The 127618-nt window shown below is 36.1% G+C and overlaps 3 protein-coding genes across 3 annotated transcripts in view; all 3 read right to left on the reverse strand.

Annotated features, from left to right (window-relative positions):
* Positions 1–2492, reverse strand: part of LOC121319784 (transmembrane protein 229A-like) — a 2616-nt gene extending 124 nt beyond the window's left edge. The window contains exon 1 of the mRNA XM_041257607.1: positions 1–2492. This exon is cut by the window's left edge and continues 124 nt beyond it. Coding sequence (XP_041113541.1) covers positions 1121–2158 — 1038 coding nt within the window. The 5' untranslated portion in view covers positions 2159–2492 and the 3' untranslated portion in view covers positions 1–1120.
* A 37008-nt stretch (positions 2493–39500) lies between these two features.
* Positions 39501–47121, reverse strand: gpr37a (G protein-coupled receptor 37a). The gene is made up of 2 exons (XM_041257608.1): positions 45533–47121; positions 39501–42703 (listed from the first exon to the last, which is right to left on the reverse strand). Exons 1-2 carry the CDS (start codon positions 46622–46624, stop codon positions 41861–41863), a joined length of 1935 nt encoding a protein of 644 aa, XP_041113542.1. The 5' UTR covers positions 46625–47121; the 3' UTR covers positions 39501–41860.
* A 6013-nt stretch (positions 47122–53134) lies between these two features.
* On the reverse strand, positions 53135–121359 carry pot1 (protection of telomeres 1 homolog). Its single transcript, XM_041257609.1, has 20 exons — positions 121282–121359; positions 117946–118013; positions 93534–93666; positions 93012–93084; positions 92215–92312; positions 90413–90523; positions 89404–89518; positions 81628–81758; positions 79404–79685; positions 77438–77593; positions 64146–64318; positions 63434–63501; positions 63110–63166; positions 61895–62051; positions 57918–58117; positions 57679–57814; positions 57047–57135; positions 56373–56467; positions 55786–55891; positions 53135–53298 (listed from the first exon to the last, which is right to left on the reverse strand). The coding sequence occupies exons 3-20, from the start codon at positions 93654–93656 to the stop codon at positions 53192–53194; spliced, it is 2277 nt and encodes a 758-aa protein (XP_041113543.1). The 5' UTR covers positions 93657–93666; positions 117946–118013; positions 121282–121359; the 3' UTR covers positions 53135–53191.
* Positions 121360–127618: the final 6259 nt, after the last annotated feature.

The following is a 127618-nucleotide window of genomic DNA, read 5'->3' on the forward strand; positions in this document are numbered from 1 at the left end:
TATTAATGCATAAATGTGTAGTGGCACAAAAAAAATTCCTTAGTTGATTTACATTTAACATTTTATTGATGTTCTGACAACATTGTACAAGTCCTAATGCATGCCAAAAGTATATTTTACATGCCAGGATAGATTTATTTTATTTGAAAACTAAGTAACTTAACAACTGTATATCTGTAAACTTTGTAATCACACAAATTACATTTCACTTCTGTTGCCAGAACCAGAATATGTGCAAAAATCACAGTACTACAGTGCCATAGACAGAGTGGAACTGCAGGAAAAGTAAAGTATTAGCCTGTGGCATACTTTATGTTTGGCTAGTGTACTAACAGATGCAAAACATCTGCTTAAATTACTGCAGGTAAGGGAAAGTTCATTTTCAGGGTTGCAAACCTCTTAAACAGTACTTGACATGGATGGACATTCTTACATGTATAACTAATAATAATATTAACTTCTGTTTGTCTTTTACTGTGAATTGTTTTTTTTTTTTTTTTTTTTTTTTTTTTAAATCCCTATTGAAAATAATTCGTCAGTTAAATGCTCTGCACTATCATTTGCATTAGAAGTTTGGCATGTCAAGTTCTTATAACAATGGAAAGGAATGGAGCAGAGTGACATATGTTATATCATCTAAAATAAGTTTCCCCAAATGTGCTGACGGTTGGTAACCCTGTTGCAATATTAAGTTCAGACATAAGCATTATAGTTATGTACACTAACTTATTTTTAATTGTCCATTGTCAGCTTGCTTATCATATAATTTAATAAACGTTTGCTTTTCTCCCCTTGCTGATGCCCTTTGCCAGTACACCCCCTTGATTCTGTATGAAAAAGCATCCCGTTTATTATTTGTATATAAATGGCAGTTTACCAGGTGTAGCGTGTTTAGATTAATTCTTGATGTATTAGAATTTGTAAACAACTGTATTTTTATTTTATATTAAACTATTTATAAACGGTATAAAAGCCTGGTTTATACTGATATTTCAAATTCACTAACGATTTAAAGCTGAAAATCAAAGCACTGTTATTAAAACCGTTTTTGTATATAAAACGACAGTGAGAATGCTGCGGCTTTATTCGTGAAGTTAAATGTACTTTGATTGGTATTCATTCAGTGCCGTCCATCAGCGGAGATGTTTGAGATTTTGCTTTCGGCACATTCTACACGCAGCAGCACGTTAGACAGCATGTCCTGGTACAAACTGAGGCAGATCCACCCAGGTAAATACACCAGTGTTACGAGTCCCTTAAAATTCAAAGGATAGTGCGAATAGTCCCATGAACAAGCATTGTACTGTCGAAGCCCCAATCCCCAGGAAAACTCCCAAGTATAAATAAACAGTATGTAGATTGGAAGCCGTTTCCAGGCTCCCCAGCCTCTTTTGTAATGAAGATACAAATACAGTTTTTCCACCACGAAACTGCAGCTTCCGTACATTAGAAAGGACCATAGCGAGGTGTGCCCAATCAAGGTTTGGTCTGAATTTTCAACAAGATTGAAAAATGAAGTGAAAAGGACTTCATCTAAAAAACCATGCATGCCAAAGAACAAGAATCGAATAATGTCAGGAAGTCCTTGAGAATACCTTTCTATCAGTGCAGTTGGCGTGCCTTTTATTGTGCAATGGTACTGCAGGCGTAAGAATCTCTTGAGAAATACTTGAGAGTAGTACATTGCTACGAGGTACATAACAGCAACATTGACTACAGACAGACATTTGGCGTTATTTGTGCTGACAATCGTCTTCCCCATTAAAAGCTGTATCCCTATATAGACCGAAGGATACAAGATAAAATTAAAAACAACAGGGCGCCCATGGAAGCTCTTCTTCTGCAAATACATTTTCTCCATCGCAAAATGGGTAATTGAGTGGGCAATGCACAGGTAAGGAGAGGAGAACCCCAGCAGCTTGAAATCAGTGGTGTATACAAACCTCTGCACTGACGAAATGATGATGTCCAACGTAATCCCGTGCATTCCATAAAAATATAGGCGCATCCAGACTGGAAGCGCTTGAAATGGTTTACTTGCATTTTCAGGAATGGACAGATCCTTTAGCCGGGGTCTCTTTGACAGATTTTGACTGGCGCGTTCTACTGAACAGATCCGCTGACTCTCACACCGTCTGCTCGTCATGATTGCTCGCATTTCAAGAATACTCCCAATGAGATGTTTAGATTTGTGATATCCTCTGTTTACTCGGCATAGTATATTTCCTGATGTACAGCAATACCAGGACTAAGTAGCTGGTTCCTGTTTGTTGAACCTGACAGCGTCTCTAATCTGCATTTTGTAAACTGGAGAGATACGTAACGTCTGGCTATAACTAGGACGTCCCCGGTATGACGTCCTTTAACTCTTCTGTGCTCCGAATTAGAAAAATAAAATAAAAATGCAGCAATAATGTTGAACTTACAGTTTGACTGCCGTTTTGTCATATACGTGTTTTGAGTAAAGGTTAAACAGATGTTTAGAATCAATACAATTCAAGTATATGCTGTAAATATGATTTATTGTAATAGGAGTTGGGTTCAAAATATGTGTGTGTGTGTGTGTGTGTGTGTGTGTGTGTGTGTGTGTGGGAGGGTGTGCATTGGTTCTTTTTGGGAAACATTCGTTTGGTATTTGTTTAAAAAAACACTAAAATGTGATTCAACTTTTGGGTATATTATAAGGTTGTGTGTGTGTGTGTGTGTGTGTGTGTGTGTGTGTGTGTGTGTGTGTGTGTGTGTGTGTATATATATATATATATATATATATATATATATATATATATATATATATATATATATATATATATATATAATTAGCAAGTGTCTCAACTAACCCCATGCACTGGGTAAGTTGAGACAGTATAGAATAAACATGAAATGGGCAACATGATTCCATTATAAAATATAACATAATAACAAGTGTGCAATAAAAATACATTTAACAAGAAAAATAAAAAAATGAATGAAGCCAGCTGATTCCAGCCATTAAAATATACAAATTACTGTTTAAAAATCATATAAATGATTTTTCATGCATGGTAAAAATTCATTCATTTAATGAAAGACAAGTAAAATACAAACAAAAACAACAATACCACAGAAGACTACTGTCGATGATATTAATGATGAACTAATTAAAGAAGAACCAATTAATTTCTGTATAAAACTTTCCTGGAGTCAGTCACATTAGCTTTACCCCGAGTGAAATAAAAGTGCTGTTGTTATAGGTTACAGTAAGCATAGTAATTATACAGTACAATAAGTAAGAAAAAATGTCAGGAGAACAAATGCACAAAATAGATTTAAAAAAATAATAATTAAATGGACATGACATACTATGGAATCATGTGTGAGTGCCCTTCATAGTAAAAACATACAAATCATTTTATAAAAAATGTATTTCATTTTAATATGTATTATTATCAGTAGTATTTCCTTTTAATATGTATTATTAGCCCTCCCCCACAGTGTTAGTTTTTTTTTTTTTTTTATATGCCAAAAAGAAATGACATACTGTGACAGAAAGAATGACTCGGTTATAAATCTCTCTCCCGACCGATGAGGTTGCTGCGTAAAGGAAAGAGTGCCCCAGACTGGATGGTCAGACAATTCATTGCAAGGGTTAAGTGGAAGTTGTCCATCTAGATAGGGGGCGGTGCTACAGTACACCAAGTCATCGCTGCAGGTGGTACAGTACACCAAGTTATAGCTCCAGGTGGTACAGTACACCAAGTCATCGCTGCAGGTGGTACAGTACACCAAGTTATCGCTGCAGGTGGTACAGTACACCAAGTCATCGCTGCAGGTGGTACAGTACACCAAGTTATCGCTCCAGGTGGTACAGTACACCAAGTCATCGCTGCAGGTGGTACAGTACACCAAGTTATCGCTCCAGGTGGTACAGTACACCAAGTCATCGCTGCAGGTGGTACAGCACACCAAGTCATCGCTGCAGGTGGTACAGTACAGCAAGTTATCGCTCCAGGTGGAAAGTGATGAGGCAACCGTGGATTGGAGGAGAAACGGTTGCACTCACAAACCAATGGGGCATGATTGATGGTACAAAGGGGACGTGGCTAGGTGATCTGTTCCTTTGTAATGGTTAAGAGAGAACCGCTGAAGGATGAGTGTAAAATAACCGTGAGTGTTTTGTTTGTTTGTATCGTCTATTGTGTATTGTACTGTTTGTTATTTATTAGATGGCTAACACGATCCGGAGCTGTCGCTACAGGCCAGCACAAAACCGGACAAGACTTCACCACTGTGCACGAGTAAATTGTATTTCACCACGAGCACTACAGCACTCATTCTGGACTTGTGACCATGTCTGTATTTTATGTGTGTGTTTAATACCGTGTTTATTATTTCGGGACTGAGCCCAGTGTTTATTGAACTGAGCAATGCACATCATTTTGTATTGCCAGACCCCCATTATTATTTACTGTAGTCGTCAGACTTTGGATTTTAAATAAACCATCATTTCACCAGTACTTTATTGTTTGTCATTGTCTTGAGCACTGCATCACCTCTACACCTGCGCATTGCAAACCACTTTGCCACACATACCTTGAAAGCTTCCACACACAGGGGATGGGTTAATCACATGACTATGATACTTCAACTGTTGTCAAGGAAATATGGCATCAAGTGACAGGAAGTTATGGGTGGTGTCTCAACTAGCCCCGGTCTCCCCTACAATGTTAACTGTGTTCCAAAAATTTGGAACTGTTTTTCTTCAGGCATAATTCCTGAAGTAGCATTGTAATTTATTTATTTTTTCTTCACATTGAACTTCACAACAAAGTTTGCAGATGGCATTCAAAAGCACCGGTTTAGTGTTATTTTCATGTACGCGTTAAAAAGTTTTACGTATCACATTGTGCATGCTAGCCCATGCCTAAACAACTTCTGCTGAAAAAGCAGGGAAACGCCCATTCATAATCTGGTACAGTATGCTGCTTTCTTTTACATCATTTTTAATGCCATTTATCAATTTTTCCACCGTTAAGGAAACTATACAAATATTTATCATATGTAATACATTGGGTCTTGTAAAAAAATGCAACTTTGCACGACTTCTCACTTCTTGTCTTGTCTTTTGTGAATTATTTTTTTTCTTTTAAGATAAATTGGTTGTCTGTTTCCAGTTTAAGTTTGCAAGTAAAAATTGGTCAGAAAGTGCTCAGGATATATTCAACTTTCCAGAGCATTCAAAGTACCCAGCATTGTTTGCATATACAAACTTTATAAAGGAGTCAATGCAAATGTGGCCAGTGAGTGTATATACAGGCACTGGACAAACAAATAAAATCACCTGTGCATGTGCATGTGCTGTGTATCTCATCCTTTTGTGCAAACAGGGCACAGTGTATTACTCACATGACTGATGAAATTGTTATGCAAATCCCTGATATATATATATATATATATATATATATATATATATATATATATATATATATATATATATATATATATATATATATATATATATATATATATATATATATATATATATATATATATATATTATATATACATATATATATATATATATATATATATATATATATATATATATATATATATATATATATATATATATATATATATATTATGTAATATACATATGCATGTTAATTTTGGTCCACAGGTGGAAAGACAGCAAGATCATACAGACTTTTATAAGTCAACTAGTAGGTATTTGCACAGATATGTCACTAACTAGAACCAATCTGCTAGATAAATGCTCTACTTTATTACAAGTGAGACCATTTTGCTGGCTGTCTCTCTATACACCTGGGGGGGGTGGCGGTGATGTAAGGATGCGTGCAAAGTGATTTGCGGATGCAAACATTATAATGTGATGTAAGCATTGTGTTTTGCACTTAGACAATTGCCGACCCTCCAAAAACTTTACACCTCTTCTTACAAGGTGCAAACCATTGTAGAAGAGAGTAATTAAGAGATTCTGTGCTGCTGTGGTACACTTCCTGATGCAGTGACACTTGGCTCTTGTTGAGGAGAGGCAAAAACATGTTCAGAAAAGAAGTTTGACACATGTGGCAAGTAAATAGAAATGTACTTGTTTGTCTCCTGCTTATGCTGTATATCACACTTACATTTTAAATATACCTAAATTGCTCACATGATGCATTTTGTGTAGTTTTGTAACACAACATATTAACAAGATTTGGCTTGTGTCTTTATCTTAGAAACCAGTTGCCTTAATATAAAATTCATATTTACATTAAAGATGTTTAACCTACTGTAAATGTAAGTCATTGTACTTACATCTGTCCTATATTGTACTTGCATACTTTTGTATCTATAGCTTCAGAACAACTCACTGAATTGGGATGAAACTTAGTATACACATTCTTTACCACACATTTTCATTTTGATTATACCTCAGGAGTAAAGTGTTCACTCTCTGTTTTATACTAGTAATGTTTTTTTTTTTTTTTTTTTTTTTTTTACATCCTTCATTATATCTTGCCAGTGACACCTTTGTGTTGTTCCAGTTGTACCGGCTAACAAAAGGGAAATGGTTAGTGTGTCAGTTATTTGGGGTTTACAGTGTACTGCAAATAAGTGTAAGCCAGATGCTTAAATGTGTAGTGGAGTGTGTCAGGAGAGCCAATAGAAGCCACAAAAATGTCTGTAGATATTTTTAGGGAATATTTTTTTTTTTTTTTTTTTTTTTTGTGTAAAACAAAAGACTTATTTTAATGTTATATTTATTTTCAACAGTAGGTGACACTATTGGAGTATTTAAAAAAAAAACAGATCCCGCTACATATACAACATAGTTGGTAGTAGTATCAACCTGGCTATTTTCCTATAATGAGGCAGGGTTGAATATTTCCTCATTGCTTGTTTACTAATACTGGTGTTTTAGTTTATTTACCTTTTGGGAAAAGTTGGGTAAGACTGGATTTTAGTGAAATGTAACCTTGTGTCACAGGTGTTCGTTGTAATTCGGGTTGTGACTGTCTTAGGTCATTAGCTGTTTTCTAAACTTAGCTCTTAATGTTTTATGCAGGTAGCATTGTCACTCTGGGATAGTTATTCAACAGTGACAGGCTAGAATTCACAAAAGGGGTTTCAGGTGTTGATTATAATCCTCTTAAGCTTCTGGGAATTTGTTCCTTTTACAATCTGAAGGCCTTACAGATGCATAGGAAAAAAGCAGCACACCCTGTAACGGGTGTTCTGTTACAGTGTTGGGTATCCGTTGAGAGAACAGAGACACAGAGGGTTTGACATTGAAACACAGCTCAGGCATCCAGGTTGTATTAAGACACAAAGCAGTTGCAGTACCAGTAATGATATCCCTAGTGTGGAAGGAAATACACACACATGTACATAATAGTAAATTAATCATGAAATTAATTGGAGACTGAAGTTGATGAGAAGCAATTACCCTCCGCACTACAAATTAAAACGGTGTGCTGCTTTTTATATGAAAAACGAGAAAAAGTGGGTTGCGTAGAGGATTTATATTGGGCCCTGACGCCCCCGATAAAATGAGGGAGTGTTTGTACAGTATTTGTTAGCCTATTGGTTTTTCTATGGGTCTCTCGCTATATCGAGGCCCTCAATATATAGCAGATTTATATTGGACCCCGACACCCGCGATATATCGAGTGGGTGGTGTATAACCTTTGAACAATTCACTATTGTTAACAGGAGCATTTTTAACATATTACATTTACTATCTGTTAGAGTCAGAGGTTACAAGCACATAACCCTGTTGGAGTGCAGACTTTGCAACTGCTTTAAGTCAAGACATCATCTTGTAGTTTTGTTGCAACCCAGTGTCCAACTCTAGTAAAGCGATTGTTTTGTGTGTCCTGATTTGAATCAGTCTCGGAGGGTTCACTGCTGCACTTATTTACAAGCTCCCTTTCTTGTGCTGTTGTCACATCATGCCGCTTGTTGGTTCTTGACCCATTGTACTGGTCTCAGCTTCAACCAGTGTAGTTTCTGTTTCCTTGTTTGCATACTGGACTGTCCTGTCCAGTCTCAAATGCCTCCTGTACCTTTCTGCAGATGGTGTGACAATGTCAAAAGACCTTGGCTCATCACATATTTTCACTACTGTGGAAGGCTGCCATCCTTCAGCTGTTTCCATGTATACTCTCTCTCCTTCTCTGAGTCAGAAAGCGATAACACATTTCTGTCATAGAACCTTTTTTGTTGCATCTGTAGTCTTTTGAAATGGTTGTACGCATTCTAAGGTATTGCAGTTTGTAGTGTTGACCTGAGTACACGGCCCATTTAATAATTATGCAGTAAAGTAGTTCAGCCCAGCGAGTGGCGTGTTTCTCAAACTGAATAGCGCCAGATGAGCATCAGTCTTAATCTGCATAGAATTCTTGAACAATCTTTTAACAGTTTGTATTGTTCTTTCATCCATGCCATTTGATTGCGGGTAACCTGGATTAGAATGAGTTACTTTGAATTCCCAGCTTCTGGTAAATTGCACCATCTCCTGGCTCGCAAGTGACACATGGTCAGGTATTAATTATTTAGGTATGCCATGCCTTGCGAACACAGCTTTCAGTTTGGCTGTGACTGTACAGGTCATTTAGTGTGACATTCTTAACACCTCTGGATATTTGAAGAAATAGTCTACTGTCAATAGTCTGCAGCTAGTTTCATCTACGGCATGTCTGGCACAGAATGCGGGTGAAGTGACACTTTATGATTCCTTGGCAACTGTTAATGACAGGAAATGCAGGATTCAACCATTTGCACTTCTTTGTTCATACCCGACCAACACATTACTGCTCAGCCTGTGCCAGTGCCCTCAGTATGCCCTCTGTATGGTGTCTTTTAAGCATTTCTGCTGTGAGTTCTCCTGGAATGATGATATGTTTATTCACCATCTCCAGGCCATCCTCCATGTGCAGAGTGTCTCCGAGTGTCCAGTAGGACTGGATTCGGAAGGGTGTCTGCTTCTTTCTATCAGGCCATCCCTTGTTGTGCATGTCTTTAACATCTGCATGTCACAGTCCATGCTAGTGGCTTTTTTTAGCTGGTGCATTATATCTCCACCTATTGCCTCATGTAAACCTACTGCATATATGATCTTCTCACTGCCCAGATCAAACTGTTCCTCAGCTGAGCTATCAGGTACTGCCATAGACAGCATGTCAGCTATTAAAATGTCCTTTCCTGGGGTGTACACTATCTGTAGATCATATTTCTGAATTTGAAGTAGCATTCTTTGTAGCCTTGCTGGTCTGACTGGACTCTCACAGGAACCACGTACACGTACTGATTGAACTTCTTTAGTGCATACACTAAAGCTAGGAGTTCCTTTTCAATTTGTGCATAATTTTCCTCTGCATTACATAAGGATGTGGACGCTGCTATGGGTCTGTTTCCTTGGAGTAGACAAGCTCCCTTTTGACTCATTTGTCTGTATTTCGATCTGTTATTTTGGGTCATAAAACCATAAACACCGGTGCCATCGAGATCGCCATCTTCAGCTTCTCTAAGGCTGCCTGTTGTTCAGGTTGCCACTGCCATATAATGTCCTTTCTGAATAGTAATCTGAGAGGTGCTGTAAGCACTGCTTCACTTGGAATGTGTTGAGGTAGGTATCGCGTCATCTGTGTGATCACTTCCACCTTAGAGTTATCAGGCTTAACCCTGTCTGCAGCTATGGTGTGTCCCATGTACTTCGCCTCACTCACTAAGTACTGGATCTTGTCTTTGTTGAATTTCACGTTGAGCTGCATGGCTTTGTCCATCACCTGTTTCAGTATGGTGTCATGCTCCTCTTTTGTCCCTGCAGCTGTTATCATGTTGTCTGCAATTACAAAAACCCCACTAATGTCTCCAAAATGCTCAGAATTCTTCTGTTGGAACACTTCACTGGCTGACTTAACTCCAAATGGTAGTCTGTGAAATGTGTACCTTCCCCAAGGGGTATTAAATGTACACAATTCAGCAGATTCAGCATCTAGTTTAGTCTGCCAGTACACATCCTTCTCGTCCTTTTCCAGCCAGTTTGGCCTGTACATCTTCTGGGATGGGAATGGAGAGGTGTTGCCACTTCAGATCTCTTGGGTCCAAGCAAACCCTGAGTGTACCTCTGATCACCACACTGTTAGTAATTGCTCCAGTCAGCTTTAGCTGATTTAAAGTCTCTTTAGTTTTTCTGTCACTGCATATGATATTTTTCTACACCGTGCATTACAGGAGAAAGGCTGGGGTCTGTGTTGGTGTGGTGTAGGCCAGGAAACTTACCTAGTCCCTCATACAGTGTTGTACTGAGTGAGGAGCGCTTCTGCTGAGAGTGTGCCTACTTTTCTTATCAGGTCAGGTATTATGCATGCTTGTCTGCTCAGTAGAGCTATTGTAGAAGAACTTGTGCTAAAAAAACCCTCTAGACTAGCCTTGTGTGGTGCCTGCACTTTCACTGTTACTTCTCCCTCTGGTTTTAGCTGTGCAGTGCCATAGGTAAGTAAGACAGTATCAGTGTATTTTTGGCAGAACATTTGCTTCCGCACCCGAGTCCAGTTTGAAGTTCACTGACTTCCCTAATCTGCAGGTTAACACACCAGCCTTCATTGCTCAGACCAAACTCTGTACCTTGCCTTTTTGTTTCTTATAGGATTCATTTGTGACTTGCACATTTTTCCTGCCGCATTTGCAACACTCTGTCATATACAGTATATGTGGGGCATTCTTTAGGCCTATGCATCTTGCTGCATCTATCACACATGTCTTTAAATTACACATATGCTGCCTCTGTGTCCTGCTGATGGTCTGCCCTACTGTGCTTTGTGCTAACATGTTGTTTTTTTTTCCCCCAGGGAGTGTACAAATTTGTCTGCTGAACTGCTGGAAACTGCCCTTGCCTGTGCTCTGGTTACTTCTTTAGCACAGCATATGTCAATTGCTTTAACCAAAGACAGGTCCAAAATTTCTAGCAACTTTTCTCTCAGCCCATCATTGGTCATGCGAAAAGATTATTTTGTCCCTGAGCACGAGGTCTTCGAATTCTTTAAATTCTCAGTTGTGAGCCCTTTGTTTCAACTCCGTCACAAACTTATCAATGCCAGCATGCTCATTAAACTTGTGTGGCCAGAATTAATGATGCTCACAGTATTTTTCCTAATTCTCAAATCTTAAAACTTCAGCAACAGTTTTTCTTGCGGGTCTGCATAGACAATGTTCAGGGTATTATATATTTCAAGAGCTTCCTCTCTAGTCGTGTCCTGTCAATTCTCTTAACCTCTGACTTTTCATCTAGACCCATTACTGTAAAATACATTTTTAATCTCTGTTCCCATTTGCGCCAGTTCTCTGTGAGCTTACCAGACAACAATAGCAGTGGAGGTGGTGTAAATTGTTCCATTGTGTTCTCAGGGTAAAGAGTCCTGAACCAATGCCTTACATTTTTTTATAATTTGACTCCCTGTTACAGTGTCTTGCCAGTTCCGGCTGTCCATAAGGTCCGTTCCGTGTGTTCTGGTACTGCAACAGTCATCTTTCTCCAGCAGTGTATTTTTCAAGACTTCTTCTGACACCATATCGTGTTTGCTTTAGTTGGCTAGTATTTTGACTGCAACCTTTATGAACTTGGACAAGAACACAGTAGTAACAATATACAGAACCTTATTTTTATGCACACAAGTTGTACATTCAACTGAGCATGTTTTAGTCTAACTCTGAAGACTGAGTCAGATCCTATTGCCGGATCGTACTACTGTTTGTATTTACAAAGGGAGTTGTGGACTGTACCATATGTTGCTATTTCTTTCATAGTACAGCACCACATACTACACCTGCCATCCAAAATTAAACACATCAAACACACTGTTAGTTAGAAACGCTACATATTTTTACTTACAAACCAAAACACTATATTTCATTTATAAATCCAACACAAATATTTTACTTATTGGGGAAGGCCTCAGCCCTGCCCACACCCTCATTCAGAACCTGGCTGTGAGGACTGGACAGGCTGTTTAAATTTATGTTTCTTTCAGTTTTGTTTAGAATGCTTACATCGAGAGTCTCACTTCAGAAGATACTAGTAGTCTTTTGTCTCTGTACCAAAGCAAAATATATTCTGTCTCTTTAGTTTACATGCTTTTACAGATTAAGCACTGAAAAAAAAACTTGCATCCGTGTTGGTTTCTGTAGTCTTGTGCCACAAAAGACCCAATTTGAATTATTATAACAGTGTGAGTATTTTAAGTTATGTTTAAATTATAGGGCGCATCCTGTGTATAAGATGCATCCAATGTTTATACTGTACGTGACTGTGCAGTCTGCGTGTACATCTCTTATATAACGCACGCTTCTTCATTTTCTCCTAATAAAGAGAATCATTAGGTGATGTCTGTTGTATTTTTGCTGCTGTGCAATTTAAACACCTCTGTAATTCTCCTTCTGTTTTTACCTAATATCTTAACTATTCACAATGCAGATCAGCTCCAGTATGGGGATAAACTGGGTCATTAGAGATGCACAGAAATGGTCCCTTCCTGATAATTTCTCATAGATTTACACATGTATGAGGTAGGAAAGAACATGATCAGATGTGTGCAAATGTTTGTATGGTTAGTTTAATTGGTGAATAATTAAGATAACAGTATTATAGAGAGTAGAAAGCTCACAGGATTAGGGTGCTTAAAAAATACATTTGGCTTATAGATAGGTGCTGTGGGAGCATCTCCAAAGATTACGATATACTGAATTCCTGTTTGCTTTGGAAATAACTGTTGCGCAGTGAATCAAATGTACTGCTTCTGAAATTGGTATATTGAAGCCTTTTGTATTTTTAGTTTTAGGATGCAAGGTGGAATCTTCTGTGGACACCCCAACAGATTGGTTTTGAGGCCTTTACAGAGCCATGTGCCAGCTAACCTGGTAATGCCCACTGTTGCAACACATACTCTGTTGCATTATTGTTTTTATACAGATTTGCCTGAAATATGTTTTGTTTTTTGTTTGTAACTATGGGTAGTACCTAGTTACACACATACTGTACTGCAAAGAAAAGGAAAATAGGTCAGTACTCGGTAGTATTGCGAATCGGGGGCGTTGGTTAGGTGTTATATGTCTGCTCAGAAAGGACAGGACTGGAAAAACAGATTAAAATAACTGGATGAAGGAAATAAAAACAAAGAATCTCAACATTATAGTCTTTAAGTAGTTACAAAATGATTGTATTACTCAAATGTGTAAATACATGTTGTAAAATGTGATTAGTTTTCTTGGTTTTGACAAAAGAAGAAAAATCTGTATAAAAAGATGTCATTACCCACAAAAGGAAGTTTTCAAGGAAAAGGGGGGATATAAAACTTCTCCCTCTCTTGTGTGGTCTGTCCTAGACAGGCTTAACCTATATACACTGTTAGTTCAAACGGAAACAGCAAGCTATAACCTACAATTACCTACCATGACTGTTTAAACACACACTTCTTTGAGACACGTATCTTTCTGACAAAAAAATACCTTTAATCTTCTATTAGCTAAATAGATAATAATATCTTTATATAGCACCTTTCATAGCAGACCACCATCACAAAGTGCTTTACAGACATAGGCTGCATACTGTGCATTAAATTCAGGGTCACTTACTATAGGACATTGATTTAACAATCTCAACCACAGGATGGAGCACAAGAAGGTTAAGTGACTTGCTCAGGGTCACACAGTGAGTCAGTCAGTGGCAAAGGTGGGATTTGAACCAGTGACCTTTTGGTTATAAGCCCTAGACTTTAACCACTGGACCACACTGCCTCTAATGATAGTGAAGTTGTTATACAAATAAAAATAAAAAATGAGTAGTAAAACAAACTGGGCAAAATCAATGGCAAATATACTTACCACGGGTTCCTTTTTCAATCACTGTGCAGAAAAGATAAGAATTCTTATTTGCCATTCTTTGTATGTACACATTTCTTATTGGCACATTAACGATTTTTTTGAAAATGTTTAAAAATACATTACAATAAAAATACAATACATGACCGATTTACCACTGTGCATAGGACATTAGTGAAATTGTCCCAGCTGACTGGTCTGGATCAACTTCTACAAGATCCAGCTGTCACAAATGGTCTCTTTAGGGAATGTGACATGTTAGTGATCACAAAGGCTGGGACAGAATCCAATGCAGAATAATGACAGAGGGGGAAAAAATGCTGTGGTATAGAAGTGATGATTAACTAGAATGTTGCTGATGTGACAGGGAGACTGGACAATTGAAACCTTGAGGTCAGCATTATTCTCCATGGGGCCATTTTGAAAAGAGCTTTGAAACAGATTTTAAAGTTATAAGTCTAAAAAATTGTCAGGATGTGTCACAAAGACGGCTGTAGTTGGTGACGTCAGACCAGAAACAGGAACCAACAAAGAACAAACAGAGAGACGCATGCACTCAGCATTTAATAATTAAACAGAGCAGAAAATAAAAGGTTGCAAGACAAACAAAACGCAGGACACGACACTTTAGCAAAAATAAATATTTATATAGTCACCATGTACGTGTGATATTTAAGTAGGCTATGCTTAAAATGGCATTAAAATATACAAAAGAAACTGTAAATTCCAATACACAGAGTGGAGTTGAGGTGCAGTTATAAATACAAGCAATCAAATGGCATCTAATGTTCAAGCGACGTTTCGCCAAACACCTTTTAAAATGTAAATAGTGAGCTTTTAATTGACTGAGCAAGTGCATGGCTGCCTTTTGATTAATATTACGAAATAAATCAGAGTGAGATCAAGTTGAACAAACAAATATTTATTTGATTTGCAGAGTAAAACATAAATGTTCCATTATCAATGACTGTCTCTGCTTTGACTGTCTCGCGGGACGCTTTGATTTGGGACAAGACCCCCGCCCTCCTCCTACAGAGCGCATTTATTTTGTCCTTAATGTTTCATTGACGTTAATGTTCTCGCCTATATATATATATATATATACAGTGCCTTACAAAAGTATTCAGTCCCCTGACCAATTCTCTCATATTACTGAATTACAAATGGTACATTGAAATTTCGTTCTGTTCGATATTTTATTTTAAAACTCTTAAACTCAAAATCAATTATTGTACGGTGACATTGGTTTTATGTTGGGAAATATTTTTAAGAAAAATAAAAAACTGAAATATCTTGCTTGCATAAGTATTCAACCCCCCCACATTAATATTTGGTAGAGCCACCTTTCGCTGCAATAACAGCTTTAAGTCTTTTGGGGTAAGTATGTACCAGCTTTGCACAGGTTGTTCAGGTTGGTTGGACGACGCTTGTGGATTGCAATTTTCAAATAGTGCCACAGATTTTCAATGGGATTGAGATCAGGACTTTGACTGGGCCACTGTAGGACATTCACCTTTTTGTTCTTGAGCCACTCCAATGTTGCTTTGGCCTTGTGCTTGGGATCATTGTCCTGCTGAAAGGTGAATTTCCTCCCAAGCTTCAGTGTTTTAACGGACTGAAGCAGATTCTCTTGCAGTATTTTCCTGTATTTTGCTCCATCCATTTTTTCTTCAATTGTAACAAGATGCCCAGTCCCTGCTGATGAGAAGCATCCCCACAGCATGATGCTGCCACCACCATACTTCACTGTAGGGATGGTGTGTCTTGAGGCATGGGCAGTGTTAGGTTTGCGCCACACATAGCGCTTTGAGTTTTGGCCAAATAGCTCTATCTTGGTCTCATCTGACCACAAAACCTTTTCCCACATCGCAGCTGGATCACTTTCTGGCATACTCCGGACATGCTTTCAGATGGTACTTTTTGAGTAACGGCTTCTTTCTTGCCACCCTCCCATACAGGCCAGTGTTATGCAGAGCTCTTGATATGGTTGACTGTTGCACCATTACTCCACTCCCAGCCACTGAACTCTGTAGCTCCTTCAAAGTGATTGTTGGCCTCTCTGTGGCTTCTCTCACAAGTCTCCTTCTTGATTGCGCACTGAGTTTTGAGGGACTGCCTTTTCTTGGCAGTGCCTGGGTGGTGTGATCCAACTGTGCTCACTGGGATATCCAAACACTTGGATATTATTTTGTACCCTTTCCCTAATCTATGCATTTGTATTACTTTATCTCTAACTTCTGTAGAATGCTCTTTGGTCTTCATTTTCCTTCAGATTCACAGCCTTACCAATGATCCTTCAACAGTGGGGTTTTTATCCAGAAAATGTGACAGCAACTTTAATGGTTCACAAGTGGAGGCCAATGGTAAGGTAATTGTGTCCTCGTTAGGGCGATTTCTTTCATCGATGCGAACTGGGAGCTTCCACAGCACATGGGTTGAGTACTTATGCAAGCAAGATATTTCAGTTTTTTATTTTTCTTAAAAACATTTCCCAACATAAAACCAATGTCACCTTACAATAATTGATTCTGAGTTTCAGAGTTTAAAAATAAAATATCAAACTGAACGAAATTTCAATGTACCATTTGTAATTCAGTAATATGAGAGAATTGGTCAGGGGTCTGAATACTTTTGCAAGGCACTGTGTGTATATATATATATATACACACACACACATACACACTATAGTACTGTGTGTAAACCTCATGCATAATTCTGCGTGTTGAATTCTGCATGCTGAATTCCACGCATTGTGACAACTTGCAAATTAATCATTTAGCTTGCTTTATTTGTACATATAATTAGCTTAGTGAATAGAGCTACCGCTGGTTCATTTTCGTGCGCGGTGTGGCTTCCCCCTGCCACGCGGTAATTCTGCTCATTTACGGCCGTTAAGTGAATGAGAACCTGATTCTGTTAAAATGGGGAAACCAAATAGAGTTTTCCATAGAGTTCCCTTACAATGTTTAATTTTAGTTTTAATATACAAACCTATTGTTTCCTTTGGCTAATTACTGCATGCATTTGTTATCCTTGTTTCAAAGATGATTACAGCATGGGGACCGACAGGGCCAGTACAAAATAAATCCCAACTGGATTCTCTTGGTCCCTGGTATGGTTACTGTATGGTATCCAAGACAGTCATTTCCCTTAACGCCAACGTGTAGTGTTCAAGCACGGTGTGTTTTGTACAATAAATCTACTATAATCACACTTTCTGAAATGAGGTATGTTTTATATTTCCCTTTACTCTTAAATGACTTGTGTTTCTCTTAAACAAGGCTGCTCTACTAAATATGAATTTTCAACACCACTTAATAAGGGAAGTTGAAAATCTAGCCCATAGGACCATCAATGAATATATTGTAAGATCTAAACTGTGTCAGATCTACAGTAAATACTTCTGCTCTGGAACTGTTAACGTCACTGGTGTTACCCTATGGGGTGATTTACTGACTCACCTAATAACAGTACTACAAACAAATATACAGTGAAATCCACTCCTATTCTTAATTCTGCTGTCACCCTTGTGACTAACTTGCTTTTGTGTGCACGGTGTGTTTATTTTTTAATTTATTTTTTATATTTTTGTTTGAAGACACTTTGAAACGTTTTACTGTGAAGTACTTTGTTATTGTGACCATTTATTTTTTCTGCATGTTTTCTACTTTCATAATATATCATATATATATATATATATATATATATATATATATATATATATATATATAAAAAGCTATTTTGCCTATATGGGCATAGCTTCCACATTTTGTTGTGGTTGAATCAAGTGTTAAACGGTTTCACTTACCTCCACCTGTATCTTCTTATTGTACCACCATGAACCTATTAGGGAGAAAATTAACAGAAATTAGTACAGCTGCGTCAGCTGCAGTGTAACGGGGAGATATTTAAGAATTAAAGGAGAGACGGAGATCAGAGATCATGGACCAGAAAAAGACAAAGAAAGATAATTAATGAAGGGCAGCAGGATGAGAATAGGGAGCAGCACAGTGAGAAAGCCAGCAAACTTAAGCAGCTGGCAGACGATGAACCGAGTGCAGGTCTGAGTATAGAAAACATACAGAGAGTTATCGCTGATTTTTAGTACTAGTATTTTTAAATCTTTTTAATTTCGGATTTGGTTTTGTGTGTGCATTTCTTTTGTTTTCTTTTACTGGGACGCATTACTGTGAGGGATGCGCTGCAGATTTTTTTTTTTTTTTTTTTGTGGATTTTGTATATAGCTGCCTGCTCGCATTCCCTGTCTCAGATCTTTATAGTTTTTGTTTTAATTATTTGCTTATTATTTTTGCTGTGTGCTTTCATCATTTAATTTTTATTGTGACTTGTGCTTTTAGAATTTCATATTTGCTGGACACTTTTTTGTGCTGTTCATTTCATCATCTATCCACCCCCATGAGGACATCACCCCCCAAGGAACAGAGAGAGGACACTGTTAGATACGAGAGACCCTTCTCTCTCAGAGTGATGTGGCTTGGATGCGATAAGGATTTTAGATTTTAGAACCCCTGCCTGACCATTCATTTTTGTGATGTTCTGTAATTTTTTTTCAATTTAAGCCTGTAGTATTTTAACATTATTTTTAAATTAGATGCTTACCTTTGTACTGCAAATATAGTAGAAACAATAAAAGCTTCCTTCATAATACTGAATCAATTGACACTTACCTGGTTATTACCTGGTTAAATTCGGCCCTGTGTAATTCATTTATTACAGTAAAACCGATAACTGAGCAATAGGTCTAATAATGTCAAAATATAATGTTTCATTAACATTACCTTTCCACTAAAACATTTATTCTTCTACAGTATAACTTGTCATATAGTGCTGCTATATTATATATCAACTTACATGGATGCATGGAAAGTAATATGTATTCATGAAGGTTTTAAGAATACCCTGTCAGTTTCTTACCAACAGTCTCCTCTTTTGGCACCAATATATCACTGCCTTACTTAACATTTACATCAGTTCTTTCTCAGGTTGGATGCTGTGCTGGATAATTTGATTTCCACAGTAACTGAAAAAAAGAAATGTTTACTTTTGGATCATTCTGAACCAAATTGCACAATGTATTTTTATTAGCATACCATTTCAAGACATTGTTATGTCATAAATGTTTTGGACAGCTATGCACAGTTGTGGAATTCTAAACCTCAAAGTGACAGCTCAACATCATGCAGCTGGCAGCTCACATGGTGACTGTTGTTGAGTGGAGCTGTTCTGATGCCGCACTGTTTTTCTTTGTGAATGCTAGCTTTAGGCTTTCAGACTGTTGGTGATGACTAATTTCTTAAAACAATGTCCCCATTCATCTCTAGTCTCCTATGTCACAGAGTATGTTGACCACTGGTCTTGCAGTCTGAATTTTAGTTACATGTTTATTTCACGAAAACCAAACACACCATATTTAGTGCATTCCAGAAATAGTATCCTGTGAACAAGTCATGATCACTGTGACCTTTTTACAAATTGTTGGTCAGCATAACCAGTCAGCCTGTTCATACAAATTGGTACTGTACTGACTCCAAGCTATTAAATATTACAATTCAGATGGAATACATTTATAGTACACTTTAAGACATCCACATAATTCATTTCTACATGCATTGAATCCGATGTGGCTATCTTCAGTTGCCATGGAGCTATGTCTTGAAAATCACAATCTGTTTGATAAAAATTTTCCACTAGTCACCTCAGCGTCATGTCAGAAGCAGTATGTAATCTGCCATAGATATTTCCTTCAGGTGTTTCTAATTTACTTTTTTCATATTTTATTGCAATTATGTATAGGGTGTTGATGTTTCTACATAGCTAACAGTAACATAGGTTTTCCTATACCAATGTCTAAATCAGTGCCAACATAGGGTTTTCACTCTAGTGTACTATATATATATATATATAGATATATATATATATTATATATATATATATATATATATATATATATATATATATATATATATATATATATATATATATATATATATATATATATATATATATATATATATATATATATATATATATATATATATATATATATATATATATATATATATATATATATATATATATATATATATACAATGAAAATTAGAGTAGCATATTTGTGAAAAACAACCAGTAAGAGTGAGAGAGAGAGAGTGAGAGGAGCCAGGGATATTGGTGTAATTATTTTCAAATCAGTTTGGCCTTTACAAAATAATGAATTTCTCTAGGAGGGTTATCCAACGCATATCTACAGAATAGTATAAAATAAGAAAGGACAAATACTACTTTAATGAATATTGTATAATGCTATTTAGAACCTAGATGTCACAAGGTAAGCAAATTAAGAGCCTCCACTATACCCCCCATCGCTGGTTTTCACCCACTGCAAGGGATAATAAGATTGGTTGGTTAAAAATGAAAACAATCTAAAAATATATTGCTATGAAAACAGACATAGGGAAGGTAAAGTAATCTTAAAGCAGTGCAGGTTGTTCTATAACCATTTCAGCTAAACAATTCCCAGGTTGCGCTGTGAGGCACAAGGCAGAACTGGGAGGTGTCATGTTTTCTATTATTTACTTTTATAGTTAGAACAATTGCAAATACCTAATGCTGACAAGGGAGCGTAGCCAACAAAGTGTTGTAATAAGTATACACAACAATGTCAGTCAGAAAATGTGTCCTGCAGTAAATAAACTGAAGAATACCACAGCCCTGCTAGCTGAACAAAATTCTGGTTTCTCATAAATGAGAGGAAGTTCAGTTTGCAGCTTTCCTCTGTCCAGCATTGGATACCTGTGTCGGCCAACGCTACCGTGTCAGCCAGTGCTTCCACTGGAAAACATTTACTGTGCCTTTCAAGTAATTCACTTTGCAGCAACTTGGCACTCACAAGATGTTTCATGAAAGCAAAACGTGCCCTGACATTGACGATTATTATGTCACACACTTCTCAAGCTATTTTCTTGTTTCCAGCCATGCCAGTGCTTTGCCTGGACAACACAGACAGTGGAGACAGTTTACAAATCAGATTGCTGACCGAGCCTTGCATTTTGCTGATGCTGCTGACAAAGATGGCGGTAACTTTTTCAGCATACACTGTCAATATCTCGCTTCTGGATCTGGCTATACAACATGTCAATATGGGGCACGATTTCATGAAAAAGAAAAAGAAAATAAACACTCTCTTCTAGCATTCTTGTGAATCCTCTGGCTTCACGAATAGCAATGGACTCAAAACCCCCAGAAGTCTTTATCATTTTAAAACACTCGCCAAAGTCTTCTCGGTAAGGTCTCCTCTGTGCTTGAATGTATGCAAAGTCAACGTGGACCACTGATCTAGACTGAACAAGGTTTATTATGGATTTGCATTATGTTTTTTTTTTTCTTTTCTTTTATCATTCAACTAAATAGGTAAGACTTCCCACTGTGGACTAAATTAGTCACACAATGCACTTTGAAAATATAAATGTAGCAGTTAACTTTAGGCACTGAAGTGTACTCTTCAATAAGTAAAAACATTTTTGTAGCCCAAGTGTTTTTCACACTAGAAGACAAAACAAATATTAAATAAATAAATAAAAACTAGCAGCTTTGTGATACAAAATAAACTGGTTCAACTAGTAAACAATTACCTTATTAGAGATTTATAATACAAATCTATCTCGTAAACATATGCTGGCTATATTTTCTGCTTTACTATCTAATCATGGATTTTTAAGAGCAGAAAACATTTTTTAACAAATGGCACATCCCATGTGGCATATTGGTTACCATGGTAACATTACCTAATGCTGTACAAATGAATATGGTATACCAACTATGACAGGGTCTTGCTCGTGTCACGTGTGCGGGTAGCTGCTGTTCAAACATTCCGAGAGACACCTGGAGGTGAGGTTGAAACGCCGACATAGGCGCGCAAGATTTATTAATAAACAAACAGAAAACAAAAGTAAATAAAGCTGGTCATGTGACGTTGCCAGCGATGGTAACGCACAGAGGACTATTGTGACTAAAGTGCAAAATAATACACAATACAACAAACTATAAATCAATGAAAATGGCCGGCCTTGCAGCAGCCCCACGCTATCTCCTGCAGATGTTTTTAAAATGGACAGACACTTGGTCAAGACCCGCCCACCTGCTGATTGAGCACCAGCACAGCCAATCAATTGTCAATCTGACCTCCTTTTCTTCCCCTCCTCATCTTCCCCCTCCTCTGATCTCTCTATCTTTATTCCTCTGGAATCTATCACGCTCTCTCCGTCCTCCTCAGCCAAGAACCTCAGATTAACCCTAGACCACTGCCTCTCCTACTTCCAGCACATCTCCACTCTAGCACACATCTGCCGTTTTTTCTTGAGCAACATATGAAGACTCCGACCCCTCCTCACCAACAACTCCTTGTCCAGGCCCTGGTACTCTCCTGCCTACACTACTGCCTACTGATTACTTGATTAGACTGCACCCAACTACCTCCAGACCCTCATCTCTCCCTACATCTCCACTCGACCCCTGTGCTCTGCTTGCACTAGAACACTGACTGCACCTCTTCTATGCTATCCTGCCTTCAGAGCCCGCTCCTTCTCCACCCTTGCTCCGTGGTGGTGGAACAACTTTCCTATGGATGTCAGCACTGCCCAGTCCCTGACCACCTTCCGGCGCCTCCTCAAGACACACCTCTTTAGACAACACCTGTAAAAGTCAACTCTTCCCTTCTCGTCTATATAGCACTCTGCATTTAATGCATTTTAACTTGCACTTATCTACTTCCTATTTTACTGTATTTAAACTTGCATTGTATTTTGTATCTTGCTTTAATTGTACTGTAATTCTTGATATATATTTTTTGTTTACAACTGTGGGTAAGGGCATCTGCTAAGGAATACTAATAATAATATCTGCTAAGAAATAATAATAATAATAATAATAATAATAATAATAATAATAATAATAATAATAATAATATAATAATAATAATAATAATACGGTGCAATGGAACAAATATTCAGTAAATACATTTTTAGCGTGTTAAGTCTAACCTTTTAAAACTGGGCAAACTCTCTTCCCATCTGATTGAGCAGATTTGAATCTATAGCACAGTGATAGAAATAGAATCCGAAGATGTATAGCATTTTTTTATATACCGGGTGATTTATTCTCTAAAATAAGTTGGCCACTTTAATATTTTTGTAATAGTGTTCCACTAGCGCAACACACAGTTCAAATGTCAGCATGGTGACATCCAGCAGATGGATTAACAGTTTATATGACTATGTGAAGTGTTGGTGGCGCCCTCCATGGTCATATGTGGTTTAGGGGATTTCACTTCCTTACTCTATATGTTGCCCTTATTGTTTCCTGCATGTGGTGCATTCATTTATAATGACACTTGCTGCTATGTCATTCTAAAGTGATCTATTGTATGGCCACCACGTATATTAAAGGTATTATTATAAACACTAATTGAATCGTGCATGCCAATCCCAACTAATACTGCATGCAACCCTTTGTGATTGGGTGTTATATATATATATATATATAGATATATATAATATATATATATATATATATATATATATACAGCTCTCTGGAAAAAATTAAGAGACCACTGCAAAATTATCAGTTTCTCTGGTTTTACTATTTATAGGTATGTGTTTGGGTAAAATGAACATTTTTGTTTTATTCTATAAACTACTGACAACATTTCTCCCAAATGCCAAATAAAAATATTGTCATTTAGAGCATTTATTTGCAGAAAATGACAACTGGTCAAAATAACAAAAAAGATGCCGTGTTGTCAGACCTCGAATAATATAAAGATAATAAGTTCATATTCAATTTTAGAAAACACAATACTAATGTTTTAACTTAGGAAGAGTTCAGAAATCAATATTATAACTGCAGATTTGTGATAGAGGATTCAGCTAAAGTGAAAGTATGCATTCATTCACAGAACAATCCATTTAGGTAAACTGAAGCATCCTCTTTTTTTCTATTCAGTGCAAGTAAAGGGCTACCAAACATTACAATAATTAGATGCTGTGAACCATGACAGGGAATTGATTCCAAGCTTGTGTAGCAATGTTTTGGAACGTCTCATTAATTGGTAAATGCACAACGATGTAGGGTGGTCATACAGTAGGTTTAGAAGTAATCTGTGCCATCATTAAGTATTTTCAAATCATGGCAAGTTTCTTTTATCTTTACTCACTGGTCATCAATACTCTATAAAATGCAATAACACCGCGGCTCGACCTTCAACTTGCAGATATGGCCTTGGAGGTAGTGCTGTGCTGCTGGGATTTCATTTTTAATGCTACACTGAGCATGTTTTCAGTCAGAGGATTGTGATGTCACAAAGCTTTATGTAAGGAGAAATATTAAATGGCAGCTAGAATCTGCTCAGATTGTGTTGCCTTTTGCCAGTCTGATGATCAGGATCAAACTATATGAATGTGTCTTGTGAATGTCTTCCCAGGATGTCACCAGAAGAGGTTATAGGTAAATCCAAGCACATAGAAAACAGAGTAATTCATGGGCAAATATGAGCACAAGATCCCTTGGCACTCTAGTATGCCTTTGGTGTATATGTAAGTCTTAATATTTCATTTCTGAAATGTATATTAAAATGTATAGTTACAGAATACAGAAATAACAATTCTTTGATTGCTTAAGTCGATGCCATAGAAGTATAACATGGAGCATGTCTTTTGGCACAAGGACATTTTCATTTTAAATTAACCTTCGGTAAAGATTAACACACTCATTGAGGGGTATAATCTTCTGATGTCCAAGGATATGTCTTAATTCTCAATTTTGTTAACTTGTTACAGTATGAGGTCTTAGTCTTTCCTTCAGACATTGCAATCTGCTAACAGCAAAGAAATATCTATCCTTTTACTAGCAGATTCTGTAGGGATATAAAATTCTGTAGGCATACATTTGCAACATAAGATTAAAAAAAAAAAAAAACAGCTCTCTGTTTTCTACAAAGTGTATTTCTGTTTTATTCATGAGTGTTCATTAGATAAAACATGTCCTCATGTTCCAGGTTTAAAAGGCCAGTAAAATCAAACTTTATGGTGGCTTAACACTTTATGGCAGCATCATGGGGGTTTTGCACCCATGTTGTAAACAGCTTAGGAGTATACTGTATTTTCACCTAAACCACCTGACTCATCATGTGATGAAGCTAGTTTGTTTTAATCCTAATTGGACTGTACCACCACAATTTAAGGAGTGATCCTAATAAAGTTAACCTGCACTATTTGAAGGGGTGTAAGGTAGACTTTTGTTGCCTCATAGCTTGATTGCATGTTACTGACTGTTGAAGTCACCCCTGTGGGACGAGTGATAGTGGTTTGGTCTATTCAGCAATTTAAATGGCATATAAGCAAAAGTGCAGTCTCTTAAAATGACAACACCAACATCTTCCGGGAGAAACCATTATCTTGTCTTTTGGGATTATTCATCACACATCACTTGTTACTAATCAGTGGCACCGAGAAATATCTTAACTGGTTTCCACTGGCCTGAGGGAAACCTCCTGGTGAATTACATTTTACAAGGAAAACCAATTTTATTACTTTCTAGGCATTTGTGCATTTATAAGTACGTGTTGAATTTTTGATTCTCCCATATGACCCATATCTTGTCCAGTTGCTCTACCAAAGTGTGCCACTGTTTTGAGTAATAAAGAGGCATTCAAATAATCCAGCGTTATGACATACAGTAGAATATGATCATGCAAATCTAAATGGATAATAAATGCCAAATGACTGAAGGCAGAGCTTTCTATTCATATTCCTGCTGGTAATAGTTAGCATTTTTATCATGGAAATTATTGCTTGGCTTTCACTCACATTCCATAAAAGACAACACAGGGCGGTGATGGTCCTTTCTCCAATACAAAGGGTTACAATGGGGTGTGTTTTACTTGTTTGTTTAGAGGAAGGTTCAGTTAATTGTGTCTTTTAAGATTGCAGTGACATCACAAGCATTTATTTTATTAAACACATTGTAGTGTTTTAATTGACTGAAATTGACAGATCCCTAGAGGGCTGAATGTGTAACCAAGTTTGCTCCAGCTGTTTAGCTCAGAGTTAAATATCTGGTCTATATTTAAAGCACCAGTGTTATGACTTGCTGCTTACTCTTGCAAACCTGATGATAGGTGACATCAACTGTCTGATGGAAAGTCAATAACCTGTTCAATGCCACCCCATTAGATTATTTTGTTTCATATTGCAGTACAGTACTTCAATGAACTGGCTTTCAGTCAAAAATATTTCATCAGTAGAACACTTTATCTCCTGTCCTAACTTGGTCAAAGCCTGTGGATAGTTAATGTAGGTGGGTTGCTTTGTGAGCAGCTGGATATGTGTGGAATTTATATTTTGCAAATCAGCAGTTGAGTACAAGGCTGGTAAAAATGGGTAAGAAATTCAGTGATCTAAATATTTTAAAATCATTTAAAAGAAATGAGACTAAAAAAGAAACAATGTGATCACGGTCGTGTCTACTGAAAAATGTGTAATCCATTGAAATAAAACCATTGTTTTTTCAGAAACAAATACACTTTGCAGTGACTACTATTTGCAGTTGATGTTAGTTTTCCATAAACACAGTACACAAAGGGTCTTATTATTTATCTACAGTGGCAATTTTTTTTTTTTTTTTAATCAGCAATTTTTTTTATTATAAAAACAAGTCTTGAACCAAATTGTATTGGTTCACAGCCTTCAAGACACTAGGCATCCTGAAACCCCAATCAGCGTGTGCATAGAAAAGTGAATAGTTATAATTGCCCCCTTTAATGTATAGTCCTGTTAATGAAGATTGTTAATACATTAGCCATTTTTGTAAAGTTGTATTTATCATCAAATAACATATATATATATATATATATATATATATATATATATATATATATATATATATATATATATATATATATATATATGATTGTGTGCTTTGAAACAGGAGGCTGAATACAGTCAGTGTCTTAGAGCATCAAGCCACTGCAAAATAGCATCATTTGGCAGTAACATCATGCATTTGGTGCTTTTCTATTTTGTTCCTCTGGCGCAGCTGTTTATACCGGGTGAAAACAAAGCAGAGTTTGTTAACAGTTGGTAATTTGTATTGTATTTTAATGTTGCCCAGCATTAATGATTCATTTCATTTGATATTGATAAAGAAAGACTTTGTTCTGTTTAAGCTGTAGTTTATAAGTAACCTACAGGGATAAAAAAAATGCAATTTTCCATTCTAAATTTGAATACAATAGGCTCTATTGTGCTATGTTTCTTACCTTAAAAACAGGCTCTAGTCATACTTATTTGTATATTGACTAGCAAACGCTACAATGTACAGCTTGATCATGCTATTTTGGTGTATGGGTTTTTAACTCAGCCCCTCTTCATTACAAAAATGTGATTCACTGGAATTCATTAGTTGCCCCCAATAGCTACTTAGTTGCACAAAGTGCCAATCAAAGTAACCACTCCCAAGAAAACTGGAGCATTTACAAAGAAAGGAATGAAAAATGGACACTGGTCATCATTTAAACATTGAGAGCTTGTAACCCTTTAGCTCCTGTAGTTTGAGTGGGTCCCTGTGATAATGTTACCTGTTGGCTCTTTAAAACACACTAAAAAAATATAGAAAAAAGGGGGCACTTGTTGGCATTCTGATACTCTATAAGATGGACGCTTAGAAATGTAAACAACATTCTTTGATGAAAGTCGGAAAATAAACATTAACAGTCGACGTGTGCAGATCTGTTGAATTGTTTCTTAAACTTGTAATGTTTAAGATAGCTATATGAGATATGCTTCCAACTGTTAGCTGAATATGAATATCAAAGATGATGGTACTTAAGTGAACAATAACTGATTAAAGTTATGTTTATCTATAGGCTAGTTGTTTTCTGCTTCCTCCCCATAGATGATAATTGTTCTATTAAGATGAATCAAAGAGAAAACACAGCTGTGTTCCCAACAGCTCTGCCTGCCATTGCCTGCTCCAGATCAGCAGTGAACCGCACAGGCTGCACAATAGGTACTTCAGTCTTTCTTCTCCTCAGAGAATTAAACTGTGAATCCTTGGTTTCCACCCACATAAATAAGAAACGTTCTTTGTCTGTCACATATTCACACTGATAAATAAGTAAATGGTTTCATCTACAAATTAATTATTTATTACATGGGGTAACCTGAACTTTACTAAGGATGGTAATTGTACAATAAATACAATTATATAAACAAAAATAATCCACCTTAGTTTAAGCTAAAATACATTTTAAGATGAATTGATATTTAAAATATATTGGAAAGTTAACTTTAATAAATCACAAATGAAAGGATAAAGAATATAAAACTAATTTGTGAAATAAACCCAACCACTTATAATTGATCTTAAAGTTATTAGCAATAATAAAAGTATCACTTCTGTTGAGGATATGCTGGTTCTTATCCAGTAAAACGTTGTAACTGAAAAATATAATTTTCTTCCTGGTTTCTAATCCTGTGAAATAACTGCAAACTACACTATGCCATTGGAATGAAACTGAGCTACAGAAAGTAACTTTGTACAAGGAAGTTAAAATACTTCTATTTCATTGTCTTTAAAACATGTTCCAATTTGAAATATATAATACAACAAAAGGACCAACAGACCTTTGACAAGAAGAAGAAGAAGAAGAAGAAGAAGAAGAAGAAGAAGAAGAAGAAGAAGAAGAAGAAGAAGAAGAAGAAGAAGACAGTTTCTGGTGTTAATAGATTTAAAATCAGTAGCACTCTTTAAATCAAAGGCTTTGATGTGTTTGTGGCCTGCCCGCTAATGTTTGGAAGTTTCTGTATTATTGAATTCCTCTTCATTGTCCAGGGTACACATTTACCAGATGGAGATTCATGAAACTATGTTGTATTCCTTAGATTTAGCGCCAACCACCTAAACTTTGTTTCTGAAGAGCTTCCATCTCCATTTCAGCACACTGACATCATGTATAAAACTGTAAATTAATCCTGTAAAACAAATCAAAATACTGTGAGTTAATTGTGTGACCAGCCGAGCAGAAACCACAAATGGCATGGCATTAATTCCAGCAATGGAAAATGTGGGGAAAAAAGTCTGCTTAATAACTTAATAGAATGCAACCATTGAAATATTCACATGCTTCGGGCTTACACATTATACTCTATACGCTAAATGGAATTTATTGGCAAAGCTAGAAAACTAAATATAAATAGTCAATAGTGAGCTGTGTCTTCTAAAGAAATGAGGGACTTTCTTTAACTGGTGTTAAATTGAATAAGTGGCCCAATAAATAACCCTAATAACACTGAAATGAGAAAAAGATGTGATTTTAGGGTATGCACAAACAGGATAGGGTCTCTTTAATTATGGATGGCAGCAGAAGGTTTCATTTAATTGTCTTAGATGGATGCATTAGATGATCAAACCAGCTATGAAAACAAATCCTAGTGTTAATACAAGCCATAATAATGTAATTATAAATAGTTTATTAATAAAATATTACATTGTATTTTAATAGCTTGTTAAATTGTGTACTAAATGTTTGAAAATTGATATGGGCTAATGCATCAGTTCCTAATTACATTTCAGAAGTATTGAGATTTAATCATAAAATAATTAGGGATCCAATAGTTTCTTAATTAGACTATCACTGTATACAAAGAATTATAGGTAGCTGTTAGAAACTTGGAAACAGCTGCATATTTTAGCATGCTAAGTGTTACTCAAGTTAAGATTGATTCAATAAAACATACAACACTGGTTTATAAGCTCTGCTAGTTCTTTTTTTTTTTTTTTTTGATGCTATGCAGTCTATTCAGACATAGGTTGACACCCTTCAAGAACAACCAATCATTACACAGCATAGGCAAAAGTGACAGGCTTGTGTGAACATTAAGTACCAATAAGTGTTAACATCAGTACACATTCACAATGGCTGATCTCTTATAAAAGCTAGAACAAATACAAATTGGACACTTAAGCACTGATTTGTTTTTAAGGGCAGTCATAACAGTGGAAAGGGGATTATTATAAAAGATATTGTTTGTAGGTTGTTGGTCAGATTTTTTAGTTTTATTATTGCAACCTTAATAACTTATATTTATATATACATAACAATATGTTGAAGACTAATGTGTGCATACACACACACACACACACACACACACATATATATATATATATATATATATATATATATATATATATATATATATATATATATATATATATAATGTTCTATAGTTATAATTTCAAAGTTCTCAGAGCAGGGGGGATCAGTAACAAGCTTAAAATCAGTCTTTAGCAATGCAACATTAGCAATGCTTTTTGATGGTCAAAAGGGCAACACAAAATGTGCAGATATCCAAAGGCTTAGAGGAGCCCATTTATTTCAAATTGGTAGATAGTAATTGCTCATTGTTCCATTAATGGAAGGCAGCCCTAGTCACAGAACAGATTCTCATAGCACAAGTAACATTCATGCGTTCAAGCATTCACTGCTAGCGGTGACCTAGAAATGAATAACAATTAAACAAAGGCCACGAGTGCACAAAGAAACCCCTATCCTTGGCAAATTATATTCAATCCATCTAAAGTAACAAATCGTGTAAAATAGCAGCTCATACTAGCACTGGAATTCAATTCTAAGTACAGCATTGCTATGCTTATAGCAGCTTGAAAAGAAGTACACTTAACCTAAACAAGCAGAACATAATCACAATTATCACAGTTTCTGAACCATTTCAATAACCAGCTTTCTTTTTTTTTTCTTTTTCCTTTTTTTGCATCAGGTTGACATGGAATCAGGCACTTATACATTTCTTTGTAGGATGACGTCTCATAGAAAGGAAATATGTGCTACCAAAGTTCAATCTTTAGAACTGACAGACAGACACAGGTAATAAGTGTATTGTTTTATTAAATCAATCAGCAATATGTGAAAGCTTGTGTTTCAGAAGTCAACATCTGAACTTGTGATGCACACGTCTTAGACTTTATTAGATAATAAAAAAGGTTATGCTGAAAATCTCCAGTACACATGTTAAACTTTTAGAGCATTAATATACTATAACTACCCCTTTTGCCTTTCTTTAAACCTCAGGCCAATACATAGTGGTTACAGGAGGTTTAATGTGTTATTGATGAGTACTTTTTCAGTTTGACTGTAATTTTATATACACTGTGCTATGAAAAAAAAACTCTTTATCTTTTGATAAAGCAAAAACAGTCCGCAATTAATATTCAGGATATTTACACCATATATATATATATATATATATATATATATATATATATATATATATATATATATATATATATATATATATATATATTATATTTTTAGTGAAGTGTTCCTGGTGTTCTGTAATAATTATTTTGTGATAACTATTTACACAGTACGTTAAACAGAGATCTTATTACAACAGATTATAAGCACATTATATATAATTTTCACTAATGTTTATATTGGTAATACTTGTGTAGACATGGAATAAGTATATAACTGTACAATTTAGTTCATAGAAAGATCAATGGGCCAAATGTACAGTATCTAGCAAAGTGCAATCTGCTAATTTATTTCTGAAAGGAAGATCAACCTGTTTGTAACAAGAACTAAATAAATAAATAAATAAATAAACAACCAATATTTTAATTTGTAAGTTTTACAATTACATGTGGTCTCCAAAAAGCACAGTTTGTGTTGTAATCTTTGTAGATTGCTTCTTTTCTCTTGTGTAATCCGTTGACTGCTTATGAACCAGCTTCAGTGTTTGCATGGTCATAAACAACTGGATGATGCCTGAGATTTTTATTTGTCTTACTGTCCTATTTACTTATTTGTCTGTTTATTCAGAGCTTAAGCACCTACGTGAAACTCATTGTGTTTCATAATAGCAATGTGTTAGTTTGTGCTATGCATGCTACTAACTGGAATTTAGGAAAAACAATGAACTTCAAGAATTTAGCCATTAGTATCCACTGAGAATGCAGTGAAAAAAAATGGGTAAATACAAAAGAAAGAGTGGCTTTGTTATTCTCCAGACCCGTGATAAATATGCACCCTTACTGCCAACAAAACATGTAACAACAGCAATACTTTAATGCTAATGAGAAGCTAAATGCCTGGGATTGTCAACTTATTTATTTCAACACAATTTTCATAAGATTACATTTTTTTTGTTTATCTCATTTAAAAATAACAGCCACACATGTTGTTGTTTTCATGAGAAACTTTTTATACAAGGTTTTGTTATGTTGGTGTGTCAATTAATTAAGCCAGTCACAATACTTTTCTGTACAGTACTGTGCAACCAACTATAATAACGAAAATCAGTTTCTACATCTTAACCAACTGTTTTACATTTATAATATTTAATGTCTTCGATATTCAAATAAGGTTATATTGCAAATATTTTCTTTGGACATGATCAGACAGTAACTAGCCATTAATTTATCAAGCTGGAGAGTGCTTTGATGTACATTAAGTAATTTACATGAAAATGAAGTCCACTGCACTTGTGCAGATCAAGTACAAGATATTTCATAATCAGCTCATCAGTGCTTAGTGAGTATAATTATCTCAACAAACATGCAGAAAATAAGCAAAGGACGAATGGCCTTTATATACAGCATTTCAGTCTGTCTATCTATCTATCTATCTATCTCGACTTGTTTTGCCTGGTGGAGTGAGTGCGGTGTGGAGTGGTGGTGTGTGCGTGAGCGCTGCTGGCAGGTTTGTCTGTCTTTTCCTCTTTTTTTTTGTTTCTATATTGTTTTGCATTTCTTGTTTAAAGTGTACTGGTGAACAGTTTTGTGTGCTGAGCTGATGCTCTGTCAGCGACAGCAGGCAGGATGGCCGGCACAGGAGGGAGGCTGGCGCCAAACTTTTCTTTTAAAAAGTTAACCCGCCGACACGGAGTTAAAGTTTCCGCTGAGGGGTTTATCCCTTTGGAGGAATGTATGCTCGCTATTGGGGAGGTAGTCGGTTGTGAAAACGTAAAATCGGCTTCTCGCATGAGTGGCTCGATTGTGGCTTTTTTAGGTACGGTGGAGTTAGTATCAATGGTTGTAGAAAAGGGGATTGTTGTTAATAATACTTTTCTTCCAGTAATTCCTTTAGCTGTCCCAGCTAGGAGAATCACCCTTTCTAATGTTCCCCTGTTCCTGAAAAATGAAGTGATAGAGAGGGAGCTGGCTAGATATGGGCAGCTCATGTCCGGGCTGAAAAGAATACCTTTAGGCTGCAAGTCACCACATTTGAAACATGTTATGTCGTTCAGAAGGCAGTGGTTTATGATTCTTAAAAACATCAATGAAGATCTTAACATCACGCTTAAGTTTAAGGTGGATGGCAGTGATTATGTTATTTATGCAACCTCTGACACAATGAAGTGTTTCAGGTGTGGGACTGAAGGACACCGGTTGAAAAACTGTCCAGAGAAGGAGAGTGGGGAGCGGGATAGGAGTAAGGGAGACGAGACTGCTGATAAGCAGAAAGCAGGACCGGCCGGTGCTGGGCTCGATGGCGGATCAGTACCTGCGGGCAGCACGAAGGGAAAGCAGGCTAGTGACGAGGGGGCAGTTGAGCCCCAGGAGGCAGGCAGTGACGGTGTATTGGGGGCGGAAAGCCAAACCAAAGAACAAGATAACGCAAAAGAAAGTGAGAGCGTAGAAAGTCACGGAACGGAGGGAGAGGATGAGCAAATGGACACAGAGTGCTAGTGTGTGGGGTGATGTTCAGATACAGGTAGAAGGGGTAAAGTTCGCAGAGGATAGTGAGGCTTTTAGACTGCCGGGGAAAAAAAGGGTGAGCAAAATGGAGGACAGTGCTGTCACAAAAAAACGCAGCTTTTCGTCTGATGGCAGTAGTGTTGGTATGGAGCCTGGGAGCTCTGCAGAGCCGAGCAGCACGCAGACTGTCAGCACAGTGACAGACAATCCCGCTGGAGACAGTGAGGATGAAGGCAGTCTCACTGACTCCTCGCAAGCATCGCAATCGCTGGGCGCGTATAAACCCCAGGGAGGGTACAGTGTGCAAAGCATCAAAGATTTCCTGGAGCAGACGAAAGGGCGAAGGGGAATTGATGTTGAGGATTTTTTTCCCGATATTGATTTGTTTCTGAGCTCAGTACGAGGTTTAAAGCAAATCTTGTCTGCTCAGGAAACGTTTAGTACTCAGGAGCTAGTGCGCCTCAAATACATATTGAGCAAACTCCGTGGCAATGTTAAACACAGTCAGTCCTGATGGCCAGTACACTCCTAATACGCTTTCTCTTTACTGTCTGCTTGTTTTTCTTTTCTGAATATCAATGGGTTTCCTTTTCAAACTCTGCAATGGCTAGCTTTAATACCAGGTGCCTTAATATTAATGGCTGTAGAAGTGCTTTTAAAAGAGCCACATTGTTTGAATTTATCTCGCAGATAAGTCTGCATGTTACATTTTTGCAGGAGACGCACATAGATGGGGGAAATCAGGTTGATTGGGAAAGGGATTGGAAAGGGGATGGTTATTTCAGTAATGGAACTAATGTGAGTGCTGGGGTTAGTGTTTTGTTTTCTGAGGGGTTTAAACCAAGCTCTGTAATTGCCTGTGAAATCATACAAGGACGGCTACTTAGAGTTCAAGCGGTGATTGAAGGCAGAGTCTTTGTATTTGTTAATGTTTATGCACCTACAGATGGTAGGGAGAGAGTAGGCTTCCTCCAGAGGCTTGAAGGTATGTTGGGCGAATGTAAAACTGATGAGGTGTTAGTTTTAGGTGGGGATTTTAATTGCACAGCTGATAGTAGATTAGACCGGAATCACATTGAGCCACATCCCCAGTCTGCCAGGGAACTGGTTAGAATTGAAAACTCTATGGAACTAGTTGATGTGTGGAGAAATATTAATGCAAAGGATAGGCAATACACATGGGTTAAAACACATGGCACTGATGTTTCTATGGCTAGATTGGACCGGTTTTACATTGTTAAACATAATTTAAACATTTTTAAATCTTGTTTTATCAGCTCCACAAGCCTGTCAGATCATAGTTTAGTTTCTGTAAGTGTGTTGCTCCCCTCTCTGAGAATACAAAGTGCATACTGGCATTTTAATACTGCTTTGATTAATGATGAGCATTTTAGGAAAGTTTTTAATTTTTTTTGGGAGAGATGGAGATGTAAAAAAAGAGACTTCTCCTTGTTGTGGCAATGGTGGGATGTAGGAAAGGTGCAGACTAGATCTTTTTGTTAGCAGTATACTAGAAACGTCACAAAGAGCTTAAATAAAACCATGAGAGAGCTGGAGGAGGACATCCTACAGCTCCAGAGAGCTCTGGAGTCCAGCCCAAATGAAAGGCTGATTGAGGGCCTGAAATGTAAAAAAAGGGGGTTGGCGGATCTGCTGGACGTAAAGGTGCAGGGGGCTCTGGTGAGATTGCGTTTCCAGAGCTTAGTGGAGATGGATGCACCCACTCACTATTTCTTTGGGCTGGAGAAGAAGAGCGCACAGAGCAAAGTGATTCATTGCCTGAGGACAGTGGCTGGGCAGGAGCTCAGGGAGCATGCAGAGATCCGGAAGCTGGCTGTGGGTTTTTATAAGGACCTGTATACAGCAGAGGCGGTGGAGGAATCACAACGTTTGTTGCACGACCTCCCTCAGCTGTCTGAGGAGGAAGCCAAGGGGCTGGAAAGTCCTCTGACACTCTCTGAACTCTCTGATGCCCTGCAGGGGCTGAACAATATAAAGACGCCTGGACTTGATGGCCTCCCAGTGGAGTTTTATAAAAAGTTCTGGTCTCTGCTGGGAGAGGACTTGTTGGATGTTTTCAGGGAGAGTGTGCAGGATAAAGTTCTACCTCAAAGCTGCAGAAAAGCGGTCATCACTCTCCTCCCTAAAAAGGGAGATTTGTGTAGTATTAAAAACTGAAGACCTGTGTCGTTGCTCTGTGCCGATTATAAAATCCTTTCTAGAGCCCTCGCAAACCGCCTCAGGACTGTGATAGGGCGAGTGGTGCAAGGAGACCAAACATACTGCATTCCAGACAGATCCATTTTCGATAATATCTTTCTAATTCGAGATATACTGGCAGCCTCCAAGCTTTTTGGTTTCAATGCAGGTATAGTGTCGTTGGATCAGGAAAAGGCTTTTGACCGGGTAGATCACCTCTATCTGTGGAGGGCACTAAAAGCTTTTGGGTTTGGGACCGGTTTCTTAGAGAGGGTTCAGCTGCTCTATGGTGACGTTTCCGGTTTATTGAAAATCAATGGTGGCTTAAGCGCCCCTTTCCCTGTTCAGAGAGGTATTAGACAGGGGTATTCCATGTCTGGTATGCTCTATGCTTTAGCAATAGAGCCTCTTATAAATGAGCTGAGGATGGTATTGACTGGACTGTCCATTCCTCAGTGTCCCCGTAAACCAGTGAAGGTAACAGCTTATGCAGATGACATTGCTGTATTTATTAACAACCAAACTGATGTTGACAGTGTAGGCACCTGTCAAAGACTGTTTGAGAAACTGTCATCTGCTAAAGTAAACTGGGATAAGAGTAGTGCAGTGCTTCTGGGGGACTGGAGGGGTTGTCGTCCTCCAATTTTACCTGCTGGTTTGCAGTGGAGCAGGGGCGGGCTCCTATATCTGGATGTCCATCTCGGGGATGACAGCACAGTGCAGAGGAATTGGGAGGGGATGGTGGAGAAGGTGAAAGGCAGGTTACAGCGATGGAAATGGCTGCTTCCCCAGATCTCCTATAGAGGTAGGGTACTCATTATTAATAACTTGGTGGCCTTTAGCTTGTGGCACAGGTTCATCTGTTTGGAACCCCCACAGTCATTAGTAAAACAGGTTCAGGCTGTGATGCTGGAGTTTTTCTGGGATGGGGTGCATTGGATCAGACAGAGTGTGCTGTACCTGCCTCTGGCTGAGGGGGGGCAGGGACTCATAGACCTTTCTAGCAGGACGGAGGCTTTTAGGTTACAGGCCCTGCAGAGGCTGCTGTATTGCACTGAGGACATCCCGTGGAGGCAGTTTGCCTGTGCCTTCCTGCAGCAGGTGGGAGGCTGGGTCTGGATAGGGGTCTTTTTCTGCTAGGAATGGGTAAACTGGAGATGGACCGACTGCCAGACTACTATAAGAGCCTGCTGAGGGCATGGCAGTGGGTGCGTATTGAGCAGAGGGGCAATGAAAACATTAGCCTTGATTGGCTCCTAGAAGAGCCGTTAATATATAACACATTCTTGAAATGTGATATTGTTCAGTCTGCTACTTTTATACATATGTTAGTGAAGGCAGGTGTTGTAAAGCTTAAAGCCCTTTTAGATTTCAACACCTACAGCTGGGTGACTCCTCAGTGGTTAACGTCGGCTCTGGGGATGCGGTCTGTCAGCACTGCTGAGCGTTTCCTCACCCAGGTGCTTGCTGCTCTCCCTGGTGAGGGGCTGGAGCTCTTGAGACAACTTTTCAGGGATCAGAGAGTTCCGCACACTGATTCCCCCTTTCCATCACTGTTATTGTCCCCAGCGATCGGTCAGGCTTCTGATGAGCAGGGTTTACTGACTGTAGAGGGTCTGAGAGATCTCTCTCTGTGCACAGTAGAGGGGAAACAGCTGTATAGGGTGTGTGTAAAGGGCCGATACCAGCAATAGCTCAGGGCACTACCAGACACACACTGGAGAGAGAGGCTGGGGGTGGCGGAACAGATAGTGCCAGCTTGGAGAACCCTGCATAAGCCACCACTGCCAAAAAGATCGGGGGATCTGCAGTGGAGGATCTTACATACCATCATTGCCATTAACTCCTTTGTGAGCATCATAAACCCTGAGGTGAAGGATTCCTGTCCATTTTGCTCACAGAGGGAGACTGTTTATCATTGTTTTGTGTTCTGCACCAGATTGAAACCTTTGTTTGCAGCTCTGACGGAATTGCTTGCTGGGTTGGGTTTTGTGTTCTCTGAGGTGGTTTTTATTTTTGGTTTTACATATTGTAAAAAGAGAAAGTACTCAATCCAGCTGGTGAATTTTTTTATTGGACAGGCCAAATTAGCAATTTTAAAGAGCAGGAAAAACAAAATGAATGACATTTTAAATACTGATCATTTTGTTATTTTTAGAATGCTTGTATTAACACGTGTTAGACTGGATTTTAATTTTTATAAGGCAATGCATAATTTAACAATGTTTGAGGAAGTCTGGTGTGTAGACAGTGTATTGTGTGCTGTTAACGATGGTGATCTGGAGGAGTATCTGTGATGTGAATTGTTATGTGTCCACAGTATTTTATGTATTGTTTTGTTTACCTTTGGTGGATCTGAATTGATTTCATAATATCTGTTTTTATAAATATTGATTGTGTGTATTCTATTTAATTGTTAAATAAAGTTTTTTCAAAAAGTAAAAGTATCTATCTATCTATCTATCTGCAGTGTCTATAATAAATATTCACCCCTCTGAGTCAATACTTGGTAGAACCATCTTTGGCAGCAATTACAGCTGAGTCTTTTGGGTAAGTCTCTACCAGATTTGCACATCTCGATCATTCAATATTCACCCATTCTTCTTGGCAAAATTGTTCAAGCTCTGTCAAGTTGGATGGGATCATTGGTGGACAACAATCTTCAAGTCTTGCCAAAGATTATCAATCGAATTCAAGTCCAACGTAATTGTCCTGCTGAAAGGTGAATCTACGTCCCAGTCTTAGGTCTTTTGCAGACTGAACCAAGTTTTCCTCAAGGATTTGCCTGTATTTAGTTCCATCCATTTTGCCCTCTACCCTGACAAGCTTCCCTGTCCCTGGTGATGAAAAGCACCACCGTGCTTCACAGCAGGAATGATGTTACCTGGGTGATGTGCTGTGTTGGGTTTGCGTCAGACAAAACTCTTTGCATTTAGACCAAATAGTTAATTTTTTGTTTCATCGGAATCTTTTGCCACATCTTTTCAGTCTCCCACTTGCCTTTTTGCAAATTCCAAGCGGGACATTTTACATGGACTTTTTTCAGAAATGGCTTCCTTCTTGCCACTCTTCCATACAGGCCAGATTTGTGGAGTACCTCAGCTATTGTTGACACATGGACAGTTTCTCCCCTCAGCCATGGAACACTGTAGGTCTTTCACAATTGTCATTGGCCTCTTGGTGGCTTCTCTGACCAATGCCCTTCTTACCCGGCTGTTCAGTTATATTGGGAGGATGGCCTGCTCTAAGCAGATGCTGGGTGGCGCTGTATACCTTCCACTTCTTAATGATCGACTTGACTGTGTGCCAAGGGATATTCAATACATTTTAAATCTTTTTATACCCCTCCCCTGATCTGTGCCTTTCCACAGCTTTATCCTTGGTCTTCATGGTAGTATCTTTGCTTTGAATGCACTACCCAACTGTGGGACCTTACAGAGACAGATGTATTTAACCTGAAATCATGTGATCCACTTTTATTAGACACAGATGGACTCCATTTAACTTATTGTGTGAATTCTGAAGGCAATTGGTTGCATCTGAGCTTATTTAGCAGTGTCATGGCAAAGGGAGTGAATACTTACTATAGGCACTGTATATAAATTATATATACACACACACACACACAATTGTACATATGCCATTTCTTATTATAATCAAACACCAGACATAGTTTTTATATTGTTACAGATGATTTTAGTCATAGCCAACTAAATACTTCATTATTTAAGATCAACAGCTACACCAGCTGTGTGCAGGTTTTTGTAGATATTAGAATTATGGTATTTATCAAAAAAATTAAACCAAATAAATACGCCCACAATGTGTGACTGGTGCACACTGTTTACTGCCTAATAAAAACAAAATTAACCATGGATAGCCCTAGTAAAAGCTAGTAAACCACCAAACTACATTAGAATAATTTCACAATGCTGTTTCTGCCTGTGTGAGATGATAAAATCCAATAAACAGAAGCATAGCATTTACTGATCTTCTGCTGTGTCCCAAAGACATGCAGAAATGATAGGATGTAAAATGTTTTTTTTTTTTTTTTAAAGTAATTGTGGAGACACCAGGCTCCATTCACAAACACAACCTGTATATACTGCCTTTAGATTAAATTTTGTGAACTATTCATGATCATTTCAATTTGGTCTATTACTGACAACACAGGTAAAATGAAAGATGATATTCGATACCACCTTTAGTGGTACTCTCAAAGTAAAATAAACTCTCATAGCCTTTACCCCACCTAATCCTAACAGCATGTCGAAATGACATCTGCTATCTCCTGGACCATCTCTGTTCCAAACAGGAGACTAAAAGCAGCAGGTCTCCAAGCAGCAGGTGGTCAGACTTCCATCTAACACTCAGTACAGGTCAACCTTTCCTGTTTCACCAGCCCTTCCCTGCTCACGGACAGTAATTTTACAGGCATAATTAAATGTCTACCACATGCTGCTCAAATGCCACCTGCCTCCTTGGCCAGCTAGATTTTAATAGTTACTACAACCTTTCTTTTTTCTGTAGTAGTATCACTTGACAATAGCAGGTTAGCTGCTTACTCGGCAATGCTCAACTACAGTATAGATTTGCTTCAAAATTGTTTACCCAGGATGCACTAGCTGGTCTTTATGAAACCGTTTTTCTTTGTTTTGTTTTTGGCTGACTGGACAACTCTTCAGCTTTTCACCCATCTCCAACAGCCGCCCCTTGATTTCTGTCCATTTGTCTTGCCACCCTAGCAAATGAGCACCCATTCCAATGTGTATTCATTATAGAACAATCTATACTATTGTAAATTTCCTTTTGCAACCTCTGGAATTAAGCTTTCGAATTGGCAAAGCACTTTTGTATACACAAAGACATAAATGTGTTTTTATCTTTAATAGCAAATTGATAGCAGCTTTTCCTGTAAACATACTGGTATACAGACTAAAAAAAAATTGTTTAGTGTGTATCACTTCATCGATTTCCAGTCTGACACCCTGGGGTTTTCTTGAATTGATGGGAATACTACTCTGCCTGCTTTTCATGGAAACGAGCAGTGCTGTGCAATTACCAGCCTCTCTCTCTGACAAACAGACATCTGTTGCTTTACCTTTCATTGACATTAGTTACTTATAAGAAGGAGCAGGACGTTGGTAAGTTCACAAAATGAATAATGCATTAAAAGAATAAAGAACAGCAGTTTTTAGTTTGCATAAATACAAATGTTAGAAAAGAGTAACACCAAGGATTCATCATATGAAAGCGATCTATACCGATTAGGGTACAGCTTTCAGGATTTATATTCAAGTCTTCTCATGGTCGTGTAAAGTTACTGACACAGTAAAATACAGTAGGTTAAGCCTAAGGATTTTATTATTTTTTGTGTTCCAGACTTTAAATTATTAATGTGATAAATATGGTACAGTAATACCAAAAATGACATTGGTTACATTGGTTTTCCAAACTAAAAACAGATGCATCCATCCCAGGCTGTTATTACTATTTACTACTTACATACTCTAAAACAAATTAAAACCCTCCCAGAAACTGACCCGGCAGATTCAACTTTTCTTACTTTTTTTTCTCCTGAAAACACATTTTAGCAAACAAACACTTATTGTACTGACTCAATTGTGATATTTAAGCATACTTTTACATGTTAACTGCTACAATAGTGGATTCAATTTACTGGTTCAAAACTCACATATCAGGGGATCTACAAATACTTCATCACTGACTCACAAGAATCACCATTATCGAAAAACATATCAATTACATCACGACCAGCCAATGATCACCTACAGTATTGTACTATACAAGTGTAGAAATATTTTCAAAGCGCTAATGTTTCAAGATTATTACATTTCTTAAAACGTGTTTTGTTTCCACTTGAAACGTAACTTAAAGAAGGTTATTATAAAAACGAATCATTAGTAAACTCTTGTATTAAAGATTGTTTATGAATTCTATGCATTTCTCAGGGTAGGTGGTATTGTTTCAGTGAACAAAGTGCGTGTGCGATTCAGCAATGGGTAGGGGTGTAAACAGACGTCTCACGCCGTATTGTGCTGAAAGGAGACAGTTCAAGTTCTGTAGTGTACTCATTGTCATTGTCATCACTCGTCACAGTTGAAGACTTTTGGACACATTCTTCACAACAGCAGCAGCAACAGTCCACAAAGGCCCTGCTGAAAGGCTTGCAAAGGCAGAAGAGAAGTACCGGGGTCACGCCTGACTTGAAGAACAGAAGAAACTGGCTAATGAGTTGAAGAAGGTCTGTAGTCTGTTTAGGGACCCCTGTGGACATGTAGACCATGACAATGTTGCATATATTTTCAGGAATGATACAAAAGCCGTACAAAATGGTTAAGGCCACCACTGTGCAGTTCATCTGACTTTCCAGCTGAATTTGTTTCTTGTTTCCTCTAACGCAGGCTTTCTCTGCTTTTCGGATTTTCCTTGCTGTTATAAGAGAACTGCCAATAGTGAAGAGCGTTGGTAAACAAAAATAGCACCCAAAATACCACCACAGCCTGGCACCGTCATACGTCAGTGCAAGAACATAGATTGTGTCAGGAAGCTCAGGGGAGATTTTAACCACACACCGCTCTTCTGCTGAGGAACTAGTCACCGCAGAGCCGGAGGCTGCAGTACCAGTGGCTGCAGGATCATCTACGACAAGCTGACGAAGAAGCACCTCAGGAAGGGCCAGCAGCAGAGCCCCAATCCAGATAACTGCTAGCTTGGCTGTGGTGGAAGTGCAGTTTTCAATCATCTCGTAGTACATCTGCACGTTTGCTGCAGCACGGAATCGGTCAATGCAGAGAGCACACAATGTGAAAGTAGTAACTCCAAGCGAGGCCACCTGTAAGAAAACAAGAAAACAGTAAATACAGTTTCTAACACAGACAACACTATACATATATTAATAAATAAGTTAACCAACAGCCCTGCTTCACTGTGGTTCTAATTTACAGTACTCTTACCTACAAATCACAACTGTTTCATTAAGTTTTAATTAGACAGCTTATCCATCACAACTTCGGAGCTTTGTCATTTACACTTATCAACTGCTAGCTCATCTGATTTCCAACCTGACAAGCTAAACTCCAATGAATGAATTGCATTAGTGAACACACTGTAAAAACATTGTAATAGAAATATATGTCTGTCTCCATTCACAACAAATAAACCAATTAAACCATTACACTATCAGAAAAACATCCATATTTCCAGACTTAATTTTATCCCAAAATAGCCTTTAATATTAATTCATTTCACATAATTAGGTTTTCATAAAACTGTAAAAAAAAAAAATGGTCTGAGCTGACTGCAAACAGCTCTTTAAATGTTGCACAAGCACAGTTACATATTGCTGCACTTGAATTTACCAGTCCAGTCTTGTACTACAGACCACAGATGTTCCAAATTAGCAACAGAGCAGCATTTATACTTCACTGCAACAAGTGTAATGCCTTGAACGGCCCATAAAGTATGGAAACACACCAGATGACTTGCTGTTAATGTTTTTTTGAGAGGCTAGGCAGACCTACAGTACCATGGTTTAGAAAGCCAGCCACAACTGCAACTGTATAATCATGAACCTCAGGGTCAATAGACAAAATAACTAAACTGCATCTGCCACTAGAATAGCATTCACTATTACACCTAATACATTGTAGAACAAAATGAAGTACCCTGGTAGTTATTCATAAATATGTTTTGACTAGATGGAAAAGAAAAAACTCACAGAAAGTGGGACAATAAACGGTATACTCTGTTCTTAAGACTAAAACTAAAAATACAAAGTATAAATACAAAAAAAAATTGAAACACAGCAAAATAATTAACTCGTTTTAAATCCTATCACATAGTTTGCCTTTTTGACTGTTACCCAACCTATGTAACTTTATATCACATTCTTTCCCATTTGTATCAGTTGTGTTTCCCTTGTTAGTGTCAGGTTGCATTCATCAATGTGCTTACCAACAGCTACACTATTACAGCAGACAGTCGTTTTAATTAATTGAATGCATTCTTGTTTTATACACAGGAAACAATGTACTGTCAGAATTGAACTACGCCCATATATTATATTTAGTGGCCGCATGTTTCTTGTGTTTTCTGTTTCTTCACTGTTATTGAGACCATGTGCTTTCTCCATCTTCTAATTACAGTATATGTAGTTTCAACAAGCCAATTATGCTGGAGAACTAGACCTCAACCCAGACTGTCAGATGAACGTTTATCCACTCTCACTGAGATTCACAATTGCAAACTCGAAGCGAAAGATAGTGGGCGGCACCAGCCGAAAAACAAAAAAACAAAAAACAAAAAACAAAAAAAAATTGATTAGCACGTGTGTACAGTACAACACAAACATAGTCATTTGCTTTGGCACCTGATTTTAGTTTAGATTTGTACTACTTGCATTGCCTTGGTCTGTTTGCTCAAGCCATTAAAACTGCCTAATCTACACACCCTGTCTGTAATAGTTATTCATTGACTTTAATGTATTTATTGTGAACGTTGTTGTCTGTAACTAAATACTCTGAAACAATTTAAAAAATAAACTGTATAAACATATTTTGTTTTTAACATTAATGAACTACAGTATGCTGACATACATGTGCAGGAATATATAAACCAGGTTCTCGCTTATTTAAAAAAAAAAATTATAGTTGTGTAAAAATAAATTCTATTGAAATATGAGCATTGCATACAATATTTAAAATCTGCTAAGGCTGAATATGTATTATATGATTTTAACAGATTGTTATAAAAACATTTTTTTTACTTTGTTGATGATGTAAACTGTGCAAAAGCATACAAGAACATATTGACATGACGAATGTTTATCGAGATTACAATTTGATGTGTTTAGAATGTTATTTTATTCTTGCTTTAATACTAGAGTATTTAATTTGAATAACCTATATCTGTCTTTATTTGTGTGCTTTGAAATATATTCTAGTCTGATATGTGCCTTTAACATTTACTTCTTAATATAAATTTAATACATGATTTAATCCTTCATATCTTAATCCAGACCTGGATCTGGCAACAAAGCAGTCAAAGGATGTTGTTGTAAAGGGATGGAACGAAATCCCGGTTTTAGCAGTCCTTGCTCAGAAAAACCTGGAATGGATTTTATAGACTGATATGCTCTGGGGTATTATATCCATCTTCTGGTTTGAAGGCCTACTGGTGTAATAGATCTTGGCGGTAGCGAGGCTACTCATTCCACACAGGAACGTTATTATGTAGGTGAAGGCTTTAAAAAATGAGTGTTTCCTGGCACAAGTAGTGTAGCTTTCCACATCTGGAAGCGTTGCAAACGAAGTCCAAAACGTGTTACCACTTGGTATGTAGGTATGGGTAGGTGTTACATTAGTGTAATATAAGCTTATCTAAAGGAATAAGCAAACAAATGCACTCCACGTGTTAAATCACTTACAATAGTAAATAAATACTGATAATAGCGTTCCATGTTTAACATGTTTTCTTTGGTTTAATAGATTTTCTATTGTGTGTGAATCCTCATCCCTCTCTCTGACTTTTTTAAAATTTATTTTCATGATCACATCATTTTCCTCACAGAATGCGAGGCAGGTGGATATGTTTTCTGACTTTAATAAAACTATAGAGATAACATAAAAAATAAAAACAATTAAATGTATAATTGAAATATTACCTCAATGTATGGTATGATTCTGCATGAGAACTCCCCCAATAGCCACTTCTTCGTAAGTTCATGGAATATCACAAGGGGCAAACAAAAAAAGATGTTCACAAAATCCCAAAACGCCAGGTTGGCTAAAAGCGAATTAGAAATACTCCTCATGTAGTAGTTGTGGCAGACTATGCACATAACTGCAATGTTCCCCATTATACCAACACTAAATATACCCACAGACAAACACATGATTGCATATGCTCCATAAGTTAAGTCTGTTAATGGGTAAAACGGGTTTTTCAGCTCATTTTTTCTTCCCCGTGTATTAAACGGCATCGGAGGGGTTACAGACATGTCCTCTGGCAGTGTGTACAGTCCATCACTTCTGGTATAGTCATTTGAATAATCAGCGGAGTCGTTAAGTGGTAGGGGTTTGCGGTTTTCCCATGTAAGGGTTACCTCAGTAGAACCATTTAAATGAGCTGATGCGTGGCCTTTATTCCTTGGCTTTTTGTTTCTGCTTTTCCCATTTTTCTTGTCATTTTCTGTGTTGGCGGCACCCCTTTTTCGTCTTTGATTGCTCGCTCCTTGCAAAACTAATTCATGCCCCTTTGAATCAAATTGAAGCTCCGAGTAATTGTATCCTCTCTGTGTTTCCGTGGCAGCCAGGTTGGAATTGAACTTTTCTATGCGATGGTACTTAAGTCCCCTGTGTAGTTTTGCAGGCGATTTCTCTGGGAAGGCTCTGATGATGTTAGCAGCAGAGTGATAATGCACATTTTCTCGGCTGATCGTCAAACCTTTGGATTTAATTTGCAATGTCCTTTCAAACGACGAGGCATTATTTTTTCTCAAACATTTTTTTATTATCTCCAAAGAACCACCTGTAGAATGCCCTGTGAAATGGCTGCTGTCCTTCGCTATTTTCCCATAGATTATCAGCCATTTCCTATGCAATTCTGAATCAGAACAATTTACAACATACCTTGCAGAAAGGTGACTGTGACGATTGCTCCTATTGATCGTTCTTAATTTCTCATCATGTCGATAAGCTAAAGCCTCAAGACTCCACACGAGAAAAAGAAGAGGCTTTAGCAGTAGTGACTGCATGATTACAGCTCCGTTTGAGATGTCTGAAGTTGAAGGTTTGTACAGACAGTAATCCAAGACCGCCTTCCCATTAAAGACAAGCTTTAGAGAAGCCTATAGCTGTTTACTGCGTTTCTAATCTTGACCATTAGCAAATTGAATGCTGTGCTAACATCCTTGCAGAAAATACTGTCCCTAACGCGCACATTTCGTGGACGGTGTAATTAAATCGCAGTTGTCACCTCAAGAAGTTCCTAGAAAAAAAATAAAAATAACCTTTACCTTGTGAAGTTGCTTTTTGTTAGATTAAACTGTTTGTCCGGTAATTAGATATAGCATTTTGAACTCGCTTGGATTACACTGAACGTGCGGCGATGAGCGTTTGTGGCTACAGACCGGTTGTGAAGGAACAGACAGAGAATATGTATTTATTAAACGGGGAAGTGCTCAAAGATGCGTCCTGCTCCCTCTGGGGCTGCGATCTGTGTGTATCTCGATGAAACGTTGTTAAGAAATGGGTTCCCCTGGCGGCTAACCCGGATCAGTCACAGCAAATCTGTCAGGAACAACCCCTTCAGTCTAAGCAGTTATGGGTGGTTTTTAATTTATTAATTTATTTTTTACACCCCTTACCCACAGTAAATTCATTTTTAGAAATATTCATGTTACATTAGTAATTACGCTGTATACAAAGTATTGGACATCATACTGTAGATTTAAATCTCAAATGGTCTGTATGCGGCCACCAAGGATGCAGTATGTTGTGTTGTTCCTGTAGATGTAGACCTGTTGACGTGCAGATGTTTGTGGTTTGAGAATGGAGAAAACTTTGTGTCAGACAAACACAGCTTACTCCACATTATTATAAAAAGAAGCGATAGGCAATATAATCGTGTAAAAAAATTAGTTCAAAGGGCATTTTAATAATTCAAGAACTCTCTCTCTCTCTCTCTCTCTCTCTCTCTCTCTCTCTCTCTCTCTCTCTCTATATATATATATATATATAAATGTCAATGACTATTTTACTAGAAGCATTATTTCATGAATTCACAAACTGGACATTCAATTTCATTTGATAAGCCATACTGTAATTATCATTTTATTTATTAACAATGAAATGTTAGTACCAAAGACAGTATAACAAGTAATAATAATACCAACAGTTAACTAATGCAGGCACGTCAATTAGTGATCGCTTTATTTATGTTGTATAAGCATCTTATTAAGCGCCTGACTAAAAGTGTAGCACGCTGTCTAAATATGCATGTCCTGACTCCAATGTGGTTACATGTCAATGAACAGTTTACAAAATTAAATACACAGCATGACAGTAAACAGGAAGAATAAACTTAAGTGCATATCCACCGTGCTATCTTTGACAAGTGTGCCGTAGGTGCATTTCTTACTGTTGCCAAACAGGTTCTTTTAAGACAAATAAAAGATTTTTGACAGGCTCGGTTTCTTCTGCTAATTTCCTGTACCTGAACACCGACTGGTGCTATTTTTCCTAATAATACTTAGTTTATCATATGAGAAATAACGAAAATAGACATATTCACTTAAGTTTTTCATGATTTGCTATAATAAAGACAAACATACAGCAGCCCCTCTCAACTTTCCAAGCCTTTCTATAATAAACTGGAGACAGAAATCTGGTGTTTTGCAAGATTAAAAAAATGCTCTGACACCAGCTCAAATGTAATAGGTTAATCAATCATATAACTTAATACAATACCTAAGCTAAAGTACATTGCTAACATATTTAAATTAAAAAAAAAAAAACTACTTCCACTTTCATGTTCCAATCACATGCTACACAATTCAGATAGATAAATCTAGCGAAATGAAAGCCCTCCAATACTACTGATCATAAAACTATATGTAAAACTAATATTCCAGAATAGGTTGTGAAGGCTTTATTTTGCTCCAATGAATTAATTATAAAAGCAGAGGATGTCAAAAGTTAATTATACATTGTTTCATGTTTGTATTTCAGGCAGAAACAGTACAAAAGTAGACATTGCTTTTTTCATTTTTTTTTTTTTTTATCCCTGCCATTGTAGTTTCTTTGCAATAAACAAAGTGGCAACTGACACATTTTCATAAAGTAATAGCGTTACTTAGGGATTTTTTTTTTTTTTTTTTTACCTGTGTACACCAGTGAAAAAACATGGATACTTTTTTTTAAACATAGTCTAATGTACAGCATACACTACAGTATTATCATAAAAGTGTATTAAGAACATCTCATTTTGAGTAAATAACTAGTTTAAGTAAAAGATTATACATTATAAAGACCTGACATACGGTTGCATGTTGGCTAACAAATTAAAAGAACAGGTACTGTATATTAGTGACAGTAGAAAAACAAGCAGTGGGGGACCCAAGCTTTAATATAGAAATATGGAGTTACGATTACATATGGAAATCATCTGAATCTGTAAGTAGAGACAGGACTCCAACTCTTTCTGAACTCTGTTTTTAACAGCATGAAGTGGCCAGACCGCAGAGTAGTTTAAAGGGGCTAATAAGTTCAGGAAAGTTTGGTCTGCCCTTGATGAAAATGTTCACTCTGGAAACCTTACTATGATCTGCTTTCAGACTGGGTTAGTGCAGGAAGTTACTGTAGTAGATACATGAATGATTCTCAAACTGAATATAAAAATGAAGCATCACTTCCATTCCAGGAACATTTGCAATTCCTCCAGAGTTGCAAACAAGTATTTTGGGGTTTAGATTATAGCAATTACTTGTACATAAATCAAATGATCTATTCTGAGGACTGCACTAATAATGGCCTGTCATCACGAAGTCCACAGCTTAACAATGTTGAAAAGTGATGGAAGGGAAATAGACATTGTGGCATTTGCAGTGACAAGCTGAATAGCAATGGCATTGTTAAAAATGTCATTATATATAAAGCTCTACGACGCTTTCAAATTAGACTTTACATGTAGAATCTACACAATGTACTCCACACTGATAAAGTTAAAAAATGCATATAGAATATAAATAAGATTTGTAGGAAAAAAAAAAGAGATTACTCTCAGTTGCATAAGTATTCAACCCCTTTACTACTGCAGCACTAAATCAGCTAAGGCGCAAATGGTTTGTTTGAAAGGTCACAAAATTTCTGAAATGGTTTCAGCCCGTGTGTACTCAAAGTGGTTTAACTTGTATATAAAGACTTACAAGCTGCAACTCACATAGTGATCCAACAAAGCAACTGTGAAGACCAAGGAGCCTTTGAAACAAGTCAGGGATAAAGTGGTAGAGAGGCAGAGCAGAAGGATACAAGAAAATTTCAAAGGCGTTGATTATCCTTCTCAGCACAGTGACGTCCATCATTAACAAGTGGAAGATGCATCATACCACCCAGCCACTAACCAGATCAGGTCGTCCTCCCAAACTGAGCAGCCAGGCCAGCAGGAAACTAGTTTGGGATGTCACTCTGAAGCCAACAATGACCTTGAGAGATCTGCAAAATTCTGTGGATGAGATGGGAGTCAGTGCTCACACATCAAGAATAAGCCGGTCCCTACACAAAGCATGCCTGTGTAGATGGGTGGCAAGAAAGAAACCAGTACTGAAACAGCCTCATCTTAAAGCATGTATGAAGTTTGCAAAAAAAACCTTGTAGATGATACTGCAGACATGTGGAAAAAGGTTTTGTGGTCAGACGAGACAAAAATTTAACTTTTCGGTCTAAATTCCAAGTTATGTCTGGCGCAAGCCCAACACTGCAAATCACCCATTCAACACCACCCCAACTGTCAAGCATGGTGGTGGCAGCATCATCTCATGGGGATGTTTCTCTTCAGCAGGGACTGGGAAGCTTGTCAGGATAGAGGGGATAATGGATGATGCAAGTACAGGCAAATCCTTGAGGAAAACCTGCTTGAGTCAAATTAAAAGAATAGGAACTGTATAATAGTGACAGTAACAGAACAAGCAGCAGGGGAACCAAGCTTTAAGGTGGAAATACAGTAAGTTATTACAGATGGAAATCATTTCTGTCAGCCTTCCAAAGGGAGTGATTTGAATTAATTGAATGCTGTAAAATACTTTGGCTCTCTTAAATAAATTAAATGTTACCAACTGTAATTTGTGGAAATCATGGAAAATTAAGTGAAATAATTTTGTTTGAAATAATGTAACACCAGGGAACTCAGTAAATGTATCTACAGCAGCTCTTGAGCGCCCTCTGGTAAACACAAGCAGAATAGAAATAAAGAACTTCAGCGTACTACCAGAATTTACAATACAGGTATTGTTTTTTTCAGAATGTTCATAAATGTTCTGAACATTGTAGGTGGTGGGTGTTTATGATAAACCTGTTCACTTTGCTGTTTGTATATGCAAACTAAATACATTTAAACTATGATAATGGCCTCAAATCTCACCTCAACAATAATTTAAAGGTACATTATTACTATCTAATTTATTTATTTATTTACTGAGAGAGAGAGACCTTTGTAATGCATGTTAATGCTCCAAGGACACTAAAGGAAAAAGAGAGGCTTAAATGTACAACGCCTTAGGCTGTGGGACAGGGTGTGACTGAGACAGAGTAGCTGAATAATAAATCTTCTGCAGCTACATTTGTCAATCATAAGCTATCAGTTGCCTAAAAAGTATACAACTGAGGTGGATCAGGATCAAGAACCACTTTACTCACCATTTACAGGAAATTTAATGTAATTACTCTCCCATGTCTTCATTTTTTTTTTTTTTTTTTTTTTTTTTTACAATTCTTACAGATTTTAAATTGCAGTTTGAAAATGGATTCTTAAAAAAAGAAACTTAAGGGCAATAAAAATGAGTTCCTGCACGTATTATGCCACTCATTGTATAAACATTGGAATCTGTAGCACATTTCAAGTAAAAAACAGCAGAACTTGGCAATTGACCCGCTGCTCATGTTTCTTTTTTTAGAAACAGTAACAGCTACTCCCAGTTGCCTACAATACAATAGCTAGTGTAGATGTTAGATGTTACTTTTACAATTTGCTTTATTTTTTTTTTTAATATCCATTACTCGTCTCTCTGTACAATTTCTGCCCTGAATTAGAAGCACGGGTACCTATTGTTGTATGAAGTATACTTCAGTTTTATTAGGCAATATTGATATCCCCTTGAGAAGTACAGCAGAAGTAATACTTTAAAGATCATTAGTGATCATTTAAAACCCTACCAAAGAGAACCAATTGTCAATATTTTATTAAATTCAGTATCAGTGATGTAGATGTGTCTGCCTTTCGAAAAACACAGCCAAATTTAGAATGTTAGTTTCCAATTATTTAAATTGATCACAGGCTCATATTACAATACATACACACATATACATATTCAAGGCAATGCCTTTTCTTCATTTTACTTTTTGAAGTGGCACTGCAATGTTATTTCCATGGTTCTGAACTAGGGGGCAAAAGCAGTGCAGTGGCAGAATACTACCAGTGGCATATATATATATATAAATTCTTGATATATATATATATATATATATATATATATATATATATATATATATATATATATAGATTATCTATATATAATATAGATATATATTCTATTTTCGGATTATTTAATAAATAATGCTGCAGGAGGAAAGGGTTCAGGGTCATTATTCCCCTGATCTTTGTGGGAGATAAGTATTTTACTTATATTTGCTCTTCACTACTTCAGATGGTCATTGATGCTCCATCTGTCTGATTACTTGAAGTAGAAAGATTATGTATATCATGAGACATTTCTGATTAGCATGGTATTTTCTTATACATTTCAGCTCTGCTATGCTTTTTTGTTTTTCAAACCAGGCTGATACTGATACGCTGTTCAAGTCAGTAAAGAATGACCTTCTTAGTATTCTAATAATAGTTGGTTGGACACAGGTAATCATTTCCAAGGGCCGAGGCGGTATACATATTTTCTGCTTTGAAGATGTTGTTATCCTGTCTGTGTAGAAATTAGATTGTAGGAATCACCCTGTAAACTCAACTCTTCTGTATATGTGTGCTTAACAGCCTGCATAGAAAATCCTTTATACTTTTTTTTTTTTTTTTTGTAAATTCTGCTGCAAAAATACATATTGTATAAGGGCTTCCTCCAGATGTTATGTACTACTTGATAATAGATTCTATTTACAACAACATATCTCATTTAAAGTTATTGAATTTTTTTTAAATCCAGCACACCCTCGCTATAATGCCCTTCATTACAACAAACCTTCGGCTATAATGAAGCTGGTCCCTGGACCGCAAATTTTTAAAAAAAGGTAATAGAAACACACACTGGCAACAACCCAGTCTGTACGCATGGGATGCCACCACCGCAGGGAAGTCAACTCTTGTTTAATAAAAAGCACATGGCACTGACCCTTTGATAGAACTAACAAAAGGCTTGCACCCCAACAGGTTTGCTATAGCGAGGGTGCACTGTAGTTTAATGCATTTCAAATGTTTGTATTTATTACAGAATTAAATTAAATCAGCCATCCTGTTATTTATTTATTTACAGCCGCTGCACAAAATAGAAAAGAAAATACAATACAAAAATACATTTTCTTCAATTATAACAGTTATTCAACAGTTAAATAAAATGTCTTTCTTCTGCAACCACAGTGTCAAATATTTCATTGAAAACACCATCTTCAGTGGAGTACGTCTTAATGCAACAGTCAAGCCAGGGAAGTTCATCTAAAACAGAGGGCAATAATTTAGGTTGAACACAGATTCCATGAATAGATCATTTGTCTTTTTTTAACCAAGCTTTTTAAAATCAGCTGCACAAGTCTGAGTTCGCATGTTATCAAGCTTCTTGCACTTCATTGGTTTCTAGCCTCTCAATGGTCAACTGTGAATATATTGCATGCGGAAGTTAGAGAAGACCTAGACAGCTAATTACAGCCTGCCTGGGAATTGCCAGAAACACGTGACCAATAAGCCTGGGTTACCAATAAAAAAAATAAAAAAAATACAGTTGAATCCACTCACTTGCATTATGTATTTGTGAATGGTGAATAAGCAACTGGACTGATTTTGGATTTTGGATTTCTTGGTGCCATCTTTGTTCCCCTCAACCTATTCTACCAACTGACCTATTTGACAACTGAATTTTTGGGAGGCAAATCTATATAATAAATAAAATATTCTGAGTTTGGAGAGTCGAGATGCTTCATATTGCTATAGCAAGGAATACAATATTATAAATTATTTATAAATATATAGGAAGTGCATGCAGGCCTTCTGTTAAGTTTTTCAGTCTGCAGACGTTCAAAAAAAAATTTTTTTTTTTTCCAAGACAAAAATACAAAAATGAAGTGTATATGTATATATATATATATATATATATATATATATATATATATATATATATATATATATATATATATATATATATATATATATATATAGTTTGTGTATTGTTTGTGGTCAATAAAGCAATTACAAAAAATTGTGTTTAGATTTTAGTAACAAGTTTTTGTACTGTAGTTCAAAATAAAATTACAGTTCAAATGTAAGGCTGTAGTTAATGCATACGCCATGAAAGTTAGCATCAGGTATGTACAGTACTTCTTGAAAGTACTTGTGACTTCAAGTTAATGTTGCATTTTACTCACCCAAAACACATTTCACTCAGTGTCTAAATTGGAGAGTAAATCTGGGGCGCTACTTATAACTTTGAAAAAAATACCATTACAAAATCAAATACGTTTACTATATGTGTGCATCTGTTATATGGCAAAATCATGGCAATACATATTAGGTAAGATTTAATGCAATTGTTTTATTAGCTCTACTGTACGTAAATACAGTACCCCTATTCTCACATTGCTCACACTTGTTAAATGTCTCCTTCATAGAAGATGAACGGCAGCACTGCAACACACAAGCACACACATAAACAGCTTTCTTGAAACAAAGTACAATTTCCACTCCAAAATGACTACTGATATTCCCTGTAAACATAATCTTAATATCATGCCTTGTTACTCCTACAAGACTGCTACAGGATCCACTACTTACACCATACAGGGTTGCTTCGGGTAGCCGTTTATATCGGACAAATAGCGTTTGCTATTCCCATTGATTTCAATAACAAAGGCATTGTTTATGCCGTGTTAATCACGCCGTATATTTCGGGCAAACTCAGCTGTTTGGATCTTGTTGGACCTGATTATGGCCTGGAGGAGGGGTGGGAGTACTCTGTAAATAATGTGTGTTTGTAAGCAGTTTTTCTTGTTCACATCTGTTAGTGTTCTCTGTGTGTTTTGGTGCTTGAGTGACTTAGAGCTGAAAGACTGCCTGTGTAAGAGTGTGGCACTGAAGGGGAGGAAGCAGGTCTGACATGACCAATCAGGGAGGTAGGGAGTGTTGGACCAATGAGAGAGGTAGGGGGAGGGACTTGTGTGTGTGTGTGTGTGTGTGTGTGTGTGTGTGTGGAGATGACAGTTTGAAAGAGAGAAGCGGGATCTGGTGGACAGAGAACTGAGAGAGTTGAGAGGTTGAGTTTGCGAGTGAGAGGAGGAATGAAAGCCATTGTTCAGTAAAAGCTAAAACAAATACAAATACAGCGGTTTCCTATTGCTTTGAACCAAAACTGTTGTCTGTCTCATTATATCCTGGAAACCCCGCAGCTCAGCGCTACAGTATGTAAATAAATCCTGTTTGCCTGAGGGGCATATCAACTTCAACCTCCGTCTCGATCTCCTGCCTGTCACTCAGCAGGCAATGCACGCATCCACAAGGCAGACTGCTACTCTGTAACAAGCATTAAAACCCTGTATCATTCTAAACAAGGGATTTAGGGGAGCTCCCTAATAAAAGCTGAATCTCGAAACAATAATAAACACAGTATTTATTATAGCTGTGTATAATAGTATTTAAAACAGGATTCATTTATCCGCCCTTACTCTGGTCCCATCGCAGTCGGATAGTTGATGGATTACTGTACTTTTTATTACATTCATAGGTTTTAATACATCGTTTTTATTAGTGTCTTAATAAAGATTTTTAACTGCATATACGCTTGTTTGTTTTAATTACTGTACTGGTAATTGTGGGACATTTCGAAAGTCAGGTTATTGTGTTGGTTATACCGTCCATCGCTTACTGCGGGTGGATCACGTCAACACAAACGCACCCGTTCTAAGCGGTGCTGTCTGTATATGAAACACTATTTACCAAAGCCTGTTCCGGGTGGGCAGAGTGTTTTCATTGTCCGCTGCAGCTTTTCTTGGAGGGCCACATTTACTTCAGCTTCTGAAGCAAGACTTCTGAAGAACTTCTCCTGCAGTAAATCAGAGAGTTGTTAATTAAATCATATTTTGCACCTTGTTGTCAACATACTGTCACTCCATAAGCAGATGGTGAGGAAGAGAGTTGGTGATAGCATGGTGAGCTTAAAGGTGTTAATCTTCACTGTCATCTAATTTACATAAATGACAAAAAAGCAGAGGCACACATGTCACAACTCCATGCAACTGCAGTGCTCTGTGACCAATACCTTTTCTCTAGCATGGCTGTTTAGTCCTCTGAGTGATTTTATAGCCATTCTGCATATATAGTACGGCTCAAAAGTTTGAGTCCAAACAAATCAACCAAACTAATATAAGTGACATTACAACTAAGTTGTTAGGTTAAATGAATGTATTAATTATATTAATTTACAGTACTAACAAATAATATTAAATTTACCAGAGGAGCTTACGTAATCTTATTTGTATACATTTCTGGTGCATAACAGGGAAAGAAACAGCAATTTTACTTACAGCATCATGCCATAGTATTGCATCCAAACAAGCGGTTCCATCATCCAACTCCAACTTCATAAAGAAAACATGCTGAAGTAACTGGATACCTAAACCTAGTTCATTAAAGTCAATAATATTTGTTTCAGTGCATCAGAATTTAAACTTGTACAGAAATACATCACGTTCTTTCATAAATCATTAACCTGTGACCAGTATTAGCATTGACAAAGCTTCTCACTTCTGAAATTATATAAAATCACAGAAATACTATGTCTATTTAATAAAAAAATAAAAATAAAATACTTTTAATATTCCCCTGTGTAATGCTTCAAAAGGTGACAGTTAATCAACATTCCTGTCACTGGATAGCACAGCTCCCCAATCACTGAATAGGTTTTCAATGCATGCAATTATGCATTAAGAACAGGGATCTGAATACAGTCAGCTTTCTTTAATCTACTGTTCTATGTAAGTGTGCTCACAAATAAACCTTTGTTTTTTTCAAATTATTAATAATTATGTTGTCTAAATTGCAGCTCTGCTGAACCCTGCCTCTGAAAGTAAATGCTGTTAACAGGTGTCAGTATGAGCTCTAACATGATTCGATTTTTCTATCAATTTGCTAATTATTCTTTATTCCACTTTAGGACTCATCTTATTCAAATGTGTAAAAAAAAGCTGACATGGCTTACTTTGTGCTATGGTTTCAGCCTCCCATGACTCTTGCTGAACAAACTGATGAAGAGGTCTAACATCTGTAACACTGGAACAGTTTTTGCACCTAAGGGAATAAAAAGATAAAAAAAATAATAATAATTTAAAAAAAACACCAAACAAAACAAAAAAAACCTTTTTGTCCATAAAATGAGTACACACATACACGGTCACTGAAAAGTGTGTGTGTTAGGAATGCTGTAATATCAGAACTATGGCGGGACAGATGTTCTACAGGGCAGTTTATAAACCCAAAGCACATAGAACTTCCTAATCTTACCTGGAGCTTGCAAACTGTACAGCTGAATAATGAACCAACATGCGAAGTTCTGAACAGTTTTGCAAAACCTAAATAATTGCTAAATAATTTAAATGTCATTGTGGAATTGACATTAACCAGTACCATTTAAACTAAAGCAATTAACAGCAAGTACACCTCTAAAGAAAACCAATAGTATAAAATATGAATGAACATACTATAAAACCATTACACAAAGGCATTTATAGTTTGACACATTTTAATTTGTGAGCAATTATAAATAAATGTAGAACCGACTGACCTTGCACTATGATAACATCCTAAGACAATAATACATGTTCAATTCCATACCCGTAATGCCATCTCTTTCCTTGGATGAGAAAAGGAGCTGAAAGATCTAATAAAGTCAGCTGTTCTTCAGACGATGTAACTGGAATGATGTTTCCGAATCTTCTTGAAAGTTGAAAGATTTCTCTCAGCGAGGCTCCTGATAGATCCGTAAGAGATGCATTTGTTAACTACCATAGAGTAATGTGCATAGAACTGAAAATGTTTATTTGAATCTGAAAGACGTAGACACACACACTTACTCTCTACCATAACCGATGTTTTTTCTGCATCTTTTTCCCAATCATCCTCCTCAAGAAAGTGGAAAGCAATCTGTTGTTTGTTCTTTGTACACCCCACAGCAGTCTTGTACCAGAAAGCATTGTGCAGGTTTAAATTGAGAGGTCTGGTTGAGGCGTCTTGAAACAGATGTGCAACGCTCTCATCATCTGGGATTTCCTGCCTGAAATCATTTAAGCAGTAAGAGCTCAGTTAACCTTAGCTGTCAATCATACCCCAAAACAGATGAATTGGCATCCAAATGTAACCTCGAGATTGGTATAATACAAACCCGATTTCCTGTTAAATCAGTTTAAAACCAATATAACCCTACACACAGTGCTTCAGATAAGCTGTATACTAGGTGTTGTATCCACCAAGATTTTGTACAGTAGTTCAAAGTAACATTACAGTTAAAATGTAAGGATGTATTTAATGCATATCACATAAGTTAGTATTACATTAATGTGCAGTATTTACTAACTTCAAGGGAATGTTTCATTTTACTCACCCCAAAATACATTTTAGGCACATAGGGCTTATTAAAAGATAGCTTCCTGTTTTCTAAGATGGATGGCGGATTGCATTTCATACGTAATTTTCTGTGGTTCTTTGGTGCTTTAAATGAATAAGTAATGAGCATTTAAACGGCAAATCTGCCAAAAAAAATTGGAAATGCAGGGAAACAGCAGGGAAAAAATGCAAATGCAAAGATATATATTTTATTATTTTATTTTTTGTATGTAGACTACACTTAAGAAAAGCTGCAAAATTGCAGGACAATGCAACAGTGTAATATTAACAGATTGTTTGTAGTAAATGTAAACTGTCACATATATAACATATTGGCAAATGTACTGACATTTACCAATAAAAGTGTGTGTGTGCATATACAAATGATTATTGTCGTTGATTACTCTGGCAGCCAGAAGCAATATCGCTATCTACATTAACAATTACAGTAAAGTTACAGTCAGTATGTTGATCAAATTAAAAGGGTACAAACACATCAGGACGCAATATTTTTCTATGTATAAAAGATTTAGGTTGTTAACTATGCAATATTTTTTATTGAAAGATCGTTTGTGAAGTAGCTGCTCCTATCAACATTACACCTTGTTCGAGTAATGATTATTTACTTAGGGTGCACCAAGAACCAAAACGTAATATTTTAACTTACTCACTAGATATAAATAGATAAAATATGTAGAAAGACTGTATACACATATATACATTTCACATAGGCACCGACTCTGCTGGTGATAGAGCATCCCCAACATGTATTTACAACTGTTTAACCTGTTTTTACAAGTAAACATTTATAAATTACAGTATTTAAACTGATAATAAACAGGATATAACTTGTTTGCACTACAAGTTAAGGTAAGCATGTTGTAACCACTGTAGCCAAAAAAACAATACAACATTGCACCTTGACTTAAAACATAATAATAATATATTTATTAATTGTTTTGCACGTAACTTTTTCCTCATGAAAATCAAAAAGTTATAATCCAACGTGTGTCTAAAAGCAAACTGTAGCCTCTTTTAAAACTTCTTACCAGTGTAAAAGGGGGACATGAAGGGTAGGGATGGGACGGTATGAAATTTGCACAGTATGATAACCGTTAAAAAAAAAAAAAAAAAAAAAAAAAACGTGGTAACCTTAAATATCACGATATACAATACATCATGCAAGCTATCAAATAAAGGCTCAAATGAAGACAGGCTAACGTAAAGAAACACTTAAATTACCGTAATTCACAGAAGTAAAACCAACAAAGCACACTTCCTTTCATGGAATGATTTAAACATTTGGTATTTAGTATTTTACTATGCAAAATAACTTGGTACATTTTTTTTTTTTTTTTTTAAATAAAGAATCAGAATAATAACTAAAAAAAAAAAAAAAAAAAAAAAAAAAAAAACTAAAAAACCTATAGTTGTACACTCTCAATTTTATACTACAACAGCATTAAGATCTATTATTTGCTCAAAATGACGTGGTGCTGTAGTTGTATTTTAACATATAAATTAAATAAATACACAAATAAATACATAAATAAATACTTTGTTTAGCTGATGGCAAATAGAATTGGGAAATGATCGGTCTTTTGCTTAAAACACAGCATGTACCACAGGTTATTACTTAAGAGCAGAGATGAGTCGTTTATTTTTTCAACCGGATAAATAAAATATGTATAGCAAAAAAAATAAAAAAAAATAAAAGTATTTTAATACTAAAACGTGTTATTGGGTTTACATTTACGACATTGCACAAGTAAGCTTCCAATGATTACTACATATGTGGAGTTTGCAAAAAAAAAAAAAAAAAAAAAAAAAATTTCTTCACTTAACTAAGAAAATTGGAATAATGCTGCAACTAGTTTAAACAAAACTACGTTGATAATAAGTAGGCTATCCTGCTGCAGTCACGGGTCTGTGCCAGTTTTGTTTGAGACATCGGTTGTGTTCTTATAGTACAGATTTCCGCAGGTCTGCACAGCGCTGCACAGAATCACGGAGATGCACTGTAGACGTCACTCAACACCCATAGAAATCTGTGCAGATTCTGCATAGCCCGGCGCAGATTTGAAATGTTACTGCGGGAGCCTGGCTGCGGCTGTGAACCAAAGGGACCATGCAAAGATCACGAGTGATATGCTAATTGTAATGCAAATAACCACTAAAACTACTGCTGCCACCTTGTTAGTGGAGGAGAACGACATTTTATCATTATACAATGAAGCCGTGAATAGCCTTGTCCACGCTCTATTAAATAAATCAATTATTTAAACAAATATAATGTACTAAATCCGTGATAAGTGATGTATAATTTTACAATAACGTTAATGTTTATCTATTACATTAAACTGACTATTGATAATCCAGACCAATGTAAATATAGCACATTGTGTGCTGAGCTGCAAGGTTTGGAGAAGGCGTTTCTCTAAAAGCTGCGTGTGACGCATTAAGACAGCACACAAGAGCAGCCGGCGCAGCAAGCTCTGGGTAACAGAACGCAGCAATTGAAACGTGTATTCTGTGTTGTTGACCATTTCCTTCCAAACCATTATCAAAATACAGTATCAGTTCACAAAAAGATCTTCCTCAGACACTTTGCTAAGGCTGCAAGTACCATCGCTTGATTTAGAAGAACAGTATTTGCAGTTGAAAAAGATGTGCTAACCGGTGTATAACCGAATTACGGTAATTGTGGTTTAGAATAAAAGCAACGGTATTAATACCGTAATGTACCTAAACCGTGCAAACCGAAAAACCGGTATACCGACCCATCCCTAATGAAGGGTGCTTGAATCTGCCACTCTTTTTGTCACTCTTTTTACTGGTGGATACACTATTGACCATTCTGAAGCAGGTGGAAAGCAAACTGGTTGATCTTTGGAACATAAGCATGGAGTCTTAGATCATTACATATTCCAAAAGAAAGTGTCACAATAACTAATGAACCAAACTGGCCGAGAGATTCCTGACATTTTTTTCTGCAGCTTTAGAAAACACAAAAAAAGGTGGGAATAAACAGTCAAAACAAAACTGTCAAAATAATGTTGTATAACATTATCCTTCAGCGGATCTTCTTTGAAAGTAACCACCACAGTGTCTAAATTGAAGAGTACATTACTCAATGACCCAAAACCTTATTTGGAGTGCTGCCAAAAACACGTTCTGCTTCATAAGCTATAATAGAGCTTGTAGATGCAATTATTCCCCACCTTACTTCTGCAAATACATTAGCAGGGCATGAACATTTTTGACTCACAGAGTGAAACATTGACAAGTGACTTTCAAAAGGAGAGGTCCTGCAGCTTGAGCAGTTTGATAGTCACAGCCTGTAACACTGTAATTCACAGCACACATTTTACTGAAAGAATAGAAACCTATATCAGAATTTAATGATGGTCATAATTTTAAATCAACATTACATCTTTTTCTCACTTACAGGATCCCGCACTTGGGACAGCAATGCTTCACAGACTGACACAAGCTTTTTGGTTCATAAGATTTTAGCTTGGCCCTGATCCGAAACTTCTGAGGAGATTTGCAATTCTTAACATCGTTAAGTGATGTTATCTTCATATGATGATGAGCAGTAAGCACTGAAAAATAAGGTAATGCAAAAAGCATCATTTACACAAGATAATAGTACACTGCAAATGATCCAATACTTTGAAAAATAAATAATAATTATTTGGCATCTGTAATATTTAAATTGGACTTCTGTGTTTGTGTGACCAAAATTAAAGCATCTCAGGTCATTATGTAAGGGTAATGGCACATCTGACAGAATGGAGATTGAGCATGATGTTGACATGGTGATGTGTCTAACATTAAAAACATCTGGAAAAGAAAGAAAGTTGCCAAAAAGGATTCATTTGTATTGTATGAACTCTACACTATCTTGAGAATCATACAATACAGTTGTGTAATTCAGGTGAAGCTAATATCACCAAGTGTTTGATCTTTACACAGCTGGAAACCAGAAACATGACCACAACATGGCAGTTGTAAAATGTCAAGGTGAGGGGTATTGTAGCAGATCAAAGTGAAAGGAACTGCCCGAGGAGTTTCCATTACACTGAAAATAAAAATGAGTCTGTAACTGAAAGTTTATAAGACATGAGCTGTTAAAAATAGTAATAATAATAATAATAATAATAATAATAAATCTCTGCAGCACAACATGGATTCTTAATTACACACTGTATATTGTATAAAAGCATGGCATTTGCTATTATCTATTTTTATTATTTTTTTTTACAGGCAGAGCATTACTAATTTCTTGATCAGTTGAAGCTGACACCCTGGGATCCTTCTAGAAGTTGCCTGATGAGATTCTGGGATCAATAAACTACTATCAACCAAATGAGCAAGACAGGCTGAATGGCCTCCTCTCATTTGTAAACTTTATGTTCTTATAACAAGACAGTAGCTTGGGTTCATACAGGTTTCCCCTACAGGGTTACATCATATGCTTATTAAGGTGTGTCTATATATATATATATATATATATATATATATATATATATATATATATATATATATATATATATATATATATAATATTTCTTGTTTTTACGACTTATGCAAGAACTGTTTTATCTGAAAGTACACAAGTTATTTTAGATGTTTTCAGCCATTTCAAAAGGTTCTGTACCTGTTGCAGATTCTTGTCGACATTGTTCCAGCTGTTCATGTAATGTGCTGTTGCTTACTGAAAAAAAAAGAAGAGAACATTTAATATACATATACATTAAAGCAGTATAGATAGAAACTATAAAGATTTTAAAATAAGTGAACCAGTTTCTGTGTGTAGCAAGTAAAACTAAAACAGTTTTTTTTTTCATTAGTATAAAATACAAAATCAAACTAAATTACTGTTGAGGTCATTGACTTCTAGCATAACTAATACTGGTTTGCAAAATGTGAAATTAGACCAAATAATCAAAAGAACACAAAAAAATAAAAATAGAAATCTTACTTGAGAAGTCCAGTAAAACTGAATCGCTTACACTGGGATGAACACAAACCTCTGCCGATTCCAGCTTCCTAGGGGGAAAAAAAACAAACAAAAAACACTTCACTCTGATTTGGTATTTTAAGGTATGTTATACTACATTTGCAAAAATGTTATCAGTTTCAGACCAACAATTTCATTTACACTTGAGATGTGTATTATTACATATGCATTATTTTGAGCAATAAAAATAGCAGATGGAAGTTTTTAGACATGTTATACTTTTTTTTTTAAATATGTAATATTTTTAGAACACAAGAAACGGGTTAAGAAGTACAGCTAATGCAAAAGGTTTATAATCAATCCATCCATTTCTCTTTCTTACAAGGAACACTATTATAGAAAAAAAAGGGCCACACAGTAACAATGACTATTAAGTTAATTTTCTCTAGTGTAGTGCATGCTTAAATGGTGTTTGGAATGGGAGCTTCAGTGGGTTTAAATGTCTCTCATAGCTCATTTTGGGAAAACAATCTCATCAGATCTGTACCAGCAGATGATTTCTTAATTCAAAGGAATGTTAACACAAGCTTCACAAATATACCTCCAAGTCTGTAAAGATTAAAATATGTAACGGTGGCAAGCATTTAGTTGAAATGTGTTTTTTTTGCAGTATGCAGACAAATAAAAATACTGGCAAGCATAATCGCATCAACACTTTCCATCTCCAACTTACTTTTTTAGTTCCCGTACGTCATAACTGTCCTCTGGCAAGATTTGGATCCCTCGGCCATACATAGTTCCTCCATGAAGGTGAAATTGCAGACGATTTTCATTTGAGGTTTGCTTTTTAGCAGTGGAAGCGTGGAACTTTGCATGGAGATTATTGATTCGCAGATAAGCTCCTGGCTGCAGAGAACAAAGATTCACTCATTTAATTTTTTGTTTTTACAAAATGTTTTTTCTTAAAAATCGAGAATTTTGCTGTTACTGTTGTCCAAATGTTAAAGCTGCTATTGTGACTACTGTAGATCATTCAGTAAAATTACAATTCCAAGAAAGTCCACTAGATGGTAGTATAGTATTAAGCAGATAGCAACTTGTGTTTTTTGTTCTAATGGCTAATATTTATTTTATTAACATGTACACATTTTTTAAATAACTTGTCATTATTGCAAATACTAAGCATGTTTGTATGAATTGTTTTCTTTACAAATGGCCACTGAAAAATCACCAAAAATAGGATTAAAATATGCATGGCACCTCTGTCCTTAGTGTTTTTTTTAAAAACATAAAACAAAACAAACAACAACTTGCTGGTCATGATGATTTTAGATGAACCTCCTGATGCATTCACACTCAGCAAGATGCTTTCTACACTGCATTTGATGGCACCTTCTGTCTCCACATAACAATGGCAGGGCCACTAAGCATTCTAGTATGCACTGTTAATATATTATGCAGTCTCACTGCTCTACTTCGACCTCTGGCATTTAATTGGTTTACATTTTTTTTTGTATTAAATTTGGGACTAATTGCCCTGTAACTATTCATCAACAGTTATTAACCTTTTACCACAGATACATTATCTGTCTTGTCTCAGTTTTGTAAAATCCATTTACTATGTATTTAAGATTCTTTGTGAAATGTATGCTTGCCCTCAAGGTGTATACCCCTGTAGCACAAACTGTGTCCACAATCAACTTTTTTCTCCCGTCTGACAACAGTGTCTTCCAGTACCATATTATGTGCCAGTCTCTATTATACCTCCTCTAGTGAAGACTGGCAGCATATACTGCAAAATCGATTTTAAGTTAGTGTCATACAGTTGTATCCCTAAATCCTACAGCAGCAAATAATGTAACATTATCCAGGATACAGTCCTCCTTAAACTCACAATTCATGCTTTTTGCTCAGTTTCTATAACCTCTTTCTGTCTTCTCTTCTTACAGCTCAGCCACTGCACACAAATACTGCCTTCTCTTTTTTTTTTATAAGCCACTTACCCAGGACAACCCATCATTTACAACAGTTCTGATACTACAAAAGTGTACAGCTGGGAGGATTGAAGAACAAACGAGATCAAGCGATGTGTCCAAGGTCACACTGTGGTCAGTGGGCTTACATACCTAAGCTCTATTAATATTCCTATCCACACATCTGTGGATTTCTGCCTAGTTGCTTCTTAAACCTACCACTGTTTCTGCCTGCCCTTTTGACACACCCAGCTTGTTTAATGTTTTCATTCTTGAACCTGCTCCAGGGCAACAGAATCTACCAAACTTCACCTTCAAAGGTCACTTTGTATTCTGACAACACAGGCTGGTTTTCGTGTTAGCATGGATAATCTAATAATACCAGTCAGGAGTAGTAGCTCAGAGCACCAAAGCACTATTCCTTTGCGCGCTCGACCTCGGCACTCATATTGACACCATGATCAGAATGCATGATGTTTCCTAAACTGGGAGGCTATTTTCCTTGCTGATGCCAGTAGGCTGTTTGCTCTCTTGAAAGCTGTAAAGCTAAGCTTGATATTCCATATCAGCCATGCTTCTCTGATGTTAAAAGCTGTACCCTTTATTTCCCTGATGACTGCTTGGTCCTGAAAGGGTTAAAACCTCTTAAAATGTTAATTAAATAAACCAATTTTCAACTGAAACAGCAAGCTGGTTGATGGCTCACTTCACTAATACAGGAAACTAACATGCTCAAACAAACACACTTCAACCACGTGCAGCTTTTAAAGTTACATCCACTGGTTAGTGCATGTAACAGAACATAACCCATTTATCACAGCTGTTTATGTCAATTCCCAATAGGCTAACCATACTTTAAAGAGGCTGTGTGTTCAGGTATAGAATATAAATTCCGATCTCCAATTTCTTCCTCACTCCGTAATATAGACTGCCCTTTAACAAGTACTGCAAAAGTGTGGCCCACTACTTATATATGGTAAATTATGTATCTATGACAAGAAAATATGGTATATAAACAACAAAATAGAAAGAAAATAAAATCTATTGATAACTGTCAATACATGAGCTTATATTAGTATATTAATTCTTGGAAACCCAAATATATTCTGCATGATTAATAAAAACAGGTTAATTTAAGATTTAGTTCAATAGAAAGACGATATTGTTAATTCAATTTTAAGCATCTTTCCTAAAATAAAGAGTGATCTTGCTGCTGCTACACATCAGTAATTAATATCTATTGCCAAGCCAGACTGAAGTGCGTCAGTATGGAGAAAGATATTCTCTCCAGCAATGTGATGCTTAGTTAGAATGCAAAACAGCCTGCCTCTTCACTCCTGTAATCTGTGTTTGCTTTCAACTGACTTAATGCATTACAAATTTAATTTGGTACTCTCCATGAAGTAGATTTGTATTTTAACTTATCTTCATTTTTTTTCATGGTGCCTTCAAGATGACATTCTAAAAATGTTTCCCTTCTTAATCAAAAACAAAATTCTTTATCTTTCTGTGCAGACATTTCTTCAAGGATATTTGTATAAAAACACTAACTCTTAATTTGTGAACAACTTTGGATTGATTTTAAAATGTGTATCTGCCTTTATAATGGTGGGGGTACAAAACATTCACAATAGCAGTTTGTTATAACAAACCCACCTACTGGTTATTAACAGACACAGTACACGAGCCTCATCATTGGTGACATTGGGGTTTTATTTAGGATGCACTGATGATTTGATATAAAAAAGGGATTTATAAATGTGGTATTCTACAGAGTTTAACAATGCAGCATTCTACAACCACATTACCACAGTCCTCCACAACTTAACAGAAAGCCTATTAGCAGTCCCTTCTGATTATGTTCCTATATTCCCCAAAAGTAACTGAAGCTGTAGAGACTGTCTCCCTATCAACCTGATTTCCGCTATGCCAACCAGACAGGTTCCTGGCCACAACAGAAATTGAAAAAAAGGGGATTACTTCTTTTCCCCATAAATTGTGTTACACCAATAACATTTTAAAGAAAACATCTGACATTTACACAATGTTAACAGTATTTTAAAGGCAACTTAGACCTTAGGATAGCTTTTTAAAAATGTTTTTTGTAGTGTAAATGCACCTGCCCTAATTCCAGCTCTCTCAAAAGTGGCTTTGGACTGTTTTTTGCTTTACAATGACCCCTGAATCGGGTCACGCAGCGGCACACCCCCAGTGTCAGTGTCACTCAACCGTTTCCATGAGTACAGGGCGCATAAACATACTCCGTTGAATCTGTGGACACGAGAGGCCAGAGAGAGATCAGCGCCAGGTCACACACTTCAGTTCAGGGGCTATGCACATAGAGAGCTGCTCAAGTTTAAACAGGTGGTTCAGATAAGGATCTTTTAAGCCAGCCCAGGTCTTTTTAAAGTGTAAATGCACAAAGAGAAAGCTATGTTCACAAGGCTGTGTTTCTTTTTGGCGATGTTCAGATTTTAGCACCTAGTCATTTTCAATCTCAATTTACATAGACAGTTCTGCTAAATAAGTTTTCAGCAAAAGTCAGTGAACTCTGGGTATTTGTTGAGCTGAAAATTATTTTAATGTACTCCTCAGAAAACCCCACCTGCCTGTAACCAATCTATAACAAAAGGGGTTAATGTCTAAGCTGAAATTAAATATTGTGTTATGTCAAATACTGTCAGGTTTGTAACAGTTTAGCTGTGGAAACAAAAGATTTCAGCAATTGTAGCAGAGTGATAAATGACTGAGAGCTAATTGGTGTATCAATCACTGCTTGAAGTAACCATATTATCTTCCCGTTTAGAATACACTGAGGTACATTCAGCTCCAGGTAAGGCGCTGGGTCTGGAAGTAACTTACCCTAATTTTAACACAGAGTAAAATGCATGTTCAGGAGGTAAAATGCAACATTACCTTCAGGTCATGAGTAATCTTGATAAATAATGGTATGGACTAAGCTGAGTAGGGTACTTCTCTGGGGTCTTAAAGTGTGCATGTTCCATCCTTGGTGTATTGTCGACCAGTCCACAATACCTTAAGAGGGCTTGACAGTGATTCTGGCGTCCCAGCATCACCCCCTCTGTCCCCCACTCAGCTAAGCCCAGCTTACTTACCTTCTTTTACATCAAGGTTTATTTTTTTTATTTTTACTATGCTTGAGGTCCCCAACCAGAATCTTTTTGTATCAGCCAGAGCCAGTTGCTGCTCTTCTCTGCTGCTTCAGATAAGTTCTTCACTATGCGTTGCAACTCTTGACCACTGAATCCGATGTCTCTGAGAAACTGGGTTGTGGACTGTGCCACAAATCCTCGACAACACAACTCCACTGGGTAAAGCTGGACTCTCCATCCTCACTGATTCCGCTTCAGCAGCTAATTGAGCGTACCAAAGTTTCTTCCTCTCATACGCCTCATCCACAACATCCTCCTATGGCACTATTAACTCTACCAGGAGAACAAGGCATGCTGATCCAGACCACAAGACAACATCAGGTTGAAAGTTAGTGGTTGCAAACTCAGGTGGGAAAAGAAGCCGTTGTCAACATTTGCCAGCATTTTCCAGTCTCTAGTAGCTTATAGTTGGTTTTAATACCTTTTCTTGGAGGTTGCTCCCATGGGTGGAGGAATGTTGTTCTTCGTGTGTCATATATTGCTGGCACCGGTGGCAACCTGTTGGTAACGCTGTGCTTGTCTTCCAATGTTACGACCAAACATCGCAGTACCTGGTCATGACGCCAAGTAAACCATCCTTGGCCAAGACCCACCTTACATCCTCTTAATGTAGCTGACGACGAACACAAAGGACACCACAGATTTTCTCCTACCCATAGATTAAGGTTCTGTGGTGATGGGAGAACATCATATGTTGACCTGATGAGGAACTGATCCTGCTCTGTTCCATTGTCCATAGATCTCACCAGCCGATCTTGCACTCTCCCATACAGATAAATAAAATAAAAACTGTGTGTTTAATATTAAAGGCACCTTTTTTTAGCAGTTACCTCTGGCAGTCGTTCTAGTTGGATTTGGAGCTGGACTGGGGTGTTTGTGCTTCAACCATTGTAGCTTTTAATTTTTCTTTGTTACTGGCTGCAAAGACAACAGGGCTAGCCAGAGATTGGATAATGGTCGGGATTGGTTTTTCTTGTGTACAGTTTCCTAGTAACTGAATACATTGTATTCTGGGAGATGTAGTTGTTAGTGGAAGTTTTAGGGTCACAAACAAGGTGTGCAGCAAAATTGCCTTTTATGCATTAAATTTAAATGTGTTGCATATTTCTGATTTTTTAATGCGTACACTTCGGCAGGTAATCAGCTAATCTGGACCGCTGGGTACATTACATTAAGGGTAGCAGATATCTTATTTTAAGCATAATACTCTCATGCAAGAAATAATTACTTCTCAAAACATAAAAAAAAAAAAATAATTAAATAAATTGTGGCCGATGGTTGGAACTTTTTTCTTTTTTTTTTATAAAGGCTCTTTTAATATTGTATCAACCTGTTAAATTCTGGAGACTCGTTATTCCTATTGTGTTAATTAATAGTGCTTTAACTCTTTCTGGTCCTATGTCGGACCAGGTCCGACATTACAATTTTCCCTTTTCAGTCCGATGTTGTTCCCTGTCAAAAAGGTCTGTAGTCATTTTTTCTCCAGAAAAAAGTTGAGAAAACCTTTCAATGGCCGAGTGTGACCGATAGGAGCCGAACAAAAAACCAAAGATGGGCGTATCTGAGCAATACAGACACCCCCTGCACCACAGAGATAACACAGACACAAACAAAGAAGATAGCTGCTTCCGCATCCAGCGCTCAAAGAATATCACAGACATATGCCAAGTTTTTTGAGATGTTACAGTAATAAAATAATGACTCTGGTCACATTATTGAGGAGTTTGGTGATAAAACGAGTGATCAGGAGAGGATTTATCGTATGCCTGTCTATAAAGAGGTATGTGAAAAATACAGCGAACAAGGGGTGGGGCCTTGTTGGAGATGCAGTACTGATGTCCTTTTGCCATGCAGTGTCTTTTAAACCTGTTTAACTCTGGAAAAAAAACATTTTAAAACAGCGCATGTGATAATAAATTGGACCTGACATGCCTGACAAGCACTGAATAAATGGACTGCAAAGGGCTAAGCCAATGTAAATATTCAGTAAACAACACTGAGGTGCTTAAAACTAAAGATTCTATTACAGGGGTGGTCAATGCTTGTCCTGGAGACCGAGTGCAGGTTTTCTGAGTAGTTTTAAATAACCAGTCTACAGTCCAGGGAAATGTTTGTGTTGACCAATTAAGAAAATAAATAGTAATTGAGAACTCGGGTGGAACAAAAGCCAGAAGACCCTGTGGCTCTCCAGGATCAGAGTTCCACCCCCGCTCTTTTACAATGAGATTTTCATTATTCAGTTAAGTGACAGCATGATGATCTTACAATTTCATTGGCACAGATTAACCATGACATCTTTTGGATTGGTTTATGACAACTGAGAAAGCCAATTGCCATTGTTGAAGTTGGGGAAAACTTAATCCAAGTGTTATGCCCTTCAATAAGATCAAAACTTTAAAGCAGTCAAGTAAAAACATTGAACTAACTTAGATAAGGATCTGTCAAATACAGTCATAACAATCAAAAAACTAACAATTTTTAAATACAATTTAATTTAAAACCAGTTTTTCCATTTTGCCAGGATTCTGCCTACTCAACCATTAATGCATTGCCAAATCAAACAGTAAATCTGCAACAACTTAGGGTTAATACCAAGATTGCGGTGCACTAGATCACTTGACAAAAAAGATAAATAAATACAGTACATCCATAGATCCTGAAACAAATCATTTCCCAGTTTCAGTATTTCTTGAAGTAAAATCTATGATCAGAATTCCTATACTCATGTATCTCCATTTACTCTAAAAATTTAGCCTCACATCTGTTTGAAACTGAGGGCAAAGGAGTTTGCTTCCAGGTAGAGTCAGAACGATATGCATGTGAACAAAAAACTGTGAATAAAGATGCTGTACTATGTTAAAGCAAGCTGTATCTAAACACTTCTGATAAAGAGAAATCTAAAAGGGTTGCCCAAGTGTCTTCTGAATCCCAACATAAGACCTTAGCACCTTTGAAGATCCTGAGACTGATTTACTACAAAGCTCTATGAAAATTTAATGCAGTTCACAATTCAAGCTGGCGGTATTTGTGCAGATATGACTGCAGCCAAATACAATCTTTTCTTTTTAAAATATTTATCCAGAACAGTTCCGCTCCACTATGTCTCTGCTTCCTGTTGGGCCTGCGTTTACCTATGAAACCTATGAATAAATAAACTGTTCCCCACTCAGGCCCCGTGCTTACTAATTATCTTGGTATATCTGACTGAACACGCAGTCATCTGATTTTAAATGAACAAGCCATCTCAAAACAGCAAGGTATATATTGCACATTTTATGTAATATAGACTTCTTACTCACAAAATATTCTGACACACCACATTTTTTAAAAATGAATAATCCATCCCATCAGTAAAGTTTTACTGCTAATGTTATCCAGTTACTACCAATGTAACATTATTGGGTAGGACACTTGTGATCCATTTTAGAATAATAAAGGGTTCTGCAGTGGGGACTGATAAAACATTCTGCAAATAGTGTATTTAAAGTGTAGCCATTCGTCAAATTTATTTCCCTACAAAAGATTATTAACTATTCAGGATATGTAGACGACCATTGTACCTTTGCAAATATAGACTGCCAACTGCCCAGATCTTCCACAAATCTCTCAATTCAGAGGCAATTGCCTTGCTGATGTGATACATGCTTTTAGCACTAAGGTCTTTTCACACTGAGTGCGTCGCGTCAAAGCGTCAGCATCCAGCATATTTTGACGCCGTCAAGTTGCTTTCACACCAAAGGCATTCAAATAAATTAGAACGCAAGAATCAGTAAACCTGTGATGCACAAGTCGTCGAGATGTATTATTATTAAATATACTTAATTCTTGTTCATGTGTATGATGGCGCACTGTCCCTTAAAATAAAAAACAGCGCAAATAAGAAAAAAATACCGTCATATTATTACCATCATCAATAATAATAATAATAATAAATAATAATACTGCTACTCCTACTGCTGACTGACTGCATTTGCAGCCTGTATTTCCATGGTTTTATATTTTTTTTTACTGCCTGCCCACTATTTGTTTTTTGCTCCTTTTTTTTTTTTTGAGAAAACTGGTCCCGCAAGCTCTTCCACCATAATTTAACTACATCCGAGTCATCAGATGTGCAAAATAAGTAAAACAAGCAACAGTACGGTACTTTACATGAGTAAAATAAGCAACAGTAAAGTACTTTACTTGTGGCTCACTAAAGCACTTTAACCAGAACAGAACCATTGATGTGCTGCATATTTTTAACATGTTAGCTACGGCTGAAGTTCTTAATCATAAAAAACTAAAATTTAAACAAACTATTCAGTTTAAAGATACAGTTTGTGTTTGAAACACAGGCTCTGTACTCATGCCGTTCTCCACAAATAAACAGTACGCACTTCGATGACTGGACATTTATGTATTTACTGTGTGTCCTTCCTTAAAAAAAAAAAAAAAAAAAAAAAAAAAAAAAGAAAGTAAAATATACATAAACATTATCTACACTATATTTATACATGTACTCATTTAATTCAGACGGAGGTTTATTTTATTTTATTTTTTTAACACGTTGGGTCTCATTTTGTGTTGCTGTTAAAAATCCTTGAAATTGTTTTCTTGTTTTCTTTACTTTAGCTATATTTGTTTCCATTGTCTTTAAGGAAACTTCATTTTGGCAATATCTACCATTTTAAATCGCACATTTTCATTAGCTCGATGTCTGTTTGTGTTAATGAAATACAGTAGGGGCTACCTGTTGATGTTTGATGAAGAGGGGATGAGAGCTGGAGTGTGAGAGTTGGTTAGAGAGACAGAAAAAAATAGGACAAGGTCTACTTGTGACTCCGTAGGTTTTACACAATGAGTCCAGTATGAAAGACTCCATAAGATGTATAGTATGCTAAAAAATTAAGTTTACATTGGACTTTGACGTTTTGATGTGACGCGCTCAGTGTGAAAAGACCTTTATGCTGACAAACCAACCAAAAAAGAGTGAACTTCACAGATCAAGCAGCATCAAACCTGACACTGTGGGTAGTAATGCTGGCAGTATTAATGTCAGTGTAAGAAGCATAGAAGAGACCTTGACTTTGATGCATCCTCAAATCCTTTTGCCCAAGCAGCACAAAGAACAGGACTACAGACAAGCTACACCTGTAGCCTCTGTACTGGCCTACCAAAGCTAAAAAGTAATAGAAATCAGACGCGATACAGGAGTAATCCAAGTTTATGATTCCAACAATGTCACACTTTTCAGCTGAGACTTGTGCTAATAGTGTGAATAATTTTTTTTATTTTTTTATGTATGGCACTGGCACAGGCATTTATTCTATGTGATCGTACACTATTTACCCTAACTAGAACCTGACTGGTTCCCACCCACCTCCCTGCCTAGTTTAAATCCCTTCTAGTCTTCCGAAGGGTTCTCTATGCTCCATGCTAGAATATCATTCTATCATTCCATTAAGGAGTAAGCCATTTTATTGTAAAGCTCGCTCCCCCCCCCCCAAAAGGTGCTCCAGTTATCTACGAACCCCAAACCCTCTCTTCTGCATCTCTTTTTAAGGGTACGCCTAATGTTAAAAATCCCGCCGGCGACCTAGCCCTTTAAATCTTTTTACTCAGACACTACAAGAGACAGCCCTGCTGGCAGTGCACCGTTCAAAGAGGAGACTTCAAAACAAGGTCCTATTAGTGTATTTCCATCATTGGACCATGTCAGGAGAGAGCAGTGAATGCGAGTGTTTTGCAACGTTACTGCTACACTGTAAGACAGACCTACCTCTGTGCAGTAAACTAACATTTTCAGACAAAATCTTTACAAAAGTAGAGAAATGGCAACATCGAAGGCACAAAGATCTATTTTCGATAACTACGTGTTTGTTTTTTGTGTTAGGGTTAAGTTGTCATGGTTGCCACCTTGCAGGGCTTTTAGCCACAGCAAACAGCTCCATCTTGCACCTGATCAGGGTACCTGGCACGAATAATTAGAGTTTTTTTTTTTTTTGCACATTCTTCAATTGTTCAGTTTTCATTTTGGTTGCTTTTGGTCTCTTGTACATAGTAATTCCTTTATTTATTATACAGTTTAAAAAAAAAAAAATAAATAAATAAATAAATATATATATATATATATATATATATATATATATATATATATATATATATATATATATATATATATATAGATAGATAGATAGATAGATATAGACACACACACATACATTCCTTAAAAGTTGAAATTTCATTGAACTCTGTCAGATTTCAGCTGGTCATGCTAAAAGACATTTTATAAACAATAAATAATGGGTTTTTCTAAAAAGCGTCTCTCTTTCTGTGTTTTTTACTATCTGTACTAAATAGGGTGACTCTCAGACTAGTTCACTTTTTTAATGGAATTCTAGTGTGTGCACGTTCATTTCATGCACAAATCTAACAATAAAAAAAAAAAAAAAAAAAAAAAAAAAATAGCTGGGACCCTAAAGAGTTAACCACATATTTAAACTAGGCATGTCAAGTGAATAAAAAAAAAACAACAATCTTGGTTTTAATCACATATTAAATAGATACAATTACTGCATTCATCTAATTTAAATTTGTTTTATTATATATTATTATTATTATTATTATTATTATTATTATTATTATTATTATTATTAAACTGTAAATAAAATAATTAAATGTATTTATTTAACCAGGAAATTGTACCATTTGTAACCATCACCAAAATTTACTAGGGGCAATAATTTAGAAATTACAAATACAACTAACACAACAAAACGTGCGGGTCAAGCTTGATCAGCAGCACACAGAGATCAGAAAACACAATAAATATGATATCTATTTTTAAATGTGATTGTGGACTGAAATAAATTAGGTTTTTCTTTTTTTTTTTTTTTTAAATAAAATAATAAATATGTAGCTACAGTAAGCAATTCTAGGAAATTACCTGTTAATTGTGAAGAGAACATACAAAAACTTGGTCATCATATCAAAAAATTGCAAACTAGCAAGAAAAAATCGTAGGCTTTACATACTACGCGTAAAAGACCCCCAAAAACACAGCAACTCAGCCCTCTTATATTATCATACTTGGCTTGATTCATGGGCTTGCAGCGATCCTTAATTTCTGTTGAAACTGGTGGGCTTACTTTGTTGTAGTATTGTTATTGTCTGCAGCAGAAGAGCTGCTAGTGTGTTTTGAAAAGTGAAGGTGTGTTCAGCATGCAGAAGACCAGATGTACTTGTGTGTGATACTGGAACTCACTTTAACAGATAAGCAAGCGTCTTTCTGTCCAGTGAGCCGTCAGAACATAAAAAAAAAATATATATATATATATATATATATATATATATATATATATATATATATATATATATATATATATATAAAAATGTTGTGCTTTGCTCCATTACATGGTTCAGTGACTAACTTTATATTAAACGATAACTGCACTCAGACATCCAATCCAATGTTGCCGTGGCTGTGATTGAAGTATGGCGTGCTGAAAGGCTCAAGACATGGCAATGCAATTAATACATATTAAAAAAATCAGCCTCCAAAAAGATTAACCTGCTAATTGCAGAAGTTAACTATGACTAATTGACAGCTATAATTTAAACCAATCATTTTGCTAAGCCTCTCCTTTACTGCCCTCAGCATTGTAAGCACCCAAGAGAAGATTACTTGACTTCTCTTAAGCATGACAGCGAGTTCTGCAAACCTCTCTTTCAGTATGTCTGACCTCTCACGTATATTATTTGTCCCTACAGTCACTGATAGTTCTGTACCTGCCCCGTTTGTTACCGGATTTACTCTGTCGCTCACATCTTCAACTCTGGCACCAGAGCGACAGATAACACTGCAAAACGTCCTGTCTACATGCCTTAGGATTTAATCCCCCACTACGACTGTCTGTCTCTGGCTGTCCCCACTCTGTTGTTTAGCAGGCTTGCTAGTAGTAAGAACACTATATTCCACTGTATACTACCACTGTACTTGGAGTAATACATCTCAGACAATCATTACACAAGTCAGAAAGCCTCATTGTAGTGAGAACATTCTTTTGACCAAGGCCACAGTGGGTGAGCTACAGTAAAGGACTCCATTCCTTATAAAGAGCTTTCAGTTCCTGTGGGTTTGCTGTGTTCTGCTAAGGCCAAGAATACAAGCCACTGGAAAAAACAAACAATAACAAACACATTATATAATATTTTTCCTGTAGAAAACAGATGTGGTGTTTTGGATCAGTATAGTGGTAAGTTTAACCCAAATGTGTGGTTTGGCTTCTGTCAGTTCTTCCATCCCAGGATTTTCTGTATTTGTGCCTTTCACCATTTCCCTGTCACAGGCTGAGGTCCAAGTGGCTCTGCTGCTAGTTTCACGCTCCACTAGTCATTTATAAATCAGGATTACCATCGTGCATGCTTTGTGAAGAGACACACAGCAAATAAGGCACGACTGAAGGCTGGATGCCCTAATGCCCTACATTTCCTAAAATAATCTTATTTTTTGTTGCAACAGCATACAGTGACTAAAGTGACAAAATAGCCAACAACACAGTACAGAATACTGTTTATACCGTTATATTTTAGATTACTTACCTGAAATAAAGGTGTTTTGTTTTGTTGGTAATGCGAGAGGATAGTTATTTCATAACTAAAAGTTGCATGCAAAATGAAATATGAAAAGGCTGCATACAGAACAGAGTGTCTCCTTACTTGTTGGTGGTAGCAAATCATCGAGCAATAACATTTGTGAAATTTTAAATAAATCTAAAGGTTAACAATCAAAAATCTTACATGTCAGATTTTAACATTAGTATTATTATAGGTCACTGACCATCAAGACCTACATCAGGGCAAACATGATTAAGCCTTTATTGTCTAGTAAGACCCATTACCTTTAAGGATTTGGCCACTGCTATATGGTTATCATAGACCAGAACATCAACTGTCAGATTCTGTAACTCGGACAGGAGAACAGCATTTCCTTCAAGGTTGTCCTCCTCTTCAAGTGCCTTCCAAACTGGATGAGAGCATTTTGTTCCATCCCAGACCTGTTAAAGGAAAGCCAAGTTTTTATAATAGTTCTTAAATATTTATTTTAGGTCACAATTCCTAGCTTTGGAATATTCCATGCAATTCGTACCTTTGTTACAATAGGCTTATGTCAGGCCCAAGATATTTTTCGTGATGGGTCTATCCTAACCCATAGAAGTTCAATCATTAAAAAGTTTTAGGCTTGCCAGTAGTCCGATACGGATAACTTATCTAATGTAGCAAATGTTACATTTCTGTGAAAATATCCTTCCTTTTCCTTTAATTTTGCTTTTCTTAAAACATAAAAATCTGTCCCAGTGTATCTTATATAGGAGGCTGTGTGGTCCAGTGGTTAAAGAAACAGGCTTGTAACCAGGAGGTCCCTGGTTCAAATTCCAGCTCAGACACTGACTCACTGTGTGACCCTGAGCAAGTCACTTAACCTCCTTGTGCTCTGCTTTTTGGGTGAAACGTTCTTGTAAGTGACTCTGCAGCTGATGCATAGTTCACACACCCTAATCTCGTATCTTCTTAAGCACTTTGTGATGGTGGTCCACTATGAAAGGCGATATATAAAGATTATTATTAAAACCTAATTTTGAAATGACATATACTTAACTTTGTAAATACCTTGTACCAACATTGCTAACCTTGTCATTTTGCCACACAGCGCACACTTTATATCATGTTACAACTATATGAGTTTTATGATGCCATCTATCTCTGACATTTGGAGAACAATACAAGTTAACAAAACTACCTGAAATGCAGTCTACTGCGAAATTATCTTGTTACATTTTATTCAACATTTTTTCAAAATGGCAGTGTTGCAGTACTCTGTTTGTGTCATTGTTACTTGTAAATGCTTTATGGGTGGTCAAATTTTCACCGAAGCACTTATATATTAACAAGAATTATACAATTTGAATGTTATGTAGTTCTGACAAGTGGAAGTGCATATCTCTTATTATTGAGCTCATGAATGGATGACAAATGTTTTCTAATCATACATTTGGACACATTTTAATGATCTAAATAAATAGCGTTGAAGTAAATAGTTACCCTTGAATTTCTAAACCCTTTAACGTGGTTCTCCTTCAACAGTATTTTCTAGTTTTTAAAGTGTGACACTATGCATAAATCCTGCCGTTAACAACAGTAAAAAAGTACAACACAGTACCTTTTGTGTATCTGTTCACTCACAATTTTAATTCAACTGATCTGATTTGCTTGGAAATGTTGGTTTAGTTTTTCCTAATTCTCACTCCGTTGAGAGCAGTGTTACTTCAGTGTGCCCTTCAGTAATGATCTGCACATAACACAGAACTGCGTAGTTTAATGAAGTGTCTAGTCTTTAGTAATCTGTAGCCAGCACTGCACTGCAGATATCCCAGAGCAGACACACAGAACAGATAAGGCCACTTGAAAACAGTCAAGCCTTACACGAAATGGCATTTACTAGTGTTCAATTATATTTACACTGAACTTGCTGTAGGTTAGAACACGTATGGATTAATTCATTAGGTTTATTTATTAAGTATGCAGTACATTATTATTTTTTTTAATTTCCATTAATTCTAATTCATACTATTTTCAAACTCCAGGCAAAGAGAAATGCAGGTTTTCCAATTGGTAACTAATAAACAACTGACAAATATGAAAACTACTTGACCTTTTTGAGTTTCATATTCCCCACTGGCTGTGTATTAAAAGACACAATTAGAATGATACACAATGGAACATTAAGTAAGGGCAGAGGGGAGTTAAACTAGAGCACTGTGCAGTAACAATACAATAGAGCCACGTAGAACTATTAGCTGCAGATACCTTTAAAAGTACAGATTTGACCAGCTCTGCTTTTGCCACAAGCTGGCATGTCAAGTCAAAAAACTGCTTAGGCTGAACTGTAGACAGATTTTGTTCAGAGGGAGCACATCGACTGGCAGCCCATTGGCGCAACATTTCAACCTTCCTCTCGTCCTCCTCTGCAAAGTGGTATGACTTGCTTCCTGTCCGTGGATTTACTGGACCTCCCACTCTTCCATCAAATGTCAGAGCGGAAAAGCCTGCACTTGTCACCCCCTTTAGTTCACCCTGGAATCGCTCCGTCTGTGAAAAAACAGTTACAGGACGTCACGTTCCTCTATAAAATACCTTGTGGGCTTCCATCTGTAACATGTTTAAATGATTATGTGTATTGTATATTGGGATAAGGTATCTCAAAGCTTAAGTACAGCATATATATATATATATATATATATATATATATATATATATATATATATATATATATATATTATATATCTGCAAAGCCTTAATGGTGAAGGTTGTAATTCAGATGAGACACAAAGGTTATTGTAACGTTTTCTGGGTCCTCTCTAATTTTATTTGTTCATTGGCTAAAAAAAACAAAAAAACACATAAGATGGAACCAAACTGGAGCAAGTGAATGAGATTATATACCTTCTTGAGTTGTTGAATACTGGTCCTGTTTCACCAATAATAGGGACTACAGTATATACAGAAATGGAAACTTTTCATATTTGATAGGAAAAGCAGCGAGATAATACTAATACATGTTTTAAAGGGATTGCAGTAACAACACCACCGGGATAACAGTTCTCCATTGTGTTTTGAGTACATTAGATTATTGTATTGTGCCATTCAATGTTTCACTTGATTGCTTTTTAAATCGTTACACAAGCTCTTAACCCAAGAGAAGTGAACTGTATCTAGTCATTTCTTTAACAGCCATAACTTGTTGAACTTCAAAACTCATGTTTACATGTCTGACAGTTGTAATGTTTTTTTTTTAATATGAAAAGACAATAGTTATGTGAAATGTCTTTGTAGATTGTCTATATATTATACAAATTAGATAACAGTATGTTACTGTAAATGTATTGTTCTGTTATTTGAATGAGCTACATTTGCCTGCAACAATCTAACAATTTCTTATAAATGTCAATACAAGAGTATATCTGATAGCATGTCTCTCATCTCCAAGGGGTACAAAAGAAACATACTACGATGTTTAAAAGAAAAAAAAAGATGAACTTGCGGGGTGTAGTAAACTCCTACATTGAACTGTTAAGATTACTAAATGCCACAGCCTGATAATCTTTAGGATCTGTTTGAGCTTACTAGTGTACTTAAAGCGTTTTGGCATCTTTAAATTTGAACTCTTCGTTTAATAAATAACACTGCAATGTCTTTACTAGAAAGAGAGAATTGTGATGGGAACATTCTGTGAATAATAACTGTTTTTTGGGACACCGGTTAGATCTATTCCCAATTACTAAAAGTATTTCCTCAGCTAAACTAGTAACACCTTGATTCCTTTCTTGTTGGTGTGAAATATCAACAAATACATTGTTTAATTTGCTTTTAATAATTCTGGAAAGTTGTATTTATTTTAGACACCTTTTACATATAAATCGTTTTTATTTTGTCTATGCAGAACGAGCTACCCCAGGGGTGTCAAACACAGTTCCTGGAGGGCCGCAGTGTCTTCTGGCTTTAGTTCCACCCAAGCTCTCAATTACTTAATTGGTCTAACTATTTCATTACTTGGACAAATATAACACTTCTCTCCAGGCCTCAAAAGGTTTCATAGGTAGTGTACCTTGAATTAAGTGTATTTTTTCAAATCAACTGCAAAAGACCTTGAAAAATATAAAACATGTCAACTTGAACAAATAAACTGATCAATTATGTTAATTGAGAGCCGAAATTAGAACGAAACCCAGAAGACCCTGTGGCCCTTGAGGACTGCAGTTTGACACCGCTGATCTATCAACACGTATTTCAGAATTTCTTCTCTTCAACGTACTCCCTTTAAAAAGAAAAAAAAAACAACCTTGCTTTTGTTTTCACTCTATATCGTAGAGTAGCTACTGCAGCATGCTTATTTTTAGCAGTTTAAACCAGAACAGGTTGAAAATTATGCTGCTGCTTAGACTAACTGAACAGACCTCTATATTTGTAACATGCTTACAGGCCTGTGATTATTTTTTACTTTCTTTTTTTTTTCCCTAAAAAAATTGCTTACCTTTATTCTGTGGAGCCGAACAATGTCTCCTATTTTATAGATTTGGGGGAGTGCCTCTAATCTGTCACTGAATAGTGTGCATGACAGCTTTCTTCCCGATTGATCCATAATAGTTACTGCTGAGCAATAATCTGAAAGACAAATGATGATGGTTACAGTTTCAATGAAAAAACCTATGTATCCTACCCTTATCAATTAAGGGAAAGCAAAGTACTCATTGCAACACTGGTACATCACTAATTTAAAAAAAAATTACAAAGTACACATTATCTTTTGTTACATTTTAATGGAATGGTAAATACATGTTATTTATTTTTTTGGGGTGGTGTGACTTTTCATATGACTTTAACTGCGTTATGTTAAATGTCTCAATTTTATTTATTTATTTAATTCTGGTGCTGATGTAAATTTTCCCCATTATCCTGCTAGCATGTCTAAATTCTGCTTAATATTCCATTTGCAGGCCTTGCAAATTTGCCCAGTAGTATTTGTGCTACATTGAGCAGCTTTTTTGTAGGATCAATTGAGTCAAAAACACTTATTTTACTTGAGAAAGACAAGTTCCTTAACACTAACCCAAACCCTCCACTGTTTCCTTTCTGGGCACACAGTACATAGAGAAACCCGTCCATCTGTTCATATATCAAAAAAGGTAATGTTTGGATGTTGTTTATTGATGTACCAGAACTATAATAGTTGATTGCTTCATTATTCAGTTATAACCACATTACTTTAATTACTCATGACATTTTCACAGCATAATTTAATATGCCAGTGACAAATGATACTAGTTAAACTTCTTGTTACCCTAACCTATTAATTGATGCATCACTTAAATAAGTACGACTGGCGCTGAAATATACACTCTGGTAGATCTCACAAAAATCACCACCACCCAGGATTAATTGCAGAGAAATCAATGACTCACAGTAAGTGGTTATTAGTTTGAATGATTATTAAATTGAATCTGCACAATAATAAGTTAATCAATTATCTGTGATAATGTTATTTTGCAGAAATGGACCCACAAAATGAACAAAAGGAGACAAATATCCGTTGCGGCTCATAAGACAGGTGATGATATTTGTATACTTTATAGGTTTATCGATGATGTTTGTTAGCATTGATGAAGCCTATCAAATCCTGACATTCGTGAAAAAGCAGATTTTATATAGGACGATGGGCAAACCACTTAGAGTAATTCTAAAACATTACCACTCTATGCTAAAGCTTTATGAATTTGCCCCATAACATTTTTCTTGTTCCATATAAGCATTAATCAACTACAACATGTGAATAAATAAATACTGCAAAAACACCATTTAGCTTTTTAAAATCCCACCACATACCAGATATGGAATTGCACTGTTTTTAGTTTAATGCAGTTCTTTCCCCAAGATTACACTTCCCATTTTCCTCAGCTGTCACCATAAGCCATGTTTCAGATATTCTATAAAGCTATGTATACAAATTGTGCTAAACACACAAACCAGTTCCAAAGATCATAGAGTAGATAAAACAACTGAAAACATAAGCTCAGTTTTCTAAAACAAGCATTATGCCTCCAGGACCAAACATCAAATAAATATGCATTTACAAAGATACAACATCAATTGCACATATGGAGGCAGTTTGCAGCCGTCTGCTATCACACAGGGCATTACAGTTATGTGCTGCTTCTCATTTCCAGCCGTGATTACTCACACCTGTTTCCCCGGTCATTCTTTGAGTTTTAATGTTGAATCTTCAATTTCCATACTTTTGGGTTCTCTGGAATACTACAGAAGGTAAATATACGGGGGGTTTATTCCCTTTTGAAGCTTGGTGTCTGTATCTGTGTGCGACTCCTTTTAAGATCTTGTTACATCTTCCAATATACAAGCAGGCGCCCACTCTTTCACAGAAAGACTTTACAGATTGATTGGATTAGGCAGTGGATTGAATACATTACTGCTTTTTATTTCTCCGTAGAACATAATAAACCAAAAAAAAAAAATCAGTGTTTTTTTTTTTTTTTTTACCATGGCATGTTAAAATGAAAATGTCTCAAACACAAAGATTAAAAACATAGCCACAAAGACTGAAATAATGGCTCTACCCAAAAGGAGAGGAAAAACAAATCTCTCTTGTTTACAAATTTTCTTTGCACCTGTCAATGATCTCAAAGAGTCTTAAAAATATGAACTCTGACTGCCTATCACAACTCTCAAGTGTCTTCTACTATTGAAAATGCATACAGCAAAGTATGAGGACTGAGAAGAGAACTTAAATTGGTTTAAATTTGTACATGGTCATTTGGTTTGTTAGGTAATTGAAAAATTTCTGATAACGTCAACTCCACTTATTGTCACAATTCATGCTCAGTCCCTTTGAAGTGATATTAACTGGGTTTGACTGTAGTGCGTTTCCATATATGGCGTGAAATGCAGTACGGTTCGGTTTGTTTGAGGGTTTATGTGAATCCTAACCAATTTACACCAAGCCAATCAAACCTGCAAACAACAATAATAACAAAAATAAATAATTCACCCATTAAACCTTTTCTACACTACGTGTGTGCATTTTTTTTTTTTCAAATCCCTTATAAAAAAAAAAAAGTCCACACCAAAACATGGTTTTCTTATAAAATCAGTAATGTTATATTTTGATCAGATAGCCAACTTTATTGCAGCCTACCTTTCTTCTACATGCTATTGATGCACTTTAGCACATAATCCTTTTGAGAACCCTTGAAATCACTGATGGACAGCACTACTAAGAAGCACTTTGATTTCTGACTGTTCTCTCTGAGGTAGTGCTTCATATTTTCAAACAGATGGTAATAACTTGGACCCATATTACACTGCAAGACAGAGATGGCAAAGAAAATCACTGCATGTGATTTATATTATAATTAGGGCTTCTTAGTTTCGGTTTTAACTAGGTCTGTAATGAAGAGTACATTTTGACCTTCGAAGGTTCAGAATACATTACCAAAGGAAGGTTTGAACCTTCGATAGTAATAATTTGCATAATTTACAGGTGAGTTTACTATAGCTACAAGTTTATACTTGATTGAAAATACTATTATTGTACAGATATTCCATATAAATGGAATTAAAACATTAACATGCAGTTTAAAAATACATTATATAGAATAATAATCATGTTTTTATCATTTAACTAAAAATAAATGCACACGCTGTTTATGTACATGATGCTCATACATATACAGTTGGATGATGATGCAATTTTCTGTTATCGATTATCGGCTGCAAATTATCATGATGATCATGATTATCGTCTGAATACATACAAATATAACATTTATTTTAACTTGTCTTGTTACTGCTAACTTGTTTACAAAAAAAAAGGAAAAAAAAAAAAAGAAGTGTTTGAAAAAATGCTTTCCAGTTAACCGCTGTTGAACAGTTTCACATTCCAAACACAGATTGTATGTCACTGTAACCCCCAGTTGGGATCTTCATATACAGTTCTTATTTTTCTTTGAACCCAAATGTATTTATTAAATTTATTCCCCTGGTCCCATCTAGTCTGTTGAAAAAAAATGCTAATTTTCTCAAAAACATAACACAGCTCAATGAAATACTTCAGACTAGGCTTATCTGTTTGTCATCTTTTTTCTGAAATCTGTTTCTTGGACACCGTCTGCCTCTGTGCTGTGACCTTTCAACTGTGTGTGTTTTTTTTTTTTTTTAAAGGGGCAGTGCTTTAGCCTACTCAGTGCTCATTTTTCAAAATAAAAATAATTAGTGTTTGCGTATATTTTATGTTTCATATTTATTCTACCATAACACTTCTCTTACGTCTTGTACACTAGATATTCAGTACATATTTCACTGAAGCAATATTGCGGCTATAGGCACTCCCCCAGTGCTTTGGTATTACCCTGATCCAATGCATGGCGACAGCTTCACTGATAAAGAGGTGCTATGTATAACAATCTGGTAGTGGATTTTAATACAACTTTTGTTAAAGTAATAGGCATTATACAAATCAAAAGATACAAATTTGCAGTGACATTTAATGATCGATTTATGTCATTCACACCACCCTTCTGGTTGGAAGACTGCCCAAATGTTTCCACCGTATTTAGCAGTGTAGAAAAAGCAAAACGGCATCTCCGCTGGTTTTGCAGAAAAGAACCCAGCCGCACTTGACGAAGTCTCGATCGATTACGTACTGTACGTTCTTCCAAAAGCATAAACAAAAACACAGCCTCCATACAAACCTAACAAATGTTGCGTTATTGTGGTCCAAGTTCAGTTTTCCGTTTAAACAGGGAGTGAATTCACTGCAGTAATGAAAGGCATGTGTGTACAACAAACCACAGCGAGTGGAGACTGTCAAACAATGTGGCACTAACCGCAGTGCGTGTGTACGAAGTTGCAGGACCTTCAAAATCAAAACCCTGCAGTAATTTGAGTACAGAGTATAACCTTTTCATCTGTGTATATCAAACAAAAGTATCTCATTTGTCCAGGATACATAAGAGACATAACATGTTTGAAAATGACTAGGTGTCATGTGGTGCATCATGTTACATTGAAATGTGAAACAAGGATATTCTAGGCATGAACCTTTTTTTGTTTCAAATCATGTTTTAAATCAAATAAATATCCAATTCAATCTCAACTGAACTGCAGCCACCGAGCTATGGGGGGGAGGAACCTTGATGTTGTCTAGCTGACACTGAAAACAGTAATATGTAAAACAGCAATTGGTACAAGGAAGGCGAGACAAACGTTAGGCCCCTGAGAGTTCTTGTAAAATAACTGAATTGCAGAAATGTAGGCTGCATTCCACACTCAGTATGGTTCGCTTAGTTTGAAACAATCTATCAATTTGCTTGCTGTTCACACTTATCTGTGAGCACAGGGACCTGGATGCAACCTAAAGTTAGTTTTTTTTTTGTTCCTTTTCCATTTTTTTCAGGACCGAGTTAATTTGTGCTCACAATGCAGTTTGCAAGTACTCTCGGTTAGTTTATATGGTCTGTGACTCAGATGTTTACAATATCCTGCAAGCCATATTACTGTGGAAGAAAGCACTGATTACAAAAAAAACCCCATCAACTATTAACATTTAAACATGTGGTATACAGATATCAAAATTAAATGGATAATCCAAAACACTTATTTTATTTTTGAATGGCACCAACACAACCTAACTAACAAATGACTCTACTGTTAAGTTTCTGTGATGTCTGTTAACCCTAATGTAGTTCCCCAAGACATGTAGTTTTTGCTCAGAATGTGAACTAAACTATGCATGAAATGTTTACTTCAGAGTTAGTTTATCCTGTAACACTCGTTTTGTTGTAAGTGCAAAAGGACAGAGTCCAGCAGTTGTTCATTGAGGTTTAGCAAGCGTACCAAACTCAGTTAGACTACCAAAACGGACTGAAGCCACCTCTTTAGGTGGACTCGGTACAGTTAGTTTACCAAGTGCACTTTGCTGTTCATACTTCATACCAAAACAATCTGAATCATACTGGATGCGGACCAAACCCACTATGGACTCTGTGTGAACCATAGAATGCTTACCATTTTTTAGATTGTTCTTGAAAAAATATATATCTAACAAAAATTAGGGATGCACCGAATCTAAGTTTTTGGGATTCGGCAAATACCGAATCTAATCTCAAAAATTCGGCCGAATACTGAATCCAACAAAAATTGTCAAGAAAACTGATGGAAACTGTTGAATGAAAAATAGACTGGCAGCTACTAACAAAGGACATGCACAATCTATAGTTTTGAGCCTTTTAGTTAATAGTATTTTTTATTAACGAATGGAAATATATCCCTGAATAAGATTTTTATTTGAAATGAACAAAATTTAGCACTATCCTCCTCCCCCCCAATACAAAAATGTCAAAATACAGAACCGTTTACTTTACCTTTACAAGAAAGGAGAGTTGCATCTTTGCCATAACCCACTATTTTCTTTAATGACGTTTCAACCCGTGTCAACTGATCTGAGAGCTATGAGGAAAAAATTACTGTGAGTGACTTGAATCTCCTTGCGAAATAAAACCGACATTGATTTAAATGCACCATGTGTAAAACACCTCTCAAATAAGCAACAAAATAGTTTTAAAACTATTTTAATAAAACACAGCAGTTCCAAAATGGTTCAACTTGCATTGCCACGTTACAGTAACGTAAATTTTTTTTTTTTTTTCTCAGTATGATCTCTAAAACACGTTTCACAGACAAAACAACAAAGCACAAAAGTCTACAACAGTTTGCCGTTACTATATATTACAGGTTTACTGCATAACTTTACTCCATGAAAAAAAAAGTGTGATATGACTGCTGTGTTGCATACCGGGGGGGTTGGGCGATATGTTTACATTCAGCAGCTGCGTGACGTGTTTAGTGTGTGCGCCACCAGCAATTTAGGGAGTTGAGAGCTGCGAAAGAGTTCATGAAACATGTTCTTGTTCCTGAATACCTGTTATTAAAAATAACAATTATGCTCACTACCAGATTTGTGTTTTTTATTAAAGAAGAAATGCACACATTGGAGAGATGTATTAAAATGGATGTGCTTTTGGGTGGATATAAAGGATTCGGTTCACCAAATCCTAAGTATTCGGCCGAATCCGAACAATGCTCAAAAAGTAGGTATTCGGGCTGGATTTGGTGCATCCCTAACAAAAATACGCAGGTTTTTTTTTTTTTTTTAACATTCTGAATTGTTTTTCACTTTGTACTAGAAATTGAACTTCCGAGAAGCAACCGGTGCATTTTATGTGACTGCGTTCCTAAATGTGCAGCACTGAAATCTGTACAAAACGTATTCACCAACACTGTAGCTATTAACAGTTATAATAATGTGTGCAAGAAAAATGTGACATTTATGAAGAGATTGCCAATAGTATTAGGAATTATTTGGCTCGCTTTTAAAAAAAAGTATTACGCTGTTAATTAGTAAAGGGTCTAGTGATTAGATCATTTAAGTTTTTATATATTGACAGCTGTTTCAGAAAGAAAAAAAATTAAAAGGTTCTGCTTGACAGCCAGGCATGATGAGATCCAGCAGAGATTAAATATTTAGGTATAATTTCTGACTCCCACATTTAAACTGAATTCCCTGGTTTACTAAACGTACGCAGCAGCATGAAATAGGCTGTTTAACGTTAAAAGAACAGGGTTTTTTTGTATTAAAACTGCTATATAAATCATCAACACATATTGCTTAAGTAGAGCAGTAAGACTTGAAAGTTCTTATTTTCATATTATATATATATATATATATATATATATATATATATATATATATATATATATATATATATATATTCATTCATTCATTCATTCATTCATTCCCACCAGCGGGAGAGTACAAAAATTCATACGGATCATATACAGAAGTATTGCAGAACTGCACATTCATCGGTGTATTATTTATTTTTTTACTGTATTCTCATTTTGTTGATCATTAATGAATATTTCTGTACTGTGGGTGTTGTCAAGTGATTGAAAACGAGACATTTACTGTTTGAAAGTACTCAAAGGTTAAGTATAGTTTCCTCTAGAGGAATTATCACTTTTTGACGTCACTACTGTAGTATTATGCCTTTTTTGTTTCGAATGGCTCAGGATGCAAATATAGCCTTCGTCCACACACACACACATTTACATATGTATGTGCGTGTTTTACATACATATATATATATATATATATATATACACATATATATACATATATATATATATATATATCCCATTAGAAAAGAGAGACGTCTTATTCTGGATTAATACTTACCAGTCCCTTTGGTCGGGAATGGATGTTTATAGTATGTCACAACTCCATACACATTTACAACTACTCCAGGTTTGAGTTCATTCAGTGGAACATATATGTATTTTGGAATCTGAACCTAAAAAAAGAAAGGTGAATTTTAAAGTGACACAAGTCCTATCTAGAAGAACAATGGTAACTTTGTCCAAGTGTAACAAATATGTGTTGTGCATGCTACTAATGGAGTAAACAATTTGACTTTATAAAGAGTATAGGATTTATTATTGTTATGATACTTTCAAATTTTGCTGCACAAACCTTCTGTACCACCTGTGGAGCAATATGTAGCCAGCAAATGTGAGTAATATTGTTCTTCAATTGTGATTTGTTTAGCTAGCCATTTTTATATCACATATGTTTTAAGTTATAGTTCACATGTGCATTGAATATATACACACATATATATATATATATATATATATATATATATCACCATTATAAAATAGTACAATCCTTCGACGAGAGCAGTCTTTGAAATATTGACTCATTAAATCTGAGCTGAAAGGCAATAAAAAATAAAAAAAAAAACACAAAGAACACTGTTCTTTTTAAAATTCAGTTCAGATATTAAAAGGTTCAAAACTGGGCCTCATTGGATCATATTTATTACACAAAAGCTTTGGCCATTGCTCCATTAAGATTACATTAAGTTCAAGTGTTTGAATGGTTTAGATAATAAACACTGATTACAATTATTGTGAAACCCGCTTTTAATGACCAATGTAAACAATGACAGGTAAGAGATGTGATTATTATAGATACTGTAGATCCTAGGTATGTAGTTAATAATTTTGTGTTTTGTGTTTCTTTACTATTCAGACAAACAGTAAACTCTTACATTAGCATTGTATTCTGAGGAACCGTCAGCTGCTTTTAGGCATGAAGGAAGTACAGCAGCAATGCACAAGTGAAACAGTGAATATACCGGTTATTTAAAATGAAATGAAGCATTTGTTAATTGTGCAGTACTCACATAAACTGTTGCTTTTTTTTCCTCAAAAAGTTCCAGTTGACAGGGGTGTCTCTTATCTTTATTAGCAGTCGGTGACCTGATCAAACTGAAGCCAGTTACCACAACAATGCCCTAAAATAAAAATTACAAAATGTTAACGTTTAAGTAAGCGCTAACAAGTGCTGTAAATTCAATTCTGTTAACTCTTATTAGCTTTATTTAACATAATGCACAAACCGGTAAGTGATAGAAATGTTTATTTTTTTGGGGGTATGTTTGAAGGCAGAATTGTTCATTAAAAGCAAAAAACAGGCCTTTGTCATCTGCTGTGGTAAAATTAAAGTAGCAAAAATGTACAGTGGCTGGCAAAAACATCTTTCAAAATTTCACATGTCAAACAAAGCTCTTCTTGAATATTATATATATATATATATATATATATATATTATATATATATATATACTATATATATATATATCATATATGCATAAACAAAATGTATTTGTACACGTATTTGTTTTCCCTTGTATCATAAAATGTTACAACAACATTTAACAATCTAGACAAGTTCGTGTGGGGAATCCTATCTATATAGCATTCTGTACATTGAAAATTATGTAACCCTACCACAGTTACTATGTTATATAATAAAATAAAAAATCACAGACCCAGGTATACCGACAATACACACTGTACAGGCCAGGATCCAAGGTAAACAGTGAAAGAAATGTATTGGTACCACATATCTTAAAATCCTTAAGATTCTAAATAATTCTTAAAGGGGAATACTCACAAACCTGAATACTATGCTGCTGTATCACCTAGAAACATTACTTATCACTGCACTAAGCTACAGTATTAAACTACAGCTACAAAATCAACAGATTGCAATCTACTTATTTTAAACCTACTGGTATATAATTTGAACTTATGGTATGTTTTATTTTATTATTTAAATAAAACACACAAGAGAAAACATTTAAAAATACACCCGTATAACATCACAATTGCAATATTCCAGGTAGCTTGGACAACTTCAGAAAGTTGCAAATGTACTGCCATGCATTATGTTTTTGCATTCTCATTTACCAACTTATATTATCATAGAGTAATATAAGGATGTGAAAAATGTAAAAATGGTAACCAGTACAATACATAAAAAAACATCACATTCAGAGTTAGCTAATTAAAAATAAATAAAAGGCAACTTACAGTACAATTGTTTAAAAGAGTGGATTGTAGAAAAAATGGAGGAGACCAGTTTATTTGTTTACTTACTTTTTCACAAATTTAAAATGCACATAAAGTAATTGGTTCTGGCCTGCAAACATAAACACTGTTTATAATGTGGTATTGTCTTTCCCTTGACCAGTACTTTGTCAGAGTTCAGTACAGGTCTCGGACATGAGGTAAATTACAGCTCTGTACCACTTAGGTGTTTAATAACACTATGTAACACAATTTTTGTTCCTGGGTAGTAAGTGTTATTTCCTAATTGCTTATGCCTCAAAAGTATAGAAAATGGCTATTATTCCCCACAAACTTTGCTTTTGTGACCAGGACAGTGACATTTCAAAATATCACTATTTCCAATGGGAAAACAGGCAAATGTGTGTCTTTTCGTTCACATAAAGTCAGAAAAAAACAACATATGAATCCAAATTAACATGTATTTATACGAAAGTAATACAAAAATGACTACAAAAGATTTAGAAGTGAGTAGTTTTTCAAGATTTACAATTATACCTTGAAACCATTCCTCATAATGATAGGTTTGTAGTTGTGACAGTTTTGTTCTTAGAAATTATTTATTGATAGCTTACCCCTTGTTTGACAGCATCTGAAAAATCTTTTGCCAGCGTGTCAAAGAAATAGGCATTGATTGACATTATCCCAGAGGATGACTGCTGAGTTACATATTCTGAAAGACAATCACAAATCTAGTTAGCAGTAGCTTTACAGCCACAGTACAGAGCTAGCTTATAACGCCTACAGTTAGTAAAAGCAAGAGAAGGAATTTAAAATTAAATAATTATTACCAGACAGAAATGTATTTAACAACCATTCGTTATCACTGTAAATGGCAACTCAATTTAGGCAAAACAGTTCTGAAGTGCACAAAGTGAATGCTATACTGACTACAGTACAATACATCTCAACTCATTATTTTTTCCTGATAAAAGCTATTCAATTTGTTTATTATATGTATGCGTCATCACAATTTTTCTCACTTTACCGTTTCACAAATTTCTGCACATAATTTGATAAATGATTGGCTTACATACCAATTATTGTATTAAACAGTACATTATATGCCTTCTGATTTGTACATGATATGACAAAATCAAGAAGCAGGTCCTGATGGTAAATATGTAATTCTGTATCGAAAGTACCTTTGGGGGTTGGATTAGTTTACTAGTGGATGAAGTAAACTTGCTGCCCAATATCCCTCTGCTGTGAAGGCTAAATATAGTGGTAGACAAGTTTAACCCAAGGGCACACTTAATGTTATTCTAAAGGTTAGTGTGAAAATGGTATACTGTAAGTCAAACTGCTAAATAAACAGGAATATGTACGGATTTACATTACATTTACAGTATAAGCAAGTGGAATTCAGTACCTTGAATTACAGCCTTGAGAATCTGTCTACCATTTGGCAACACATTTAATGGATATTTCAGAACAACCTGTCCCTAAAAAGGAAACAAAGAGACACAAACTATAGATTAACAGGAATTGATCTAGATTTTTTTAAATATATATTTAGGAACACATAACTTCAAAGTCTAACATTTTCTTTGCAGTCTGTTTTCAATCTCTTGAATAGCAGACTTATCGATTCCAATAAACATCTTGATATTACACAAAATATTTAATCAATTAATAAAAAAAATAAAACAGGAATGGAAATGGGAAATATTTTTTAGATATACTTTGAAACAGAATTTTTAGTTTTTTCCCACCTTATCTAAATTTGGAATCTACCTGGCACGCATTGAAATTCTACAACAGAATGCCTGAGCAAACTGCAGTGTTTATGTTGCACACATTATTTTGCATGGCTAAGCAGATAGTCATTCGTCTCCTCATTTGTGGAATAATTGGCATGCTCCATGAATGGTCATGAGTATCCTCTAGTTACCTTAACATACTTGTCCTCATATTCTGAATCAAGAGTCAGTTTCTTTATTTCAATTCTTTGCAGGTGGTTTGGTATCTGTGCTTCAACCCTACCACCTGCTTCACTGAGCATATGTACAGGCATGTCTTTTGCTCTAAAGAAGAAAAAAAAAGTTTGTTAATATTTGACATTCCTTGTGCTAGCATTTATTTAAGTATCACGGTTTCACAGTTAGTCAGATTAAGTTCCCATAGAGCTTTACCCGCTCCCCATTTGAGATAGTAATATATCCTGAACAAGCTGTAAAGGTCTAATAAATGACTTGACATTCAACTATATCAGAAACTCAAATCAACAACGAATCTCAGATGGGGGAGTGCTGAATTGGCCTATGCAATGGATTAAGGGAGGAAAATCATTTGGGAATACAGTATCAGTCAGAAATGCCATCTTTAAGTGCATATGTTGCTGTACTGTATAAAGGAAAGGATCTAAATAAAGCTCTTGCAGATCCCAGTTTATCGTTGTGCTTTTGCTATTTCACTCGTTTGAGATGTCCTGACAGATTTTCTTTTCAGTATAAAATACCCAGTACAGTGTACATGGATAGAAAATCCATCATTTTAAATCTCCTTGATTTGTATGTAAAGGCTGCAATATTGTAATCTAATTTTCTCATTGTGTCTCTACTCTTAACATCTCCCAGCATCTCTCTGTCTGTTTCCACTAGCATACAACTCAAACTACACTAAATTGAGCCCTAAGCTACTCTTTGTTAATATATTTTCCGGCCTGCATGTCAAAATTGTACACATCATACTAAGAATATAGTTACTGGAAACTTTACTGTGCAAATGGCAAATGATTGAAGAGGCGTAACAATGCACAATTATCACAAGATAAGACCACATGTGAAGGTATCCATCAACTAAATTCTATGATACTGAACAAGTTAAAATTATCATTTATTATACCGTTACAGTACAAAGCAATATTACATAATTTGCATTTTGGTTGGTCTTTGTATCAAAATACTGTAAATGTATTTATCCTCCCTATTCTACTACCAACATGTTAAGGACATTAATAAGTACTGTATCGAGGCAGAGAAAGGGATACAGACTTACAGTAGGCTAAATCTTTTGCATAAAATTTGCACCATTTTTCTAAATAAAATATAAAAACCATGTTAAATATCTCAACACTAGTTAAAAAAAGAGACATTCAATATACTTGTAACTCAAATATATATTAGCATTAAACAGTTTTTATTACACAAATGGAGCAAACTTTACACCTGGTACAAAAGGTTAGTACATAATATCTAGACCACCATCTCAAACCACACACAAATAGAAAGTTCCCTCATATCATACTATTAGCAGTAAGATTCTCAAAGAAGTTTAGTACAATACTGTGGCAAAGTGCCCGCCCTGTGTATATTTTGTGTTATATGTTGTGTTTTAATGTTGGTGTATAGTCATCGGTACACGGGATATAAACAGATCTGTGTAACACGAGTGTTTAAAATATTATATTATATTATATTTGTATTTAGGCAAGAGGATTGCACAGCACTTCACGTGCAAGTAAAAAGTAATAATATGCGAGCACGGGGAATTGCACTTTATTAATTCACGTGCAGTTGTACCGCGACTCCAATTGAATGATTGATTAGCAATCGAGTCTCGGTACAGCTGCATAAAAGCAGCATGTTTTCACCCACTCAGGGTTGTGTGTTCGGTGAGTGGAGAACAGGATTGGAGACGGAGGTAATACGAATAATAATAATAATAATAAGAAGAAGAAGAAGAAGAAGAAGAAGAAGAAGAAGAAGAATAGTAGTAGTAGTAGTAGTAGTAAAATATCTGCTCACCGTGTTTTGTTTAGTCCATTTTGTTTGTCTATTTATTTTGGCGAATGTGCCGTGTCCTGTTTTTGTTTGTTGTAACCGTTTATTTTCTGTCTGTCTGTTCACTTATTAAATGCTGAGCGAGACCATTCGCTCAGCTCCACCAAACTCCACCCCTCGTTGTTTATTTCCTGGCTCTGGTCTGACGCCACCCACTCCAGCCGTCTTTGTGACAAATACACATTGTGATTTTAGAATAAAGGCAGAGAAATAATGGCACTTGAGCCCATGCTATGGAATATGAAGTAATACCCCTGCAGGGCATGAAGTTCAGGTCATAAAGGGCAAGGCAACGTTGCCTTCGTCGGGTGTAAAGACTCAGGGGCACCAAGGCAGTTCTAATGGGCAAAAAGGCAAAACATAAACCCAAGCCAAGGGCACCAAGCCGATTTTATACTCATTCATAAAACAACAAAAAAGAAATAGAGAGAGCCTATTATGTTGATGAAATATTAATTGAAACAAACACAAATAAAATGTTTTCTGGGTGATTCACACACTATTACAAAAATAAAATATAGGCCATTTTTCCATTGTAAAAAATGAAATGGTATAAAAAAATCTAATTTAAAAACAAGCTTTCCTAATGAAAAAATACAAAGGGTAATTTGGCCAAAAATATTCAGGGTATTTTTTTTTAACTAAACTCAGTCACACACCATTGACTAATATATAGATTAGACTAGAGGTTTAGATATAGCCTTAGCACTGTAAGCAATGTCGGTGAAGGGAAAGATAAAAAAGATGGCTGGAGTTTAATAACGACAGTGGTCAAATGAGTTGTTCGGTCTGCAGTGCCTGCACAACTAAGCCGCAGCGACTTAGTCTCTGCAAGTCGCCTTGGGTAAAGGGATCTGTCTAAATAAACAATTTAAAAAACTATTTTGCTAACCGCTGTTACAAAACCTGTACAAACAACACAGCTTTGAAAAGAAAAAAATTGAAATAGAAACCTCCTCAGACACTGGCGAATGCTCTCTGTTAAAATGATGAACAGCTGGATATAGCCTACATAATGTTAGATGTTTACATTTGACAGATTTAATATTAGTTTCACAGTTCTTAATGTACTGTTGCAAAAGACTTAGTTTTGTTATGGTTCTTGCTGGACACTCAATTCAGGAAAAAAAAAAAAATCTATGCTGGTTTTTAAACATACTACACATTGTAACCCCTTTTGTGAAAGCACATTTTACTAACAAAAAGTAGAACTATGTAAGGTAGTGAGAATGTATTACACAAAAAGAAATGAAAAGAGAAATCAATGCACTTACCAAGATTGTGTTTCGTTCACCATTATGTTACCTCTCCTATTCGTTTCATTATAATGCAAGGAGCTGTTACTTGAACCATGTTATAGCTACTTGCTCAGTTTTCTTGTTTGTTTTTTTTGGTATAAGAATTTGAGCAAGACTAACAATTATCTACCTATTGCGTGTTTATTGTTTGCGCTGGTGTTTTAGGGGGAATAACACAACTACAAATCAACAACGGTCATTGAAATGTCTATATAAAATTAGGAACGTATACACACTGAAGACACGAAAGGAGTTAGAATGTGTATTGCCGGTGGCAACGAAGGACGGGCTTACAGGCAACTTTTGCTGTTCATTTTTTAATATTTGGGAGGCATTGCGGCAAGCAGCTTTGGCTCTGTGGAAACTGCTGCCAGTTATTTCACGCCCTGCCCTTGGTGCACCCTCTCAAACATGCTTCTGTTTAATTAGTTATCAGTATAGCACTTTAAGCCCTTACACCCTGATCAGGAAAAGCTTTATTTATTTTTAATAACTGCAGCATGTTTGCAGGCACTAGAGGGGAGATTACTGAATGTCAAATTAAATTCAACTAATTTAGTTTAGATTGTAAAAAAAAAGCACTTCAAGTTATCATCCCAACAGACTATAGTACATTATCAGCTAACATTGTCATTACTAAAATATTAGCTCAGAACAAGAATGCATTATTAAAAGCTATTTTTTCAATTGTTTTTTTTGTTTTACTGACCAATGGTTTAGTTCTGTTGTATCACTGGAAACAAAACATGACCATTCAGAGTGAATAATGATTTATTGAATCTAAATGTTGAGAACTTCAATATGCACAAAGTCAGAAAATATGCCATACTATGCAATCTGTAGTTTACTCTTCAGTATTGGTATTCAATCGTAAATTGCCTTTCTGTGCTAATAGGTTGGAAAATCAGTTCCTCCAGACTCTAGTTGATTTTGACTGTCTTGTGTGAACAAACTTTCAAAAATCTAACGATGTTGCTCAGTTTAAGACCTGTTCTATTCTGTGGGAAATAAGACAGCAAACAAACAATCCCATCATATTTCCTTCACTGTAGGAGTTACATCAAACACAATGCAATTAACTCCTTCTTCACTGCAGATTCCACACCAAACACATGCACTCCTGGTTCCTGACTGTTCAGCTTCAAAAGTGACTGGGTTGAATGCTCAAATAAAACCAATCAAGGAAGAAAATATTGAGCCAGAAATTGGGGTAACATGTTCTCTGGTTGGTAAAATCTTAACATATTTTCAGTTTATTACATAATGATAATAATTATTTCATTCTGTATTTTAATGTATACTACAAATAGAAACAGACTGGTCTCTTGGGTGACCATTGTTTTTATAAGGCAACAAACAAGCAAAAAAGGTTTTCTTGTGGCTACTGATGCAAGACAATGCCTTAATAGGCCAATACAACTATTGCTACTATCAGTAAGTATATAAATACTTCATGACTATGTATTATTCCCAAGCACTGCTCTTCTCTTGTCAACATCAATTTAGAAACATTCAGTTCTTGCATATTAAAAAAAAAAAGAAAAAGCTGAAAGACATGAAGACATGTTTCCTTGTATTGAATAGCAAGCTTAAAACAGAATGTAATGATACCTCAATTTTCTATTTTCAAAATATTGCAGGGAAAGATTATTCTTTATTGGCCACAATACAGTAATTTAATTCACCAAGTAATCAGATTTCTTTTAGCTCCATCTTACTGAAATAATGTTTTTTTTTTCTTTGTTCGTGCAGCCGCCATGTTGAGTTTCAGCAGAAACATGGAGTGAAGTCACATGATGAATAAACTCACAAAAAAATAATAAAATAATGGGCATGGTCTGTCTTCTTCAGTTACTACACACTTAAATGTGTATTTGATTAAAATGTGCTGATTACATTTTTACCAGTTTCAAAACGATTGCGATGGTTTCTGAAAGGGAAATAAAATAAAAACCGTCAGTGAGAGTATTGTGATTTTTGTTTACCTGAGTATTTATACTTCTAAATAATGCAGGAATATTGTGCTTCATTGCTTTTAGCATTCAAGTATACAACAACTTAACTGTAAAATTCATGAGCAGCACTCTCTAGAGGCAGAATCGCCAGACACTTGCTTCGCCCACCCTATATCAGTACATTCTCTGGTTCCCGAACAAGCTCTGCACTAATGTGACCTGCATTTTTACAGAAGACAATCAGAGAATCAGCTGCAAGACAGCCACAAATATGCTTATGTTAACACTTTGTAAGAATGGTCTCAAAATAATAGGTTTAACTCGAGAGACTGGAGTCTCGATTTTGAGGTTGATATTTATGATAATAACTTGTGAAAGTTAGTAAACTGAGTGCGAAGGTTGTTTCCAGTTACTGCGAAAAATGTGCGCATTTTAGCCTTTAGAGATAATGCTACGAATTGTACAGAACTGGGTATCAGTAAAATCATCCCAAAACTAGGTAGACCCAAGCACTGTAGTACATAAGTGAAATCGGACGACAGTCCAATGGGACCTAAGTGAAATTGGATGCAAGTTCACTCAGGACACAGTTAAATCTGATATACGAATATCCTAATTGTTTAAAAGAGCTTATTCTTGCACAAGGTCCCTCAGCTAGCTATTAATTTAATTTTCCTTATCAGGGTATGTAAACTGGGGTAATTATTATTATCAACCAGTTGTTTTTATTTTTTTTGGTTTGTGGGAACCATTTGCAGCCCTTTCCGCCTTCCATGTGAACCCTATTCCAGCCGCTGAGAAAGAGTTAAGAGACTGGTTGACTGGATAAAAAAGTAACTGAACCCTGTGAGTTTGCAGTCAGGGCAGATTTGGCCTGGATTTACAGTAAAACTAAGAAGGTTGTAGACATCTGACTAAGCTTGGAAAGAACAGCATGTGTGTTAAGCCCACAGCCTCAAAGCTTGCCTTTTGTAAAGATGGATGTTGCTAGCAGCATAATCTCAAAGATACCCATTACTTGTTCATTCCAAAGCTGACAATACAGCAGAGACTGTTAACTTCCAAGAACATGCACTGGTGTGTGTTTACTGTATAAATTGATAGAACACAAAGTACTGTAGGAATAAACAATTAAGCAAATCAATAAACCGATTACTTAAGAGGAAGACACAGTGGTATTTTAGATGTTACAGCTTACAATACATTTGTTAAAAAGAACATTTTCTGTTATGGAAAACTGATTTTTTTCTACAAATTCTATACAAGACAACGTCACCTAAATGAATACCAAGACAAAAGACTTGTCATGCATGGAGTGTTGTTTTGTTGTTTTCCAACATTGCAGTGTAGTCATAATGGATACCCATTCAACTTGAAATACACTGACATTTATTTGCTAGTGTCAGCTGAAAAAAAAAAAAAAAAAAATATTATATATATATATATATATATATATATATATATATATATATATATATATATATATATATATATATATATATATTATATTCTATTGTAAAAATAAATTGAATATATTTAACTAAAAACAATTTGGTTATTGATTTGCGAGAGTTTGTGTTTAAATCAGCATATTACCTTCTCTCTCGCAGCGTTTAAAAATCTGATTTTATTTTTTATTTTTTATAATAGTACAGTCTGAGGTAGTCATCCTTTCCATTTATAACTAAAATGCTATTAGTTTTTAAACTCTGATCCTCAACATGTCAGCAAAAAATGAATTATGCACACAACCGTTTCTAAATGTGCTGTGTCATTAGAAAAAAAAAAAAAAAAAAAAAAAAACTATGCATCGTGTGACAACTCATTTAATGTTTAAACAAGTAAAAACAAATACTCTCTAGTCACTGAATTACTGGAATACAATGGTAAAACAATCATTTAGAGAGACAGATAGGCAGTGCAAACTAAACCAAAATACCCAGCAAAAACACTAGGACATATGTTTGTAAACAGTGGTTATAATCAGTTGTAACTCTTCTTCTAGAAGGTACTAGTTGAGGTTGGTTAGTCCCAGTGAACATTTAATAAAGTCATCATCATTAATCCACATATTAACATATTATCATAGATCTTTTAACATGTAAACCATTTTTTTATGACAAAGAGCAAGTTACTAATGTTGTCTATGAGCTCTCGTTTTCCATTTTCTATCAGAGCTAGCTGTTGGTCTGCAATAGGGTTGGACAGTGTTACAATGTTCAGCTGTCAATTACTGGTTCAAAGTTCTCACATAAATCGCATAATCTCATTCATTGCGACCATTCACAAGTTAGTCAATAGTTAATTCTTTCACACACACTTTTTTTTCCATTTTTTGCATACCCTCCTTTTTAAATAAAGCTTTTCTCTCCCATGTTTCCAATATAATGTAACTAACATAATGGCCACTAGGGGGTGTTCTGTGTTGGACAGCATTTCAGAGGAAATACTGAATTATGTGTCAGAACAGATTTCAAGCACCAGCAGCAGTCTGTGTTGTTTTGTTTATTTCAACATCACCTGCACGACTACCAAGTGCTGGCTGAGATGTCAATTAAATGCATTTATACCACAAGAGCCTCAGCAGACATCGCCAACGACAAAGTCAAATTAAGTTAGTTGGTTAACCGTTATTAAATATAGTTTTATCACAAGAGTTGTCCTGACTAAACATATTTATGTGCAATGGCTTCTAGTTAATTGCAAAACAGAAATTCTAATTTAATAATATGTATCTGAAACAGACCACACTTATTGTATGGACACATATTTAAAGACAATATGCCATCAGGAGATTATCATTACTTTTGGATGCTGGGGAGGGCGGGGGCGGGACGGGACGGGACGGGACGGGACGGGACAACAGCTCTTCAACAAACAAATGCATCGTCATTATACAAACAAGACTGTGTGAGTTTCAAATATGCAACACATGAAGCACATCAGTATGATACAACATCAACTTGTACAATCATCACATTTAAATATACTTACAAATAACAGGGAGGAAAAAGATGCGTTTCCCTCAACGACTTCATCTTACTGACAACATAAGGTGGAACATGGCTTACTAAAGAGAAGAATGGATCATACTGAAAAAGTTCAATGCTATACTAGAATGTAGGGTTTCTAGCACACTGATCAAAAGAGAAGAGAAATGAAATACAGATGAAATCTCTGCATAAGATGACTCTCGGCCATCTAAGTAGATCACTATGAAAGCACTGGACACATAATGCTTTCATCTTGCTCTCAAAAACAGCAGTCTCTGTGCTGCATTAAAACCTAGTCTGATTATGACTTATTGTACTAGGATCACCATTCTGGAGGCTGCCTAAACCACACATGCATGTGTATGCCAACAACCTCTAATTGATCTCTTTCACGAAATAGTATCAGATTGTTATTAGTGACACTGATCTTTGTTAGTTGTTTATTAGTTATACTAATATTAATCCATTATTAATCAGCAGAGTGAAGGTGTATATTCGAAAGCCTGGTTTATAAATGGAAGTGGGGCACCAAGTAAACCCCAGGAGGGGACCCTGTTTTCTACCAAAAATCTAATGTAATTAAGCTAAATATATCAAATCTCTGAGGCAACCATGTCTTTTGTACTCTTACTGTAACTAACATTCAAGCTATTCAACTATTCAGTTTTTGTTGTCTTTTTTTTTTTTTTAAGTGGCATTTAAATGCTATAATTTTATTTTTAAGGTTTCAAAAATATGTTACTATGGCTGGGGAAGCATAATGATTAACAGATTTCACGTACTTTTGTATCAAACATGACTTAAAAAGTGTCCATCTCTCATTGACTGCTGCAGTTCACACTTGGATACTTACAGTGCAATACAGAGATAAATCTTAGACCCCATTCACACTTGCGATTTAGGGCTGTCTTTTCTCATATGTGAATGCTCCAAAAAAGAAAAGGCAGCCCTAGGCCTGCCTAGCTTTAGTTATGTAGCTCAGTAGATACTCCCATACTCGCGAAATGTAAATAGAGCCATCCCCATACTGGGAAAATATAAAAAAGTGCATTCATAATTAAGCTTCATTTGCACAATGATCTTTTCTTCCTGTTATTTAGTAACTAAGCGATAAATATTAAAAACTGCAGGATTTTGGATTTCAATAACGATCAATAATGCTGGCGACTTGGCATATCCAGCCACCATTGTTTGTTTCACGCGACGACATACATAGCTACAGAAGTGTACATCTTCACATTAAAATGTCCATCATTTCTTTTAGCCGCTTGCTTTTACACACACAAAATACTGTTCTCATCCACAAATATTACGATCGTTGATACACGATAGCATTAAGTAAAAACAGTCAAGAATAAATAAAAAAATATTATATATATACACACACACAATAAAATTGCTACTGTGTGCATTGAAAAAAATTATATTAAAAAACATCTGCTACAAATGAAGGATTACTGTATATGCCGTTCGCGCTTCCATTCTGAGTGCAAGCATATATTTACAGTGTCACATTATTTCTGTTTATGTCTTATCTGACGAATAGTAAAAAAAATATAAATCATACTAATACACCCACCCCTTGTTATATCGCCCCTCGCTATACTGCAGATTCGGATATATCGCAGTCCTGGAGTTGGCTCCCCATTTTTACTGTCTAACTGCATATGCCTTAGCTGCAATATACATTTTGCATTTAGAATTACTGTTCGTTTTATTTTGTACTGCACATCACAAACAACAATATACAAAACAATTAAAAACAAAGCATTACTATCGTACAGTTATCATACACACATGCATTGCACAATAACACAAATTAAACATCTACTTGCTGAAGTGGTTTTTATTTTAGCCACAAGGTATTCACGTGTGGCAGCAAGCACATCAAAAGCCATAAGGCAGTGACATAAGCTCCCTAGCAACACACCTCCTTTGTTGTTGCTGGGAATGGATTCTTTCAATGCAGCAGGTTTGTGCATTTGAAAAAGGAATGAAATTAATTGGAGACTGAAGCTGATTAGAAGCAATTACCCTCTGTTGTACAAATTAAAACAGTTTGCTACTTTTTATACAAAAAAATAGAGAAAGCAGGTTACACAGAGGACGTATACTGGACACTGATGCACCCAATAACACGAGAGAGTGGTTGTACAGTATTTGTTAGCCTATTTGTTTTTCTATGGGTCTCTCGCTATATCATGGCCCTCTATATATAGCAGATTTGTAATGGACCTCGACACCCGCGATATATCGTGTGGGGGGTGTAATCTGTCATTTAGCAACCCAAATCAGAGTAGTAACAAGAATTCAAGCACCTTTGGTGTTTGTCTGTGGTATTACTTAATTATATATATATCCTTCCCTACAAGCAATTCATCACATTAGGCCTGCTTTTCAGTCACATACAGTTATGTGAACGTGCAAAGGCAAAACATCTAGACAATTGAAACAACGTATCAGTGAATATAAAAGTACTACACGTTACACGGATACTGAATACCCTGTAGCTGCATGTTGGAAAACATGGATCGAGAATTGATTAGCAGTTTGCTACGCATGTGGACTGGCAGAGATATACTGGTGTTCTTTTCTGAAAAGAGACTAATATTGCAGATAGCAGACTGTTTGGTTCAAATTGCATGTACTGCTAACAATTGATAGAGACATTGCATCTGCAAGCTCTTGCCCAACATTGACTGCAAGCTAACGAGATAACAATGCCGTGGACTACAATTAGCACAGGCTCTAAAGACTTCAGAGAGATCGAAAGAGATAATGCCACTAGGATCAAAGGGGGTCGCAAGAAGATAACAAAAGGCAGATGTATGGACCTTTTGTTCAGAGGTTGTCACACTAGCCTACACACACAGACACACACACTCACACAATAAATTAAATTACCTTGACCATTGGTTAAGTGTCAGAGAAAGGGGAGGTGGACCATCTATACAGAAGGGTATTTAATGTCATGCAAACATTGTAATGATGAGTATTCTGTTTGTCCTGTACCTGGGACCAGACTCCCTGCATATTTCAATAAACATGGCAACTGACTGAAGAAAAGGACTCTGTGCATTTTCTTGAATCTACTTAATCACCATCATTTTTTTAAAGTTACTTCACTGCAGATCGTGTTTCCTTTAATCATGATGTAAGTCTGTTGCGATTCCAGGGTATTGCACATGTCGCTGCGCCACAATTGATAGCAATGGTAATTAATTGGAATGCTGGTGTGCTCTGTGACTGTAAATTAGTGATGGTTACAAGCTGTCACAGATGTTGAAGATTTTGATTTTAAACCTTTTACAAATTGTATAGCGTTTCAGTGCTTTACGCTTAACTAGGAGTATTGATAATTATATTGCAGATCTATCATCGAATTTTTTACACTGGTTTAATGAGTTAATTAGTTCCAATCCAGTACTGGTTGTTAATTGATAAAAATGAAATGCCAGCTGATTTTAATTGAACATGTACTTATTTGATATGAAGATTTCAATAATTAATTGTTTGTGTAATCTCATTTTAGACTTACTATTGAAACATTGGTATGGAGTTAACTATCTTAAGTGCTATTGTTATCTAATGTTAACTGCTAAAAGCTCACTGTTGCCCTGTGATTATAAGGCTGTGATTTTAACATATTCTCAGTTAATCTGATGTACTTTGGTTTCTGTTTCATTGCACTGACATCCATTTGATATGACATGGAGATGGGGACCTTTAGCATTTAGCAGTCTATGACAATCCTGTCTTATATTCTTCTATTGTTTGGAGCCAAACTATAGTAACAGGTGACTTTTTTTTTTTTTTCCTGCATATCATGTATTACGCATTTCTCTGCATTTGAAGTACTATGTATTTTCCTGTATTTACTGCATCTTGTAAAGCGCTTTGTGATGGTGTTCCACTATGAAAGGCGCTACATAAAATAAACAGTGATTGATTAACGACAACAGGCATCTAACAATGTCTACAGAGCACCTTTCCCCTGCAAGGATAAACAAAATACCAACAGATTTGAACTAATTAAATGGAGTGTAGACACTGAACAAAAATGAACTAATAGTTTACTTAAGTATAAAGCAAATTATACAGATTTTACGCTATACTATGCAGCATGTTTGTGATCAGTGAGTTACAAGCTACAGTTTATAAAAGCTGAAAGTAGTTGAACCCAATGCATTACAACACATACATGGTCATTACAATATACGAAACAAAAACACATTGCAGTAGCTTCCATGCATAAATTGAGTATAGAGGAGGCATATTTTTCACTGTTTTGCTTACATAATATGATTATACATGAGGGATTTTAGCATATTCTCAGTTCTAGGAGGCCGTTTTGTCTTAAGGCTACATTACAGATTTCATTTTTAGGATGGCATTTCCTGCTAATGTATCTTTTCATTGCACATTTCCTTCCACAATTTAAAAGGACAACAATGCTGAATAAAAGAGCTTCAATTCCGCCTCTGGAGTAGCTGTAGCATCTCTGGTATCAATCAGTCAGTTCAATTCTTCACACTCTGAGGGGCTTCTCAGAGCTAAGCCATTGCTAATTTAACTGGTGACAGCTGTCACATTGAAGAAAGCCAATGCCTTTTGTCAGGGTTGAATTAAAGCCTGCCACTTTACAGAGCAACATTTAAATCAAGTTATCATTTTGCAACTTCATTTAATAATATATTACATTCTAAAATGCAACACATTGACGTAGGTGTGGTTTCCCACAACGGTGTATCAGATAAACTCTCAGAAAAGAATGTTCTGTCCAAAGTTCAATACAACATAAAATTAGGCTTATATGGGAATTAAAAAAAGTGGTAGTATGTTTGGAGAGCGAGTGTAGGAAAGAAAAAAGGAAAGCTATAATGCCTTCAACAGTACTGTACTGCAGCAAATTAACAATTAGCTCAGTGAAGGGACAGTGATAATTGTAGCATCAGAGGGGGGTCATCATATCATTATGTGCACGAAAGTAACAGAATTGGAACATATAGAGGGGATCTTAAACCATTGTGTCTTCTTGGTCTGGTCACAAACTCTCCCACTGACAAAGAACGTTTTTAGAAAGAGTCGTAAACTAACTGATGGACAAGGGTTTTATCTCTACCTATCGCTGAATGAGTCATTTCTTCACCAGAAGTATTTTGCTGAAGGCAACTTCCAGACAATTATGGGTGCCTTGACACCCAAGCAGAGAACCAGTCCTTGTCGTAAATCCAGCCGACAGGGGGCGAGAAAGCAGACCAATTGAGAAAAAGGGGCTGCATCTGTATGAGAACAACCAATGAGAGACACTTCACGTGGACTCAGGCACTGCCCAAAATAACCAGACTAACCAATCACAGGGTTGAAGAGAGAATCACAAATCCTGCTGACTTTCAAAGTGTGAGCGAGCTGCTGCTTCCAGTCGTGCTGCTGCCAGACGTGTGTGCTGCGCAAGTGTGCGCGCCGCAAAGGAGTGTCCACGCGCTAGAGGTGACTTGGAGATCGAAGGAACGAAATGGAAGCTACACTGCTCTAAATAAAGTTTCTGAAGTCATGGGAGCACACGTGCTCCAATTCACAGAAGTCAAGGAAGAACCAACGTTCTGAATAATGGCTAAAATTATCTTCTGAGGAAGGTCCCTGCCATCTGTCCTACGAGACACTGGATCAGTAAACGGGATACTGCATTAGTCGGAAAGCGCGTGTTTGTTTCCACGTATCTGCACAAAACGAACTGAAGCAAAGCCTTACAGAAGAATTGCCACAAAAACACTTTTACAAACTATATAATTTTTCAATTGCAATGCATTAGCTGAACTGAGTTACGTCTGATCAACGGAACTATTCCCAGTTGGAAAACTGCCAACAACAAAGATAATGTTGCAAGCCTAGGAGAGCAACAAGATGATCTCCATTTGAAAATAACTATTTGTTATTGCGAGCCTACACAATACAATGCGTACAGCCAAGTGCCGTCCACATTGGAACTGCGGGTCCGGAGAGCTGCAGTATTCATCGACACAGATTGATGTCTGTATATGGAAATCGATAAGTATTCAACATGTCTAATATTAAATACTTTATGACTCGAGAAAGTAACTGAAGCAAATGCTATCAAGTGGAAAATGTTCTAGGAATAGAATATAACTTCCTGCTTTAGAGTGTGTAAGAAATGTATTATGTTTGTTTGAAATGTGCAGCTCAAGTTGCCTCATAAATGCAGAGAGTTATCATTGCCCCATTTGAGTTAATTTGAATATATAATCAACTGAGGTTGATAACATAGTTTGGTACATCACGTCTAAACTAAATTAACACGGTAAAGCTAATTTGCTAAATGAGGTACTGGAATGTTGGATTCCTTTCTGAATGGGAAGTTGAATTAATTCTCGTGCATATTTACATGATTGATTACAACGAGAAACGGGTATTGAACATACTAATGCAAAGTAGACACTTTGTATAAAACATATTCAATATTAGAACATTAACCATGTATGCTAATAATGTTATGGTCGTTGTAATCGTTTGATTATGGAATCAATGAACTGCATATTACTATTCACGCATATCTCTAACCAACAGCATTTCCTTTCTGTAATATTAGTTGTGCACCCCTCCTTTCCTTAAATAAACGACTATTTTATATTTGACACGTTGTGTGGTTGTCAATTGTTGTCAAGGGAATCACAGTTGTACATGATATCACCAAACTATTAAGGTATGTCTCAGTTATTAACATTAGGACGTTCTTAAACAGTGTGTGCCTAGAGACTAATTTATAAACAAAGTCACTTTGTATACCAAAGTCACTACATAATGTACAGCTTTTTTAAACATTACAAAAACATGTTTCAACAGACAAGAGACATACAATACAGAAGAAAGGAAAAGTAAAATCTGACAGCTGACCGGGTGCTGCTGTGTTTGACTTTACAAAACAGAAGCTCAGGGCCTACTCAAGTAATTCCCATGGCCAAAGAAGTTATGACAATTAGTTAATGGCTTTCCATGAATACTTACAAATAAAAAAAAACAATACGATACAGTGTAAGGTGTATATGAACTGTATTAACCCTTTTGATACCGTTTATTTTTCCAGCAGTCCAGACATTACAGTATTATTGTGAAAACGTGGAAGACTGTAATCCAATATGTGGTTCATAACTACTGAACCACATATTGTATGGCTGTATTTATGGTCTGGTGTTTTTATGTTTATTAGAAAATGGATCAGAGATTTCCTTTAACCTGATTGGTCAATACAGTTAACCACAACAGCAACTAGTCTGAATGACAAATTGAAGTAATCAAACAACTGGATGCAGTCTGATTGCTTTCAGCAATGTTATTCCATGAACTAATTTTCAAAACTTCTTTGGCCATTGAAATCACAATTGGAGAAGCAGCTCACGTGGCAAAAAAAGGCAATATATTCTGCATCAAAACCTTTATTCAAGGATCATTATAAAAAAAAATAAAATCAGTAACAAACATATAAAACGGGTCTACATACACGTGAGGTTCATTTTTGAGTTAAAATATACAAACACTACACAACCCGTTTTACGCAATTAGAGAACGAAAAGCAAAATTCAACAACTGGTTTCAGGTCTAGTGCTCAAAAGTGAGTATGATACCTGTAACCCTGGAAGGGTTCAATTTTCAGCCCACAGACTCGGACAATCCTGACACAAATGCTGTGGATGCCGGTGATGATAAAGTAAGTTTGCCAGTGTGTAATTTAAAATTAAAACCTGTTGTCAAATATTTCAGAATTTTGAAATTCTTAAAAGAACAATTAGAATCGACAGAATTCAATTATATAAACCATAGCGCTGGGACAACTATCCAAACGAATATTTTTCGGATTCAAAAATCAGTTTGTATTCGCAAAAAATGACAAAAATACCTTGCACTAGCACCCAAGTGGCGCATCCGGTAAAAGGCGCTCCACGTGGAGTGCAGGATGCGCCCTATAGTCTGGAGGTCGCCGGTCCTGGTCCAGGCTATTCCACTGCCGACCGTGAATGGGAGTTTCCAGGGGGTTGTTCACAATTGGCCGAGCGCTGCCCGGGGGAGGGCTTAGGTAAGCCAAGGTGTCCTTGGCTCACCGCGCACCAGCAACCGCTGTAGACTGGCTGGGCACCTGCGGGCTTGCCTATAACGCTGTAGCTCTGGGTTGGCTGCAAGGTGAGCCTGCAGAGTGAAAAAAAGAGAGGTCGGCTGACGGCACACGTTTCGGAGGACAGTGTGTGTTCGTCTTCGCCGCTCCCCAGTCTGTGTTCATCCCAGCACTAATAAATTGAATACATACCATACAAAAGCATTACAATATCTAGAATTATGTTTCTACAGCCACTTTCAACATGTATTTCATTACAGTAATAACAATAAGATTACAATAAAGCCTGCATGCACAGGCAGCATTGTGGGGGACAACATCAATGCAGAGAATCAAGGGGGTGGCTGTCAAGTAGTTTTAACCTTGAAGACAATACTCCACGTCTGAGTCATTCCCAACACAGGAACTATACACTTCCTACTCTTCTCAAAGACTTACTAGATTGTAAAGATGACGATGATGGAGTTCCCCAGGACAAATTCAGTACTACTCCTCAATGGACTGGCCTAAACAGAAATAATAATAATAATAATAATAATAATAATAATAATAATAATAATAATAATAATAATAATAATCTCCAGTGATTTGTCACCAACTCAGTTATCTAGGATCATAATCAACATTGGGGATGCCTGAGGGGTAGATGTAACCCGGATTTTAATTATTGTGATAATCTGATAATAATAATAATAATAATAATAATAATAATAATCTTAGCCAGCAGAGGTCACTAAACACTCCTGGCGTTACTATCAAATCAGAACCTGGACATCACGCATTTGCTGTAAGTGTCTGTATCAAATCAAACCCCAACAAAAATAATGTCCACAATGTGTGTATCTTTTGTACATCCAGCCAAAGTCTAAAATTTTTACACCTTGCCAGATAAAATAAACACTATTAAAAGAAACAGTGTTAAAACAAGCAACCTCAGAAAGCCTGAAATTGTTCCTCAAAGCACAAAAACACTTCGCCAGCTAACATACTGTATTTACATGATAACTGCATTAGTTGCAGCTGAAAGATAACATGTTTCAGATACAGTAGGTATACAATCAATTTCAAGCAATAAAACATGAAAACACTGGAGGAATTCCAGTGAATCGACATCTGGTACCAAATCCGGTCAAATTTTCTGGAACGTTTCCCTCTGAATTTACAGCCAAAAGCAATTGACTCAAACACATTTTAAAATCAAGAGATTTATTTAAAAAAAAAAAAAAAAAAAAAAAAAAACTGTACATATAGTATTTGAAAATCCACAATTTGAAAGAGTGATAATCAAATCTATATAGTAAATTGCTTACCTCCACTTCACAATAGCAATTTTATCGCTGTTCTCATTTGTTATGTGTGTTTGTGTGTGTGTGTGTGTGTGTGTGTGTGTAGATCAGTTCACATATCTGCATTTATAGTGAACTAGCAGATTTGTTAAATACAACACAACAGATTGGCATATTGCTCACTGGTACTTCCTGTGATCAGATTTATGTCAGTGGTACAACTGCAGTCTACAGCAAAGGAATTAACAGTAAGTTACTTGAGAATGACCCACTTTATCAATCTCTTTTTACCAAAAATGCAATTTGCACCATGTTTTCTGAAAGTAAACCATGTTGATTTTACAAAACGAGTAATAATGAATGCAAGAGTTTAATTTTAGGACTCAATGTGTTTTTGTTGTTTTATTACAAGCTGTGTAACCTTGACAATCTGGCTTTCTTTTCACTTAAACAGGTGCAAACTGAATTTAGGTGTGACGACCACGATTAACCCGACCCAAAGATCATCAACACAAGGGAATGCTAATGATATTCAGTGAAGAAACTATTTTGTCACCGTTTTAAATGTGCAGTCTGTTTTAAACGGCCAGTCATTCTATTTCAGTCTATATCAAATCTGTACTGTACCAGTGTGTACCACGCTTCTGTTCAATGTATGAGAAATAATGAGATGTTTTGTTTTTAATAAAAACAGCCTGTATTGTACTTCAGTCATTGGTTTTCTCCCATCGAAAATCAGAACCTACAGTAATAACTAAAATATATGTTAATCAACCGCACAACCCCAACCTAGTGTACACTAGCTGAGTTTGATGACATCTTCACATTGTAGAAAGTCTGTAACACTGCAAAACACTAACACATCAACAAGACAAACGTTTTGTGTAGTTTAACACCCCATGACCCCCCCCCCCCCCCCCCCCCACCACCACCACCATCTAATTAACCTATTTTTGATAGTCAACACAGCACATATATAAAAAAATGACAGGACCAAAAACAGGTTCTTACATACAGTGCTGTCAATGGATCGCACCAGGTTTTGGAATAGTGCAGCCAAGAAGAAAAATACACATAGCTGATATTAAAATACTCTCTGAATATCATGTTTCAGATTGCTGAAAACAATATCATTCACAGTAACCATCACCATTACAAATAATATTACAAATAATATTACGAATGTACCGGTAGGTGAATTACCAAAGACCAGATAACTATAAGCCAATATTTCTTCTGTCTTATAACAATATGCCTTACAGATTTTGAAGTAGATAGTATTGTACAGACTTTCCAAAACACCCCTTAGCATCAAAACCATGCTAAATCTACTTGTTAACAGTAAAGTGGTTTCCCTTTATGGTTGCCTGGCTCTCTTTCAACCGGCACGGTAACCTAAATCAATTAAAGACCTACAGACTCAGCTGAGATTGAAAGTCTGATTAGTTAAGAGCAGATATAGCAGGAGCCTGATTGCTCACATTGCTGGAATATGATTATTTTATTAAATTACTTTAAAAACTAAAATGCTTACTCAAACTGTCCTAGAAAAACCTGTATTACCACAGGGACCCGTTTCCTCAAGAGATGGATACAAATACAATTTTGCCAAACTGGATAGATTACTGTAGATAATGCATGTAGTTAAGCTGATCTTTTTTTTTTTTTTACATAGAAACCACTAATTATTTGAGGATTAGATGCATAGAAACCTTGTTAAAATTGATTAATTCCTAATAAAATTAAAAAGGTATTGTACAAAACAAGAATATGAACAGAAAATGTACCCAACAATTTCCTAAATGATTACCCACTAGCTGTCTTTAACCATAGGCTCTGCAAAAAAAGATTAAGCCTGTACTACTTTACATTATGAGTATCTTCTAACATTGCTTTTTTTAGCCTCAATGCCTAACAAGTGCTGTCTAATTAGCTGATGTAATTATGCAACCTTAAGAATACAAATTAATTTGCAGCAGATAACTCAATGCACCATACTTGAGAAGAAAGTAAACAGTAATTTAAGCATAATAACCAATGGAAAACAGAAGTGCTACCATTTATAAGACACTACCATTTCAAGGTAAAGACATAAGCAGAAAACTCTCTTCATTGAGACTCGAAGTTCTACTTTTTTAATAACAACCAAACCTACAGATCAGCACAGAGATATGGGTTGCCATTTTATTGCCAACAGATCTGAACTGGCCACTTTAGCACAGTTCAGAGGCTCTGAGGAATCTTCCTTTCAGTGGAGGCATAAGTGATCCCTTGGGATGTCACAGTTCAATTTTGACTACATGTTATCCATTTGAAAATAAAGCTGCAGTTTTAGGATTTTTGTCATGTAATTATTTGAAGTTCTGACACTGTCATTCTCTATCTATTCATCCTTCTGTCGTACAGTAACTTGTAGAGGGACAGAAGGACTAACGGGGAACGTCTGAAATGGGGCATTTTACCTTCCCAAAAAATGGTTCTTGAAAACTGGTACCATATTCTTTTTCAGAAACCTAGGTTTAACAAACAGAAAAAGGACAGATGCCTTCATATGTAGTACCTTCAGATTCTGACATTCCCAACAGCTTGTGGTATGTCCAGACCAAGTATCATCATAACTGGATTATTATTTCCCTAGATATAAGTAAAATCTCAAGGTTTTACATACAGCCTCCTTAAACTCTGTGAAAATGACTCAATAATTTGTGCTAAAAATGGTCCATAGCGAGTTTCATATCCTTTGTAGGGCTGTCAATCGCAGTTAACTTCTGTGATTAATACACACATTTTCTTGGAGATGAATTACTTTAACGTGAGTTAAATCGCACCGCTGTGTCTTGAGCCTTTCAGCACACCGTACTTCAATCACAGCCGCGGCAACACTGGCTTGAGTAACTGAGTGCAGTTATTGTTTAATAGAGTTAGTCACTGAACCACGTAATGGAGCAAAGCACTAAAAATGAATGGGAGGTTTATTTTTGTTTGTTTTTTATGTTCTGACTGCTCACTGGACAGAAAGACGCTTACTCGTCTACTGTCAAAGTGAGTTCCAGCATCACACACAAGTACATCTAGTCTGCTGCGTGTTGAACACGCCTTCACTTCTCAAAATACAATAGCAGCTCTTCTGCTTTTTTTTTTTTTTTTTTTTTTTTTTTTTTTTTTTTTAAAGGAATAGGCTGTGTTGCTGTTTATTTATTTATTTTTTTGCATGTAGTATGTAAAGCCTACCAAAGTTCTTGTTAGTTTGCAGTTTTTGGATATGGTGACATTTTTATTTTATATTCTCTTCACAATTAACAGTTAATAATAATAATAATAATAATAATAATAATAATACTTTTTTTTTTATAAAGTGTGTTTAATAGTGGACCACCATCACAAAGCGCTTTACAAGATACAAGACTAGGGTGTGTGAACTATGCACAAGCTGCAGAGTCACTTACAAGAACATCTCACCTGAAAGAGAAGCACAAGAAGGTTATGTGACTTGCTCAGGGTCAGGCAATGAGTCAGTGGCTGAGTTGGGATTTGAACCGGGTACCTCCTAGTTACAAGCCTGTTTCTTTAACCACTGCAGCTACACATTCATGATTAAAAAAAAAAAAAAATAGTAATAAAATAATTTATTTCAGTCCACTAACCGCATATTTAAGTGTGTTGACCGTTTTTGCACCTAGTAAATTTTGGTGATGATCTCAATGGGTACATTTCCTGGTTAAAAAAATAAATTTTAAACAATTTTATTTAAGGTTAGGGCTAATAAAAATAATAATAGCACCAGTAATAAAACAAATTTAAAATTAGATTAACGTAGTAATTGTATCAATTTAATACGTGATTAAAACAGAGATTAACTAAGAATTTTTTTGACAGCCCTAATCCTTTGCAAGTAGACCATTGGTTCCCTCTAGATAAGGAAAACTCTAGAGTTGGGCTGGAAGAGTGTAAATGGTAAACGTATTTAAAAAGTATTTGTTTAGAAGTATACCCCCTCACTCCCCTCAGCAATAAAGAAATCAAAATAATTCCATTCAGTTATTTTTACTTACTCTGCACCTTTGGCTTGCCCCTCTCCTCCCCAGTCTACCGTGTGATTAATCTTTAGCCAGTCAGAGAAGACTGGAAGAAAGCAGTGTGTAAGTGTAATACGTACTGTATAACGTTGTTAGAGATAAGAGTCGGTTGAGACAGGAGCAAGTACAAAATGTATCATTCAAAAAAATAAAAGAGAGAAGACCAGGTTGGACCTATTTTCTTATGCAGCGACTACTCGACAACCATCTTATTTTTTCCCCAATGGTAACTTGTTAGAAATTCCCACTCGCTGGTGGCGAATAAAATCTGATGAGGACTAGCTGATGTCTGTGTCTCAGTAGTCCTCTCGACGAGCGCTTAAAACAAGTGTACAGATATACTCCGAGGGTCACAGCCTTCCAGGACAAGTACATGTTCTAAGAGAGTGTAGCAGTGGTGAATAAGCATTCATAATGCCTACAAAACAGTCAATCGGAACTGAAACCTCCCTTTTATCTCCCCTGCACTTCTGCTGTGTTCACACTGCCACCTCTGACCTAAACCGACTCGGGTCCAACTGATCGTGAAAATTCTTAACATTTTTCACATAGCGTTTATACTGCAGTTGTGCCCTGAGTGGGCTTAGGTCTGAATGCGAGCGCATACCATCTAAATTACAATAAATGCTTGGTGACTTCATAACGACCACTGAAGGGATGATGAGTTTTCCCCTCCCCAAACCACAAAGGCGGAAGAGGTATAGTGGTATGACAAACAAACAATACAGTGTCATGTTCATATTGCGGGGACTAATCTTAAATATATACTTGTCTTGCAGTCTGAGAAAAACAGAGAAAAACCATAAACTGTATACAATTGCAGTTAACAACTTATATTTTTTCAAATTAGCCTTGTTAAATACTACTACTGCAAATTAATTCATAATAATAATAAAAATAATAATAATTTCTCATATACGTACACTATATAAATTGTTTGTAATTATTCAAAACATTATATAATATACTCAAATATTACACTTTTGTTTCTTTGACGTCCACTGGCGTCTGCACCTATTTAACAAAGCAAAAAAGTTATCAACAAAAGTTTACATTGCCCAATGTACAGATATTTAGGGTAAGAACTCTTTTGATGACAACTTAATAATAAAACATGCGTCTCAAGTCGTTGCATGAGCTGTCCTAAAGTCGGGTGAGTTTACACTACCTTTTGGACGGACCTAAGCTGACGCCAAAAGCTGTCCTAAAAACGGCCAGTGTAAACGCACCATTAATGACGTTGTACGTTTCTGTTCTCCCTCCACGCATGATGTGAAGTTTACTGGGCATCTGATTTTACTGAAACACGTTGCATCTTCGAAGTGTAAAGTCATTAAAAAAATATGTAAAGATTTATACCAGATTGCCATAGTTTTTATTTATTTATTTATTTATTTTTTTTTTTAAATCACTCACAGGCTGTAACCCCCAACTCCACAAACCAGCCAGCATTTGTGTAAATAGCAACACATGTAATGAACAATAAAAGTAACATTTTATTTGTGTCATCGGTGTCAATTTCAGGCGGAGCTTCATGGTCGGCAAGGTGACACAGCTGATAACTGTCCCTCTGTCATCCCGTCTGGTGCTGTCAGTATCAGTTTCTCAGCACACGGTCGCTCAGTAATGAGGTGCAAACAGGCAATCTATCTGTAGGAGCGTTTACTAAGGTGCCAAAAAAAATATTAAATTCTAAATTTATAACCGTGGTTATATTTTAGGAGAATACAATGCAAGCCTCATATTTTTAAATGTAGGGACCCCAACTGTTGTTTATCCAATTCATATAAAGACTAGCAAGTTTCAAAAGGTACTAGTCCATCAACTCACACTAAGGACGAAGGTGCTCTGGCAGAGAAGCTGGACGTAAGGATCCCAAGCCAGCTTTGTGTTTTCAACTCTGAAAAAACACACATAATGCACCCTCATTGCCAAGCCGATCCTAACATTGACAGTAAGACATTTGTTTCTTTTTTTGGGGGAAGACTGACAAGCAGCCTGAATAAGACTGTTTAAATGTATAGGTTTTAATTTGCCTTCACGCCAATTTTTATTTTGGGACAATAACTTTAATGGCTGTGTTGATTATCCTATTACGAAAAAATGTACAACTGGCCTGCAACGTGATAAAGTAATATTTTAGTTGAATGTAAACTTGTATTAACTAACGTAGTTAAATTCCAAATAACACCTTTTTTTATTGCTAATTGGTGTAGCCCCACCTATAGACCCACATTACGTAAACATGTTTTCAATGTGTTCCTCAGCCTGCAACTGAAAAAACAGGTATAGATTGTGTGCATCTGTACCGACACTATACATGTTAGTATTAAACTTAAAAGTTAATATAATTTGAATAGGAATCATAAAGGAACTTATTAAATATGGCTGCGAATCATTTAACCGGTAAAGGACAGAACATTTAAACACTTTACATGTATATTCATTTAAATGTAGATTTACAGCCTTACTCTAGTGTATAATAGGCTACCACTGATCTTGTGCGATGGATTCCTCATCTGTTGCATAGACTTAGACATAACTGTTACAATACCACTCAAGAATGAGTGAAAGAGCAACTCGCAGTCATTTTCGACTGTTGTAATACTTTTTAGTGTGTGCATGTGTACTTATATAGTAAAACAAAATTTAAACAAGTGTATGTGAAATTTAATCTGAACTACACAGAGGACAAGAAAATAAATTCAATTTTGTTATTATTTCTCTTTGTAAACCTTTTTTTAAAATAATAAATTCATGTTAAAGATACATGATTACAATTTCTTACCTCAATAGCCCAGCCTACTACTGTTCTGAAGGGTGAACTGCCAGACAGCGCTTGCTATGTAACAGCTTCTAAAAAAAAAAAAGGGACTATATTAAATCACGTACAGTATGTTTACTTTATAACAGCAACAGCTGGCCCTTTCTGTTGCCAGAAAAATGGTTGTTTCTAATCATTTTATAGGTTTAACAGTACAACTAAAACAAAAGGTTCATCTGTTTTGTGGTCTCTTTTTTCTGATCTTACTGATGCCCCGTTTCTTGGACACTGTGCCTACTTGTTTGATTTGACTTTTCAATTTTTTTTTAATTTTTTTTTTAAAGGGGCAGTGCTCTGTAGGCTACTCAGAAACAACCGATTTAAACGTCTCGTTCTTATTATTGAAGAATATTTCTATACTGTTAAACTTTGAACGCAGTAATAAAAAGAATTATTTGACATGCTGATTTTGTATATATGTACATTTACGCCAGTGCGCGCAGAGAAACAGAAACACACATTATTTAGCCAACTCAATACCAATCCACAAAAAGGGAGACAAAAAAAACAGGTAACTACAGACCAATAAGCCTGACTTCTATTATATGCAAACTTATGGAAACTATAATAATATCCAAAATGGAAAATGACCTATATGGTACAGTATCCTGGGAGACAGTCAGCAGGGTTTTAGGAAAGGGAAATCGTGTCTAACTAACCTGCTTGATTTTTTTTGAGGATGCAACATCGATAATGGATAATTGCAAAGCATATGACATGGTTTATTTAGATATCCAGAAAGATTTTGACAAAGTCTGGCATAAAAGATTAATTCTCAAACTGAACGCTGTAAGGATTCAAGGAAATGCATGTACATGGTTTAAGGAGTGGTTAACATTTAAAAAACAGAAAGTACTGAGAAACCTCAAAAAGGTAACCAGTGGAGTACCACAAGGATCAGTATTAGGTCCTCTGCTATTCCTAATCTATATTAATGATTTAAATTCTGGTATAGTAAGCAAACTTGTTAAATTTGCAGACAACACAAAAATAGGAGGAGTTGCAAACACTGTTGCAGCAGTAAAGGTCATTCAAAATGATCTAAACAGCATACAGAACTGGACACATGGCAAATGACACTTAATAGAGAAAAAGTGTAAGGTACTGCATACAACAAAAATGTGCATTATAAATATCATACGGGAGATACTGAAATTGAAGAAGGAATCTACGAAAAGAGCTAGGAGTTTATGTTGACTCAGAAATGTTTTCATCTAGACAATATGGGGAAGCTACAAAAAAGGCCAAACAATGCTTGGAAATATAGTAAAAAGTGTTGAAATTAAATAAAGGGAAGTAATGTTAAAACTTTACAATGCATTAGTAAGACATCAACTACAATAGTGTGTTCAGTTCTGGTCACCTCTCTACAAAAAGGATATTGCTGCTCTAGAAACAGTGCAAAGAAAAGCAACCAGAATTATTTTGGGTTTAAAAGGCATGTCATATGCAGACAGGCATAAAGAATTTTATCTACTCAGCGTTGAACAAAGAAGACTGTGCTGCGATCTGATTCAAGCAATCAAAATTCTAAAAGGTATTGACAATGTCGATCCAAGGGACTTTTTCGACCTGAAAAAAGAAACAAGGACCAGGGGTCACAAATGGAGGCATTGAGAACAGAAAATAGGAGGCACTTTTTTACAGAGATTTGTGAGGTCTAAAACCAACTCCCCAGTAATATTGTTGAAACTCAGACCCTGGGATCCTTCAAGAAGCTGCTTGATGAGATTCTGGGATCAATATGCTATTAACAACCACACAAGCAAGATAGGCCGAATGGCCTCCTCTTGTTTGTAAACTTTCTTATGTCCTCTGTTTCGTTACGCGGTTAGGGTGAAAGCCTGCATTGTACAGTATTTTTTTTATATTTTATATATATATATATATATACACACACACACAAAAAAAAAATAAAAATAGAATGTTACGTTGGTGTGAAAGGACCTTTAACTAAGTTGTATACTCTAATGTAGCATTTAAACTTGCCAGCAGTCAAAAGCAATAGCCTTTATATTATAGGTTTTGGATTATTATTTAAAAGCTTGTGTATGTTGATGCAGCTAAACCTACTTGTTGGCCTTTCTGCAAATTCTTTCTTTCACCCGTGAAATGTACAAAACATCACCGTGCCAAAATGGTATCCTTGATAATAATACAATCTTACTAAAATCCTGCTCAAGGAAAGAGATATCATCAACTCATAGACTGTGTAAGTAAAAGTTTGAATTATCTTTGGAAATATGTTTAGCCAAGAATAAAACATAATATATAGCTTTGATTATTTTTACCATGACTATATTTGACAAGTCATTAAGGGCTACAGAAGTACATTTTCAGAAAAGGTCAGTGCTTGGTATTTACACCTAAGGACTGCCTGAGAGAGAAGTGTCTCCTGTGTATTAGCCCGTGGAGATAGTTTGTCCTCTTCAGACATTAACATGCTGTTTTAGGTATTGTTTAACGCAAATAATATGAATAGGAACAAAATTGGTTAACATCAACTGTAGCATTTTTTTAGAGTAAAAAAAATAATTACATCAAACTTGTTTCATAATTAGCCGCACAGTGTGGGTTTGTTTAACAGTAAGAGTTGGAGGTCACTGGCTTTTATTAAATACAATCCATTTCACAATGCAGGTTAATTGTGATTACCATTTCTATAGACTTGTACTATAAGTATTACCTGAATACTGCATATGGATAAAACTTTCTTTTTTCTTTCACCTTCGATTTATTTATGTATGTATTATTGGATTTTGCCAAATGAAAACAGGGCGCGTTATGTAAATCGACTCGGAGCAGCTCAGTGAAAGAACCCACTAATTGCATGCTCGGTTCTGCTCCCTCGGAGGAGCTCAGGAAGCATAATTCATCGGTGATCTGAATGAGCAGAACAATTCTCGCTGAGCCGTTGTGTTACTTAACGCACCACAGTGTACAAAAAGTTACATTACAGCAGTCGGCCCAGGTGCCCGATCACCATCCGCCTCAACATACACGGTTTGAATATGTATTTTCCCGTAATCAGGACTTTATGATACAGCTAGGCATCTGGTGCGACACGATTGTCAAGATGTTGATTTATGTATGATAAGCTGTCGAAAGAATTAAGGATCACGAGACGAATTAATAATAACCAACATTAAATTTAATGACAACATTTAGAGATTAACTTCACTACCAGACAGTGTGAACGATAACAACAGGCTGCAGTGTTGAGACAGTATTTGTCCATCTAATAATGCGCGTATTTGCTATAGGTCCTGATACAGTAAAAAGAAAAGAAAATCTGCTTACGGTAGTTTACATGTGAAAAAAATCCCTCTTTCTTTTGACCGCCACTGCAGGTTGGAGTTCACAGACAGGCAATACACAATGCGCAGGCGCAAGTTACGTTTGAACACGCGCATGCTTACAAGTATGGGAAGAGTGCAAAGTTGCACGGGAACGCCCATTTTTAGTTAAAGTAAAAAGGAGAAAATCGTTACAAAAACATTAGTAACATGGATTACAGTTCGGCTGCGCTTATTGACAAGTGTGGCTTTTACTGCTTGGCGAAGTAAAATTCGGATCACTGGGGCATCTTCCCAAACACAGCCACATGATTTGAGTCACGCCGGTTTTCTGATGCCCAGCTTCACACACAACAGCAAAGCTATACTGCCTATGGATTTTATACATACATCATTTAAAACAGAAATATAAAGCCCATAAACATATTAAGCTAAATACATATTATATTAAAATTGATTGCAGATTTGCTTTTTACAAAAAAAAATCTTATAAATGAATCCAATTTCTTTTTTTTCTTTTTTGTGATGTCCACAATTAAAGAATAGCCTACTACAGATTATTTATTCTGATAGCTTGTTTGCCTCCAAGTGTCTGTCAGCACTTCGCTTTCAGTGGATCATCAATAAATATGTTTTCATACTTGATTTGCATGAGACATAAGTAAACAAGACTTTCGGAACCAGGACTGTCACATTTTCCCAGCAAATGTCCCTGTCACCCACTGTTTTCCTCCAAAGATTAAGTAAGTCCTGGTTTGCAACGGAGACAGACACCACTCCTTCTGTTAATTAAATAAACATTCAGCAATCATATTAATGATTCCAGATTTGCTTTTTCATACAGGGTACTATATATTCCAGATTTGATTTTTCATACAGGGTACTATACTAAATTGAAAGTATGCAACATGATAGAAATTGCGTGTAAAAACAGCAATACATGGTTAATACGTAGTTGAACGTGAACACATATTGGAAAGGGGAGGTGCAGTGATTGGGGGGGTATGTGTCTATGATATGTGTCACATTTAGATGTTTGCATACAGTATATCTGGGGAATCGCTTATCAAATTGTAATTAAACATTTAATTGCTAACTATTGTACTATACTGTTATATACTCTTGATGTCTATCATGTCATGAAGTTTTTTACAATTGTGGCGGGGATGTATGTTCCTGACATACTTGGCTTTTTTTGTATTGGTGTGGTTATGCTAAAATACCTCAGCAAAAATAATTTGCAAACTGTACTGTGTACTAATATGTCAGTAACATGCATCCTGTCTGTGACGGGATAGCATCACGGCCCAAGCTGTTACCAGCAGGAATGATACTCTGCAGTGAAGCGCTGTTGCGCACATTTATTAACAAAATCAACAAAACAAACACAGGAACAAATCAACTGGCACGAAGGCCAAAATAAACAGTTCACACAAAACAAAATAATACAGGCTGGGCATTCGTTTCCCTATAAAGCTCACACTCCAAAAGCACAGTTACACACAGGTACTCCCCACTCCCTCTCCCACTCCCACTCCCACTCCCACTCCCACTCCCCCTCCCACTCCCACTCCCACTCCCCTCCCTCTCCCTCTCCCTCTCCAAGTCCCTTTCCCACTCCCACTCCCAGTCCCTCTCCCAATCCCACTCCCAGTACTCAATTACCTAACTGGGGTATGGTGGCCACACCTGTGATGGTTGGCAGGTGGAAACTAATGTGGCAACTGACATTTATTTTTACTCAGTGTAAACTGTTGCATGCCGATCAGAAAAATGTAAGATTCAAATACCAAATGGGTGCTGCAGAACTGGAACAAGCTCTTTACAAGAAAGGCATTGTAGTGCTCACTCCAGTGACAGAAACCAGGCAGTGGAGAGGCAATTCAAAAGGAAAACAGAATGATTGGCTATAGTGAAAAGTGTAGAAGGGGGGGTTAAAATGAGATTGTACAGTATAATGCACTTAGACTGTGCTTAGAATACAAAGTCCCTGTGTACAAAAAGGCTCCAGAGAGTAAAGCAAAGGTAACTTGACTAACTTGGAATTTAGATGTATCTATCTTAGAACAAAGGCGGGCTAGTGGAGATTCACCCCTGGGGTGGTAGAGCCATCCCAAAGGCTCAAGTTACAATAAAAGCACAATACATTAGTTAAATTAAAAGAATGCAATGTTCCTGTAATATATTGTATCAGAATTACATATTAAGTTAACAAGATTAAGAAAAAAGAAATACAATTGTTTTTGAAGATTTTTTTTTTTTTAATGATTAAACAGCTTCCATTAAGGGCATATTAAAGAAAAAAACAAAAAAGCTTGGAAAAAATATATTAATCTTTGCCATGTTATCAGAACATTGCAGGCCTGCTTTCTTAATTTCTCTAGGGAAAGCACATTTTCAATTTCTGAAATGAAATCTACTGCTGCAATCCTTTGTTTAACTGTGCCAACAACTTGAATTTAAGCCATTGTTTCAGTATGTGTTTAGTTCATTAAGATAAACCAAACAAGATTAGAGCACCTAAGGTGACATCGTGTTATTATCTCATGGAATTGTACTGTACTGTTTGCCAAATAACTTGTGAAGCAGTGGCTAAAGGGTTAATTTACAGGGTATATATTATATTGGTTTAGAAGAGGATCTAGATTATAGTATTGTATAACCAATGCACTTCTAGCATAATGACATATTACTGAAACCAATATAACAGAAATCACATAGAAATTACTATTCAAGGGCTGTGTTTTTGTTATAATTTTTTTTTAGGTTACTTCAAAAACACTTTATTTGTAATCTATCACAGTTGTACATGACCTTAGATAAACAAACAAACAAACAAAAAGTAGTACAGAAACACAAGCAGAAGGCAAGGCATATCCCAGGTATTTAACGGGAATGTAGGTTTTAATACAGAGGAGAAGCTGGTGGTCTTTCATTGAAATCACTATAGGGCATTGAATTATACAGAAAATTGAACATGGCAAAAGAGTGAGTTGGGATGCGCCCCCTACGTGATATACAGTATATTAAAAAATGTATATTTATACTAAAGGTTCCAAGGCAGTATTACTGTACAGTGTGTTCAGTTGCTTTCTCCTCATTGCTTCAAATTCAAATGAATTGATGTTTAAGCGGTTTACATTGGCAGTAATTGGCATAAAACCTGTCAGCATGAGTTAAGCATAGAGTACATACGCCCACTCACTCAAACAACAGCAGTATTGCTGCATGCAGCACATTGTATGAACAAAGGACATAAACCTTTTTCCTCAATATTCAACACTGGATTTAACATTACATTCCCTTGCATATCCTACATTTCCCCTAGAAACATAATTACCAATTACGTACTGAACAGCACTGAATTTTATACATTAATTGTATCTCGTTCCTTTGATGGCCGAGTAGCACCACCATATTTTGTTATTATGCCCTCACTCTATTACAGTCAGCCAATTAATTTTAAATAGACTCTCGCTAATCTGAACCAGTTGGAACAGGAACTTAAAATTAGCAATTTATTCTGAGCAGTTATTATTAAAAGTACCTTACAAACATGTATGTCAGTTACATACATTCCCCCACCACTGCTGTAAATTCAGAATTAGCTTAGAAAAATAATTAGTTATGAAATGTGTAATCCCAATTTGATAAGCAGATCTCCAGATATACTGGGGGTAGATATAAGTATAGGCGCAGTGCAAATAATTGCAGATGCAAAGTTCAAATTATATTGCAGCCAGACAATTATTTTGCACTGAGCCCTACGTAAGCTTAAGAGGAATGCAAATTACTCAACATGCACAAATAATGATCCACAATCATGATAATGAGGGTCTCAGTGAGCTCATCGGTCTATTAAGCAGCTGCACTTGCAGAGTCAGGAGTACAGAGAGCAGTTAGTTGCTGTGTGACATTCGTGGAGCATGAAAATACAAACCAAAAAAAATGTCAGAGGAAGAATAACAAAGTCATTTTGGCACACGGAAAGGAAAAGAGTTTTCTGAGAAGGAGCTGAGAGTCCTTATGGCTGAGGGCACTCAGCATTAAATGGAGTTGTTTGAAAAAGGCTCAGTCCAACATTAGTTATGCTAGTATCCTTAGGAAATGATATGTATTGGCCTGCCCTTTTTAGCATGGCATCGAGAAATTTGCCAAGCACTCTGGAAAAGGTGGATTGGGGTATCCCTCCAGACATTCCAAACACGGCTTCTAAACACAATTTACGGCAGAAGCGTGGGAGTTTTGCACCCGCAAATCACTTTGTGTGTATCCTTACATCACTCCCACTTTATGCAAAAATGGAAGTGTGCACTAATAAAATGAACGAAGTGCTGTCCTAGTGCTATACTAAAAACTGGAGGAATACATCCATAGTTGTCATCTTTCAATATGCCTTGTAGGATCTTGTAAACATTCGGTTCACACACCATATAAATGAGTCTAGTGCACTTGCAAACTGCACTGTGAACACAAACAGACTCTGTCCTGAAAAAAATGGAAAAGGACAAAAAACACTAACTTCAGCTTGCATCCAAAGGAACTCTGTCCCTCGCAGATAAGTGTGAACAGCAAACACATTGATACATTGTTTCAAAAGAAATGAACCAGACTGGGTCATTTTCTCTCTAAACTTTTTTTTTTTTTTTTTTTTTTTTTTTTTAACAGTACACATTAGTGTTGTCTATTCTATTTAGATTATTAATTGTTGTATTGTAAATTCAAAACAAGTGTGGAAATTACTTTGCCTTGCTGTTGATATTCCATGTGTCATCTTGACAGCTTCAGTAGTTTTGTTCAGGAATCATTCATGAAGTCATCAGATAAACTGATGACCTGTAATTTTCCAAGAAGAAACTGTTGCTGTTTATATAATTATAATTCTCCACAGCATGTTAACATCAGCCATGTTTCACATTTAGGCCTGGTATATTTCCTTGTCTTCTGAATGTTAAACCAAAGGTGTTATACCAATTGAATTAATGTATTATCGTGCCAAAAATATCAGTATAAAAAATATATATCATGAAACAGCTGTATTTGTCTTACATTTATAGCATTCAAATGTCAAGTTTAAGAGACCGCACACTTCTCAAGCGAATGTCTTTTATAAAGCTTTTTTTCCCCCACAAGCAATTATAGAGCTTGTACCCTTAACTCACCTGCTGGAGTCAGAACCCTTGACACAGTGTATCAAACACAGACAAACACAGACAAGGCACTACATGACAGCCTTTCACCTCTGAGACCTGATAGAGAACCTGTTTCTTCCAAACCATTATAAGCACTCACATGACTGGGGTGGTCAATGGTTCCTGGATGACAGCAGCCAATCCCTTATAAAGGTTTACCATAGTAAAAGCATAGCAAAGTGTATTAAAGCACAGTGAAAGCATGGTAAAGCATAGGTAAGCATTGTATGTATGGTAGCTATGGTAAAGCAAATAAAAAAAATAAAAAAACCCTGTCATAAATTGTGATTATGTGTGTATTTTTTAATGGGTTCACGTTTGAAAATGTACATATTTATTTATATATTTCATTGAAGAAAAGTTATGAATTAATTAAGCAACACACTTTAAAATACTTTGAAATATTTAATTCATACAAATACATTTGCTGAAATGTTTCTTCTGTTTCGGCTCTCTGCTTCAGTCATCATCAAGGAAGGAATCTAAATAAACTGGAGATCCACAGTCTTTCAATGGTTGGTTTTGCCATAGGTGTTTCTGAGATTGAAGGAGCTCAAAGTGAGCTGTTGATTTTAAGGCTGACATTCCCCTAGCGTCTGTTTCTATTTGGGAGACAGTTTTGCATTACTGCCAACAATATTTAGTTGCTTTGTCAATCAAAGCATTAGATGTGGAACCTGATGACCACTGATTTAATCAGAGTAAAACATTTTTTAGTTTGAGGCTTTTTTCTGTGCTAATGATTTTTTTAAACATTCTGGCATTTTTTTTTTTAAATTAGTTGTATTAATTACCATGTGCAATAAAATATTATATAAAAATACAGAGAAATTATATAATGAAATAATGTACTACCTGCATCACAGACTGTAGTTATCCCTTGCTAATTATTTTAAAGTGGTTGTGTAACCTTTCAGGTAATTTGGGTTTCCATGTAGTTTTCTTTTAGGGAGACAAATTATACTTCCAAATGCAAATTACTGCTTATTAATATTAAAATAAGGGAGGGCCTATTTAAATATTTCTGAGTTTCAATTCTGATGTCTTGCAGCTTTCTTAATAAATAAACAACATTCCATAAGAAAGCACTGTGCTCTATCCATGTATTATCGGCTAAAACATTTTTTGACTGCTAATATTTTTTGACTA

The sequence above is a fragment of the Polyodon spathula genome, chromosome 8, assembly GCF_017654505.1.
Source record: "Polyodon spathula isolate WHYD16114869_AA chromosome 8, ASM1765450v1, whole genome shotgun sequence".
Classification (NCBI taxonomy): Eukaryota; Metazoa; Chordata; class Actinopteri; order Acipenseriformes; family Polyodontidae; genus Polyodon; species Polyodon spathula.

What these genes read in the sequence shown, in the direction of transcription:
- gpr37a (XM_041257608.1), bottom strand. Translation starts at nt 46,624, where the DNA reads ATGCAGTCACTACTGCTAAAGCCTCTTCTTTTTCTCGTGTGGAGTCTT. An exon ending in GAATCATACCATACATTGAG is followed by an intron (nt 42,704 to 45,532) that starts GTAATATTTCAA and finishes GTTTTCTTACAG; the next exon opens with GTGGCCTCGCTTGGAGTTAC.
- pot1 (XM_041257609.1), bottom strand. Translation starts at nt 93,656, where the DNA reads ATGCCTGTACATATGCTCAGTGAAGCAGGTGGTAGGGTTGAAGCACAG. An exon ending in CAGTGGCCAAATCCTTAAAG is followed by an intron (nt 64,319 to 77,437) that starts GTAATGGGTCTT and finishes TGTTCTCTGCAG; the next exon opens with CCAGGAGCTTATCTGCGAAT. An exon ending in CCCACCCGGAACAGGCTTTG is followed by an intron (nt 53,299 to 55,785) that starts GTAAATAGTGTT and finishes CCTCTGTTTTAG; the next exon opens with ATGAACTTCCCTGGCTTGAC.